Below are 144,179 nucleotides of genomic sequence, written 5' to 3' on the forward strand. Positions count from 1 at the left end.
ATGTTAGATGGGATGGGATCTGAGTTACTACAGAGAATTCTTTCCTGCATGCTGGCTGGTGAGTCTTGCCCACATGCTCAGGGTTTAACTCAGGGATGGGCAAACTATGGCCCGCGGGCCGGATCCGGCCCTTCAGGGCTTTGGATCCGGCCTGCGGGATTACCCCTGGTGGTGCTGCGGGCCCAGCGCTGCTCTCAGAAGCAGCCCCCGGGCCGGGAGGCAAAGGGCTCCATGTGCGCACGCAGAGCCCTCTGCCCACCCCCCCCAGGGGCCGCAGCACTTCCTGGAGTGGCGTGGGGACAGGGCAGGCATGCAGGGAGCCTGCCCTGGCCCTGGTGTGCGCCACTGCCACCCCGGAGCCACTTTAGTTAAGCGGCACCGGGCTGGAGCTCAAACCCCTCCTGCCCCCCGTCCCACAACTTCCTGCCCTAAGCCATCTGCCTGTACCTCGCACCCCTCCTGCACCCAACTCCCTGCCTTGAGCCCCTTTCTGCACTCCTGTGCATTCCAACCACCTGCCCTGAGCTCCCTGCTGCACCCTGCACCCCGTGCACCCCAACTCCCTGCCCTGAGCCCCATCCTGCACTCCATACCCCTCCTGTACCCCAACCCCTTTCCCTGAGCCCCCTCTTATACTCTGCACCCCTTCTCTGCCCCAATCCCTTGTCCTGAGCCCCTTCCTCCACATCCCGCACTCCACCCCCCCTTCCCCGGCCCTGCATACAATTTCCTCACCCAGATGTGGCCCTCGCTCCAAAAAGTTTGCCCACCCCTGGTTTAACTGATCGCCATATTTGGGGTCGGGAAGGAATTTTCCACCAGGCAGATTGGCAGAGGCCCTGGAGATTTTTCGCCTTCCTCTGCAGCATGGGGCACGGGTCACTTGCTGGGAGATTCTCTGCAGCTTGAGGTCTTCAAACCACAATTTGAGGACTTCAGTAACTCAGACATAGGTTAGGGGTTTGTTATAGAAGTGGATGGGTGAGATTGTATGGCCTGCATTGTGCAGGAGGTCAGACTAGATCATCATAATGGTCCCTTCTAACTTTAAAGTCGATGAGTCTATGAGCCCCAGAGTCAGCACCTATGATTTTTCATAAACATTCCTTGATAAAGTTCCTCCACTCCGTTGCTGATAATAATGGATACTTGTTCTCTTTATAACTGCATTTATATTCAGGGTAAACCCAACTGGAACTACAGTTCTGCTCTTGGTATCTTCCAGCTTGGGCTTCAATAGAAACACTTCTAAATAGTTTTCCAGCAGCTAATGTAGGTGCTTTATTAAGAATTGTTTATCTCTGATTATGGAAAGACCTAAAGAGATGGTACATGGTCTGAAAAGGGGGTTCAAAGAGGAAAATTTTGGTTTAGGATTATTTCATCATATAGTAAAAAATATTTGCAATTTGTTCCCTAATCAACCTATAATTAAACAATAAATTGTGTGTGTGTATTCAGGAGGACCAGATTCCTGAATAGCACATCCTCAGGTAGAATGAGGTAGGACTGTGGAACATGTAAAATGTTTTCAAGTATTAGCTCTCTGCAGGAGAAGATTGTCACTGAGGAGAGGACAATAAAGATATATTGTCGCTGTAAAAACATCCTCGTTGTGGATCTAGCTATACCACAGATGCCCTCAACAGGACACAAGTGGGACCAGAGACTGCTGTTCTTGTTCTCCGGTGATCATAGGCCAGCAGATTGGTTCCAAGGACACCGTTCCAGCCAGCGTAAGGCAGAGCAGTCATATGGGCAGGTCTACCTTATGCCTGAAGCTAAAGGATACAGGGAGACAGAAAAGTGTCTTAGACCCTTATTTGCTTCCTCTCCTCATCCTGGAGGGGCAAGCCTCTGTCATCCACTCTCTACCAAAGCCAGCCATCAAATGGCTTGTTTATTATTTTTTTTCTCCTACAGGACTTGTGTTCACTAGAATATTTTACTTCCAGTTTTTTAATCTCAAGGCTGATCTCTAGGGCAAACAACAAGCTGTTATAGCCTAGACTGAATGGTTGGGGAGTGAGTATCCAGATTAGCCTTTACAAAGGTGTTAATGGGCAATCAGTTAACTCAAGGTGTAGGTATAACTAGTTTATGAAGGGATTAAAAAGAATCGAGATTACTATTGACTACTGTAAGGTATAGTGATGCCAATTAAAAAGGAAATGCTCATTATAAGTGGGTCGTGGTTTCTTTCAGCTATGTGAGATTATGTGCAATGTGTGGTGCATAGAACAGAATAGAACGGTCTTATTTGTTTCTCTAGAGTTTCCAAGAAAACTGAAGAGTTAACTCAAATGAACACACATCCTTACTACAACCATGTGGAATACACTGCATCTGTTCATTATGGGCTCAGGACTGAAAAAAAACCGGGGAGACTGGTTTACTTTTCAGTATATGAGCAGTTACTGGTTCTTCCGTATCATAATTGCTACTGCACTCTTAGGTCACATTCCATTACAGTTAGTTACTATTTGATAAACAGTGGCTTGATTCATAACTTTCAAGAGAACCACTGTCCCACCACAGAATTAAGTGAAAAGAAGCAAATAGTGTAAAGGAACATTTATAATGAAAAACTAAATATCAAGTTATAGATAATCTTGAGTTTGAGATGGAAGTCGGATACAGTTGTTTTTCTTATACAGTTCTGGACCCTTTTGGTACAAATCTGACACAGGTCATAGCCCAGGGGCTCCTGGGCATGAGGCTGATAATCATGTAACATATGACGGTGGGACTGAGAGATTGGAATATCTTTCTGAATGTGGGTAATAGACAGAAATGCTTTTCTACAGTGACCAAATATTATTTTTCATCAGACCTCTAAAAAGTTTCAACATACCCTAATTTTTCCAATGAATCTAATAGAACTGGATTAAACTGCAGGGGAGATGAGAACATAAATTTGATTCCTTTCATTCCATGTAATATTAGGATTGGTATTCTTTCTAGCTGTAATAACCTCTAGACTTCAGCAAAATTGAAAACCTTTAAATAGCCTTTCACAACCTTTCAGCGTAGTAATGAAGTTTTAAGTGCTCACTGGGGATTTGCAGTTCAGAAAAATCTAAGGAGCAGTAGATATTAAAATCTAATGTTTACTTCAACTCTTTTACAGCCTAATGGGTTTTTCTGACAGTGTAATTTTTAAAAGGTTGGGTTTCATTTATTAATATAGTATATTCACCCTGGAAATCTTTCTTCTTTAAAGACTCTAATGGGAGCCTTACAGTTAAACCTTGGCATAGCACCTCAAGGGCCAACAGGAACAGGGAAAACTGAAATTTGCAAAGACCTCGCTGGAGCTGCAGCAAAGCAGGTAAAAAAAAATAAAACCTCATGATTTAAACGCCACATGGGGCAAAAAACAAATTAAGGATGTGGATTCCCTGTGTGCACATAATTACAAGTATGTGAGTCATTGGAGTCAGCACAGTTGCTCATCTACCCAAAGCCCGACCTAGGAGAACTGGCTGCACTCAAAGCTGGGAGTAGCTAAGCAGATTATTTTAAAAAGCAGTTGCTAAAGTGGGTAATGGTCAGGAGAGAAAATTGCAGGGTGAATTTGCACTGATTAGAGAAACACAGTTTGTACGTACATGCATAACTCTGAAGCACAGTATGGCATTGGAAAGAGTCCCACTTTGTGTATTGGGTAAAATAAGCCTGTATTTGAAAAGAAAAGATGTGAATTTCATCTAAATTGTAATAAGATCAATCCTAAGTATTTTTTCTCTGTGTGTGTGTCTGTGTGTTATATGTAAAAGACTTACTTGTAGGATAGGTAGACTTGTGTGACCAGTGGTTTGGTAGGATAAGCGCACTGGTATGACAGGTGCAGATTTGCTTCCATTATCTATAATGTAGTAAAACTGCACATAGGGATATTCTGTTGATTTTTTGAATATAGTTCTCTTAAATCATAAAAGGCAGTAGCCACATGGGGGAGAAATTATTATATCTGGAAGATAAAGTGGCCCTAAAGGGAAGAATATTTCAGTGTTTTTTCATAGTAATTTAAATCAAGAAATGTGGCAGGGGGACTTTCCTCCTCTAGATGCATGTATGAAACTCCTAACCAGATTGGTGTATGCAAATAAAGGGGAATAGACACCAAAATGTGTACTCTCCCAGTGAGAGATTCTTGTCATCATCACGCAATAACAGCAAAGCCCAATGTTGAAGTAATGTATGAGTAGCTATTAATTTCTAGCTAAGAAGGGCTTCAGTTCAGCAAAGCACAGAAGCACAACGCTAAACTTTAAGCAAAGCACTTAAAGTGCATGCTTCACCGGTTTCCTGAATCAGGGCCAATGGCAGAGATAGGAGAACCCAAAGCTAATTATTTATGTCTTTGACACCGAGTACATTTCCCAGACCTGAAGAAGAGCTCTGTGTAAGCTTGAAAGCTTGTCTCACCCATAGAGGTTGGTCCAATAAAAGATGTTACCCCACCCACCTGGTGTCTCTGGGACCAACATGGTTACAACAAAACAGCGTATATCTGTAATATAGACATTTGTCCACACTTCTGGGCAATGCTGGTTATTTGAGGAAAGAGGGCACTTTCTGGCATGTTCTATGATGCTCCAGCTCAGAGCTTCTCAAAGTGTGTTCCACAGCAGAGTGCAGTGTTCCTCTGTGAAATCCACAGCCCTGTGGCCAGAAGGTGATAGCTGGAAGCACTAGTATGAAGAGCAATAATCTCTATGCTCAGCAGCTCCCTCCCCTGACAACCTTCAATTGTTCAGCATTCCTTGCTCAGTAACTGTACTGATACATCAAAAGGCCTGAATTGCCTAGAAGCGTGGAGTGGAGCATCTCCTCTGTCCCTCAGAGCTGGCAGGTTCTGGAAGGATCTAACTAGGGAGAGAAAAGCTGAGAGGTTAAGAGATGCTCACAATATGGGGGAGTACAGTCAAAGCATGAGAGAGAGAGAAGAGGTAGGGAACTGAAAGGTGTTTGAAGGAGACTTAGCTGGTTCAGAAATGTTGCCAATCAACAGCTGCAGCAAGCCTGGGTTCATGGGAGGCCCATAGGGATTAATGTGCTGGTTACTGTTCATGCTCCAGGAAAAAATGTGATGTCTGAACTACTTTGTACTGTTTCAGAGATCTCTAGAGGTCATTTGAATGCCGGGGGGGATCAGGAATCTCCCCATTTGTCATGGTTAAGGCTGGCTACAACTGCTGTTTAACAGGAAACCTCTATTCATTATTCCCCTGTTTCCACAATACATGCACCATTTCTGGCTATGTCACTTATCTTTTCCTCACTTTAGACTCATCTGGGCCTCAGCCTCCTATAGCTTGTTTGGGACAGGTGGAATGAGAAAGTCTGACTCTTAGTCCTTGCAGACATGAGTTCCCATCAGATGACTTTAGAGAGGGTCGTGGATTTGTTTGACCCAGCCTTGGAGACAGAGAGCAAGGGGGAAAGTGAAAGCTGACAGGGAGGGAAAGAGGGGTAGGGGAAAAAATGTTAATTGAAAAGAAGACGAAAGTATGGAAAAAATTAAATACCCTTTGCCTCATTCTTGCAAGACCATAGAAGGGACAGGAATAAGTGGGCATGTGAAGATTGAAAGAGTGATGATAGCAGCATATAAAATCAGAGCTATTGTGGCATGTTAAGCCTAGTGATTCAAATCCCTCCCTAGTGTAGCTCCCCTGAATTCACAGATATTTAAAAGTGGGCCTGTCAGACTAGAGACTTCTATTAGACATATGCATGGGGGCAAAACCAGTTACATTTGTGATAGATTTGTGATGACCCATTGGCCCTCCCTAGGGCTAAAATGTGACATTAAGCCACAGCACTCCGTTGAGAATGAGGTATCTTTGCACCTCACCAGCAGTAGGTCGGAGAGGGTATATTGCCTCAAGCCACCGTCAGTAAAGTGCTTCTTTGTTGTGACCTGCTGGGAGCTAAGCACAAACTTCAGCAGGACCAAAGCTAAGTGAATGGGTAGCATGATGGCAAATAAAATCATTGTTGACAAATGCATGGTAATGGACATTCAAAGGCATAATTTGAATTACTTGAGCACATTGCTGAGTTCTATAGTAACTGTAACCACTCAGGAAAAAAAGACATCAGTATCACTGCAGACAGCTCAGTGAAAGCCTCTGCTCAATATGCAAATGTGCAGTGGCAGACAAAAAAAGGAAACAAAATGTTAGGCTGTATAAAGAATGGGGTGGAAAATACAAGTGAAAATGATACAGTGCCACTCTTTAATGGATGGTAAACCTTCATTGGGAATACTGTGTTCAGTTCTTTTCACCCTATCTATGAAGTGATCTAACAGAAATAGAGGTTGTGCAGAGGCAGACAACAAAAATGAACAGTGACAGAGAAAAGTTACTATATGAGGAGTGATTGAAAAAAATCCTGGATCTGTTCAATTTATAGCAAAGACAGTATGGAAGAGGTAAACTGGGTACTTCTTTATATCCTTTCTCTTAATGCCAGAGCAAAAGGACAGTCAGTGACATTGAAAGGCAACAAATTTAAAACTGATACAAGGAAATAGTTGTTTACCTAATACACAACTAAGCAGTGGAACTCACTGCCAGAAGCTATCAGTAAGGCCAAGGACTTACTAAGATTGAAAATATGACTAGACATTTATATGGATAATGAGACCATCCAGTCACATTAGACAGGATAACTTTTATTGTAGTGGTACAGGTAATGATATAAAGCCTAATGTTGCAGGGCAGACTTCAATCACTAACTGGGAAGGTTAGATAGAAAGTTCTCTTGGGCACATATTTTCCCGGTATAGTCTCTCTTGTATCTTTCTTTAGTACTGATCACTGTTGGACTAGGTGCACCACTGGTCTGATCCTGTATAGCAATTCCTATGTTCCTGAATATTTAGACACAAGTGAGTGGAAGGACTCACAGAAAGAGTTTAGGCTTTGTGTGGGAGAGGCTTCCTATCGATCGTAGGGGAGGCCCATTTCTGTGTTCTTTGCCAACATACAGATAGCAGACTGCTGATTCCACAGCAACCTCAAGAGTGGAGCACAGCTGATAAGTAATCCATCTATTGCAATGAACAGTGTTTTCATACTATATTTAGATACATTAATATGTGTTAACAAGCACAATGTGCTTAAATGTGTTAACAATCACAAAACAAACATGTACTGTGCATAAAAGAGAAAGGGATTGGGCCAGGGATGAAGCCACTGTAAGACTTAGGGGGTAAAGATCTTATCTCCACTTACATTAGATATACACCAACTTTTATGCCAATGGAAAGAGGTGGCTTACTAGTAGGAGGGCTTAAGAGCAGACTTCTGCATCCCATACTAGGATCCGGAGCTCAGTCAATGGCATACAACCTAAAATCAGTCGTCACCTATTGGAGTAGGTGTTTGGTCCCTTTGAGTCACTACCAATATCTAACGTGAGGGTGTAACCTGTGTATAATATGCTGAAAAGAGTAATGAGGAAAGTGTTGCTTTACTCTAGACTGAGATCAATTCATACCTTACGGAAGACATTGAGAGAATAATGACATGGACTCCTTGCTCACTCCCATTAGATGTGCATCCTTTAATCTGGCGAAAGCCATGGAACAAAGATTGACCAAATGCAACATAAAATCCACATCTTGCTTAGCTGGTAGAGTTTCATTTATTGGGATTTTTGTTTTGACCGTCATTTATATTTTAACAAGACTACATTTGTGGGGACAGTGCTCTGTCCTGCTTGGCCTTCAAAACTTTCTATTGATTCTATCAGCACACAGTTACTAGGGAAGCAGGAATGGAATCAGTCACCCTTTATAAACAGATAACCAGGGAGTGAATGTCCTTTGGCCATTTTTCATAGGCCCCTTCACCTGAACTCACTTTCCTGGACATCGTACGTGGCCTGTCCAGATTACCTACAGAGATAATGGCAAAACTTCAAGGCCTTGGTACAGTTTACATAGTGTGCGGGGGGGAGGGGAAACACACTATTGCCTCAGCTACAGGCACCATTGATGCATCTAAATGCATTTTCTTCTAACTAGACCTTTTGTTATTGACTGTCTTCAGTCACCACTGGGGGCTGAAAGTCACTGCACTTCATTCAGATCGCAAGTAAAAGATGGATGACCTTGTGAAGTGAGACTCATTCCTGAGAAATGTAATGCTGTTTTCTGTGTGGTAGTTTTAACTGACACTTACGGTTGATATCCAGGTGCATATTAGTTTGAGATGTATTTTCAGATTCAGCACAGTATACAGGATTGGTACCAAGCCACTGACTTGAGAAAGTGCAGGGATAACTCTGAATATTACTTTACTGGGGTTTACCCCATTTTTGTGGCATTGGCTAGGAGATGAGAAAGATGGAAGGACCAGCAGGTCCTCTTCTGGTATGATAATCACTCTGTATCACCGCCAACCAATCTGAAAAATCCCCAGTGTGGGGAGAATGTCTTCTGAGGTCATTTAGTATACACTATTTATTTAACTGCTGGATATGTCCCTGGAATTAACCACAGTTCATTTCCAAGATGATAAGTTTTGAGCCTTGGTGCCAAAAGTCAACCAGGAGCCTTGGCAATGTTCCTTTTCACAGAGAGCCACATCGCCTACATGGGTGGAGAGATTAATTGCGTCAGGAACCTTGAGGAGCTACCGGGCTCCTCAAGATTTTAGGGCTTGATATCTTTCAGCGTACCAAGTAGGTTACTTCAGTTCATAGTCTGTCTCAAAAACCTTAGGTTCTCAAAATGTTCCGAAATATTAATTAATTTAACCTCAAAACAATAACTCCATGAGGAAGGGATTTGCAAATGAACAAACGGAGGCACAGAAAGTCTGAATGTCTTGCCATGCGACACTGAGGAAATTTGTAGTAGAGCCTTGAGTAGAGTCTCAAGTATGCTTCCTTCCTCCCTACCCTGCTCCATTGCTTTGGAGCACTATGTTGGGTTTTTTTATTATCACTATTATTATTTCATATGTTTCTCATAAGTTACTGTGATTTTTTTAATGGTGAGTGATAATGAATAGTGTGTTCATACTCTACCTGTAGGTACCATCTAGATAGGATGTGTATGGCATGTAAGTGCTGCTGCTCATTTTTTATTTAGCTATTCTTGAAAAACAAAATTTAAAAATATGTAAATATATTTAACATTCTATGAAAATTCTAATTGATTAAATGTTGATCAGCTTCTATGCTATAGGACTGAATACATAAGAAAATTGCTGTGTTTTTTGTAGCTGGATTGTGGCAGCAAGTGCGGCGAAATTCTGTACATTTTTAAAGAATAAAAAAGATCTCTTTAAGCTCTTTTCTTTGGCCAGTGCATTGTGTTGAACAGTTCTGATGGACTAGACTACAAAGCTATGGGAAAATTCTTCAAAGGTCTGGCACAATCTGGAGCCTGAGTGTGCTTTGATGAATTTAATCGTATAGAGCTGGAGGTAATTGTAGTACCAGTTTCTTAGTAAAGTTGGTATTCAATGAAAGTGACAAGCCTGACATCTTCATTAACAGCACTGACATTAAACAACATTCACTGAAGCTTACAGAGAAAGGAAAAAAAATACAATTTTAGTACATTTTAATCAAACTCAACTGGTAGTCTATGTCAAATCTGTCCCTGTGATTTTTTTATAGTGTTTCAGCGTTCTCTACTGTAAATGTTGCAGGAGGAATATTGCTGTTGCAACCCTCTGAGCACAGTTGACAGAGTGAGGTTTGTGAGAAGACATTGTATTTGTTCATGATAGATTAACTGTGAGATCTCTCTCTCTGGTATGCAACCTGCCACTCACAGAGTTTGAAAGACAGGAGTTAACTTTCATCTACAGAAAGCTCACAGCCGGGGAGAGAGACTGCCTTAATGCCACGTTTATTACCTACCAAAAATTGTAGACAGATTCTCCAGCAAATGCGAACTCTCTGTTTTTTTTCTGCTAAGGTAATTTATTACACTTCCTGATTACATAGAGCATAATTAAATGTCCATATAGGGAAATATAGCATGACCTATCTTGTTATGTAGACAGAGGTGGTCTGGTTGATCCTTTATAGTCTCATGCATTTTCTGCAGTTTATTTTTATCACAAAACACAGGCAGACCTTGGTAGAAAGTTTTGATGGTGAATTAGATAATTGCTCATTTAAACTTCAGCTCCTGAAGCAGCACAGAAACAGGCTTTAAAAATACAAAGTATTTGCAGTATTTTTCATTATCTTATATAGAGTATCTCTATATATATCCACTATATAGAGTAACACAGCCATTTTCTGAGAAATGTTATTGCTTTCATGTTTTCAATTATTTAGCAGTTTATCATTTGATTCATATGGAATTTTCCAATGCATTGAGCGATTTATTAGCTTAAGTGTGTGATAACTTTGTGTTTTATTGCATTTAAAAGTGCATTAAAACATCATTTTAAAGTTTAAAAACTAATTTATCAGCATAGCCAAAGCAGATCAGTGTAGAGAGATTGGCTTCTGCACTTCCCTCAGGTGCTTTCTAATAGTTCAGCAAATTTAGACACCTGTATTCAATGTGTAATATCTGAGCAGGTGCAAGATCTTTGTACCTCAAGATTCTGAGATCTGTCTGGATGCATGCAGTGTGTTTATTGCCATAAAACATGACTATGTGGGCAGGAATGAGCTGCCAGACAATCTGAAGGTAACAAATACTATAGCACCTTTCCTAAAGTAGACAAAATTATGAAATTATTTCTGCTTTATCACAGTTTTCTCCTCCATTTGGAAATAGAAATGCTTTCCCACTCATTTGCAATGGTGTAAAGAACAACAAGGCCTGCTTTGGCTCCTTTAAACAACAAGGGAATGTGTTTTATGGTTTTTCATGTTACAATACAGCATATGTTAAGGAAATGCCTGAGTGAAATCTCTTTTGCCTTTGTTCATTTTTTCCCCCTTGCCCTCTGAAGGGAGTTCCCACAAGACCAGTACTAAGCTTCTCTTCATTAGAACCCAGTTTTCAATTTAAATTTTAATTAGAATAGATGACTAGAATACTTACAAGTCTCTGTAATTTGTACATGCAGCTAATCAATGTCTGGAAGGGATACCCCATGTTTTGATAAAAAGATTAGGTTCCTATTCAGTAAGAGATTTATGGCTGGCTGTTAAAATTATTTTAGGTCTTCACATACCTTTCAATTTGCAAATGAGACTCATTTTGAAAAAGATGATTTTTTCCCCAATTCTTTTAATGTAAGAATACCTAGAAAGGAGGATTCTTACGTTAATATATATACTGCACTAACTGTTCTTTCTAGCACTTATCAATACTGGTATGTTATACAACACTCAGGACATGAGAGACCTTGAGATTTATATAGTCATTCCATCATTTTATTTTATTTTATTTTATTTTATTTTATGGCGGCCATCTAGAGCTGTAGGCACCTCCCAAAATTCAAGAACAAACCATTAGAAAATCTAAAAGGTCTCTATTCTGTATTTCAGTTCCTTAAACTTCCAAAGGACTAATAACCAATTAAAAGTCTCGCCCACAAACACAAAAGAACTGCATCTAACCATAAGACCCCAACTAAATAATCTCTTAACCTCCAGCAACCCCAATCATTTTTAATGCCCAGGAGAAAAGATGGGTTTTGCACTGTACCTACAATGGGCTGTGGTGAACAAAAGAGAAAGCTAATTCAAGAGTCAAGAATCCCCCATGGAGGACATTCTGCGGCATCTCCTTCTTGTTTGTATCAAGGGAGCTCCAGCTTGAATACCTCTGCTGAGCTCAACTATGAAAAGCCAGCCTGAGGAGAGACACGATCCCTGAGGTAACTGTATCCCAAACCATGTAGAGCTTAATGCAGTAGATTAAAACCATCACCTCGAAGTCCCTCAGAAACATAGCCGAAGCCAATGGGCATTCAAGTTTCTGAGTAGTCCTGATGTTCAGTCCCATGTAGTGTTCATTGCATCAACATAGTCATGAGGTGACAAAGGCATGGATGATGGTAGGTAGGTCTGCATTAGAGGGAAAAGATCACAATGTTTTGGCCAGACACCAATAAAAAATAACACATTTGGTTACAGCAGCCTAGGATCAAATTAAACTCCAAGACTGCAGACCTGAATCACAAATGATGGATATGCTTCTACCAGAAGTGCAGATATCACCCTTGCAAACTCTTCCGGTTTCTTCCCACAACCCACCGTCATCACTTCAGATTTCTCTAGATTATGCCTCAGCCAATTGGCTCTCATCCACTCTTGAACTTCAGAAAGACACTTATTTCACTGCAACAGCCATATCTAATGGAAAAATAGAGCTTGTAAATATCCTTGGGTGAAATCCTGGTCCCGCTGGGAATTTTGCCATTGATTTCAATGAGGACCAAGATTTCACTTATTTTTTAAATTATTAGTTAAAACCCATAACAATGGATTCATAACATCACTTTTATATTTAAAGCATCATTTGTTATTTATACAATTTTTTTTAAAATTTTAGTGATTTTTCTTCATATTTTGTACATTTTTAAAGTCAGACATCAGGCAACTTGAGGGTTTTTAATAACTCTAATAGTAGAAAATAGTTAATAAAAGATTTTTTTTTTAAATAGACTCCTTTAGAAAGCCCAATCCTGCAGTCCTTATTCAGGCAAAAATCAAATTTAAGTCATGCACTGAGGTTTTACTGGAGCAGAAGAAGGACCACTGAATAAAGATTTACAAGATTTTTGAGCTGGAGAGGAATCTATCCACTAAAACCTAACCAATGCACCTGGTCAGTGGTTGTATTATAGAAAGCCATACAACCAAAGTAACTTCAAAATTGCTGTCATATAATAGAAAGACGTGCTTTTTCGGCATGCTCAAAGAAAGTGCACTCTGATACAGCTTGCAATCATAAGAAGAAAAGTGACCCTCAAAACAAGAAAATGATATAGGACATCATCATGCTGGTGGATAACAAAAGAACTAAACTCAGCTTTTCTACAAGTGCATGCACAGTCAGTAATAAAAACAGCTATATGATTTCTATCATAAATATTCTAATAGAGAAAACAAGCTGTTTCCTTTCTGACCGTTGGAATACTTTAATGAGTCTTTTTGATGTGCCTGGGCTGCTAATTTCATTAAATTTGTTCCTCTTTCTCTAGTCATAACATCTTCCAGGTATTGTAGAGGTCCATGAATAGGTAATACCAATGCAATACTCTGTGGTGACAGTAGCTGTAAGGGTGCTATGTAAAATCAGTAAGGTAGTAACATAAATATAATGTTATTTCTATAGTATTTTTGCAATCAAAAGGCTGTTACGTTTTAGCATTAGTATATTAAGGCATTTATCATAGATTCATAGCTTTTTAAGGCCAGAAGGAACCACTAGATCCTGTAAAACAGAAGCCATTAAATTTCACCTGGTATTGAGCCCAATAACTTGTATTTGGCTACTGCATATCTTCTGGAAAAGGAACTAGTCTTGATTTGAAGACATCAAGAGATGGAAAATCTACCTTTTCCCTTGGTATCTGTTCTAAAGCTTAATCACTTTCACTGTTAAAAATCTATGCCTGATTTCTAAATTGAATTTCTCAGGTTCAGCTTCCAGCCATTGGTTCTTGTTATGCCTTTCTCTGCTAGATTAAGGAGCCCTTTAGTACCTGGTATTTTCTGCCAGTTAAGCTATTATACGCAGTAACAAAATCACCTGTCAATCTTCTTTTTTGATAAGCTAAACAGTTTGAGCTCCTTGAGGCTCTCACTATAAGGCATTTTTTCCCAATCTTTCCGTCTGTGAGCTTTCCTTGTGTTGGATGCAATACCTTTTGTGTCAGAAAATTATCTGTAATTTTTAGAAACTCTAACAATGTTTTACCACTGGCTGCATGAGACTGCCAGCATATGACTCCCAAACTGAAGCCTGCCATAATAACACAATTTTTCTTACCACATGTTAGACATGTATTTAAGGAGTAACTCATCCTGTTCTCTGGTTTGATTTGGTGGTCTGTAACACCAATACTCCTTCCTGGGCCTTGTTGGGTTAGCACATTGATCTATGTGTAGTCAGGACCCTTTGGTTCTGAGTTATCAATACTTTCAAATCAGGTAACAGTGTCTTTAAAGTAGAGTGCCACCACCCTCCTCTTGACTGACTCTGTCCTTCCTTAATGGGTTGTAACCTTCTCTATATGGCACTACCCAAGTGCGGGAGAGGGCCACAGTAAGGAGACAGAGACATTGTGACACAGCAAATTATCCAAGTTATGATATGCTTACAGCTCCAGATCATCTTAAACTGTTCCTGCAAATGCGTCCGCAAATCCTTTTCACAGCGTCTTCATTCCCACCATATAAACATTCCATATGATTGTATTGCAGCCAACACTGGGGAATTCTTTATTTGGCCTTGTCTTAACAGATCAGGAGGAAATGATCACAGAACTAAAAATTTGTGGTAGTTTAGGTACAGGTGATCATAACTTGATCAAACTCTTACTGTGCAAACAGAATAGAGTCCAGAGCAATAATATATATATATATATATATATATGATGGCTTGAAGCTGAAAATAATTATGAATCAAATCAGCTGGAAGGAAGAATATAATTAGCAAAATATGAATGTAATTGGGAATTGTTTAAGAACACTTGATTAGATGCTCAAAAATCTACAATTGAGAAAGAAGGCCATATTGGTTAAAAATTGACCTGGTTTAGAAAGTGAAGACTGCTATAAATTTTTATATATATAACAAATGGAAGAAAGGGGACGTTGATAGTAATGAATATAAATCAGAAGTTAGGACCTGTAGAAAATTGATAAGGGAAGTAAAGGGACAAAAGGGAAATCTATGACCAGCAGAGCTAAGGACAATAAGAAGTTTTCAAAGTATATTAGCAACAAAACAAATCCTGACAGTGGTTTTGGTCCATTACTAGGTAGAAATGTTAGAATTATTCCATAATAATCAGAAAGGGCAGAAGTGTTCAATAAATATTTGTTCTGTATTTGGGGAAAAACAGATGATCTAGTCATATCATATGATGGTAGTAACACTCATTCCATTCTACTAGTATCTAAGGAGGTCGTTAAGCAGCAACTCTAAAGTTAGACATTTTTAAATCAGCAAGTTCAGATAATTTTCGACATCCAAGAGTTTTTAAAAGATCTGGCTGAGGCACTCATGGGATCACTAATGTTGATTTTCAATAAGTCTTGGAACACTGGAGAAGTTCCAGAAGGTTGGAAGAAAGCTAATATTGTACCAACATGTAAAAAGGGGATCAGGATAACCCATGTAATTATAGGCCTGTCAGTCCGACATCCATGCTGGGCAAGAAAATGGAACAGCTCATATGGAATGAGATTAATAAAGAATTAAAGGAGGGTAATATAATTAATGACAATCAGCAAGGGTTTATGAAAAAATAGATCCTGTTAAACAACCTTGATATCTTTTTTTTTAATGAGATTAGAGGTTTGGTTGATAAAGGTAATGGTGTTGATGTAATATACTTAGACTTTTGTAAGGCTCTTGATTTGATACTGCATAACATTTTGATTAAAAAACTACAATGATATAAAATTAACATGGCATTCATTAAATGGAGTAAAAGCTGGCTAACTAATAGGTCACAGAATATAATTGCAAACGGGGAAGCGTCATCGATCAAGTGTGTTGCTAGTGGGTTCTGCAGGATCAGTTCTTGGCCCTGCACTATTTAGCATTTTTATTAATGACCTAGAAGAAAATATAAAATCGTCTCTCATAAAGTTTGCAGATAACACAAAGATTGGGGGAAGTGATAAATAATGAAGACAGGTACCTGATGCAGAGTAATCTGGATCACTTGGTAAGCTTGGCACAAGCAAATAATGTGTGTTTGAATACATCCAAATGTAAATGTATATACCTAGGAACAAACATGTACAGGATGGGGGACTCTATCTTGGGAAGCAGTGCCTCTGAAAAACATCTGGGAGTTGTGGTGGATAAATTAACTGAATATGAGCTCCCAGTGTGACAAAAAAGCTAATGTGATCCTTGGATGCATAAACAGGGGAATCTCTAGAAGGAGTAGAAAGGTTATTTTACCTGTGTATGTGGAACTAGCATGACTGCTTCTGAAGTTAAGCAGACTGGTATGTAATTTCCTGGGTTGTCCTTCTTCCCCTTTTTATAGACTGGCACTATATTTGCCCTTTTCCAGTCCTCTGAAAATCTCACCTGTCTTCCATGACTTTTTGAAGATACTTGCTAATGGCTCAGATATCACCTCAGTCAACTTTTTGACTATTCTAGGATGTATGTCAGCAGGCCCTGGTGACTTGAAAACATCTAACTTGTCTAAATATTTTTAACTTTTTCTTTCCATATTTTAATCTCTGATCCTATCTCATTTTCACTGGCATTCATTGTTAGATGTCCAATTACTACTTAACTTTTTAAGTTAAGTTAAAACTGAAACAAAAAGATAATTTAGCACTTCCTGTTATTTAGCATTTAGCATTTTCTGTTATTGTTTTCCCACCCTCACTGAATAATGAAGGTTATACAGAAGATTAGGCAAGATATTCACAATGGTTCCTTCTGGTCTTGGAATCTGGGAATCTGTATATTAGCAATGACTATCTTCTGTGTCGATTCTTTTCTTGGTATTGTTGGGTATCTTGCATAGCTATTTGTTCCACTACTGATGCTGTCACTTAACATTTTCACATTTTTTCACCAGTGCATGGTGCTTCTTTAATATTATACTTTCAATTTTTTACTATTTTCTGTGTGCAGATTTTAACATGGCATTCTTCAGAAATAGCACTCAATTATCGTTCCCTCCTTGTAACAGCGACTTTTCCATTCCATTTTTCAAATGTCCCTTCATAAATGCCTTTGGATTTTAATCAACAAGATTTTACTAGTAATACTGTGCTGTTCAATAGTGGGAATAAACTGACAGGTTCTAGGCCATTTTTCCTTTTCCTTCCCTAAAACTATTTAGGTTCTTTTTCAGAAAGTTGCAATGATGGTTCCAGAATATACTTTAATTGCTGAAATATCATTTTACTCTCTGGGCTTTGTTGATACTCACAGCTTTGCTGCTAAAAATAAACCCACACATAGACGCTGCTCAGATCAGGTAGAGTAAGTGGTTACACTGAAACGTGATTCTCTAAATATAGCATACATATTTATTATTTCTTTGAACTTTTTTTCAAATATGTTCAGTTTACAAGTCAAAAGATAATTTTTCTAACTTCCAGGCCTGAAATCTCCACCTGAGGTCTTAAAGTGAAGCTGAATTCTTTCTGCCTCTTACAATTTCACTAGGTATAAAGATTCTACAGTTAAACCTTAGCGTAGAAGTTTGGTGACGGTGCATCAGGCAGAATTGAATCACTCTTCCAAAACTGCATTTTATTTCTGGGGTGCTAATTATAATGAAATGTGTTTAGAAAGTGTGTGGTAAAGCAAGTGAAATCCTGGCCCCATTAAAGTCATTAGGGGTTTTGTGATTGACCTTAATGGGGCCAGGACTTCACACTCTATATCTAATCCAGAAAAGAATTAAAGTGCCTATGGGACTAGTCACATGCCTAAGTGATTTGGTGGCTCAGGACCTAGATCTGTGAAAATGTCAAAGCTTCTGTTGCACTGAATTCTGTACTTTGAAGTTACATTTTTAACTAATGGGAATTTCACATTAAAAAACCAAAACCTCAACCAACCAAACAAACAAAAAATCCCTCCTCTTCCAGTGAGAATCCATCTTTGTTAGAAAAATGGGTCCATTTTTAACTGAAAAATTCATATGCCCCGATAAATTTTTTCTTGCCAATGAGCCCATTTTCAAATGTATAATGTAATAAAGTACTTAAAAACCTTACTTTTCACAGTTTAAGTACTGCATGCATTTCTGTTGACATACAAAGAGCTGATAGATTGAGTGGTAAAATGACATTTTTGAATAAACACTTTTCTGCCCATAACTACATTTTAACTTTTTATTTTAGCATTATTAACATACATGGACTTGCCATACAAGTATTAACAAACCTTATGCATAACTTATATTGGTTAGCTTTAAAAGACTCATTTGTGTTTGGACAGCCTCTTATCTGTATATTTAGTTTGTTCAATTCTGAAGATGGTAACCGTACTTTAATAAATCAACTGGATAGTGATATGAGGCTGTCTGTCATTGGTTTCTATTGAAAGGGTTTCCCATATTTTACTTTTCCATGCCACTAATGTTCAGGGATCCCTCCTTTTACAAAAACAAGCAACTTTTGCTTAAATTATCTTAAAAAGCAGGCAGATTATAATAATCTATTAGAAGTGTAATCTTGTAAAATGAATGAAAAACATAGTTTCAATTTTACTAAAATTCTTGAAGGGATTTCTTCAGGAAAAGTTAATTATTTCGGTTGGAATTTGTATTGCCTCATCTACACTAGGGCCGAATTCTGCCTTGGAATGTACATGTGCAGGTCTCATTGACTTTACTCAGAGCCTCTGAACATGCATCCAAGGGCAGCATTTGACCCAGGCTGACATTTTTGAAGGGGGGAGGAATGGAGAAAACTTGTCTGACTAGTTTGCTTTTAAGAGGAAAAGCCATATTTTTTCCTTCTTTGAAATGGAATTGATGGAAGAAATATGAGGAATGGTTTGGCAAAACACTGCTCTAAATTGCAGTCGAAACAATGCATTTTTAAATAAAGTTAACATTGCTTTCTGCTAAAAGTAGTGTTTAAAAGGCCCGGAATTCTACTCTTTTGCTATGTTTTTCTACACCTCACATCATCACAGCATCACAAGCACCACACCCAATATACTTCCCCTCCGTATGGAAAAACAAGCTAAGAGGTGAAGATCAGTTATCACCGTGATGTCCTCTATGGACAACTCTGTGAAGGACTAAGGTATTTGGGGGATGGTGGATTTAAAAATATAGAATCATTTGTTTTAGTTAGTGATGAGATGCTTCAATTTCTTGTCAGTGAAAGATAAGCCAGACAGTAATCATACCTTCAGAATGTTGCTCTAGTTTCCCCAGAGTGTAAATCATAACAGAATTTGAACCTAAGTTAGTAATCAGACAAAAAACCTACCAATTGTAACAGAGGCCCAATCTTTAGTGACCTGAGTGGTCCAGCTGAAATCAGTAGGATTGGTCAGGAGAATAAAGGCTGCAGGGCTGCCCCAGAGTGTCATAAAAGTGAAATAATGAGAAGTGAATTCCTTACATTTAGCTACTTTAGCGTTACTTATCACAATAAGCTATCTCTCCACAAACTGCATCATTAAGCTGGCTTTTTAACTTAGTGCTCAGAAGTGCTGCTTAATGCTTGTAAAGTTTGTTTGACTTGTTTGTTCATAAATTAGTTTATTTCATTTTACTCAGTAGAGTTCATCAAACAAAATAAACACATACGCTAGCAGAAAACAAAAATGATTAGAGCAGTTCCATATATAGAGGATACATATAATGATAGATGCTTTTCTTCAGTTGGCCAAGCTCCAGAGGAGGATGTTACCCATTTAGTCTGTGTGTTGCATACTCCCCCTTCCAGAGAATGCATGTATCAAGTGCGTGAGGGCTACAGGAGTTCATCTTCCTCTAGAGGCCACCACACGTCAACAGGAACAGAATCTGGGATTGTTAGCACCCCAAAGAATTGGCCTCTATCACTTGAGCTAAAGAAGTGTTACACTTGAATGACTTTTAAAACGAATGTTATCTATATCATATCTGTCACTGATTGTGGGGGGACAAGGAGGGAACTACTATTATGGAAGAGAACAATCAATTCAAACTCAAGAGTCCTCCACCAAATGTCAGAAATCTGTAAGATATCCCTGAGTGCTAGATTTTACAGGTGACACTCTTTAAGCCACTTTTGCAACCTCCCAATTCTGGGCTGCTTAGGGAGCAGGAATGGCTCCCGTGTAACTTAGAGTATGTCTACACTGCAGTGCAAGCCCGGGTTCAGACTCAGGCTTGAGTATAACCCTGCTTTCCATCTTCACACCCAAGCAATTGGGACCTCACAGCAGCTGGGTAGGGAAATTCAACCCTGGGTAGTCCTCCACTCTTGTGCAGGTCCCTTCCCCGCTGCATGTGCCCATTCCCATGCAGACTCCGACATCTATGAATGCCTCCACCCACCTGTAGCAGTGCCAAGAGCATGCTAAATGTGGAAGGAAAGGAAAGAAAAACAGGACAGGGGATTAATTTTTTGGAAATGATTTCACTGTTTTCACTGTTCATGCACTTTGTTTTTGTTAAAGATTTTGGGGTATGTTTGTTACTGGTGTTTTGGTGTGCTAATGGCGCCTGATCTGCCTGGCAATGGGCTAATAAGGTACTTTTCTAATACATGGGCAAAAATAAGGGGTTTTTGTTTTATTAAGGAATTGTATTGCCATCACTAATGTGTATTTCAAATAAAGGTAAACACATGATCAGGGACAACTGCGGAGTTGTATATAAACACTGTTTCTCAATACATTTCTCTACATCAAGCCATACTGTAAATCCACAGTTCTTGCTGCTTCCTCTCCACCCCACCCTCATTTAATAAGTGGTCATGTTATTCATAATTACAATGCATGGTAATCAATCTCCCCACCCCAATTCCAGTGTGGGATATGACAGTACCTCATTTACCATAAACAGTGTATAAGCATATCCATAGATGTAATATTCTCTCTCTCCATTGGCCAATGCAAGTCCATAACGTGGGAGCACAGAGCATCCCTGACTTCTGTTGCCTAGGTCCATCCCGTCCCAGCTGTACTAGGTGCACTGTCTGGCTGAGTGTACTGGTTCATCAATCCATTACTGTCATACCTCCACTTTGGGGCAAATAGCTCACCTTTGGCTATACGAAGATTGTGAGGAGCACAGCAAGCCACAACAATGCATTGATGACACAGGAATCCAAACAGGTCTGCAGCCCGCACCAGTGGGCTTTCTATCAGCCAAACGCACGGTCAACCACCATTCTGCACTGCTGAGAGTGTAATTAAACCTTCTTTTGTCAGGCTCTCTGAGATCAGTTTATGGTTTCGTAAGCCAAGATACAAGGTGGTATTCTGAGTCCCCTAGAATAACTGTGGGGACAGTTACTCCATTTATGACAATGTCATTTGGTGGGAATAGTGTCCCAGCCTGTCCATGAATGTAGATTCCCAATTGGCAGAAAATCCTGGCATCATTAATCTTTCCATTGTAGCCCATGTTGGCATCCATAAATTGGCCTTGGTGATCCACAAGAGCCTGCACAATAACCGAATAGTTTCCTTTGTTGTTTATGTACTCATGTGCTCCTTGAAGAGGGAAAACTGTGGGCACATAAGTCCCATCAATGACCCCTGCACAGTTCTCTCAAAACCAGCTGTTATTTAGGGGTATTGTTTATATCCACTGCCTTGGGATAAACCACATGCCTGATTGCTTCTGAATCCTCTACAACCACTTTACCAACAGTTGACTTTCCAGTGCCAAACTGGTTAGCAATGGACCTGTAGCAGTCTAGGGTAGACAGCTTCCAAATGGTTACAGCAACCCACTTTTGGACCAGGATGGCTGCCCTCATTTGTGTCTCCTGATGCTGGAGGGTTGGGACAAGCTGCTCACAAAGATCCAGAAATGTATTTTTCTTCATGCAAAAGTTCTGGACCCACTGCTGGTCATCCCAGGTCTGCGTGACACTGTCGTCCCACCAGTCTGTGCTTGTAGTCCTGCTCCAGATGCACCAGCCTACATAGGAAAAGAAGCATCAGTCTGTTTGATTCTTCCATGTCTGTATCCTCCTCCTTTGCCAGGTGCCTTTGGTCAATCAGAAAATGCCACTGGAATGGGCTACCAGTAAGATCAGAGGAATGGAGGGCCTATCTTCTGAGAGGAGATTGGAAGAGCTTTGATTGTTTAGCCTAGCAAAATGAAAGCTCAGTGGGGATATGATTGCTCTCTATAAATATATCAGGGCAGTAAACATCAGGGAGGGAGGTTTCTAACCATCAGAGGATTGAGGCTCTGAGGGTACGTTTACACTTACCGGGACGGTCGACGCGGCGAGTTCGACTGCTCGGAGTTCGAACTATCGCGTCTGATCTAGACGCGATAGTTCGAACCCCGGAAGCGCTAGTTCGAACTCCGGTACTCCACCGCGGCAGGAGGAGTTGCCGGAGTCGACCCTGGAGCCGCGGAGTTCGCTTCCGCGGCGTCTGGACGGTAAGTAAGTCGAACTAGGGTAGTTCGAATTCAGCTACGTTATTCACGTAGCTGAATTCGCGTACCCTAGTTCGACCCCCGAGCTTAGTGTAGACCAGGGCTGAGACAGACTTCCAAAAGAAGTAGTGGGAGAGGGGGGAGGGAAACATCCTAACTAGTTTCAAGATGGAGCTTGATACATTTATTAAAATTCCCCTGGTTAGCAGGGGAATGGATTTGAAGACCCAGGAAGTTTCTTCCACTCCTTTGTTCCTATTTAACACCCAATTTCAAGTAAACCAATTATTTTTACAACAAGTAGTTTCAAGGAAGCTTTAAATTTAGTATGTGAGTATTAAAAAAAGCTATTGGTCTATTTTCTTTGCACTACATCATGGGGAAAGTGATTAAAAGTCACACTAATATGGGTATTTATTATTTTTCCCATTTATTTATTACTTTGGTTATTTGATTCTACCTGCTCTAGGTGTAAAATATTTTGTGTTAATTAATTCTATTCTATTTATTCTGTTGTCTTATCAAAACACAATGTCTAGTATTTGCAGCTTGACCCTGTTTCAGTTCTTAGAATAGGAGGAAAAAATACAAATAAATTTGAATTACTACAGAGAAGACTTGGAGACAAACACCTGTAGGGATGATATTTTTCAGCTCCTTATGAAATTTCCTCCCCATCAACAAACCTACAAAAATAATCATTCAGTTTCTTTATTGTTTTTACTGAGTGCAGCAAGAACTTAGCAAAATGTTCTCTAAGACTTTTTTGCCTGCAACCTAAAAGATAGTCCTGTGCATCTCATATCTGATTTACAGTACATAACCTTGTGACTTTGATGAAATGTGTTTGAGAAACAGATTCACAACAGAGAATTCACTAACCTGACTTTTTGAAAATAGGAATATATTTTGAAAAAAAAAATAGCCAGAATGTAAGATGGTTTTGGTTTTAGGGAATGTTTTAAAACTCTCATATTACTCCAAAGCCTGTAGTTTCAGTAAATGCCCTGGTTTTGAAATCATTTCCCCCTAGCTGGGAACTGTTTCCCTAACCACTTTATCTGACTCATGTTTGACTTATACTGGCTCATTTCAGCGCTGTGACCAGCAGCCAGGAACAGAAAGCATGTTCTGTCACTGCAGCTACTTACATGCCAGAAGCACTCTCTAGGTTGAGAAAAGGCTAGCAGGAAGCAGTCTAATGGTGAAAGTCAAAGGACTGGGAGCCTGTAGAGTTCTAGGTTCTATCATGAGCTAAGCTACTGATTCAGTGTGTGACCTGGGGCAAGTCACCAGCTGTCCTGATGCTTCAGTCAACCCAACTGTTAAATTGGCTAAAAGCAGAACTTCAATGAAAAACAAAATACTTCATCTAAGTTGAATTTTCTCCAGGTAAATAATTTTTTTTAAAGTAACTTGCCTGAGGTTCACTATTAGATTTGGTACAGATTTCTCAAGCCTTTTCTGTTTCCGGGTATCATCTTATGAACTCCAAGCAAAATAACACTGCTCCTAGTGAAACTTCGTTTCTCCATCCAAATAAAGATGCCCCACAGACACAGCTTCATGTCAAAGTTGTTTAGGGAGACTGTAAACATTATTAACTTCTGCTAACTAGTTTCTAGGCAGTTTAACACAAAGTGAGCAACAAAGAATGCATAGTTCTTGATTTTTAAAAAAAGTCAGTTTAATTCACATTTGTGTTGTTAAGATCAGTTTCCTCTTTATATCACTAATCCAAAAGCATGAGTAACACTGTGTACGTATCTCGTAGGTATGAATTAAAGACATTTAAGCTCTTTGGTGTTTATAAGGAGATAAAGTTTGGCCTACTTTAAAGAGAATCTTGAGCTTTCTGATTGAGGGCTGTATATTGGATATATTTGAAAGGCTAGCCTCTACATCTGATATGTTGTTGAAATGAATTCTGTAATTTCGGATGTCCTCACAAGAGAACTATGATTAAAGCATGAGAGCATCCTCACTGCAGTTGGAAATCTGAATCTACATGTCCAGATGTAAAGGAGGGAGCGCTCGCGTGTTAATTAACCAGTAACATCAGTCTGCCAAAGGTAATTTCCTCATTATGGCGGCAGAGAATACCCTGTGGTGAAGTAGAGATGACTTTGTGCTATGCAGTCACCGAAAAGTCTTTTCACATCATCAGTGTTAATACAGCATACTCTATATGCTGTAATTTCAATAATGTTATATATGTTCAGTCGTTACATATTAAATATATCTTGACATGGCAAAGCTTTCTTGACCATGGATACATTTCCACAGCATGAGCCAGCGTGATTTTTACATACAAACTCATTGTACAACATATTTTATAAAGTTTTCCCGGGCAGCAGATACAGCTTTCTCAGAGGCCTGTCGGAAACTCTGGTATGAATTCCCACAGGAACTAAGAAACATCACAAACCTCTCTACCTGCCACTGCAAGTGCAAGATCTACTTCTTTGACCTCGCATTCTCTAACATAAACACTCCACTTCACATACAATTCTCCCCCTTGGGAAAGGGTGAGGGAGAGAACCAACTACATCTGATAGCTATTAAGTGCATTGCTTAATACACAACTGAAGGCATTCACATATGCCTATAAGAGCCTATACACAATAGAACAGAATATATTTGAATTGACCTTTACAGTGTACAGCGATACTATTATTAGACATCAAATATCATGTATAGTAAAATGAAAAGGGCATATTAAATCAGGATGACTTAAGGCCAGACAAAGTAATAGAAAATCTTCCATAGATAAGAATTATGCACTGGTCAAAGAATCAACTAAGTGGTTTAACATGTGTTTTCTAGTTGTAAGGGATTGTATACTGACTTCCATTTTGCAGAAGTTGGTTATTATACAGTACTTGCAATACTTTGTTTCTGAAAATACACTAATTTATGCAGTGTTTATTGTGCATTCATCTTTCTGTTGCTTTACTGGTGTTTTTTATTGGTCTTTTTAAAACAAAAAAAATAACCTTTTAAACTATTTGTATACAAATATATTGGAGCTTGTCAGTTTCTATGCTCTGGAAATCTGAATTACACAGAGAAGTTCCATGAAGAGAATGATATTGCCTAGCTCAGTAGAAGAGTAGTAGCTATTGTATAGGCCAAATTCTGACCTGGGATGAAGATATGCAGTTTTCGTAGATTTAAGTAGTGACTACTGCTATATGCAGCACAGACCATAGTTTGGTCTCAGATGTTTATCAGATCCAATCAATATGACATATTTTAGTTATAGCTGACACTGACCTTTTTTAGTTAAGATTATATTAAAAGATTATGTGATATATGGAATTAAAAGGTAATACATTTTAAACAGACTTTTAAAATATTTTTGTGTAGCAAGTCATTAACTTGCAAAAAAAATTGCTGCAGGATATTTTTCCAGGAAATATAGCAAGTTTAAAAATAATACTAAAATGCAGCATTTTTTTTAAAGTTTGTTTACATTTAAATAGCAGGTAAAGTACTATACCACTTTTCTTCTTATAATACCTGATAATATGCAGTTCAATAAATTTTTCAGATGTGAAATCCACAAAAAAATGGATATCCAAAATATACAGAACTGAATTTCACTTATAATTAACAATTTAACCGATCAAAAGAGAACTATTGGATCAAATTTATCCTTGGTGTAAATCCCTTTACTTCATTATGATTACATCTGGGTTGAATCTGGCCCATTGCATCTTATCCTCCCTTAACTCTGTAACAAGGAAAACCTGAAGAAAGCATTAATTTTGTCCTATTCATATTTTCTCTGATAGGTAATGACATACCTGGAGAGTCATAAGGACTATAAATGAATGGTTGTCAGTAAAAATGTTTATTTTTTTTTTAAAAGAGGCAGTTGTACTATAGGAGTCAATTTTCAACTTCAGTTGGGATATAAAAGTTGTATAAAATATTCAAGGCCCTAGTCTCAAATCATCTGAGCATCTTTCCAACATGAAAGATGAGTTTAGAGCCCTTTTTTGTGCTATGAATGTTGACCCAGGAACAATTTCACTCTCATATTACAATTTTTAAAAATCTGCAGGCTCTGTGCAATAAGATTTTAGCACATGGATTTTCACCTTTTGAAGGTGAAGCTTTAAATGGGAAAGGATTAGGTCTTATAGTTGTGACTGTGTGTATATGTGTGTACCATGGTTATTAAAGTTAAAATGAAAGTGGTGATGACTGAAAAAAAGTGGATAAGGGGAGATCAATATTCTTTACAATGCTTGCTGCCTCTTGATAAAACCACAGGACCCTTTTTTATCATTCAGAAATTTAGCCTTCAGGGAGCAGGAAGAGTCATGGGGTTCATAAAAAGGGGTTCTAGGCCCTTCACCTCTCAGTCTTCATTTCCAGTACATGTCAGTAGGGGTCAATAGTTATTACCATTGGATGGCTGTTCAGTGGCCTCTGAGCAATAAGTTGATGGTCTCTGTGACTGTGGATTCCATTTTCTTTTGGGATCTCCATTTTGTATTATGTGCTGAACACATGTCTAGGCTTGCCCAAGGCAGCTCATTTATTGTATTGCAAAGTGTGTCAGGAGCAGGACATGGGTGGGCTGACTTAGTAGCTAGAGCCAGAACTTGGCCTACTGGCTAAAGCTGGGGACAAGAGACAGGAGCCACCACAGGCCAAAGCTGGAGTCAGAAACCAGAAATTAAGCCCAGACTCAGAGCTGGAGTAAAGAGTTAAGAACCAGAGCCAAGGGTCAGAGCTGGAGCCAAAAGCCAGTAACCAGAGCCGGTGTCAGAAGGCACGCAAGGGAGCAAGGCTGGGGTGAAATGGTACAGGACCAGAATAAGGCAGGAGCAAAGTTGGGTACAAGATAGTCAGTTTAGAAGCATGTGGATCCAGCAACTGGGTCCACTTCCAACCAACTGGTGACCGTATAGAGGGGCACTGGGCCAGGTTGTAACAATCTCCATTCATTTTTTAGTGGGCAGGTGTCCATGTAAGAAAAATCACCTTCATAAGTGGAAACCTTGTTGGAAAATTCAGTGGAAAGGCTGAAGGCTGAGGGCCCTGAGATCCTCAGCCCTGCCTAATTATACTTTGTGTCACTTCAGTGGTGTGCAAGTAACTTAGTTTCCTCAGTCAACTCAGGATTCTCCAGGCACAGGGAATCCTTAGCTGGCATAAACCCAGGGTAGACAGCTTTATGTCACGTGATCCTCCCCCCAACCTTTGGTTATAGTGGTTGAGGCCAGAGCTTACAGTGCTCCAGCCAATCCCTACCCAGTGGAGCAGTGCCTATGGAACCACTCCAGTCAGTGTAAATCAGAACAACCCTTAGGTTTAGAGACACTTTTCTCTTCTCCCAATCAGGGGGGCCCCAAGGCTGCTCTAATTTATAATCAAGGCTGACCCTAGCAATTCCAAGATTTGGGCCACAGCAGCTGGTGCTCACGCTGAAGCATGTGAGTGTGGTTCATTGGTGTCTAATAAGAAAAAGCTGCTCTTCCAATTACTATAGCAAAAGCCATAGCAACAAATTCTAAAAAAAGAAGCACTGTAATTCTTTGAAAAGATGTTTTTCAAAACCTTTTGGGATCGGTGCATCATAAACTATGTCCTCAAAAAACATACCTAGAAGGATATGTTGATTCTTAGGGGCTGTCCATAAATTATATAACATATTAAGGGGCGGTTCCTGAATTTTGCATGTTTCACTTGTTTCAGCATTACAAAGTGTTACAAAGGGATGGGTGAGTCTTGAATATCATCGGAAATGTATTACTTAATTTATAACCAGCCCCTTATACTTCTCTAAGCCCTTATGGGAAAGTTGCATAGAATTTAAGGTCACACTTTATATTAAGGTTCCACTGATAAATAGTTTATAAAGAGTTAACAAAAGATGAATAGAAGTTTTAATAAATATTTAACCGTTGTTATAGAGTCTAACAAGTTACTTATAACCATTGATAACACTTTCTACTGATGTGTTTGTAACAGTCTATAATGCATACTACTCATGTCTGTAGTATGCTTGTAATATCCATTACTCATTTATCAGTCCTTTATAAACTATTTATAAATGGAACTGTACTATCAAGTCACTACATTTAATAGAGATTAAACCAACAGGATTCTATAGAAATTATTGTAAAAATCTATAGAATTTAAAAGGGAACAAAATCCTTTCTGTGTTTCTTGAATAATTCTACAGCATTCTACAGCAGAAATATAATTTTCTATGAAATTTAATGTGACAAATTAGTATTTTTTATTACATTCTGTAGTGCTTCTCCATATGAGGCTATCAGGGTGTATTTCCTCCTCTCATATACAAACATCAAAACTCAATGTCCAGGCTCTATAATCAGCCTCTGTATTTTCGGAGGGGATACAGAGGGTATACTTAACTAGATGGCAATGATGATTGTTGCTTTCTTCCTGAGCTGGTGGCGAGGCAAAACAGCCCAATGTTTAGGTGGTAGCCTTGGATTTGGGAGTGCAATTTCAATGCTCTGCACTTTCTGTGTGACCTTGGGCAAGTCATTTAGCTTCTCTGTGCCTCAACTCCCCAATCTGTAAAATAAGATAATAGCACTTTCCTACCTCACAGGGGTGTTGTAAGGATAAATTCATTAAGGAGAGTGAGGTGTTCGGATACTACGGTAACAGGGCCATATAAGTGCTTAAGTTGCATGGCTGGATAGATATATAGATAGATCTCCTTAAATTATTCTCATGTGGGAAGGATCTTCCAGTAATGCTGATTTCTTTTAATGCTTCCTTGTGCAAAGTTAGAAGCAGGGCTTTAATTGAGTGGGAATTTGGGAGAACACAGTTCCCTTTGTTAAAAGAAAGTAATTAATGTTACTTTAATTAATATTAATTTAAGTAATTAATGTTACTTAAATGTTAAGTGAGAGGAAAGAAATTTACCACCTAAGCCCTCATTATGAATTAACCAGCTTCACGGTGGCAAAAAAAAAAAATGACAGTCAAATGTCTCTGATTTCTTTAAGAATGTGAGTTTGAACTTGGTTTGGGCTGTGCAGTCACTGTTTTGAACTTGTAGAGATTAAAAATTGACTGGTATCACAAAATTTTGATTAATTTACCTGAGATTCTCTATATAATACACATACAATGATCTACCAATTTAGAAAGTCCCCCAACCAAAAATAATTCCACATAGACAGCTGCAGCAGCACAGCAGCCAGCAAACAGAGCTGTAAACAGGGGAGTTTCAGTGGGACTTCTGTTGGAGGAGCAGGTTTTTGTATTTTGTGTATTGTATTTTGCAGTTTGTATGTGTGGAGGCTGGTAGGGGCAGTGTGCTGGGAGAGAAGCTGAGCCCTGTTTAGGGGGCGGGGCTTCCCTGCTTAGGGGTCCTATAAAGGCAGCCAGCCAGTCAGGCAGCGGCATAGACAGCGGCACAGCAGCCAGCAAACAGAGCTGTAAACAGGGGAGTTTCAGTGGGAGTTTACAGGAGGAGGTTGCGGAGGAGACGTAGAGACCTAGGCAGAGGAACTGACAGGTCAGTGAAGGGAATGGGTGGTGGTCTGCCAGTGTTCTGGTGCCTGTTGGGGGGGTTTGTTTTGGTTTGTGTTTCTTGGACTAACAGGTTTTAGGTGGGAAGGCTATGACCGATAGAGAGGCAGCAGTGAAAGACACAATGAGGATGACTGGATGTGGAAGCTGCGGCATGTACATGATCCTGGAGGGGGTACCTGAAAAGAGTTTTGTCTGCATGAAGTGCCGCCTGATACAGCTGATGGAAGAAAAGATCCAAGGACTAGAGATGCAGGTGGAAACTCTGGTTGAGTTTAGAAGGGGGTTCAAGCAGATGATGGAGCAAAGACATGAGGAGGCTGAAGGGACAAGCTCAGACTTGCAGATGGAAGCAGGACCAAAGAATTCTGAGGGGAGACTGCTGGGTGAGGAAAGTGGACGGTGGAAGCATGTGACTAAGAGAACCAGGCAGAGGAAAAGACGGGCCAGTGAAGGAGAAATAGAGCTCAGGAACAGGTTTGCGGAGTTGGAAAATGAAGAAGGGGCACAGCAGGTGGTCGCTGAAGGTGAGAGGGCAAGGAAAAAGAGAAGAGCAGCTAGTCCTACAGGAAGAGGGGAAGAGTCAATGGAGACAACACCAAATATGAGCCCCAGGAGGATACGGGATGGGTTGTGGAGGATTGCAAGGGCGAATAGGAATCAAGAGGATTTGCAGCCAGTGGGAGCAGGGGATAGACCAGAGAATCACACTGTCACCAGGAAAAGGCAGGTCTACGTGATTGGGGACTCCTTACTGAGAAGAATAGACAGGCCTGTAACTAGAGCTGATCCGGAGAACAGAAGGGTGTGCTTTCTGCCGGGTGCTAAGATACAGGATGTGGACCTGAGGTTGAAAAGGATCCTAATGGGAGCGGGAAAGAATCCATTGATTGTCCTTCATGTGGGAACGAATGATACGGCTAGATTCTCGCTGGAACGTATCAAGGGAGACTATGCCAGACGGGGGAAGATGCTTAAGGAAATTGAGGCTCAGGTGATCTTTTGCCTGTTCCTAAAGAAGGACAACAAAGGTGTGACAAGATTATGGCGATCAACAGATGGCTCAGGCAGTGGTGCTACAAGGAGGGCTTTAGTATGTACGGCCACTGGGAAGCATTCATGGACAGAGGACTGTTCTCTCGGGATGGACTTCACCTGAGTAAGGAGGGAAATAGGCTTCGAGGATGGAGGCTGGCACAACTGATTAAGAGAGCTTTAAACTAGGAATTTGGAGAAGATGGTTGGGAGATGTCCAGGTAATCTCCACACCGGAATTCAACATTGAGAGGGAAGAAAACAAAGTAAGAGAGGATACAGCCATGGGCAGAAGAATGGACATAAGGAGGAAGGGTAGTGTAGATACCAGTCTAATGGGTGATACTGGAGGTAGAATATCTGTGCCTAACCGGGTAAAGAATGTCAGTGAAGCCAAACGGCAAAAATTAAGATGTCTGTACACTAATGTGAGGAACCTAGGTAACAAAATGGAGGCACTAGAGCTACTGGTGCAGGAAATGAAACCGGATATTATAGGGATAACAGAAACATGGTGGAATAGTAGTCATGACTGGAGTACAGATATTGAAGGTTATGTGCTGTTTAGGAAAGACAGAAATAAAGGCAAAGGTGGTGGAGTAGCATTGTATATCAATGATGAGGTTAACTGTAAAGAAATAAAAAGTGATGAAATGGATAAGACAGAGTCTGTCTGGGCAAAAATCACATTGGGGAAGAAAGCTACTAGAGCCTCCCCTGAGATAGTGCTTGGGGTGTGCTACAGACCGCCGGGATCTGATTTGGATATGGATAGAGACCTCTTTAATGTTTTTAATGAAGTAAACACTACTGGGAATTGTGTGATCATGGGAGACTTTAACTTCCCAAATATAGACTGGAGGACAAGTGCTAGTAACAATAATAGGGCTCAGATTTTTCTGGATGTGATAGTTGATGGATTTCTTCACTAAGTAGTTGAAGAACCAACAAGAGGGGATGCCATTTTAGATTTGGTTTTGGTGAGTAGTGAGGACCTCATAGAAGAAATGGTTGTAGGGGACAACCTTGGTTCGAGTGATCATGAGCTAATTCAGTTCAAACTAGATGGAAGGATAAACAAAAATAGATCTGGGACTAGGGTTTTTTATTTCAAAAGGGCTAGTAATAAGTCAAGATATATCAATCTCCTAGAACTGGAAGGGACCTTGAAAGGTCATCAAGTCCAACCCCCTGCCTTCACTAGCAGGACCAATTTTTGCCCCACATCCCTAAGTAGCCCCCTCAAGGATTGAACTCACAACCCTAGGTTTAGCAGGCTAATGCTCAAACTACTGAGCTATCCCTCCCCCGCAACTAGCTAACTTTAAAGAATTAAGGAAATTAGTTAGGGAAGTGGATTGGACTGAAGAACTCGTGGATCTAAAGGCAGAGGAAGCCTGGAATTACTTCAAGTCAAAGCTGCAGAAACTTTCAGAAGCCTGCATCCCAAGAAAGGGGGAAAAATCATAGGCAGGAGTTGTAGACCAAGCTGGATGAGCAAGCATCTCAGAGAGGTGATTAAGAAAAAGCAGAAAGCCTACAAGGAGTGGAAGATGGGCGGGATTAGCACGGAAAGCTACCTTATTGAGGTCAGAACATGTAGAGATGAAGTGAGAAAGGCTAAAAGTCATGTAGAGTTATACCTTGCAAAGGGAATTAAAACCAATAGTAAAAGGTTCTATAGCCATATAAATAAGAAGAAAACAAAGAAAGAAGAAGTTGGACCGCTAAACACTGAGGATGGAATGGAGATTAAGGATAATCTAGGCATGTCCCAATATCTAAATAAATACTTTGCTTCAGTCTTTAATAAGGCTAATGAGGAGCTTAGGGATAATGGTAGGATGACAAATGGGAATGAGGATATGGAGGTAAATATTACCACATCCGAGGTAGAAGCCAAACTCAAACAGCTTAATGGGACAAAATCGGAGGGCCTGGATAATCTTCATCCAAGAATATTAAAGGAACTGGCACATGAAATTGCAAGCCCATTAGCAAGAATTTTTAATGAATCAGTAAACTCAGGGGTTGTACCATACGACTGGAGAATTGCTAACATAGTTCCTATTTTTAAGAAAGGGAAAAAAAGTAATCCGAGTAACTATAGGCCTGTTAGTTTGACATCTTTAGTATGTAATGTCTTGGAAAAAATTTTGAAGGAGAAAGTAGTTAAGGACATTGAGGTCAATGGTAATTGGGACAAAATACAACATGGTTTTACAAAAGGTAGATCGTGGCAAACCAACCTAATCTCCTTCTTTGAGAAGGTAACAGATTTTCTAGACAAAGGAAATGCAGTGTATCTAATTTACCTCTATTTCAGTAAGGCATTTAACACGGTTCCACATGGGGAATTATTAGTTAAATTGGAAAAGATGGGGATCAATATGAAAATTGAAAGGTGAATAAGGAACTGGTTAAAGGGGAGACTACAATGGGTCGTACTGAAAGGTGAACTGTCAGGCTGGAAGGAGGTTACTAGTGGAGTTCCTCAGGGATCAGTTTTGCGGCCAATCTTATTTAACCTTTTTATTACTGACCTTGGCACAAAAAGCGGGAATGTGCTAATAAAGTTTGCGGATGACACAAAGCTGGGAGGTATTGCTAACACAGAGAAGGACCGGGATATCATACAGGAAGATCTGGATGACCTTGTAAACTGGAGTAATAGTAATAGGATGAAATTTAATAGTGAAAAGTGCAAGGTCATGCATTTAGGGATTAATAACAAGAATTTTAGTTATAAATTGGGGATGCATCAGTTGGAAGTAACAGAGGAGGAGAAGGACCTCGGAGTATTGGTTGATCACAGGATGACTATGAGCTGCCAATGTGATATGGCCGTTAAAAAAGCTAATGCAGTTTTAGGATGCATCAGGTGAGGTATTTCCAGCAAACATAAGGAGGTGTTAGTACCATTATACAAGGCACTGGTGAGACCTCATCTGGAATACTGTGTGCAGTTCTGGTCTCCCATGTTTAAGAAGGACAAATTCAAACTGGAACAGGTTCAGAGACGGGCTACTAGGATGATCCGAGGAATGGAAAACCTGTCTTATGAAAGGAGACTCAAAGAGCTTGGCTTGTTTAGCCTAACCAAAAGAAGGTTGAGGGGGATATGATGGCTCTTTATAAATATATCAGAGGGATTAATATCAGGGAGGGAGAGGAATTATTTAAGCTTAGTACCAATGTGGACACAAGAACAAATGGATATAAACTGGACACTAGGAAGTTTAGACTTGAAATTAGACGAAGGTTTCTAACCATTAGAGGAGTGAAGTTCTGGAACAGCCTTCCAAGGGGAGTAGTGGGGGCAAAAGACATATCTGGTTTTAAGACCAAGCTTGATAAGTTTATGGAGGGGATGGTATGATGGGATAGCCTAATTTTGGCAATTAATCAAAGATCAATTGCCAAATTATCAGGTTTTTCGCCTTCCTCCGAAGCATGGGGCAGGGGTCGCTTGCTAAAGGAGTGGGGGGATCAGCTTATGTGGCCTGCATCTTGCAGGAGGTCAGACTAGATGATCATAATGGTCCCTTCTGATCTTGAGTTCTATGATTCTATGATTCTATCAGCAGATAAGTATGCCCAGTGGTCTGGGATGTTAGATGGGATGGGATCTGAGTTACTACAGAGAATTCTTTCCTGTGTGCTGGCTGGTGAGTCTTGCCCACATGCTCAGGGTTTAACTGATCGCCATATTTGGGGTCAGGAAGGAATTTTCCTCCAGGGCAGATTGGCTGAGGCCCTGGAGGTTTTTCGCCTCTTCCTCTGCAGCCTGGGGCACGGGTCACTTGCTGGAAGATTCTCTGCAGCTTGAGGTCTTCAAACCACGATTTGAGGACTTCAATAACTCAGACATAGGTTAGGGGTTTGTTATAGAAGTGGATGGGTGAGATTGTATGGCCTGCGTTGCGCAGGAGGTCAGACTAGATGATCATAATGGTCCCTTCTGACCTTAAAGTCTATGAGTCTTGGTATGAAGAACCTCAAAGAAGTATTTGAATCCATAGGAAGGTACATATCTGCAGTAACTCCTCGCTTAAAGTTGTAGTTATGTTCTCGAAAAATGCGACTTTAAGCGAAACGATGTTAAGTGAATCCAATTTCCCCATAAGAATTAATGCAAATGTGGGGGTTAGGTTCCAGGGAAATTTTTTTTTGCCAGACAAAAGACATTATATACATATACAGTACAAGTTTTAAACAATTTTAAACAAACAATTGAATAGTGTACTCAGCAATGATGATTGTGAAGCTTGGTTGAGGTGGTAGAGTCACAGGGTGAAAGAGGGTGGATCATCCGGCTGCTCCTCTTCCTGTACTTTCCAAAGTGCCGGGGGGGCTCGACCCTCACTTCTGCCCCAGGCCCACCGCCACTCCATCCCTCCCCCCAAGGCCCCACCTCGCCCCACCTCTTCCCACCCCCACCCCGCCTCTTTTCTCCCCTGCTCCACCCCCTCCCCCCGAGCGTGCTGCATCCTCACTCCTCCCCTTTCACCCCCCCCCCGACTCCTGAACACTTCAAAACAGCAGATTGCTGCAGTTGGGAGGTGGGGGGAGGGAGTGGGGAGTTGCTGATCCACAAGGCTGCCGGTGGGTGGGAGGCGCTGGAGTGGTTGTGGAGGGGAGCTGATAGGGGGGCTGCCAACCCACCCTGGTTCCAAGTCCCCACGGCCACAAAATATTATAAGCAAACATTGCGCAACTTTAAATGTGTATGTTCTTTAATAGATCAGTGACGTAACAATGAAACGTTAACCAGGATGACATTGATTAAGGAGTTACTGCATTCAGTTTTAGTCCTTGGTAATTCTGGAAATAAAATTGACACAAAGATGAAAAGTAAAATGACTTATATTTAATTAGCATGTTTCTAAAGTTTTAAAGTTTAATCAGAAATGTGATTTGGAACAGATTGTATTTGCCCAAGTCCATCAACCAAAATAATCAACAAAACCATATTTACTTCTAGGCTTGCTCTGCCTGTAGCAAATTGAATGTCTGTTTCTCTACAGCAATATACAATCCCTTATTCTAGAAGATTTGTAAAAGGAGCTGCTTTCCCTGGTGACAACTGTTAACAAATAAAATCACCTTCTACTGTTTGCCCAGTTGTCTGAGCCTACGCTGAGGAACTGACTGAAGCAGTGATCTCACACTGATGTAAATAGCAATGGCCTAGAGCTTCCATACTAGCTGTCCTGTTTTTGGTGCAGTTCTGCCCTATTGTCCATATTTATCACTCCAGTACACTGTTGCAGTTGCACTCTCCCCTGGGTACCTATACGCATTTCAAAAGGCCTTCTGGGAGGCTAAAGGGTTTGTGGGAGATGGGGGTGAAACTCCCACGACTCTCTGGGAAGGGCAGTCATTTCCATAGCTATTTCTCAAACTAGAGGCCAGGATGAACAGTCAAAGATCTCTCACTCATTCTATAGAGAGATACTTTTCTGCTTAAGATCCTGTAAATTAATTGTGGATGTCTCAGGCATCCCAGGAGAACTAGTGGAAGGTGCACTGACTGTACCTGCAGACAGCCAGGATCAGCAGTTGATGAAATTCACAGTGCGTTTCCTCTCTGACAGAGTAATTGGCTTTTGGTGTTACTTCAAGATGAAGTTCACTGGAGGAGCACTGCTTTCAAAACAGGATTTCAACCACACACTTGGGATAAGAGTTCTTGAGATCTAGGATGTGCCTGCAGGGCTTCTGAATGAAGGAGTAGACTTTTCTTTGTCTCTGTGGGGATCTGGCCCAATCATTGCAGTGCTACAATGAGATCACAACTCACCCTGGAAACGAAACTTGTGACTGTCCTGACATGGCTGGCTAACCCACAGAGTTAATGGTCATTTGGGAACTAATTTGCAATAGAGTTGAGAAGTTCACGGTGGGTGCCACTGTGGCAATACACTGACAGTTGCAGGTCATGTGAACAGGATAAGCAAATACCATTGAATGATCTGAACTGATTTGGCTTTCTGAACTGTGCCGGAGCTACAAGTGGAACCCACATGCCTATTCTGCATCCGCCCCAATAAGCCATGGAGTATATTAATTAACAGAAGCAGCTATTACGCTCCCGTGAGACAAGCCTAGTGGCTAGGCAAAGTGCAGGATTAATTTAAATGTTATGGGGTCCTTTTCAGCAATGGGCTGAGGGCTACATTCTTCCCATCCCACAAATCAAAAATGATGAGTTCTCTATCCACAAAGAAACTTTTGGTGACTCTGCATATCCACTGCTCTCCTGGGTCATAAAGCTATTCCCTGTGTGGTACAGAGACCACAATGTTGATGCAAAAATTATATTAATAAAAGTATTATAACGTATTTTTATTATGTTAGCTCATTACAAATGTGTTTGCATTCTTTCTGAATATAAAAATATACCGGTACCTACAAGTAGGTTATAGCCAGGATGCTTGAAAATGTAAGAACACCTGTGTATGTTTTTGGTTAGTTATGTTATAAAATGTTCAAGCTAATCAAAGAAATTGCGGAAGGCTTCTGGTTTCTGGCATCCAGAAACTAGCTAAGTGTCAAGAAGATGACACCTGCCTGGTCATAAAAACTGTTTCCCACCCCCCCAAAAGTGGTTATACAAACTTTAAATGGCAGCTTTCCTAAGGCTATATTTACATTTATGGTGGCATGTAGAATACATACATGGCACACACACACACCGCAGCCTGTGTATAAACAGCAGTGTTGATTGTGAGGCACTGCTTAGGTGAGTAAAGACATGCCAGAACCTTAGGATATATACTCAACACAGCTTTTTACACACCCCAGCACTGCCTCCCACATTTATGCTGCTATTTTTAGCAGGGCAGTGTCACGCTGTCAGAGCTTTTCCCCACTGCAGGGAAAGACTCCAGCAGCTGGATCTTTCCCTGTCACACGGAATTGCTGGAGCTTTTCTCTGATGCAGTGAAAGGCTGGCAGTTGGGAAAGGCTCCAGAAGCTCCCTGCTGCCTCCTCACCGCCAGAGCCTTTCACTTCTCTGTGTAGCTACATGCTTTTCACTGGGGTGTGTAGCTACACGTACCCTACATGCCACTGCCAGTAGAGACGTTGGCTAACTTTAACTTTACTTTGCTTTAGCTTTTGTACTATATTCTTTTGTGCTACATTTAAAAGATATATTATTAAAATTATACTTTGTGCAAAATATTTAACCAAAGTTTAATTGCTATAAAAAGAGAATGTAATTCTAAGGAGCTTGGGTCAAGAGACAAACAGAGCTGAAGAGTGTCTTATCTTGACGCGAATACGTCCCTCTTGTATAAGATCCCAGTTGGATATAGATATAGTCCTTTATATTGGGAAAATAAACTTTGTAAAGCAAAATGTTTGGAAAGACCTGGTCCTCTAAATGAATGTGAATATGGACTTAAAGCAGGATACCTCAAGAGGAATGTAGGGGTGTGTTATCAGGACAATAATTCGAAGTAAAAAAATGGGCCTCTACCAGTCCCCCACTTTGGAAGAAAAACCTCAGCTTGTGTCCTTAAATCTTTAAAGAAACAGGTGTAGTTGGAAATTTTTAAAGCTTTTTTATTTCTTAAAAGTTGATATGACAAATTCCTTTGTGAAATTCAGACATGCAAATATGTTTGCTAAATGCAAAGCTTCCTATGTCAGTTCCTAATAGCTTTGCTATGCATATGGCAAAATGCTTTATGTAACGACCTGTATCTAAAGACCTTGTTAAACTGATTATTAATATAAGAAGCCACTTAGGTATAAAATATTTATATTAATGGGGAAATAATTATTTAATTGCTGTGATCAAGCAACTCTCTTACCCAATTCAGGAAGACAAGAAGAACCATCTCTCCAAAAATTATGATGACAAATCAACAATTTCTTTAATAGCTATTTAAGCTAAAGACTCCCTAAAAATTCTCTAATTGTAAGACTGTTTTGAGAAATAAAAACACAGTTTTGTTTCCTGTTAAACCCTAAGGAAACTGAAGGAATATTTCAGAAAATGGACCGAACAAAAAGAAAACAGTTAAACTCTAACTTCAAAAAGTTATTTGGGATTTTCCTGCCACAGAAGAGCAAAGTGCTGCATAGTGATTAAGCAGATTGCATATTCAGCAGCTGCAGATGTCACTAACACCAACCCCCGAAGGCAGGAACCAATTAAGGGATGACAGCAACCAACTTTGATTCTAAACAAGTCTGAAAGAGGTTTTTTTATAACTTCATGAAAATAGGAAGAAGAGTATAAAAATTTTCAAGAGAGCACCAAGCCACACACCCTTGGCTATCCTGCTCAATCACACAGCACTCAACACAACTCATCCTGTCCATCTCTGCAAGCAAGCTGCCACAGACAGCTAAGAAGAACAGAGATGATTCAAGAAGAAACCAAAGTAAGGACAACCTCCCCAAGCAGGGGTGCTGGAGCAATTTCTATAGTGGCAGTGCTGGGAGCCATTGAACCAAACTGTAAACCCTGTATGTGATGGAAACCACTTCAAGCCCGGGGATTCAGCAGCACCTTCAGTACTCCTAGTCTCAGCACCTATGTCCTCAAGACCTCAGCATGCATTGATGAGAGGAAGTTAACTAAAACACTGACAAGGAATTAGATTTTAAAACTCATAATGATTTTATTGGGATATTGAAATGCTGATGTAATTTAAGATATTAAGTTTCTTTTGTTAATCACCAAACGGCTAAGCCATGCATTCCACTAATAAGCATGGGCGGCTCTAGGCATATAGCCGCCCCAAGCACAGCAGGCAGGCTGCCTTCGGCGGCTTGCCTGCAGGAGGTCCCCGGTCCCGTGAATTCAGCGGCAGCCTGCGGGAGGTCCGCCGAAGCCGTGGGACCAGCGGACCCTCCGCAGGCATGCCGCCGAAAGCAACCTGCCTGCCACCCTCGCAGCAACTGGCAGAGTGCCCCCCGCGGCTTGCCGCCCCAATCACGTGCTTGGCGTGCTGGTGCCTGGAGGGGCCCCTGCTAATAAGCAGATAATTTAATTAGACTTAAGTTTCTTAATATTAATTAACTGGCCAGTTTTAAGACAACTCCTTAAACGGCATCTTCTAATTAACTGATTTAAATATTTTCTCTGATTTCATAGGTTTTAGTTCTGATTGCTTACCTTGCCCATCTATAAATTGTCTGGTTATTAATAATAACCAGACAGAGCTCATCTGCCTTTAAACAAATTTTTTTGCCTGTTTATAAACAGTCTTCATTTTCTTTTGATGCACCAAGACTGCACTCACAATCATTGGGGGAAATAAGACCTTGGTCTCAATTTAACATGAAAAAAGTACTCCCACCAAAGCCCAGGTAATCTCTTCTAAAGGCTCTACACCAGAGGTGGGCAAACTATGGCCCATGGGCTCCTCCTGCCCAGACCCTGAGCTCCTGGACCGTGAAGCTGTTCCCCCTCCCCTCGCTGTTCCCCCTCCCCTACAGCCTCAGCTCACTGCCTCACCGGCGCAATGCTCTGGGTGGCGGGGCTGCGAGCTCGTGGGGCAGTGCAGCTGCAGAGCCCGGCCTGACCCGGTGCTCTGTGTGGGCGGTGGTGTGGCTGGCTCCCGCCGGGCAGCGCAGCTGCCTATCCTGCTGCTCTAGGCCGTGCGGCTGTAGTGCCGCCAACCACTGGTGCTCCAGGTTGAATGGGGGCAGGGATCCTGGAGGGGCAGTCGGGAAGGATGGGGTGGTGGGGGGAAGTCAGGGGCGATCAGGGGACAGGGAGAAGGGGTGGTTAGATGGGTCAGGGATCCCAGGTGTGCTGTCAGGGAACAGGGGGTGTTGCATGGGGCAGGAGTCTTGGAGCGGTTGTCAGGGGGCGAGAAGCAGGGGGAGTCAGATAGGGGGTGGGGGCTGGGCGGGGCCACGCCACTCCTGACTCAGCCTCTCCTAACCGGCCCTCCATACAATTTTGGAAACCTGATGCAGCCTCAGGCCAAAAAGTTTGCCCGCCCCTGTTCTACACTGAGAGGCAGACAGAAGAGCTTGCAATGGAATTAACCAGTTAATCATTTATGTTCTGTCATTTGTTCTGTTTTGTGCAATGTTTTTCATTTCTCTAATAAATAAAATAGCCATGAGTGTTAGTTGTGATGTGATGTCTTCTAAGGTATGTAAAAGGACCCCAGTGATGAAATAGTGGGAGTAAGTAAGAGAGACAAGTAGTATGAGCTGAACTACCATTTCTTGTTTCTCTAGATTAAATATTTTTAGTAATTTGGGGGATACAATTACTTGTTGTCCAACAATTTAAAATTACCCCTTTCTACACCATACCTGAGTACATAAGCAACACTGCGTACATAAATAGAGACAATCCCCAGTTCTACTAAAGCCTCCAACAGTTGCATGTTGGTGGTGTAGTGTGTATTTGGAAGGCTTAAACCAAAGTGGAGGTGCCTGTTCATGTACAAACATAGTTCAGCCAGAAATGCGGGTATCATCATGTTTGTCTGTTATATTCATCACCATAATTGGTTAAACTCCCTCACTTGCTCTTTAACAGACAGTGGAGTAAGGAAGCTGAAAGCTTTCACAGACACTCAGTGCCACCTGTATCTTATGTGAATGATACCTGCTTTAGGTAAGTGAACCAAATCAGAGATCCATTGTGCACATATTTTGCTATGGCAGGGTTGTCTGTAGGTATGGGTGCTGGTGTGGTCTAAGGCAGGCAGAATTAAATGTTAGCCTTTGGTGCTATTAAATATAATTGTTTCCTGTAGTTTAGGTGGTGAGTCACCTTATGGATCAAATATACAATTCTTCTTATAATCATTTTTTAACTTAAGTGACTTTGGATGATTGAGGTTATGAAGCAGTGAAGTGGTGCTGTACTGATGGTAAATTTAAATGTGCTTGATGAGTTGAACAGAGAGAAATGCTGCAAATCAATTTTCTTAAACACACAAACATGCATGACAAATGCAATAATGCTGCCAGCCCAAATGGGTGCCTATAAAATCTTATATCACATCACATTTGTCATTGGGTCTTTTTGTATATATGTATATGAAAGAGTGGCTCGTCTCTTGCTCTGATAAAATAAGAAGCCTTCCAAATGTTCATCCAACACTGGAAATGAATCAAACTCCTTTGAGGGTTTGAAAAAGTTTAGTTACGTGTATTTGTCATTATTTGTATGTCATGTAGTTGTAGCCATGTCGGTCTTAGGATATTAGAGAGACAAAAATTGGGTGAGGTAATATCTTTTATTGGACCAACTTCTGTTAGTGAGTGAGAGAGAGAAGCTTTCAAGCCACACAGAGCTCTTCTTTAGGTCCAGGAAAGTAGCTTCCCCAGAAGAAGAACTCTCTGTGGCTTGAAACCTTGCCTCTCTCACCAACATAAGTTGGTCTAATAAAAGATATTATCTCACCCACTCTGTCATTATTTGTCATTTTCAAACACTTCTGTGCTGCTTTGGGAACTGGAAATAGAAATACCTGGAGTTGCACAAATGGGCATGTTTTCACAAGATTTCAAGCCCAAATCTGTAGGCTCAAGAGACATTATCCAAAGCAAGAACCAAAGTGACCTTCTAACCATTAGAGTTTCGTCCATCACTTCTCTATAGTAAAAGTAATGGCTGCGATTATATCCTTGACTACAGTTAAAAACAGCAGCATTTGAACTCAGTGATGTGTTTTATACAGTGCCAAGCACTGTGTTCTTTTAATCCCCAGCTGAGCCTTTTATCCCCCTTTTCAGCTGTCTTTCAGGACCCCTTGATGGTTCCATGGGTTTTTTCCCAGCTTCTGCTTCTAACTCACAGTTTGTTTGTCAGGCTCACCTGGGGAAACTCTACACCTCCCAGGACCCAATCAATTTTTCACATCAATTACTGAAACTAACAGCTAATTTAACACACTTCCCATTATAGTCTACAAATGCGTTATTACACGCAAACCCCCAAATTCTGTACAAGTTTTTCCTTTATGAAATAGTCATTCAAAAGGCAGATCTTTTAAAAAAAAAAAAAGAAGAAGAAGCAGAAAAGGAAATTTCCAAGGGAGAAGAATACCCCATCACAATAGGAGAATAAAGAGTAAACAGTGTGATGATGACTTATTGAGAGGAGCTCTGAACTTCTCACTTACACCAGGTTTACACTGACATGGCTCCATTAACTTTAATGGAATTACTTCTGATCTACGCTTCTATCAGTGAAAGGAGAATCAGGTTCGATGCTATACTCAGACGGCTAGACTTGACCTCTTTAGGTCCCTTCCAGAGCTACATTTCTATGATTCTGTACTCATAACCGTCAAAGGGTCATTCACCCATAGTTGCTACAATGTCTGAAGTTATTGCATAGTCTAAGCATAGGAGGAAAGGTCTCTGTGTGTGATTCGAACTAATCCAATTTGTGAGACCAGAGAGACTATACACATTCTTTCCTGGCCAAACACAATGCATCTGGCTAAGATGCCAGGAGAATCTGTAAGTAAAAATAATGTATCACTATTTTTGTCTAGCCAGACAGTGGAGTGTTGTTTGTTTTGTGCCAATAACATTTTTCTGGTTAGCTATTCGCTGAAATGTAGTGTTATGAATCTCTTTTGAGTCCAGTTTCAGAGGCTCTGGGGGTGAGATGTTCCCCTCTGTGCCTTTGTTCTGCAGTGAACAGAAGAACAAATGTGCACTAAGTGCATGCAAAAGGGGCCATTTGGATTAATTGAAATGTGGAACACAGCTATTATTAATAATAATTATTTGTGTTACAGTAGCACCTTGAGGGCCCAACCAAGATTAGGGCCCCATTGTACTTGGCACTGTATTCAATACTTAGCATAGGACAATTCCTGTCCCAAAGAATTTGCAGTCTAAAGAGACAAGAAGAACACAGGGTGGGAGAGGAAGCAGAGGCACAGAAACATTAAGTGACTTACCCAAGGTCATATAGCAAGTCAGTGGGGAATAGAATACAGATCTCCTGGCTCCCAGTCCAGTTCCCTGTCCACTAGACCATACTGCCTCTCTCTAGGGGGGTATTCTCCTGCTAGTTTGTAGCTGGCATCATTCCCTCTGTGACAATATACATTTTAAGATATTCATTCTTGTGGCAGGCAAGTGCCTTGTGTGATATGCTCCAAATGAAAGGGCCTTAATTTATATGCTAGATTACTATGCATGTTAATGATGATTATTTCAATGTTATCTCCCTCTCTTGGTGGGGAAAGAAGTGCTTAATTGTAGTAGGGGAGTAAATGGCAGCATGACAACTAGCTATCTATGCTGCCAGGGGGCTGGGTGAAAAGAATTCAGAAGATCTGTCACTAAAACCAGATGGCACATTGAGGTCACATTTCCCATGGATCTTCCAACTTTACAGGGAGTAAAGCGTGAAGTGCTTTTTCCATACATAGAGGGCTACTGAGTTCTAAACACTCGTTTTCATCTTTTGTGCATTTTTGCACGGAACGCAATTACTTGCTCCTTGAAAATGTGTCCCTGAATGTTGAGCTTCTGTTTTTTATTTATTTATTTTTATTTCTGTAGCATTTTGCATGAACTATATTTGCCATGTACGGTGCCTCATTATTCCTGGATGTAATTCATTTGAAGCAACTAATGGGTTTTCAATGTGTGGTTCTTTTTTTAAAGATGGGACAGTACAGTAACCTTTTGGTAAAGATCCATCTCATTTGTTGGCATTTCTGTCTATCCTGATCTCATTTGGGTTTTCAAGTGAACTGGACGTACGTGTCTCTTTTTCCACTTTCAACAACAACAAAAGAAATTTTCAAAAAATAGGAAGGAACTGAATATTTCACTTTTTAAAATGGCATATTTAGGTGTTCTCTTGTGTCTGAATTGCAATTTAGAGCCACATTACGTTTTGTAATAAAAACACATAGTTTCTTATATAGTTCATTTATGATTTCATCTGAGAGACAACCTCGGTGTGTGTGTTTAACCTCCCTTTCCTGTGGCTTTTAAATGGTTTTGTTTAGCTTTTAGTTCTTGTCTTGCGTTAATGAAGATGGGATCGGTAGTTAGGGAGACTAAGTAACATTTCACTTTCATGTGTTAGCTCAACACATTGAAAATAGATCTTAGACTTTAGTGCTTCATATCCATCTCCATTTGGCTTTTGAACATGAATAAAAAAGTGGCATCGTAATTTAAGTTGTTCTGGCAGTAAGCTCTGTAGAGCTCTCATCTCTTTGAAATGTATTTGAAAGTGTGTTGTTTATTGTTTGAAAGTCTGAAATGTCATTTTAGCCATGTGGGGTTTTTAGTACATGTTTTGAATTGTTGTTTTTCCTCTGACACACATTTGTGTATTTTCTGCCTGTTTTCTTTTTGAAACTGCTAGTTCTCATTGTTGATCTGAATTGCATTTATTGTGTAATAAATTTCATTTTTGTATGGTATGTGCATTTATATGGCCCTGCAGCAACCTAAGTGTTTCAAATGCACCTTCCTTGCCACCATGGCTGTCACCTTCCTATACACCAACATCCCTCACCATGACAACATCACTGTCTGCCTCAAATACCTATGAGATAAAGTATAACATTTTGAAAACCATTGCCAAGATCATCCATTTCATCATCACACACAACAAATTCACATTTAACAACACTTTGTCCAAACCATGGGAACAACCATGAACATTAGGATGCCTCCCCAATTAGCCACCCTCTGAATAGAATCGGAGAAATGTAGAACTAGAAGGGACTTCAGTAGGTCATCTCGTCCACTCGCCTGCACTGAGGCAGGACTAACTAGACCATCCCTGACAATTGTTTGTCTAACCTGTTTTTAAAAATCTCTAGTGATGGAAATTCCACAACCTCCCTACGTAAGTTGTTCCAGTGCTTATTTACCCTTACAGTTAGGAAGTTTACCCAAATCTCCCTTGCTGTAATTTAAGCCCATTATTTCTTGTCATGTTCTCTGTGAATAAGGAGAACAATGTATCACTATCCTCTTTATAACAACCTTTTATGTACTTGAAGACTATCATTGTGTCCATCCCCCACCACCACCACTCAGTATTCTCTTTTTCAGACCAAACAAACCCATTTTTTTCAATCTTTCCTCATCAGTCATGTTTTCTAGACCTTTAATCATTTTTGTTGCTCTCCTTTGGACTTTCTCCAATTTGTGCACATCTTTCCTGAAGTGTGGTGCCCAGAACTGGAGTCAGTACTCCAGCTGAGGCCTTACCAGAGTTGAGGAGAGTGGGAGAATTACTTCTCATGCCTTGCTTACAATGCTCCTACTAACACATCTGGGATAGGGTATCCACCCCACACATGGCCTGGGCTGGGAGGGGGTGGGGGATAAAAGAGCCAATTAACCCTATAGGCTGCACCTGGAGGCGAGCCAGGGATGGGTAAAGCCTAACTGAAGATGAAGCCCAGGAGCAGGCTGAGCTTGTGTAGAGCCAGGAAGTTGAGACAAGAGGGAGCTGCACGGAGTAGCTCTGCAGTCACTTCCTAGAGAGAGAGGGAGTTTGCTAGGGTCAAGGAGGAGTTCTAGGGGAAGACTAAGCCCTGAGATCCTGCTCTGGACTACAGAGTCTCACTAGAAGCTGAGAGGGGGAGTAGCCATTGCCAGTGGAGAAGCTAAGGCTGGTAAAACCAGAGATGGGCCAGGAGATAGAGAAGTGAGGTAGAAAGGAGCCCAGGGAAACAGCAGCAGGGACTGAGATCGAGTAGACAGTGGTTGCTAGGCATAGGATCCCTTGGCTGGAACGTGGAATATTGCGTGTGCCCGAGGTCCTCTACCACCCATGGGAAAGTGGCTCCTGACCTGGATTTGGACCAGAAGACCTGCCTGGCATGGCATAGCACAGCTTGTCCAGTGGGATTTTAACACCTCACAAGGGGAAGACTAATAGTGACCTGGCCAGAGAGCCAAATCACGAAGCGGGAACACCCCGAGTCCCAAAGAAAGAAAGGCCAAGTGTGAGCAACTGGTAGAATGGGGTGCCAGACCAGGTGAGAGCTAATCCCCAGACCCTGCCACAGAGACCCCCCAGCAGTGAGTGTATCCTGTTACAACATCCCAGAATGGTGTTTTCTCTTTTTGCAATGGTATTACGTTGTTGTTTTATATTTAATTTGTGATCTACAATAACCCCCAGATCCTTTTCTTCCAGACTCCTTCCTAAGCAGTCATTTCCCATTTTGTATTTATGCAACTGATTATTCCTCCCTAAATGCAGTACTTTGCATTTGTCCTTATTGAATTTCATTCTATTTATTTCAGACCTTTTCTCCAGTTTCCTGGGCCATTTTGAGGAAGAATTTCTGGAAAAATTCACCATGAAACCAATGATATAACTGAGGTATTCTGATGATATTTTCATGCTCTCAACAGACGACCTAATCTCCCTCATTATTTTCACCACAATAACCACTGCCCATCCATCAAACACTCTCTAGAACATTCAGATACTAGTGTGAGACCCTGGCACCCCCGCATTCATCACTGTCATATAATTAGGATATGTTTTGCACAAAGTATGCCCTGTGAGGTATCAGTCTAAAAGTCTTAATCTGCTAGACTTTAATATCTTGTTGGATTGCATGTGCTATCATCATATGTGAAGTTATGAAGTTTGGATATGTATGTGTTACTGAAACATGTTGTGAGATTGAAAACACCCACAAGCAGGCTTTCACATACAACAGTAAAAAGGCCAAACAATGTTAGTGGCTCATTGAGGAAATGCACACAAGCACAGAGATTACTCCAGGACCTGTTTCAGAGTCTGGGAATGGTTGGGTCATTACACCAATTGAATCTATTTCCCTATGTTAAGTTCTCCTCACACCTTCTATGGGCCATCTTAATTATCACTTCAAAAAGTTTTTTTCCCTCCTGCTGATGATAGCTCATCTCAATTGATTAGACTCTGCCTGTTGGTATGCATACTTCCACCTTTTGATGTTCTCTGTATGTATAAATATCCCCTGTCTGTGTGTTCCATTCTATGCATCCGAAGAAGTGAGCTGCAGCTCACGAAAGCTCATGCTAAAATAAATTTGTTAGTCTTTAAGGTGCCACAAGTACTCCGGTTCGTTTTCCAGGACCTGTGTACAACAGAAACCTCTCAGAGATAGCACTACACAATGGGAACTGTTTGACCCAGGTCACAGCAAAAGGTGTCTGGGGAAAATCTCAGCTTGTATTTAATGCAGACTCTCTCATTTCCTTCCCCAGACCTGAAGAAGAGCTCTGTGAAATTCAAAAGCTTGTACCTTCCACCAACAGAAGTTGGTCTAGTAGAAGAGACTACCTCACTTATCTATCCTGGGACCAGCACAACTACAGCGACACTGCAAATGCCTCAGTAAGCAGTTTCATTTCAAAGTTTCTATTTGACTTCATCATAGACCAGTTTTTAAATGTTTCTTTTGGCATGATTTCAACCTAATCTATGAAAAGAATAAAGCCGCTCTGAGGAGAGAGCTGTTTGTGCCATTGGGGACTTAGATTTTAGAGATTTTTACAAGTTGAAATAATGTCTGTGATCTTACAAATGTGTGAATAATGTTATTTTTACAACTTCTCTGAAATAATAGGGCTCTTTCAAGGAACATTATTGTTAAACATAAATCTGGTTCTGCTATTTCAAAATAACCATTCTGATACGCATCAATTATATTCTATGGCCAAGATTTTCAAAAGTGACTAGTCATTTTGGGTACCTCAATTTTGGGGGATCCAATTTAAAACACCTTAAAGGAGCCTGGTTTTTCAGACTATGAATGCTCAACACTTTCTGAAAATCAGGCTTGCTTAAGATGTATCAGACAGGATACCTAGAAACTGAGGCAGACAGAAACATTAGCCACCTTTTAATATCTTGGCCATATATGAATATATGAATCTATTGTGTATGTGTATTGTACATCTCTATCTTTTCTTACATACAGATGTACACTTTTAAGTTGTACTTCTTTTACAATATATACTTTCTATCTTGAAGGTATATGCAAGAAACATGGTTATACCATTTTAACTCGGAGCCTAAATGACAGCCGACTGCTATTTTTCTATCATACCCCAATATTATAAAGCATAGTGTTCTTATACTAGCCAAAAAGCGTCAGACATGCCGCCCCTACTGCTACTCCAAGCTATGTCTCTCCATGTCCATGTGAGTGGCTATCATGAGGAAGGTGTCTCAGTAGCACTACACTTTCTCTATCCCGATTCCAAGTGTGGGATGTGGAATGCTGAGCCCTGGAAGTGTGGAGGACATACAAATTTGGGAAATGCTGAGTAGAGATGCACAGGAAACATTTTGCTTATCCTGGGGAAAATTTTCCCCTCCCAAGTTGGAACACAGAGTTGGAATTGTGAAATTTTTCACAAACTGACCATTTGAAAAAATATTCACTTCAGGTCAATCAAAACATTTTGTTTCAATTTTGACTTTTTTCCCTATAATTCACTTAAATTTTGAAATAAAACATCATTTGTAACTGAAAACATGGAAATTTTGGCTTAGAAAATGTTAAATGGCACATTTCCACATTTTTCTAAACCCTTTTACCTCAAAAAAATGTTCAAAAAGAGAAATTAATCAAAACTGACCCTTTCCCACAAACAGGTTTGGTTTCAACAAATTGGCATTTTCCAATACATTTTTTTTGCTTAAAAATTCCCCAAACACCTCTACTGTTGAGTCTCCCTCTGTTCAGCCACCAAGCAGGGATTCTCAATCCTAATAGCTAGAGGGGAGAGACTCAAGGAACAAAGTAAGGTCAGTTAGCACGCTTCCTCTTCAGCATCCACAAAGGGAGAAAATGAAATTGATTAATGTTACCTCATACTGAAAAATGGTGTCATCTTAAGTATGTCTTTTTGATGGTGGGTTATTGCTAGTTGTTGTTGGTATGTTTATTAATGCATTAATGGGGTTATGTAAGACAGTGACTAGTTAAGGGTAAGATGTTGTGTTGTAATGGATGTGTATATACCTCTAGATAAATAATAATAATAATATGTGATGATGCCCTCCAGCCGACAGCAATGAAAATGATTAGGGGGCTGGGGCAGAGATGAGGCTGAGGGAACTGGGCTTATTTAGTCTGCAGAAGAGAAGAGTGAGGGGGGATTTGATAGCAGCCTTCAACTACCTGAAGTGGGGTTCCAAAGAGGATAGAGCTAGGCTGTTCTAAGGGATGGCAGATGACAGAACAAGAAGCAATGGTCTCAACTTGCAGTGGGGAAGGTATAGGTTGGTCTCAAGTTGCAGTGGGGGAGGTCTAGGTTGTATATTAGGAAAAACTATTTCACTAGCACTGGAACGGGTTACCTAGAGAGGTGGTGGAATCTCCATCCTTAGAGGTTTTTAAGGCCCAGCTTGACAAAGCCTTGTCTGGGATAATTTAGTTGGGGTTGGTCCTGCTTTGAGCAAGGGGTTGGACTAGATGAGCTCCTGAGGTCTCTTCCAACCCTAATCTTCTATGATTCTATGATATGCAGTCATGATGACACATCTAACACTGATGCCACATCATGATATGAACATCTCAAGGTAATGCCACAGCTTATGTTGTGGTTCTCTGCAACTCTCCTTGGTGAAAGGGGCTCCTTTGCTGTTAAAAGCTGAGTATATCTGCCCAGAACCCAGTTCGAAGCCCAAGTGCACTGTGCACTGACCCACTGGGCAGATGTGTAGGGCAGTGTGAGAAAAGAATCTGCTGTCAGAGGCCACAGAATAACTCTTGAGCTGCTCCTTGGGGGCTACAGCAGTTCAGAGTCCCCTCATTTAGCAGCTTGCAGGGGAAGAATCCACACAGGAATGGATCTTCTGGCCCTGTCCTAATCCACCCTCACCCCGCCCTCATTGGGCCACTGGCACAAGGAGCTGATGCAAAATGGGCTCTGTGCCATGCAGGGAGTGAGTATCCCCTGCATGCCTCCTACTCACTCCATTAGCTTCCTCCTTCTGCCACAGCAGACCCTCACCATGGCCTCTTTAGCCATGGAAACTGGGGCTGGATTTATCTCCTGGTCAGAGGCAGATTATGGTTTTGTGGAGCCTTGGGACAGAGCAAGTGAGGGGCCCCTCACCACTCCTTCTGCCTGCAGTCCTCCTGCCCATCCCACCCTCCTGGCACTCCTGCCAGAGAAATGGGGTCAGGATGTGAGGGCTTCCCCTGCTCATCCGGCACTCTTGCCAGGGAGTGGAGTTGGGGCGCAGGGGCATCCATTTTTCCAGGGCCCCCCAATTGGCTGGGACCCCTTGGCATGGGCCCTGTTGGCCCAGTGGCTAATCCACTACTGCTACTTGTATATAGTAAGAAGATGGCATTGTCTGCCAAATGACTGCAGAATCTGCTGTCAGAGGCCACAGAATGGCCTCTGACAGGTGGGATAACCTAACCCAACTAACCTTTGGCTTTGCTCTGGCACTAGTGAGTTACATGATCAAATTAATTTTGCTCTTTACCCTGGTGATAGATTGGAAGGGAAAAAAATGAAACCATGGTTCTCTGTTCAGAGAACAGCACTCCCATACTCTGTCCTAGTAGTATAAGAAAGGTTGATTTTTTTTAAATTGAATGACCAATTGGTACAAGCATTTACCTTGACTGCATGCACAAAGCTGGCATTTCTGTATATATTTAGCAGGATTTCATAAATAAATCTGGTATTTATGTGTTAAACTTTCCATTTGCATGTACAAATACCTAATTTGTGTATAAAAACCACACACAGATGTCCATTTTTGAAAAATAAATTGATGCTATTAGGACTGAGAGTCAACACCCCATTGGGATGTATCAGGGCAGGGGGGGTTTAGAGCTATTGTTCCTGACTGTCCTATGCACTCAGAGAGCTCTACACTGGTGGATGTGAGGAAGGTTTATCCTTCCTTTAAAGGCTGCAAATTTTTACATTACATTTTGCTAAAACTGAAGGAACTCTCTCGGCAGTGTTGGTTCTTCGCACCACTGAGAACCAGCTCACCTTGCCTTTTGTCTTTACTGCTGTATGTTAGGATTTAGACAATATGCTGTGAGGAGTTGGTATTTTTTAAGTTGTCGCCCTCAGAAATCTTTAACAGCGACTTTGATCCCCGAAGTTATATATATATATATATGTGTGTGTGTGTGTGTGTTTTAGATGATGAAAGGCCAGAATTTTACTTTTATGTTTCAGTAATAAATGAGGATCCCTCTGAACTGTTTAAAATGCAATTCTTATTAATTGTAGGTGAAGGATTAAAGGGGGTTTAAATAAGGGGAGCTAAACTGATTACTTTAGTGATGGCTCTGACTGCATATTCCTTTTCTTCATTTTCTTTTTTCCAATTTTCATTTCTTGTCTCATGACAGTCCTCTCTTTGATAGCATCATTTCTGACCTCTTCCCAAGGGTTGTCTTACCAACTCCTGACCATGGCATCCTGGATGTATCCATCAGGGAAATCATGCAGAAAATGAATCTGCAGGCTGTTCTCTGGTACATCAAGAAGATAATACAAGTCAGGCCATTTCTCTTCTAATTCTTTATAGCCTGAGTATGTAAACTGAGTTATTTGGTTTAAAAGTAATATAAAAGAACTTGAAGCCATCCTAATATATTAATATTTGAAATGCATATGTAGCTTTTCTTATAGTGATAGAATTGCTATTCTGTGCCGTTTAAACAACTTGATAAACACTTCTGGTGTAAAATCTTTACAAATGAAAATGGTTTCCCTTTGGAGGAAAAGAAAACTCCCTGTTTAGGTTTTCTTTGTTTAGGGAAACTGTGATCTTGCTCTTTAGAAGAACTGCTTCCATTTTGTATAATTTATCGCATTTCATAACTTTTAGATTCATACCATAACTCCTTAGACTAAATTTCTACAAAGCCCTCCCTTTTGGGAGAAAATTTAAATCTTGTCCTTTTAGAGAAGAAAAAAAATTAGAATATGCACAGCTACTACTTTTATGGGGAAATGAGCGATCCCTCTGGGTTAAATATTTCATCATTATATATAAATGCAATTTTTTTTACAAGAGCTACAAAATCATGCTAGTTCAGCATGGCTTTATGTTGGTAGGAAGCCCTCTAGGGGGTAAAACCTCTGCTTTGAAGGTACTTGCTGGGGTTCTTGAACAGCTGGAAGCAAAAGGTCTAATGGATGAACATAGAGTGGAGTATGTTTTCATCAGGCCAAAAGCTATCACTATGACACAGCTGTATGGCAGATTTGATCCAGTTTCACATGAATGGAGTGATGGTAGGTGTTTCAGAAAGCAGAACAGAGCTCCTGTAGTGAAAACTACTAACCATTTTAATTATATTTTCGTGTTTAGCCTGTTTTGTAGTGCAATTTTCCAGAAGGGCTTGCCATTTGATTTCTAAGACTCAGGAGATTTGATTGGGTGTTGTTTTGTTTAATTAATTAACAGCTGGTGTTTTTTTTCATTGTAAAATTAACTTAATTTGTTTAAACCCACTTTTGAATTTGATAGATAAATGGTAAGAGGACAAATTTCACAGAGACTATTTTAATGTGGCTAAGTGGACTAAAAATAGAGTAACTGCTTCTGACAAACTTCTAGCTACTGCTTGCTTTGGGTTAGGAGAGTAGTCATGAAAGTATCTTTGCAGTGCAGGAATAAAAATAATAGAAGTGATGAGATAGCCAATTATGGAAAATCCTGCTCTGATTTACAGCCTCTCCAGCCTCATGGAAGTAAGGGCGTTGCCTGCTGTCAAGGCTGATTCCCCACTCTGGCACTTCGAGTGCAGAAGGTGAGGGCCTGCAAGGATTCTAAAAATTAATACTGGCTACTCCAGGCTTGTATTAAACTCCCAAGGTTACAGCTTCTCTCTGACCTTGGATAGGTAGATGCTGCCATCACCCAATTGCAACCCCCCCCTTTTCGGAACCCAAGAAAGCGCACTTGGGAATTTCTTCCTGTGGGGTACCCCCAAGCCCTTTCATCCCCCCTTCGGGGAGGAGCTGAGAAAGAGAACAAAGGGAATGAGCTGTTGTCCCCAGCTAATTAAACAGCATATGCACAAACCTCTTAGGACACCAAAACTCCAATTCTGTTCTTAAAAAAAGGTAAATGTTATTAAAAACAAAAAGAAAATAAATATATCTGGAACTCAGGCTTTTGCTAGATTTAAAAGACCCACTTACAAAAATTAAACATCAAGAATAACCCTTCTTGAGGTCCAGCTTAAAGGCTACAAGCAAAACAAAAACATTTGGGCTTAGCACAGTGGAGTCCAGAAGCCAATAAGAAATAAACAGAAATAAACCCAATCACATCTTTTTAGACATTTTCTGATTTATGAGTAGGTTTTAGGTATGATTTGATGATTTCCATACCTGAGAAAAAGATTTTTACAGCAAAGTCCCAGCCCTGTCTCTGCTCCGTCCCTTCTGTCCGGAGAACAACAACAGAACAGACAGAGGGAAGTTTTTTCCCAATTTAAAAAAGTTCTAGCCCTCCCATTGGCTCTTTTTTGGCAGGTGCCAACTCCCTTCCTTTTATCTGTGGGCTTAGAGAACAGCTATTAAGAGGGATTTTATAGCCAACTGGCTGGCAGGGTGTCCATAAAAGGGAGCTCCCCTCCCCCTTCATTTATCAAACCTGCATTGAAAATCAGGGCAGAATTTGGCCACCGGATTGAGATTGAAATTTAAATCCAGCGTTTTACAGTTTTTAGATATTGAGAGGTGGAAACTTATTAACTCAATCATTTAAAGAATATACATGCTTCTTTCCTGTAATACATCCTCTTTCAAGCACTGCAATGAATTGGATATCGTAAGAAGATTGTTTTGTACTATCGTTTAATCTATTTCTAAACCGAACAGTCACAAGGGAGCATGAGGAGGAAGCAGTCCAGAGAGGATGGGAAATGAATATCAGGAAGCAGTGCACAGTCATGTGCTCATTTTCATAATGCCCTAGAAGCAAATATGCCATATGAGAGAGAAGTGTAGTATATGACACAATGGCAAAGGCAAGACGAAAAGCTCCCTTCATACAAACTGGATGCAGACGTGTAAGACAACGTTCAATAATTAAGTTACAACATTAAAATATACAGTGGTGGCACAGAAAGAGAGAGGCAAATTAATAAGCCAGGGCCAGGGAGAGTGACTGTATTGTTAGCCGTGTTTTGCAATGATATGACGAAACTGTCAGACAGACAGATTCAGGAAGACTGTTGCAGGTGGTAAGAGTTTGGGAGAGGAAAGTCTTTTAATGAGAATAACAGGATTTTCCAAAGGAACAGAGAGAGGGAGACAGCACTAGGTTAGTGGAGAGAGGAAAGCAGAGAGACAGCAAAGTAATTGCACAATTAATGTTGTGTGGTAATTTTGTGCCACATCCATCTGTTCATCAGTGAAGGTCTCAGTCATACTTTTGTAGAGATAGCTGTTGAGGCTCTCAGTATTTTCCCTAGCAATGCATTGCCCTCACATAAGGAAGTGTAGATAATAACTGAAAACTGTCCCAGTCATGCAGGCAAAAAGACAAGATGTGAGCGGAGGTGGTTTAAATAGGTTTCAACTTTATTAACTTAACTCATCTGGGAACTATCCGGCAAGAACCCATTCAGTGCAGGTCATCTCTCCTTCCCTAATCTGCTCATTTGGCAGACAGCGGCTGTCAGCCTGCATCCCTGGGGTCTAGCCTATTCCTGGGACCCCATTGCCCTCCCCTCGTATGAGGGTTAAGGGGCTAGGGAAAGAGGGTTGTCTGCTCACTGTGCCAGACATAAGGAGCCCAACCATGATCCCCAGTTTCTTTAGGAGATGCTTTCTCCTAAATCCATTCCCAATTCCAGTTTATCAGGGAATCAGAGACCTGTGGAACAAGTATCTGCACTGGACACCTACCAAATTGTGACAACTTGAACTGCACCTCCCTCCTGACCTACCCACTGCATCCTTGGGCTGCTATGAGGAAGGCAAGAAAACCCACCCACTCTGGCAGTGAGGGAAAAATTCCTTCCCAGGCCCTAAAAAGGTAACTAGTGCAATACCCATAGCAGAACAAAAATCCCAGGGGTGGGAACAGTTGATCTGGGTATGCAGTGGTGTCTCACTGCAGGCAAAAGGCTTGTATGACCTCCCCTTGTGTGTGTAGGAGCCAATGGACTTCCACTGAGCCCTCCTCCAAGCAGCCAATCTGCTCAGCCAATGCCAGCCCCACTCCCAGCTGCTCCTCCGTCAACCCACAAGGGAGCTGGCTTTTAGAAGAAGGGAAGGAGGAAGAAAGATGAAAGAAGAGAACCCCTTAAATGGTCCACAACCCCTTTCCTCCTGCTAGACCAGACAAAGACTCCTCACCTTTGAGGCTGTATAGGTGCATTTGTACCCCTTTGGACAGTTGGTTCCACTCATGGCCCTACCACGCACCCTACATCTGTGTTCACAATAATCATCTGATATATGCCGGTCAATTTGATCATTAGTGTAACAGGTGTGGCTATCAATAGAGATGTGTTGCCTGAGCTGAAGACTTCTTATTGAGCATAATGCAAACTACACTGAAATGGACTGGGCAACAGAGTGCCATGGGTGGGGGGCAGGGGAGAGAAGAGAATAACAAATCAGAAAAACAGATAAAATAAAGATAAAAAAGGAGACGATGTGATCAATTTTTGATTGTTTAGCTTTAATGGGACTACTTGGAGTGCATCAAGTTAAGTAAGCGCTTAAGTCTTATTGGGACATTTTTGTTTATGCAGGTGCTCATCTTGCCACACATACCTTTTAATTTATTTAACGAAATTGACAGTACTGGATTTCGTAGCACAGGAAGGTAAAACCTAGGGACTGGTGCCAGTTGAGTCGGGTTGTAGCTTCCTGAGTATTTTAGGATAGAACAAATGTAGAGAATATCTTACTTAAAATATTTTACATATTAAAAAACAAGCTGAGAGGGGGGAGAACATAAAAGGATGCAAAAATCTATAAAAACATTCACCAACAGATGAACTGTTGTTTTGCTAACTTGACTTTTTCCTATGTGTGAAATGTTTTAGATCAGATATAAGGTTTTGCTTTGGGAAAGTGGTAAAATTAAATTACGCATGCTATGTTGATGGTAAAAGTTAATAGAAATTTTAATGAAAGTGCAAACTACATAGGGTTTGAACTCAATATCCTTGAAATATAAGGACTTTATCCCCCTGGCGACACAGCTTTTGGTAACATCCAAAAACATGAAATGTGTTTTTCAAGGGATCAGGAAGAGCAGAGTTAATACTCTACGTGAAATGCTCCTTCTTATTAAAAAAAATTGCATTAATTAAATGCAATTAAATTAAATTAAGAGTTGAAAATGTAGTGATCCAGTTATTATTATTTTTCATAGTGTGGACTACATTTTGGTAGAGCAATCACCTCCTCTCCAAACCTCTCAGTTACGATTGCACAACATCCCTGGAGCAACTGCAATAAATGTGTACATAGAAAAGTAATATTAGGAAAGTATTTATATATTTTAATACACTAAGATTTTTATGTCTTCTGTCACTGTCACACTTTGGGGCTCTATAAAATAATAAATTGTGCAACTTTAATGAAGGATCAAATGGTGTCTGCAATATGTTCCGTATTCGGCATATTTGCAGCCACAAAATACTGAAGAGGCTGCTTCCATGAGCTGCTTAGAGCAAAAAGCAGGGGAACAGGGCAAGGTGTGTGGGCACAAATCTTGTCCCCTCCCCAACAAAATCATTATGGGGGAAATCTGTGGAGCAGAACCTCAGCCGGTGCAATTGTCTAACTTCAATTGTGTAGCTGGCGGATCTTTGCCTGAGACCAAATCTATGGCCTGGTCTACACTAGGACTTTAATTCGAATTTATCAGCGTTAATTCGAACTAACCGCTCAACCGTCCACACCAGGAAGCCATTTAATTCGAACTAGAGGGCTCTTTAGTTCGAATTTGGTACTCCACCCCGGCAGGTGGAGTAACGCTAAATTCGACACGGCTAGCTCGAATTAGGCTTGGTGTGGATGCTAATCGAACTTAGTAGCTCCGGGAGCTATCCCACACTGCACCACTCTGTTGACGCTCTGGACAGCAGCCCGAGCTTGGATTCTCTGCCCAGCCACACAGGAAATGACCCGCGAAAATTTGAATTCATTTTCCTGTCTGGGCGGTTTGAATCTGACGTTCTGGTTGCACATCGGGGCGAGCTCCGCAGCACCGGCAGCAATGCAGAGCTCTCCAGCAGAGGAGTTCATGTAATCTCTGAATAGAAAGAGGGACCCGGCATAGACTGACCGGGAACTCTTCGATCTGATCGGTGTGGGGGGCGAGTAGTCTGTGCTTTCGGAGCTGCGCTCCAACAAACGGAATGCAAAGACCTACGAGAAGGACTCCAAAGCCATGATACAGACAGAGGATACAGCCGTCATGCAACGCAGTGCCGCGTGAAAATCAAGGACCCCAGACAAGCCTACCAAAAAATCAAAGCGGCCAATGGACGCTACGGAGCCTGCCACCACTGCCCCACCAGTGACCATGGACTCTGATGATGGGACAGTGTTGACGGACAGTTCCTCGACGATGTTCACGGACGGGGAAGATGAGGAAGGGTTTGTGGAGGACGAGGCAGGCGATAGCGCTTACAACGCTGGTTTCCCCGACAGCCAGGATCTCTTCATCACCGTCACGGAGATCCCCTACCAACCCTCCCCGGCCAGGAACCCGGATCCTGAATCAGGGGTAGGATCAGTCGGTAAGTGCTTTAACCATGTTAACTTTTATTCTTAATATAACAGGAATCTGAAGTGTGTGAAAAGGAGGTCTCTGTATATATGGTGATAGAACAGAAATCCTCCTGGGAGAACTCCACGAAGCTCTCCTGCCGTTAATCGATAAGCATCAGCAGGAGGTTCCTGGGGAGAGCTGCCTTATTGGGTGCTCCGTGATAGCACACTTTTCCGCGCGAGGCTTTCATGCGGTATTCAGGGAGCACTGCCTCCCAGAGCACGGCTGCATAGGTCCGTGGTTCGTGCTAGATTTCACGCAGCATGCGCTCTCTATCTCCTTCAGTGCCCGTCCTCACGGTGATCTCACTCGGAGACTCCTGCATCTAAGTAGGGGAAGAAATGTTACGTTACGCCTGGTCCAAAGTATTTTTAATAAATAAACGGACAGACGGCATAGCACAGACTCAGCACGCAGCTGCGTGACGAGCGTAACGGAAAGCCAAAGAATCAAATGGACGCTCATGGAGGGAGGGGGGAACGAGGACGCAAGGTATCCCACAGTTCCTGCTGTCTCCGAAAAGCATTTGCATTCTTGGCTGATCTCCAAATGCTTCTAGGGTCAAACACAGTGTCCGCGGTGGGTCGGGGCATAGCTCGGCAATTTACGCACCCCCCCGACCCCCAGAAGTGAAAGGGAAAACAATCCTCTGTTGACTCTTTTACATGTCACCGTATCTGTACTGAATGCTGCAGATAGACGCGATGGTGCAGCACTCAACACCAACATCCTTGCTCCCCCCACGCTATGGATGGCTGATGGTACAATAAGATGGAAATCCATCCTCATCATCAGCCTATTGGCACATGGGGCAGTGCAAAAGGACTGGTAACCATAACGACCATGCCAACTTGCTTGGGACAGGTCGGTCAAGGCCGCCTGTTGCTAATTTTTCATGGTAGATGGTGCAGTATGGCTGGTAACCGTCCTCATCATTGCAACAGGGGGCTGAGCTCCATCAGCCCCCACCCTTCATTGTAAAGAAAAGATTCAATTGCCCCTGGACTAGCAGAGGGATGAGTGGCTCCCTCCTCCACACCCCTTAATGTCATCTCTGGACTATCATTGCAGCTGGAGGCTTCCTTCCACTCATTTCTCACAAACAACTACCTGTGTCTTATTCATGCATTCTATATTACTTCATCACACAAGTGGGGGGACAATGGTATTGGAACCCAGGAAGGCTGGGGGAAGAACGGAATGAACAGCTGGGGTTGTTTCAGGAGCACACCCTGTGAATAGCGTTCAGCTCAAAATTTATGCAGGATTGGACAGAGAGCAGCTGTGGTCTCTGGTTGTATGATACAGTGGTTCTCTAGTACACTTGCCCATAATCTAGGCAGGACTGATTCTATTTTTAGATACCCAAAAAGGAGGGATTGACTCGGGGAGTCATTCCCAAATTTTGCTTTTGCGCCCCTGGCTGATCGACCAGGGGCACTTATGACAGCACCAAATGGCGCAGTGCAAAAGGACAGGTAACCATGACCATCTTATTACCGTCTTCTTATCAGTTCATGGTATGGTAGACGGTGCAGTATGCCTGGTAACCATCGCTGCTGTCATGCAAAAGCATAAGGATGCTGCTGTGTAGCGCTGCTGGTCCGCCTCTGTCAGCGGCATCCAGTACACATACGGTGACATACACAAAAGGCAAAATAGGGTCCATTGTTGCCACGCTATGGCGTGTGCCAGGGCATTTCATGGAAAACGTGCTCGAAATGATTGTCTGCCGTTGCTTTCCCGGAGGAAGGAATGACTGGCGACATTTACCCAGAATCCACCGCGCAAATGATTTGTGCAACAGCAGGCACAGGGGTCTCAACAAAAAATTCACAGAGACAGCCTAGACTCAGTTAATTGTTCGCAAAAAAGTATCATTGCAAGGAATTAACTAACTGTTTCCCATCTCACAGCTTCCACTGTCTCCAGACCTTCCACAGCATCCACCTCGCAGAGGCTGGCGAAGATTAGGCGGCGAAAGAAAAAGACAAGGGACACGATTTTCGATGAATGTGTGGGCTGCTACCTAGCCGAGGCGGACCAGCAGAGGCAGTGGAGGGAGAAAGTCTCTCTGTACCAGCGCTCACACAGCGAATGGGAGGAGAGGTGGCGTGAGGAACACAAGCAGGCGACTCAAGCAATGCTTGTACTACTGAGGGAGCAAACGGACACGCTCCGGCGACTTGTGTATGTTCTGCAGGACCGCTGCAGGACAGAGCCCCCGGCAGTATCTCTGCAACCGCCCTCCCCCGCCACAAAGTCACATACCCCCCTCACCCTAAATAACCAGGAGGATGCCCGCCCTGGGCCGTGAATACTGTCACTGCACCCCAGCAGAGTGCTCAAGTAACCAAAAGCTCTCATACCCTACGTTTGCATAAGTCCTTCCCTTCCGGACTCAAACAAGTCCCAATCCCAGTCCCATCCCATAACTGTGTACTTAAGTAATAAAAATACTTTGCTGTTAAGTACTGTTTCCGTCATGTTTCTTCACTGAAGACTGTGTTTGAATGGGGTGCGTGGGGAAGTGCGTTGCTAATTGCATAGGACAGGCACCTTTCGCAGGGTACAGACACGGGGCCCGGATCAGCAGCGGGTAACACACACAGTGCAGTCAGCAGGCACCATGGTCGGTATGGGAGGTGGTTTCCAGGTTCTGTGTGGGCGGTGGGGATGTGACTTTTTAGCGGGGGAGGGCGGGTACAGATCTTATACAGCGGTCCTTGTCGTGGACCGCTGAGTCACGCAGCAGAGGAATCTGTATCCGTCCTCCTCCGCCACAAGGCCACATAGCCCCCCGCACACAGAATCCCAAAAAGGAGGGATGGCAGGCTCCGTTGAAACAAGCAGTCCGGCAATGCGGACCGCTGTAGGAGCAGGAGCCTGTCATTCCTTGAGTTTAGAGGCGGTCTTTACATCAGCGCACACCCTACCCACCGCAGTCTGCGTTCCAGTTTCGACTCTTTAACGAAAAGTCATGAATAAAGAAACCTCTCCTCAGTAACAGTGTGACATGTATTTTATTTTTACACGTGTCTTGGAAGTGGAGGAAACGGGGAGAACGGGGTATTTAACCGAAGAGGAGAGTCAACAGTAACTGGGTAAAGAAACAGGGGCAGGTTCAGCTTCTCTGTAAAGAAACTGAACAGTCACAGGTCACGCTGCTCGCTGCTCGCTGGTATTTAAAGAGTTCCTTGTCGCTGTCCCAGGCGCCTGTATAGGGCTTCATGAGCAAGTGCATTAGCGGGCAGGCTGGGTCACCGAGGATCATTATAGGCAAATGCACATCCACAACAGTTATTTCGTGGTACAGGAAGAAACTACCTTCCAGCAGGCGTCTGAGCAGCCCACAGTTCCTGAGAACACACGCATCAGGAACCTTGCCCGGCCATACGACGTTCATGTTGGTAAAAAGGCCCCTATGGTCCCCCAGTGCTTGCAGAACCATTGAAAAGTAGCCCAATTTCTCAGCAGCTGAATGTGGAAGAGGTGGACGATAAAGTGCGAGGAGGAGAAAACGGCGAGGATCGCAGCGGGCTCCATGCTTGCAGTGCTGTGGCATCCACGCTGTCACTGACCAGAAATGTGCACGAACAGATTGCCCGCAGGCGCTTTCAGGGAGGGAGGGAGTGAGGGCGTGATTGACGGTTCAATGACGACAGTTACCCAAAACCACCCTCGACACATTTTTTCCCCCAGCAGGCATTGGGGGCTCTACCCAGCATTCCAATGGGCAGCGGGGACTGCGGGAACTGTGGGATAGCTTCCCACAGTGCACCGCTTCGAAAGTCGACGCCGGCCCCGTTAATGTGGACTCAGAAGTTCGAATTAGTGTATTTAGTATGGATACACAAATTCGACTTAATAAGGTCGAATCCACAAATTCGAATTAAGTAGATTCGAAATAGTCCTGTAGTGTAGACAAGGCCTATGTTTCCCACCTGCTATGCAGAAATAATCCCCGCTGGAGACAATTTGGACCTATAGGTCCGTATAACCTGAAATACAGTTTGGACATATGGCTCAGTTGCCTGCAGCTAAAATATCAAAATAGAATTGTATTATGTCTCATTTAGATGACAGAGATACTGTTAACATGTTGCAAGAATAATAGCTTAGTACCATGTACTGAAGCAGACAGGAGATGCTTCTTCTTATGTTCTATTCATAGCTTTTTTATTTAAATTTAAAAATACACTTTTCAAACTCAATTCTGCCAATCTATGCAGGATGGCTACACTTCAAGGACTATTTATTTATTTAGATCTATTAAAGCCCTGATCTGTAAAAGAATTTAAGCACATGTGTAAGTCCTATAGGCTCCAATGGTACATAAGCATACACTTAAAATTAAGCACGTGTTTAAATGCTTTGATGAATAGGGATGCACTTAAATATGTCCTTAATGTTAAGCATGTGCTTAAATGTTTCTGGGCCCAAAATGCGCTATCCAATACTCTTAGTCAGCGGTTCTCAAACTGTGGGTTAGGACCCTTTTAATGGGGTCGCCAGGGCTGGTGCTAGACTTGCTGAAGCCTGGGGCTCAGGCTTTGGCTTCAGCCATGGGCAGCAGGACTCAGGTTACAGGCCCCCCCTCCCAGGGCTTCAACTTTGGCCCCCCTCTGGCTCAGGCTTCATTCCCCCCTCCAGGGGTTGTGTAGTACTTTTTGTTGTCAGAAGGTGGACACAGTGCAATGAAGTTTGAGAACCCCCGCTCTAGGTGCAAATATGCTTTTTTAAAGCTCATGGAAAACATTCAATTGGATCAATATCCACAGAAAAGTTCCTCTTCAGCCCACCAAGAATTGTACATAGACATTGCATGAAGAAGATGCAGAAGATGACTAAAAATTGGAAATTAAATGTCATCCATTCCCAACTTGGCTTTTGAAAAACCTGCCTTAGAAGTTCTGTTCTTTCACACAAATTTCTCAGTGAGTATTGCAGCAAATTCCCCTGTGTGATTTTAAAAGCATTGGCTATTTCATGTGGAGGAGGGAAGTAACTGTTTCAGTGCCGCAATGTAATTCATCAGGGGAATTCACATGGGTGCAGAGGGCCAACACATGAGTGTCCACAAGGTTTAAAATCTGCAGTAGGGGGATAGACTGTGGAGCAGCAATGGAGGGGAGGTCTCTGCACCCCTGTACATTGCGGAAATAGTCTCCATGCTGTCCATGTATAGGTCAGTGTGGACAGAGGCACTGGGGATGGGGTCAAGGTTGGCCATGAGATCCAAAATCACATGAATCAAGTGGTCCCCCTATCCTGTGAAAGTGAAGCAGAGGGGCTGAAACCAGTATTCCAGCCTATAGACTGGTCCCAGGGTTATCTCTACAGTGCCACCTCCTTACATGCACACTTCAGATGTCTAAAGACCGATTGTGCAAGCTTCGTACAAGTAAAATGAATGTCCTGCTAGCTGCACAATTACCAATTTCTTTCACATGAAACAGAGATGAGCTAAACTAATTCAGAGAAGTCCCAGTTCCTCTGAATGTGGGTATAGGGTAGGATACTCCCACAAACCACAGGGTAGATCCTGAGAGGTGTTGAGTACCAACTCCCAGCAAGGTCAATGGGAATTGTGGATGCTCATTACCTTTAAGGATTCAGGCTTCCCATCTGCAAGAGAATGCTATAATGTGTTGCTGTTTGCACTGCCTGTTCACATTATCTCTAAGTGAGGTTTTGCAAAGACTTTCCCATATGCCCAAACCCCCTTGTTCTGTCCTGTTATCACTGTGACTTTCCAGAATGGCCAGCAGCGATTTCAGTTTATCGCACACTATAAAACAACATTGTTTGTCTGGCATCAGTTGAAATAAACAACGTGAAAATGTTTTCATTTACAGTGCTACTTAACAGTGCTTCTCATTTTTTAAATGAGTTAAGAGATATCTGGAATAGGAATAGATGAGTCTCTCTCTCTCATCATCTGTAAAAACAACAACAAGAAACATTGATAAGGAAGTCAAAATTAGAGCTGTGCAAATAACAGATTTTTTGGTTCACTGGCAATTCTGAAAAATAGGGAAGAAAGTTTGTTTTGCATCAACGTTTTTATTTTTGGGGGGCAAATCCCAGCTGAAAAAAAATGCTTCTGATTGAATGAAACTTTCCATTTTGATTTTTAACGTTTTAAAACACTATTTAATTTTTCAAATAAAATGAAAGGAAATAGCAAAACATAAAGTTGTTTTGGACAGAAAAACTGAGATGTTTCATTCTGAAAATGTAAAAACAAAACGTTGAGACTCTTTTGGATTTTTTGTTTCATTTTATTTTTGACCAAAACAATTCACTGAAAACAGCACAAATTCACAAGCATTTCAGTTGAACCAAATATACTTTCTCTGAGAGACTCGGGAGGCCTGTGGCTGGACACTGAATGGCAAGAAGGCCTTCTAGGCCTGATGCAGCCACACTGTCTCAATTTGCTCTGGGTACTGTTGCCCCAGAATGGAGGGGTGTGTTACCCCAGAATTTGATCAAGCTAATTGCAACCATATTCTGTGCATTCCGCCACCAGGAATTAATAAAGTAGAATACCACATAGTTAAGGGTTAATTTGAACAAGCATGGCTCTGGCAGCAAGGTCAAATGCTAACTGCGGACTGGCAGTTTCTGCTAATCAGAATGGAAGGAAGGGAGCAAAGAGTCAACAAATTGAAACTGAAAGAAAATAAGTGGATGGAGACCTTGAGTTTAGGCACCTTTGATCTTGAAGCTTATTATGACTAGGGCCCTACCAAATTCACGGCCTTGAAAAATGTCTCACGGACTGTGAAATCTGGTCTCCCCCTGTGAAATCTGGTCATTTGTGTGCTTTTGCCCGATACTATACAGATTTCACAGGGGAGACCAGCGTTTCTCAGATTGGGGGTCCTGACGCAAAAGGCAGTTGCAGAGGAGTCACAAGGTTGTTTTTGGGGGGTCAGTATTGCCACCCTTACTTCTGTGCTGCTGCCTTCAGAGCTGGGCAGCCAGAGAGTGGTGGCTGTTGGCCGGGCATCCAGCAGAAGCACAGAAGTAAGGGTGGCAATACCGTACCATACCATGCCATGCCACCCTTACTTCTGTGCTGCTGCCTTCAGAGCTGGGCAGCCAGAGAGTGGCAGCTGCTGACTGAGGACCCAGCGCTGAGGGCAGCAGCACAGAAGTAAGGGTGACAATACCATACCACGCCATCCTTACTTCTGTGCTGCTCCTGGCGGCAGTTCTGCCTTGATAGCTGGGCTCCCAGCCAGCAGCTGCTGCTCTCCAGCTGCCCAGATCTGAAGGCAGTGCCACCACCAGCAGCTGTACAGGGAGCAGTACTGCAACTCCCCCTACAATAACTTTGTGACACCTCTCCCCTCACACAACTCCTTTTTGGGTCCGGATCCCTACAATTACAACTCTGTGAAATTTCAGATTTAAATAGCTGAAATCATGAAAATTGCTATATTTAAAATCCTGTGGCCATGAAATTGACCAAATTGGACCGTGAATTTGGTAGGACCCTAATTATGACTACGATTATTAGGAATGTTTTGTTGATAAGTAGTTTATTGAAGTTAGGAGAGGTGATGACCCAGTAGGGGGTCACTATGAGCTGGGTGTTTTGTAAAAAGTTGTTATAAAAAATCTAGATAATAGAATGTACTTTGGAGCAGTTCTCTGAAGCCATCTTGAGAGATTTTTTCCTGACACCAAACTCCCCGGTGGAGAAGCAACCAGCCATTGTTGAACTGCTGCTAATTGCGCAATACCATCTCATATTCAGAGTAATTATCTGGGATGTGCTAAAGCTATTGCTTATGTCTGTTTGTGCTTAAATCTAATAAATAGTAGTTTTAGATAAGAGCACGCTTACTTGTATTAATCTTTCATCAGTCAGAAGTGCTGTGTGCCCATTGACTTATTCCTGATGCCGCATGCAGTGAAACGGTTAAATTACCACTGCTTTTGGTTCTGAAAACCATGGGTAACATATTTGGTGAGACAGTTGCCAGGAGTGGTGGAGAGGGGGGCACAATTGACACAATTACTTTGTTTGTTTGTTTGTTTGCAGTAGTGGAAGGGGACAATGGACCAGGGTGGCAACCTAAAATTTTCCACATTATAGCCCATGAATTGATTAATGGTCACATTCCGTTACTGATTCAGGGCTCAGGGCTGACAGCCTGGTTGGGTAGGAAGATATATCAGAAGGAAAGGGAACATCTGGAAAGAAAGAAAAGTTGGAAATGATTTTGGGTAACAGCCTGGCAGATTTTATACAGGAGCATGATAATGGTCTCTGGAAGCCTGAATGCTTTACTGGTCCTGGAGCATTCCTGCAGCTCTGTAAGCAGATGGTAGTGATGCTAGTAGATAAACGAGATAAAGCAGTTAAAGGCAGAAATAGAGGAGTTAAAGAACGAGAACCCTGAGAAAGACAAAGAAATATACAGCCTGAGGACAGCTCAGATAGTGGCACTGCAGAAGCAGGGGTGTGACAGTGAGCGAGAGAATAACAGGTTGCAGCAGAAGTGTGTGGCTTGAAACAGCAGACGATGGAGAGTGAAGGAATTGTTTGGGCCTTACTAAAGAATTCCCAGGATAAGACCCTAACCCTAGGCAGATCACAGGGAATGTAAGAGACAAAGTTGTGCTCTCAGAGCCACGTTGGGAGAGCAAAAGGGAATAGTGCTCACAATTTGAGAGAGTCGTAGCCTAGGAAGGGGCAGGCAGGTCAGCAGAGGATGTCTACTTGTGTCCTTCTCATTATCAGTATGAGAGGAGCTTCCTTTTCCCTTGGGCTCTTCTGGGCAGTCCCCATATGGTCCCTTACTTGAAACACTGGAAGAGCTGCAGGCGCCCATGCCCATAGCCCCCATGGTAAGGAATGGGGGTAATCAAGCAGGGGAAGAATGAGTAGAGGCCAGGTCCTTTACCCCTGTCCAGGCTAGTGCCGCAGGACAATTGGTTGGCCCGTTAACCCAGAGCACAGCCTTGGGATGGCTAGCAAGGATAGCTGGCACCCCCTGTCTCACTCCAGCAGCAACTCCCACTCTCCTCTTGGATCGGGGATTGAAGTATGGGTTTGCAGATACTTTGGCCCACGGAGCCCCACTTCTAGATTTGTTGTTGCTGTCTGTACTTTTCTTGGCTTAGGTTTTCCTTTCTCCCTAAGCCATTCTACACAGACACACACACACACACACACACAGAGACACACACACACACTCTACTCTCTTCTTTCACTCCCTCTCTCTACACTTCTTGTCTCTTCCCCTTCTCTCCACTTCCTTTCTCTCCTCTCCCGCTCCTTCTGCTTATTCTCCTCCCCCACTTTTTTTTTCTTTTTGTGTGTGCTTTTTGTTTTCAAAGTTAAGGGTTAAATCCACAGTTGGCTTTACTGAAAGTATTTTTTTGAAATTGGCATATCCCACTCATATAATCTCGAGCCATATTCTTTACCATGTTGATAATCCATACCTGCATTTGCATGCATGCCAGGGCCAAAGAAATATTACTCTGAAGGGCACCAACAGCCTGTAGGAGGCGGAGGTGGTCCTCTTCTTGGGATTGCTCCTGTTCCTCTAAACCTGTTCCACCGCATCCTGTATGGAGCTTAGCTGATCTCAGGATACCTTCAGGAGTTGCTAAATCCTTTAGATGTTGACCCATTGCATTCATTTCATTCGCAACCACCTCCTCATTTATGCTATGTGTTAGGACATATTGCTGTTGTCTATGTATACATAGAGATGGGTACTCAGATGGGGAGATTGGGATTGGGTTGAGAAGCCAGGGGCTTGGCAGGGACAGGACTGAGAGAGAGAGAAAATGCTGAAGGGAAAAATAAGCAGCTAAAACCAGAAAATAATCAAAAGAAGGGGGGAAATCGCTTGATAAGAGGAAAGGAGGGTGGACTTAGAGAAAAAATATGTAAAATTGTAAAAAAAAAGCTTCTCTGGGAAAACACATCTGATGAAGTGGGTTTTAGCCACAAAAGCTTATGCCCAAATAAATTCGTTAGTGTCTAAGGTGCCACAAGGGCTCCTCATTGTTTTTACAAACACCAAAAGCATCTGAGAAAAGGAGAAAGCCGGACACAAGAGAAAAGAACAAGTGAAATGAACGAGAGGGTTGGGGAAAAACAAAGTACTCTTAATTTATTCACTAGAAGGTTTGCTGCCAAAATGTTGTGATGAAATGTACACATAATTGAGCAATAAGGCATGACGGAGTGCGATTAAGGATTAATAATTACACAACTTGGTGTTTGTTAGGTACGGGGACAAAGGCTGAGGCTTGCTGACTGCCAAGGTTTCTTTATTTGGTTTACAGATTTCTGCATTTACTCTGCTCTTTTTTCAGCATTACCCTCCTCTCCCATTTCTACACCCTCTGTGCTCTTTTTGTGTACACCTGCTTCCCTATTAAATGGTACATGGGCAGTGGCTTTAGCTTCAGCCCACTGCACTGCAGCCATTACACTCTTGTTTGCACATTCCAATAGAGATTGTGTATGACACCCCCATGGATCTTTATTTGTCTCTCTCACTATATATAGATCACACGCATAAAAACTATGTTAAGAGAAAATTATTAAGGTTGCGAAGTTAAGCACTCAAAAGTTAGGAAATGTCCGATGCTTCAGAAGAGATTACTTTCTGTTTGGGAATCACTAACAGGGCATGGTGAAAATAATGGGGGGAAAAAAATCAAGCTGGTGGACTGTGTGAAGAAGGTTAAGAATAAAACTGCAAATAAGGCTGAATTTATAATTTGCTCTGTGACTATTTAGCTGAGTCTGTTTGCAAAAGTTCAGCTGTCGTCCAGTGGAAAGGCAGAAAAGTTTGAGATTAAATTGATAATTAGCAATGTGCAAAATGGGAATGCTGGAGCATTCTAAACAAGGAACATCTATTTATTTACTCTAAATGAGAACTATCAACTTGAAGAGCAAATTGAACCTTTATTGTCTGAGCCTTATGGCTTCCCTGAAAAAGTCTTCAACTTGTGAGCATAAATACATTAGATTTTGCGGCACTATACTGGTACTATAATGACGGGGACCCTACAAGTATCAAGGATACATTGAGCAATAGATTTTATTCCTCCAAAATCCACACTCACACTTTAGAATCTATGAACTTGGAATATATGATTCTGGAGTGCATACTGATGGTTTTCTGACCCTGAATTTTCTATATATCAACGTTTAGCCTTATTATAAATTGGATCCTCTGAAAAGAAAAAATAGACCAGAGCTGGAAAGTTTGGATCTGGAGCAGAATCAGAATTTAAACTTACTCAGAGGTCCTAGGTGTTCATATTGGTTGATGCAGCTCAAATTATTTCAGAAATAAGCCTGAGTCACAGAGTTCAGATCTAGATCTGGATTTGGACTTCCCCAATGGTTTTGATTGGTGGTTTATGGATTTGATAATCTGGTTTGGGTTTAAAAGCCATAACATTATTTATACAAGTGAATGGGAGAGACCCAGGCTTTTGTATAATTATCTTGTAGCTCCCACAGCTTTCAGTTGAAAGCAGGGGACAATCCTATTTCTTTCTCAACACTAAGGATGCAATGACATTTGTGCAATCTAAGTAACTGGTGGGAGTGATGTTTTCTAAAAAGCTATCAGATCAAGGAGAGGACTCAGACTGAATTCTAACCAATGAAAATTGTTTTCCTTCTTTCCAGTTCATGGGAAATTTTCATTTAATTTGCAATAGGTAGCTGTGGCTGAATGGATAAAATACAATTTCAGGGGGACATTTGTTATCTGTACAATCTCTCTCTCTCTCTCGTGTAGGTTCCTAAAATGGTGATATCTTTCCCCAGAAGGAGGTAGGAGGATTTTTTTTTCCTTAGTAACAAATATGTACATAATGTTTAAATGTTTCCTAAGTTATCATGGCAAGTCAAAATTAGTTAAATGTGTGGGGCCAGAGGTCAGGGCCAGATTTTCAAGTGCTCAGGACCCAACATTAGAGCCAGATTCTCAAAAGAACTCAACACCCAGCAGTCCCCACTGTATTGAGCTCTTTTGAAAATCTCCCCCAGACTGTGGGTGAAGGACCAAAATCCATGTGCTGTGTATGTAAAACCCTGACACAGGCTCTGTCAGCAACTTTTTACAGGCCCAAAGTCCAAAGCTTGGTCAAGAGGCCTAGGGGCCTAGCAAACAGTGAATAATAGTAGCTAAGAGAAGCTGAACAAACAAGAGACAACCGTGTTTTTTACTAAAATAAGCCTGGTCAGCAAAACTCCAGATGGGGAGCAGTAATTGGCATACTTGTCAGAAGCTACAGGCAGACCAAAGTATTGAAAGGGGCCCACTATGTCCATGTCTATGTCCATTCCTTCTGCAGGAAGAGAGAGCCATACCCTCCCCACATACCAACCTTGAGTTCATGGAGAGGCTAGATACGACATCCTCCCTCCTAATTGGTGCACCCCCTCCCTCCCAATTGCCAGTGTCTGCCTCTGGAAACACAATGGGGCAACCTGAAAAACAATTTCTATTGCCATGTACTTTTCAATGTCTTTTTGTTTTAACCCCCAGGAATGTACCCATTGGACAATCAGAGGAGCTACCTCCTTCCTACGGACCCCAAATCACAGTTCAACATATATATTTTATAATTATACACTTTATACATTGTTTAAAAGAAAACAACCTGTGTACTAACAGTATGTTACATGTTAACCTGAAACATGGGCGGAGACATTATGTAATCTTTAGACTTACTGCGCTTGTCTTGCTGCTAGATCTATCCAGGGGCTCGGGACCTCCCACCCTGTCGCTACCTTCCACCCATGAAGATTCCATATAATCCCTTGTAATCAATGGCTTGGCAGTGTCTCTGAGCCGAATAAGCGAAGTGACACTCCGCCAGCGCTGTGCGTAATGAACCCACGTGCTTGATTCGACACAGTGTTCATTTTGTTCCTTCAGTGGGTGTTGAGCTAGTTTTGAAAATTCTGGCCTTAATATGTTGCTAGTATGTGAGGAGACTGTGGCCATTGGCAGTCGGTTATCCTGAAGGGAACCTTACTATCCGCAGTCAGTTTTACTCCCGCTTTGTGGTGTTAGGGTTTGTTTAGTAGTGTTAGGCCAAATTCATTAGGGGTTTAGGCTGGGATTTTTAAATGAGCCTAAGCGAGTTAGGCACCCAACAACCATTGAAATTCAGTGGCATTTGGATGCCCAAGTGCCTTAACTGCTTTTGAAAAGCCAGGCTTAGATGGTGGCATAAGTTACATGTGGTGCATAAATGGGTCCAAATACAGTACATGTGGTAGTAGTGTAATTTGCAACAATTTTGTGTTCAGTGGGTGTAAAATAGGCCACGCCTCTGATGGTGTAAACAGATGCAGCTCCATTGACTTCAGCGCTGTTTCACCAGTTTACAGTAGAGATTTCAGTAGAGATTTTGACCCAATGAGTACAATTTACAAGCAAATGGAGAGAAGGAAGTATAACAGAAAAACCAGCTAAGCGGAAGGTATAAATTAAAGGGTGAGTTGCTTTACCAGCAGCACTCCCATAGTGAGTTAGTTACCCTAGTGGCACTGTATACATTACATGCTGCATAGTGTACTTGCCAGTCTTGGGATATTTTAAGGGCACGTCTGCACAGAGACTTAGGGTATGTCTACACTGCAATCAGACACCTGTGGCTGGCCTGTGTCAGGTGACTTGGGCGCATGGAGCTCAGGCTCATGGAGCTGTTTAATTGCAGCATAGACTTCGGGTTCATGCTGGAGCCCTGAGCTCTGAGACCCTTTCTCCTGCCACTATCCTAGCTTCCCCTAACCTGCATATTCACCCCACACTCACACCTGACAGCAGTAGTACTTGTCTCCAGAACCCACGCTTCATCCTGTGTGGCAGCATGGACATTTCTTGCCTGCTTTCTTATAAGGTGACTGCTCCCTTCCTATTATTCCACTTATTAATGAAGCAGGACTGAAGGGTATTTAATCCTTCCCCATCCCCTCCCAATTGCGATGAGCTCTCCTAGTGAGGTGCCTCTTGCCCCTCAGAGGGTGCCACGGGACTGCCTGACCCTGCTGGTCCTAGGAGGGCTCCTTTTCAAATGAGAACTGGGTGTGGTCTCTGCAGTCCCCCAAAACATTTATTTTTGTGTGCATAATTCTCATAGCGGGCAGTTCTGATTGCAGGTCCCTTAGTACTAAGTGAGCACCAAGGAGGATGCAGTAGTTTACATGAAATGAGAAAAGAACCCGTTTCTGTACCTCACCTTTCCCTGGTTTATGCTCAAAGTTATACAAAGGTGCTCTGAAAAATCCAGCAAGTTCAACCTCCATTATTTTCCTGTGGTGCCTCTCTCCCTGCCCAGTTATTGGTGCCACAAGGCAGAGTGCCAAGAAATCCATCAGTCTGGCAGCTGTGGGATTTTTTAGGCTGATCCAGTAAATATTTGCTGGGCCATTTGCACCATCTGCCACACAAGTGTCAGTCAAGGGGAGAATAGCAGACACTCTGGGATATCCATGTTGAAACACCATTTAAAATGGAAATACCAGTTCCAGTGGCTGTGAGAACAAAGATGCTGAGGCAAGAAGTGAGGAGGAGGTGAAGTCACAAATGATGCAAGTCCTGACTCCAAGAGGATCTTCTGCATTCATTTTGCCATCATCCCCTCCCTCCTTCCTGCTTTATAGCTCCTCTGAAAATGAATATGGTGGTGTAAAATAGCTCCAAACCCTTCCACAGACATCAGTGAATTCAGGAAATCAAGGACAGAGGATCATGGCTCTGCCCTGGGGATGGGCAAACTAGTTTGAATAATGAAAGGGAGAAAACAGAATCTTTGTCCAAAACTAACAAGAAAAACGGCTCTTCTGGGATTTGAGAAACCTTTGGTTATCACTTTTGTTATCTTCTTATTTTCTCTTTCAAATATGTTCGGATGTTGCTGCATTTCCAGCCACAATCAGGAGGAACTGATATACTGCACAGTGAGCTATTATTCTGATGTAGCTAGTATGGCCAAAGCAAAGAAACATTAAAAGTCATGTGAGAGAGACCGATTCTCAGATACATTGAAACATGCTGAAGGTAAATATCTGAGGTCTGATGCTCTTCTCATTTATACTGATTTTAACCTCTGTCCGTCTCCTTGGATTTGAAGGGAGTCACTCCTGAGTCACACTTCTATAAAAGACGGAAGGATCAGGACTCAGAACTTTAGAATGTTTATCCTCTTAATTCAGAGTAGTAGCCGTGTTAGTCTGTATCAGCAAAAAGAACAGGAGTACTTGTGGCACCTTAGAGACTAACAAATTTATTTGAGCATAAGCTTTTGTGGGCTAAAACCTACTTCATTGGATGCATGCAGTGGAAAATACAGTAGGAAGATATATATATATATATATATACACAGAGAACACGAAAAAATGGGTTTTGCCATACCAACTGTAATGAGAGTAATTAATTGAGGTGAGCTATTAGGTGAGCTATTATCAGCAGGAAAAAAAAACTTTTGTAGTGATAATCAGGATGGCCCATTTCCAACAGTTGACAAGAAGGTGTGAGTAATGGGAGGGGGATTAGCATGGGGAAACAGTTTTACTTTGTATAATAACCCAGTCTTTATTCAAACCTAATTTAATGGTGTCTAATTTGCAAATTAATTCTAATTCTGCAGTTTCTCACTGGAGTCTGTTTTTGAAGTTTTTTTGTTGGAGTATTGTGACTTTGAGATCTGTAATTGAGTGACCAGGGAGGTTGAAGTGTTTTCTGACTGGTTTTTGAACGTTATAATTCTTGACATCTGACTTGTGTCCATTTATTCTTTTGCATAGAGACTGTCCGGTTTGGCCAGTGTACATGGCAGAGGGGCATTGCTGGCACATGATGGCATATTTCACATTGGTAGTTGTGCAGGTGAATGAGCCCCTGATGGCATGGCTGACGTGATTAGGTCCTATGATGGTGTCCCCTGAATAGATATGTGGGCAAAGTTGGCAATGGGCTTTGTTGCAAGGATAGGTTCCTGGGTTAGTGTTTTTGTTGTGTGGTGTGTGGTTGCTGATGAGTATCTGCTTCAGGTTGGGAGGCTGTCTGTAAGCGAGGACTGGCCTGTCTCCCAAGATCTGTGAGAGTGAGGGATCGTCCTTCAGGATAGGTTGTAGATCCTTGATGATGCGTTGGAGAGGTTTAGTTGGGGGGCTGAAGGTGACGGCTAGTGGCGTTCTGTTAATTTCTTTGTTGGGCCTGTCCTGTAGTAGGTGACTTCCTTGCTTACAGATATATATATATCTTCCTACTGTATTTTCCACTGCATGCAGGGCCGGCTCTAGGCATCAGCGCTCCAAGCATATGCTTAGGGCAGCACTTTCCAAGGGGCGGCACTCCGGCCAAGAGCCAGCCCTGAGTGGAGGTGATCTGTGGTGGTTGGTGGCGTGGGGAGGGCCACAGGAAGTAACCCTGGGGGGGGGACAGAGGAACCACTCCTCTGTCAGCTCACCTCCGCTCCACTGCTGCCTGCTCCCTCGAGCATGCTGCCGCCCCGCTTCTCCCCCCTCCCTCCCAGGCTTACCGCGTGAATCAGCTGTTTTGCAGCAAGTCTGGGAGGGAAGGGGGAGAAGCAGAGCAGCGGCGGCGCACTCCGGGGAGCAAGTGGAGCGGAGGTGAGCTGTGGCAGTGGGGCGCATGGGGAGGGCCGCAGGAAGTAACCTTGGACGGGGCGGGGCAGAAGAACCGCTCCCCCCCAACTCACCACCGCTCCACTGCTGCCTGCTCCCCTGAGTGTGCCACCTGGGAGGGAGGGAGGGGTAAGAGGGGAAATGCGGCGCACCCGGGGGAGGAGGTGGGGCCGGGGATTTGGGGAAGGGTTGGAATGGGGTGGGGAAGGGGTGGAGTTGGGGCGGGGCCGGGGGTGCAGGAAAAATTTTTTGCTTGGGGCGGAAAAAAACTTGGAGCCAGCCCTGACTGCATGCATCCAATGAAGTGGGTTTTAGCCCACAAAAGCTTATGCTCAAATAAATTTGTTAGTCTCTAAGGTGCCACAAGTACTCCTCATTCTTATCCTCTTAATGGAACCAACCTCTTTTGGAGTTTGTTAGATACATACAAGATTAATTAATATTCACTAAAGTTTTACAGATTATATATGTCCCAGGGAACAGTGAAATCCCATGGGAGTTGGAGGAATACACTGTGGCAGGGAGGAAGGAAACAAGAAGCTATTATATCTTTAAAAGGGCTTGTATTTCACACTGATGGATGCAATATAGAAACCTAGGTAGACTAATTTTGTGATGGATTATGTTTTCTCTTTCTGTGAAACACAAGGCAAACTAATGAAATGCAGTATGTTAGGCACCCACCACTCTGTTGCTGCTGCTTCCATGCCATGCCATGCTATGCATGCACATGCCTGCTGCTTGACTTAGAATTGTTGAAGTGATTGAGAAATTGCTGAATTTCACTTTGCCCCACTGAAGCATTCTCACGACATTTGCCATAGTAGCAAATCATGTTACCAAAAAATGAGGTATTTATGTCAAGACAGTGGAACAATGACTTACAGACACTGACAGCAACTGGAAACCAAATACTCAGTACTGAGAGCAGTGTTTGCTAATGGAAGAATGGCTGTTTCCATAGAAAACCCCAGACAAAACTTGGCTCTCCCTTGGCAAAGTGATAAAGTAAGCTACCACCAATGACTATCTTGGAGAACAAGGATTATTAAATCAAGATGTATCACTTTTCATATTAAGACTATCCAGTTTATACATTTCAAATTAACATTTGGTGAAGGAATTTAATTATTGTAGATCATAGATCAAACCTTTGTACAATAAAAGTTGAAAACAATAAAAGCCTTTAAGATCAGCTCAATTGACTGGTGATACTTTGTCAACTGTATCTTTTTTTGCTAATTAAAAAAGCACTCTACTATTGCAATAAAATTATAAATAAGTCAGGCATTGGTAAGAAAGAACTGAATATTATTCAGGAAACCTACTTTTCTTGTTCATATTTTTAGTGCGGGGGAACAAAACTATTTTTACAACATGATTTTTTTCTGTGTTTTCTGTTACGGGTAGATATTTTTCCTGTTGTTAGGGGGGAGAAGTAAGAGAAGTGTTATTTTTTTCCTTTCCTGTTTGTAGGGGAACAATGAATCCATTCACTTCCCTAAGACATCGAAAAGAGAAAGAGTAAGCTAACTAAAACTAAACTAATGTTGCTAGGCAAATCAGTGGCATATTTTCTTCCTTCTATGCTTCCTTTGCTACTGTGTAGGCTATCTGTGTGAAAAGGAATTGTTATACCAGAGGTGAAGTCACGCTAGTGGATTAGGAAGAAGATACAGAGGTGAGTGAGTCTGAGCCTGTTATCTCTCTATTGTTTGACAAGACAAAAGGTAATTTTTAACTCAACCCTGTCTGTCATTCATATGTATTCCTCATCCCCTGCAGCCCAGTCCATCTGTCACCCACACTCAACCTGAGAATTCTGATGCCCATCTCTAGGAAATGGAAGGCACATAGTAAAAATAATGAGCATTGCTTTTTGCAGTATGCTTTTTGCAAAAGCTCCCACTGATGTGGGTGGCTTATTTATTTGTTCTGATTGCTTATATCCTCTATTATGTAACATTGGTAAAAAAACTTGCCAGCTATCAGCTGTTAATTGATTTATCATGAGGGGAGAAGGTCAGTCTCTGGTTCTTTCAAATTTTGTTTTCAAACAATTTCTTTATCATTTTTATGCATGGGTTCACTCTGCATTTATTCCTTTACTCCTTGCTATTACAAGGAGGCACTTTTCTCTCCTTCAGGATGATCAACACCCAGATCCAGGGAGAAGTTAAAAGTCACAGTTCCCCTATATGCTTATCTGCCCTCATTGCTCACAGTGGCCACAGACTAACTAAAGGGATCATATCCTTAGAGATAACTAACACTGAGACATGAGAGAGTGTGTGATGTGCTCCCATACCATTACCACAGTGGACCAGCCACATGAAAAATTGAGAGAAAATGCTATGTATTTTCCTAAAAGGAATTTACAGTCTCTGAAAGACAACCAAGTTTGCTAATTTCTGTCTACCTAATGACCAACTCTAGGAGATGGTTCACCATATATGTAGCGGGGTGGCTACCCGCTCCTGCCCTTTGGGGCTTTAAAACAGCCCTGGGAAGGGGCTTTTGGCTGGGCTGATTGGGGAAGTGGCTGCAGCTGGGGCCACGCCCCAAACAGAGCCACAGCTGGCCCCTATAAAAGGCCAGGGAAGCCAGAAGCAAAACACTCTCTCTCTGCCTGTAGAGAGAGATGGGCCTGGCTGCAGGGAGCTAGACCAAGTACCTGAGGGAAGCAGGGCTGGGGACAGGCTAAGGAGCTGGGGAGCTCTGGCCTGGAAAGCCCCAGGCTGCGGCCTAGCAGAGGGCTAAAAGGTACTGGGGGGTTGCCAGGGGCAACCCATAAGAACATAAGAACATAAGAAAGGCCGTACCGGGTCAGACCAAAGGTCCATCTAGCCCAGTATCTGTCTACCGACAGTGGCCAATGCCAGGTGCCCCTGAGGGAGTGAACCTAACAGGCAATGATCAAGTGATCTCTCTCCTGCCATCCATCTCCATCCTCTGACGAACAGAGGCTAGGGACACCATTCTTACCCATCCTGGCTAATAGCCATTTATGGACTTAGCCACCATGAATTTATCCAGTCCCCTTTTAAACATTGTTATAGACCTAGCCTTCACAACCTCCTCAGGTAAGGAGTTCCACAAGTTGACTGTGCACTGCGTGAAGAAGAACTTCCTTTTATTTGTTTTAAACCTGCTGCCTATTAATTTCATTTGGTGACCCCTAGTTCTTGTATTATGGGAATAAGTAAATAACTTTTCCTTATCCACTTTCTCAACATCACTCATGATTTTATATACCTCTATCATGTCCCCCCTTAGTCTTCTCTTTTCCAAACTGAAGAGTCCTAGCCTCTTTAATCTTTCCTCATACGGGACCCTCTCTAAACCCCTAATCATTTTACTTGCTCTTTTCTGAACCTTTTCTAGTGCTAGAATATCTTTTTTGAGGTGAGGAGACCACATCTGTACACAGTATTCGAGATGTGGGCGTACCATGGATTTATATAAGGGCAATAATATATTCTCAGTCTTATTCTCTATCCCCTTTTTAATGATTCCTAACATCCTGTTTGCTTTTTTGACCGCCTCTGCACACTGCGTGGACATCTTCAGAGAACTATCCACGATAACTCCAAGATCTTTTTCCTGACTCGTTGTAGCTAAATTAGCCCCCATCATGTTGTATGTATAGTTGGGGTTATTTTTTCCAACGTGCATTACTTTACATTTATCCACATTAAATTTCATTTGCCATTTTGTTGCCCAATCACTTAGTTTTGTGAGATCTTTTTGAAGTTCTTCACAATCTGCTTTGGTCTTAACTATCTTGAGTAGTTTAGTATCATCTGCAAACTTTGCCACCTCACTGTTTACCCCTTTCTCCAGATCATTTATGAATAAATTGAATAGGATTGGTCCTAGGACTGACCCTTGGGGAACACCACTAGTTACCCCTCTCCATTCTGAGAATTTACCATTAATTCCTACCCTTTGTTCCCTGTCCATTAACCAGTTCTCAATCCATGAAAGGACCTTTCCTTTTATCCCATGACAGCTTAATTTACGTAAGAGCCTTTGGTGAGGGACCTTGTCAAAGGCTTTCTGGAAATCTAAGTACACTATGTCCACCGGATCCCCCTTGTCCACATGTTTGTTGACCCCTTCAAAGAACTCTAATAGATTAGTAAGACACGATTTCCCTTTACAGAAACCATGTTGACTATTGCTCAAGAGTTTATGTTTTTCTATGTGTCTGACAATTTTATTCTTTACTATTGTTTCAACTAATTTGCCCGGTACCGACGTTAGACTTACCGGTCTGTAATTGCTGGGATCACCCCTAGAGCCCTTTTTAAATATTGGCGTTACATTAGCTAACTTCCAGTCATTGGGTACCGAAGCCGATTTAAAGGACAGGTTACAAACCTTAGTTAATAGTTCCGCAACTTCACATTTGAGTTCTTTCAGAACTCTTGGGTGAATGCCATCTGGTCCCGGTGACTTGTTAATGTTGAGTTTATCAATTAATTCCAAAACCTCCTCTAGTGACACTTCAATCTGTGACAGTTCCTCAGATTTGTCACCTACAAAAGCCAGCTCAGGTTTGGGAATCTCCCTAACATCCTCAGCCGTGAAGACCAGGGGTAGGCCAAGGCAGCAGCTCCAAACCCCTTTGCCTGTGATGAGTAGGCTGATACTGCAGTCTGCCCCAGAGTGTGGGGCTAGATAATGACTGGCAGTAGCCACTGCTGAGGCAAAGTGGGGATAGTGGGGTGGGGGTTCCCCTGGGAGGGGGGGACCCAGTCAAAGGGGCACCGGGGTCCTGGGAGGGACACGGGGGCCAGTAGAAAACAGGATCACTGGCCTGCAGAGGGCGCTCCTGGGCTGGAGAGAGCTAATTCCCCAGAGTCACCAGTAGGAGGCGCCGTGGGTGTGAGTCAACCCGTTTACAATATAGTATGTGATCTTTTCTTAGGATCCTCACTGTTAATGCTGTGCAGGCAGAGCAAACACATACAGTGCCTCAATAATTTTGCTTTTGAAGGGCTATCATACACTTTGGTGTTGAGCAGTCCATTTATATTGTACTTTTGGGGGGTGATTGACTATTGGTTGGGTGCTAGGGCATAACTACTGTGTTAATTTTAATTTACATCTTTGTGGTTCATTTTGTCTATAGTGTTATTATGTGAGGACACCCTAAAGACAGTGATTTCTTTAAAACTGTAGACAATTAGATTCCACGCGTAGTGTCCATGAAGTTCCAAGACATTCACTGAATTACAAACTTGGCAGTCTGAAATGCCTATAAATGCCACATTTTCCTTATCTGCCTTGTTCTGGTGGCCTAGTCTTGGCACAGTATTAACAACAGGTGTGATCAAGTGTAAAGGCCTTTGGTGCCAGCGCTTTAGTTCTTGTTCAGCGTGAGGATCTATGGCAGAAAAGATGGCACTTGCAGGGTTAGGCAGAGTGCCATGTAAAGCTTGGCACAAATCTTCTATGCCAAGGTTCCGGGCAACTTTTGAATGGGCACTGTGCCTTCCAAACAGATGGACATGAACATAGGCAGGCAAGAGACCATTTATTTATATCAGCTTTGTTTGCTGAGGAAATTATTCCAAATTGAAGACATCAAACTTCATTCTATCCAAAGCTTCTGCAGCTATGATTGAGAGGATGTATCATTGCGAGTCCAGCTAGATTAATTTTGAAAAATAAGAACAATATATCTGCAGCACTTAGGGATATCTTGTTGGCTCTGTATAATTACTTGGAGTTTTGCACAGGAGTGGTGATAGTTAATGAACTTCCACCTTCAGTCCCCTCTTTGGCTCTTCATGGGAATGAGCCAAATGAGCTTTCACAGCCAGTTAAAATTTAGCCAGAATAGGCCAGCCAGGCGTAGAAACCTACTCTGTGATCTTTTCCATAAAGAACTTTTCAATGAAAATAGAGCTCTAAATGACATGGCTTATTTTCCCGTAAGAAAATTAACTTCTGAAAGCAAACCCCCTTTAGTACTTACTTAATTCCTACCTAAACAACTGGCAGATCCAGCAAATGATCCCCAAGTTGTTTCTTGCTCTCTATGGTTAAAATCTCTTGGCCTGAAAAACTTCTCTCATTCCCACACAATCCAGGAGCAGTTACAGACTCAGATGGAGGGCTAGCTTCCCCTTTTTCCAAGAGGACATGGAAACTAGAAATCACCATCAGGAGGCTCCAGCAGAAATTCTTAATCTTCTGCATGTGAGTGATCAGGTTCTCAGTCTCTTGACAACATCGGAATTATTCAGTCTTATTCTTGGAGCCTGCAAAAATTAGTACTGTCACCTCTTTGGTCAACAAGAGAGTACCTCTCAAGATGAAAACTCCTTGACTTGGGTCAGAAAGACACACCCTGAGAGTGTGGTGCTAGGCACTGTACCAACAAATAGAAAATCGTAAGAAAGAAGCACATAGGAAACATGGTAACTGAGTCAAGCTAAACTATTTTTACATCAAATATTTCCCAATCAATTAATTTTCTTGCTACTACTCATTTATAATTATGCTGTAGGTCAGTGATATACTTGTGTAACTACGTAGGTAAAAAATCATTTTCCATGTGACTAAGTCAACATTAAATCTGCTTGATTTTTTTCTGTCCAAATTCTTTTTTGATGAAAAAAAGCCTTTTTAATTTAATGAACATTTTGGCAAGAAAATACATTTTCTTCAAAAAAATTTTGGGGAGGTGGTCAAAAAAGCAAAAACTTGACAAAAAATTGACAATTTTTGGTCAACTTTTTGGACAGTAAATTATTTATTTATTGACCAACTCTTGTTAGAATATTCAAACTAAGGATTATTCAAATATTTACTGTGTAAAAATGTAGTGCCTGATTCCTCTAAGACCTATGCACATGAGTACAATTACTTTTAGGTAAGTGGTCCTTTGAAAGTCAATGAGAGGGAATCCTCATGTGAGTACAGTTATTCACATGCAAAAGTCTTTGCAGAATTTAGCCTTCAGTCAGTCAAATGTTACAAGCTATAGGGTGGATCAGTTCATTAATAACTGAATTAGTTCAAGTAGAACAACTCATTCTATGAGATAAATATTGGTGGCTATATGACAGCAAATATCTTGGTTTCGTGCTAAGCATGATCAAACCAAATAGGAACTGATTATAAACCTGAAACAATATTTTACTGGCAAAAATAAAATATTCTGTGAGAAAAGAGTATCCACGTTTATGAAGGAATTTATTGTAATGTATTATTAATACACAGAGGATAGCTAAAAACTGGAACTTGGCTAGCTGTCAAATAAAAAATGCAGAGTGATTCAAAAATTTATAAACCACTATTGAGTTATTACAATTCCGTTATAGATATCAGTAATCATTTTTGCTGAAATACACTCCCTAGATTATTTTACTGCTGAGACATTAGGCTCCTCTCTCCCTGCTACTCATTCTTTTGGAATAACATACAATTAAAATTTTTAATTTTTACACAGTAGATTATTTAGCCCCAGTTCAGACTTGGATTGAATAAAAACAATAGAGTTAAAAATAATGGCAGTATTTTTCCTTTATGAACTGTATTTTGCTGACTTACATGAAAAATTACTGCTATTATATTCAGACAGAATGAATTGCTTTACAGAATCTGTAAACTTAATTTGTTCACCCACTCAAGCACTAGCAGAACGCGTGAGACTGTTCAGGAAAAAATAACCTGGTAAAATGCTTTCCCATCTATGGATTTTCTTTGGTGTGAGTGTTTTAAACTTTTATTACCTATGTCATTCTTATATATGAGTTCTGTTCTTTGTGAATGCCTGGATCTTTGGTGGATACATTCTAAAAGGGGCATATGTGACTGTCAGTATCTCTCTGTTTGTAATTCTGAGGTGCAGTTGTCACAGTTTGGCACAACTGCACCTGTATTCCCACTCTGTGGTCCAGCAAGGGCATCCACTCTCAGGCTTCTGGCTCTCCACATATTACCTCTTTTGGGCAGAGACATGTATCTCTCTTCCTGTTGACCAGGGTATGTCCAGGCTGCATATTTCCCTCCCCACCTTAAGCACACCTGCTTTATCTACCTTCCTCGGACGCTATAAATAATGTAATTGCTACTGTTAAGCTATCACACAGCTCTTTCTAAGCAAGCACATTTATTCTTAAGGTGAAGCACTACTGAGAAAACACAATAAAAGAACCTACATGCATATAAATAAGCTTATCACATAAGCTTATCGCCCCACGCCCAAAAGGGCTCTAGCCAGTGAAAAGCCCTTCAAATCCCATCAAGAGATTTTCCTGCGGTTACAGGTTCATAACCACTTGACTCACCCCCATGAATCTGTGAGTCACGTCTTTGATCTGTCTTCACGTAACAGGTGATCAGCACATAAAAGGTCCCTACCTCAGAAGGTAGCTTCAAAAGGCTGAGTCTGGAGGTGGGAAATTTGCATTCCCTTGCCCCCTAGGAAATCCACTTAACTTTAAAGGTACACGTTGTTTCACATAGTGCTTTGAGGCTCATAACGCTTCCCAGGGTTTATATTAGTCAGAGCTCCCCCTTGGAGCTGTTACTTACAATTTCACAGTAATACATAAACATTTGCATTTTTAATACAATGAACTCCTAAACTACTTAAACTTAATTCAATAACGTTTAACTTAATTCAGTAAGGTTTGTCCAGGAAATTGCCATATCTGTCATAATAGTTTCTAAACTCCATAATTATCATAGGACAATTGAAAACAAAGATAGCTCGAAATAACAGTTCTTCTGCTAGATTTTGGATTTGTCTGTCTCATTCAGAATAAGCAATTTTGTATTACCAAAAAAGTAAAAATTTGGCTTAAGTAGTTTAAAGCAATGGAATTCAGAACTGGGCTAAAACTTCACCTTCTAGTCTCCCACTGTACAGCAGAAGTCTCAGAACAGAACATGTACTTGCCAAATAACCGGGCTCCTAGATACATTAAAAAAAATGTTCTTAACTTGGTTTAGCTAAACCCAAGATAGCAAACTCACATTAAAATAGCAGTGCAGAAACAGCAAATTTGCTTTCAATTTAGGTTAGCGGTTTGAGTTCAACCCCTGAATCCCCGGTAGGCTGTAACTCAAGCTGCTAGCCTGAGTTAAAAGCTGCATTGCTGTGTCTTCGTTGCTATTTTAATCCAGATTAGCTAACTCAGGTACCTAACCCAAGTTAAGAGCATACCTTTTTTTCTGCAGTGAAGACAGACCCCCTAAGATTGGAGGCCTTAATTTTTTTATTTCCTTGCTTTGCTTTTTTCAGATTGTCAGCCTCTGCCTTTATTTTCATGTTGATTTATTAATTATTTTAATAAAATAATAGTAATTTGCCTTTTAATTATTTTTCATCATATGAGACAAATTGGAAAAAAAATGCTGCCCAGAAAAGGAATCTTTAGGACCATCTATTCCTGCCATGATTAATTCAAATTTTTGGGAATGAGGGAGAAGAAGGGATTTCTGGGGAATCTTTTTAAGTGTTTTGATAGATGAAAACCTTAAAACAGTGTACAAGCTTTCTGAGAATTAATCTTTTTATATATCTACTAATTCACCTAACCTATGAATGCCAGAAAACCAGGAGCATTCATCCATTCACAAGCATAAAATAGCACAATGAACCCACACTTGATATCATGTCCCATGAATTGTTGTCTTTATCTTGACATTTCCTTCACGTCACAGAAAATGTTTTCAGGAAATAAAATTACTAGGTTCTTTTGAACAAACAGTCTGCTGTCAAGTTTATAATTTTACCATGGTATCAGCAGTTGCCTTAAGTGACTTTTAATAGATAACAATACACATCAAGTCGTGATCTTGTCAGATCTCAAAACTCAGCAAGGTCCAAATTATTTAATACCTGACTGGGAAACTGAAGAAAATCAGGGGAGCTGCAAGAACAATAGGTTATATATACATAACAACATAGTTCATTAAAATTAACCGACTATACTAAGCTTTCTCACAAATTCCTTTGATTGCAACTGCTTAAGCAAAAAATAGACTCAAGATTACTCTTTAATTTAAAAGAAAACCAAGTTGATAATGCAGTCAAAATTACTGTTGATGTGTGAGGAACTTTGTATTCATCCTTCTGGCATTTGGTAAGTGAAGATGCTAAGACATAATTCCAAGATTGTAGTGGCTATTAAAGGTCAGATTCTGATACCCTTTCATTGTGTAGGAAATAACTCCCCAAGTATGATGGTTAGTGGTAGCAGAAAATAAGTATATTATGGTAGTTCCCAAACTCCCCAATTGCAGTCAGGGTCCCATTCTGCAGGACTCTGTACAAACACAGAAAGAGTCAGTTCCTGCCCATTGGGGTTTACAAACAACAAGGGGTAGGGGATGGAGACACAACACAGAAGCAAATGAATATGGTGGTGAATTAGTTGAAAATAAGAGAGATACAAGTAATAGATGCTTATCTTTGCTAGATCTTTCACTGTTACTAGCAGGATGAAATGGATAATTTCTGTTTGAGTGCAACTGTTCATTATTCTTTATCTCACGTTCTTTGTATGTGTTTTGGAGTATACAATCTGTGTATTTTTAACCATAAATATGGTAGTAACTAGCTTTATTGTTACCTAGTTTTTGTAACACTCCCACTTTACTTTGGTTGGACCTGAAATTTTCCACAGCACATGGCCTTTTCCAACTTACAAATTAAATGGTACAAATTAACATTTCCCCAACATATAACTTAAATATTTAATCTGATCTCTAATATATAAATGCATATAAGCACTAATATTTCTATCACTGCTACTATTGTAACAAATAAATCATGTTGAACTCATTCATTAATTTAATATAGCAAATATTACTATTTGACCTTGTGGTTATGTTTCTCTAGAAAGAGGATTTATTTATTAAACTGACACTTGTCATTTCAGGGGCTCTTTCTTCAAAGCTTTTTAAACAGTTTTAATTCTCTCTAGAGTTAACTTAATCAATTTCCTTTATGTTAATGATATTAATTATTGTAAATGGGGTAGTTATTCTTCTCTGTTGGTAGCAGCTTAAGCACTGATTCAGATTTATGTAACAATTTGGTTGTCTGCATTTCCACTGATAAAGCATTTCTATGAAGAGTAGCACCTTGGTCCTTGAAATTCCCTTTCTTTTGTACTTTTCAGTTTCCTAATAAAGCTCACTTATTTAAACTCTCTTTTTAATCTACTGAACAATCATTTAAAATGATTAACTTTCAATTATTTCATCCCTCTTTTCAAAAACTCACTTACACTACGTGATTAGCTAGTTTTAGCTTGAACAAGCTTAAAGTCCTATATGTCATTCTTGGGCAACAACTAAAGCTGCATTTCTGAATTTAGGTTAAATTCCTATAATTCAATAGCTAATTAAATAAACTTTTTAACACCCTATCGGTGCATTTAATATTTCTTAACAGACGTATTGGAGCATGAGCTTTCGTGGGTGAATACCCCATCCAACGAAGTGGGTATTCACCCACGAAAGTTCATGCTCCAATACATCTGTTAGTCTATAAGGTGCCACAGGACTCTGCTGCTTTTACAGATCCAGACTAACACAGCTACCCCTCTGATACTTAATATTTCTTAAGTACTATGATATTTAATATTTTAGGTCGTTAAGATAATATGATTTATATTTATGGTATTTAATTCTTTTATAACAGCACCTTTGAAATACATTATTTAATTCCAGATTTATATATTTGGTATCCACTACTTATGTCTTTATCCTCTGAGTCACTATTGAGCTACTGCCATAGCACAGTATTAGGGGCACTGTTATTATTGTTATTTGTTATATATGTTACAGTAGTGCCCAGAGGCTCTAAGCCTGATTCTGCAGGTGAAGTGTGTCAGTCCCTGCCTCAAAGATCTTACAGTCTAACTTGCCAAGACAGACAAAGGATGGGAGAAATTAAGCATTATCATCACCATTTTACAGAAGGGAAATAGAAACACACAAAGATTAGTTAGCTTCCCCAACTCACATAGGAGGTCTGTGCCAGCAATTGAGCTTAGATCTCCCAAGTCCCTAACAGTGCCTTAGCCACAAGATCATACTTCTCCAGTGTGCTGTTGAGCTCTCTTTCAAAGGACATGTAAATCTGACATCTTGGCCTTTTGTGGTCATTAAAGATCCCAAAATTGTTTTTCATAAGTATATATAGGATGATGTAACTAAGTGTCCTGGCTAAATTCCAGTTTGGATGATTACATTCTGCCTCACTAAAATTCTATAGTTTCTATTGAATAAGTTATTTTTCACTTGCTGTCCTAAACTGTTGCCCAGTGTTGCTGGCAATATTAAACAGTTACTGAGTTTCACCTCACAGGCAATTACATTAAAGCAACTGGGTGAAATGATTTACATATGCAAGGCCTATAAGCGATTCCTATATACCTATATGCAAAGGATTTCAATGTGCAGGATAGCTTCTGTTATTTATTATTTATTAGTATGATTTATTTGTTTGTTTGTTTGTTTATTGGCCCATTAGTGAAGTAAAGCACTTTGAAAACATTTTGGATAAAAAGTGATCTATTTTTCTTTACTATTCTGTTTTATTTAGGTTCCTTATACCATGTGTAATTCATGATCACTGAATATTTCAAAACTCTCAATACACCCTTTAACTTTCCAGAGGTTTGCTAAAGTCTGCTATGTCTCTATCAGCCTATAACTTTGTTATACACACTAGTAATTTTGTTCAAAAAATTCACTGCTAACATACATTTTGACTAAATGGAACGGTCAAACCCAATCAGAGTACTGACATATTTGCAAATTCTGTTAAAGAAAATAGTCAAAAAACAACAAAATGACCCACCCCCACACCTGCCCCGTGTCTGTTCATAAGTTACCAGCAAATGCCCCAGGCTGGCACATCTCTGTTTTTTCAATCTAGGAAAGAGATAACCCTTATCACGGATCAGGGCATTCAAGAGTATCTTGCAGCCCTGATAAACTTCAAGGCTGCAGGCCAGGTTAATGGAACATAAGAGATGGTGGGGGAAGGTCTTCTGAAGCCTGTAGCATCTTATTTCTGTTATATTCAAAAATCTGATTGTTTGATTGTGTGTTTTAATCTCAAAGTATTTTCCTCCGGTGTGCTGTTGAGCATAGCGCGGTAGTGTACATCCTTTAGGTAGTAGTCAATTGTAACAACAGAGTCTGTGTTTGCTGTTTTTCATCTCTGTGGAATGTGCTTTGTTTAAAATGCTAGGGATGATTTTGGACCCTCTGTGCTGAATAATAGTAGCAGTTCAATTTCAGCAGAACACTTCATCTATACAGATACTGTTTGTAGCATGTCCTTCCAGACTTACCAAAGAATAATTATTTACCTTCCTCAATCCGTCTGAAGTAATTTGTGTTGACATCAGAAACACCTATTGGCAGAAATCAACCCGAACCACTGCAGCATTCCATGTTATTCACTAGCTACAAATTTGTTCCTAAGATACTGGAATGCCTCCTGGTGCAGTTTCTTTTCCTCTCTGGAAGAACAATGCTAACATAGTTCAAATTTGACTCCAGAAACTTAATAACAGGAGCTGACCTGACCAGAGATGTCAGGATTGCAAAGTCTCAAGAGTTTAGTTACTAACATAATGAATCATTACTCTGGTGAACCAACCTTCTTGCTTGCTGTTTGCAGCCACATTAAATATAAATAACTGAACTAAATACAAACCATTGAATAATAGTCTAATTAAATTCTGCAATGAGATAGTCTCTTGGCTTTTAATGGTTTTAATTCCCTGTGAAACAAAATATTGTGCAAGCTCTTTCCATCTTGCTCATGACTGGTGGCCTGATAATTGTTCACATATAGAAAGGCTAAAAGCAGCTGGTGTTGTGCAGTAGTTAGCTAAATACCTGATCCTGTGAACGCACACATCTGAGTAAACTAATTCACAAGTAAAGTTACTCAAGTGCCTAAATCAGGGGTGAGCAAACTACAGCCCATGGGCCAGATCTGGCCCGCCAGCCGTTTTAATCTGGCCCTCAAGCAACCACTGGGGAGTGGGGTCTGGGGCTTGCCCCACTCCAGTGCTCCAGCTGGGAAGCAGGGTCGGGAGCCACTCTGTGCAGCTCCCGGAAGCAGCGGGATGTCCCCTTTCTGGTTCCTAGGCATAGGGGCACCCAGGGGGCTCCGCTCTGCACGCTGCCCCCTGCCCCAAACATCACCCCTGCAGCTCCCATTGTCTGGGAACCGTGGCCAATGGGAGGTGCGGGGGCTGTGCCTGTGGACAGGGCAGCACGCAGCAGAGTCCCCTGGCTGCACCTCCACATAGGAGCCGGAAAGGGGACATGCTGCTGCTTCTGGGAGCCGCTTGACGTAAGGGCCACCCGGAGCCTGCACCTCTGAGCCTCCCCCTGCACCCCAACCCCCTGCCCTAGCCCTGATCCCCCTCCTTCCCTCCAAAGCCCCTCACCCCCACCCCAGAGCCTGCACCCCCAGCCGGAGCCTTACCCCCCCACCCCTTGATGCCCCTCCCACCCTCCAAGCCCCTCAGTCCCAGCCCAGAGCCCCCTCTTGCACCCTGAATTCCTCATTTCTGGCTCCACCCCAGAGCCCGCAACCCCAGCCAGAGTCCTCACCCCTTCCCACACCCCAACCCCAATTTCGTGAGTATTCATAGCCTGCTATACAATTTCTATACCCAGATGTCGCCCTTGGGCCAAAAAGATTTCCCACCCCTGGCCTAAGTGTTTGCAAGATCAGGCTCCAAAAGAACAAAATATTTGTTTAAACACAACTATGCACTCCTTAATCTCATTTGCACAACCCCGTGCACTGGAACGGGAAAAGTACCTTGCAATCCAGCCCAAGAAAAAGGCAGAACATCGCTGCACTACCCAAGAGCAAGAGAGGTACTGAATTGTGACTGAGTCCCTGCTTCCCCCTGGCTCTGTGAGGGAAGATGCCCTTTCCAGCTACTTTGGGAGAGAGGGATGGAGCTAAAGCTCTGCCCACTCCCTGCCCCTGTCTCCTCACATCCCATCCACCTACAGGGACGTGGGATTAGCAACCTGACACCATCTTCTCCACTCGCCTCTTGTGCAGGATCTCATGATGTGAGCAGCCCATGCAGGGGGATAACTGAGTTTTTTACACCCCCTTGCTCCCTTGTGCGGGAGCACAGCTGGACTCACAATTGCACTCTATGTTGTTAGTGCCTTGATAACCAAATGTTTGGTATTAATGTGAAGATTTGAGATCTCTACCATTTTTTGACATCTTTACAGTTCTTCCTTCCTGAAACAGGTTTACTCGGCAAAACAAAGATAGCGGTAGGTTTTGGTGGGCCTTGTGTGAGGTAATATGTGCAAACTTTTAGATTGCCTGGGTAAACTGTGTTGCTAGAGCTGCATGACACCTTCAGGTCAAACATCAAAAGTCCTCCTAAGTATCCTTTTCCAAGGCCAACCTTCTTCTGTAAATGTGTTTCACACTATTTGTTTGTTTATTTTGCCATTCCATGGGTGTTGGCAAACATACAGGGAAAAATTTTGCATTGCATTTATAATTTTGAGATGGTTGGTCACTAGGTGAAAGTCACATGATATTTCATCTGTTTCTCTGATTGCCTAATGTGCTGTGATGAGTCAAAGTAGCTATTTTCACTAAGTTTCGCATGAGGTGGTTTGGCATTAAAAGTGCTTTCTGCTTCTCAATGTGAATCTTGTTTACTAGTAAGGAAAAAGGTTCTCCCATCTTTCAATTCACTGTGGCTTTTGGATTCCAGCAGGCAGTTGTTTTGCATATTGTATATTATAAATCCTTCAGTTACTGGGAAATGTAATATTTGCTATTTCTCCTCACATTATATCTGATTATAGCTTTACAAGGGAAATCAGAGGTCAATATTGTGTGTCTGAATTTCTGATAGAGGACAACATTTCTCTTTTACCTCCTGGAATTTTCTGTTACTATTGCCTGTTAAATGGTTTACCTCTTAAAGACTATGTAATTTCTAAGAGTTTTGGCACCGCTGAAGCATGGTGTTTTCACCTACGCAAGAAGTGCATCAATAGCCTACCAAAGCATACTGTGTTGTGCATTATTGATAGTGGAGTATGGCCAATCAATTTCAAATATCTTTGTTTAAAAAAAATAGTTCATAATAGCAGAGATGAGAGAAATCAGAAGGTAAAATTTAGACACTTTTCCTCTACTCTTTTCAGCATATTCATTGCTTATTGATTTATTTGTCTAACTTTTCTATTTATTTAAGGTTTTATTTGAACCCTTCTCCTCTCCCCCAGAAACCCATCTGTCATAACAGCCACTTTCAGCTCATTTTCTATCAGCTAAGGCTCTGATCCTGCAAGGTGTAGAGGCCTGTAAACATCAGTGGGGCTCCATGATGTCTAAAGGGTGTCCCCACATGAATCAGATTACAGGAATGGGTGTAAGGCCCATGTGACACGCTCTGTCAGGCGTTGTCTGCCCCCTGCTGGAAGCATCAGCACCCTGACCCCCTTGCTCAGGAAAAATCCACTCAGACTGGGTTATCAATAAGACAGTCCTCCAGAGGTCTAGAGTGGCCTGGGGGAAATACTGGCCAGTCAAGACCTAGCAGGCCAGTTAAAAACACTTGCCTGCTTCTTCTCAGTGGCACAGCGGAGGGAGTCTGGGATAGTGCTAGACGAGAGCCCCAGAACCAGGTTTACAACACAGGCTGCCTTGCTCCAAGCAGGCAGCCAAAACGTATGGACTAAGGCAGGAAACACCTGCAGTACCAGCCTGGTCCCATAGGGGGATGTTACAGAGCAGCCCCACCTGCCACATTCCAATCTTGCAAATGATTTATGCACATGCTTAACTTTAAGGACTTTTCATTGCAATCTGTGGAACTACTCTCATGCTTAAAGTTAAGCAGGTCTGTAAGTCTTTGAAGAGTCAAGGCCTAAGTTTTACAAGTGAGTTAGAAGTGGCTGGATGTCTACATGCTGCTTGTTTTCTTTCCTCAGCAGTCCTTTTTATTTAAAGCGTTCATAATATAACTTTCTTCACCTGCATTTAATTCTCCCTAAAGAAGCAGCATCTATTAAACTTCTTATGGTTTGTAGCCAAGTAAATTTCCTCAGAATTACAGTTTTTTCACAAGCAATCCCCATACTCCATTTGTTTAGCTCAGTAGCAGTACTGTGTAGAAAATACCTTCTAGCCACTTCTACTTCTGATTACAATAGTGTATTGGGGAAATGTCCACTACCACAGGTGTCCCCAAAGTTCTCCCCACATCCACCTTCCCAAAAAATAGGATATGTTAAAATCACTACTTCTAGATGCCTTTTGTGGTGGTGGGGGGAGAGGGATTTGTGTTTCTGACATTTCCCTCTGGTTGCAAGTTGATAAATATCAAAGAATGAAAACCCTTTTGATTTGTAGAGAGAGAAAAAAGGCAACACTCCAATCTCCAGAGCCATACTGGATAGTTTATTTTATTTAGCAAAGAGAGTGATGAAAATTGCACTAAAGGTATCAACACTTTGGTACCCTGAAAGCATTTTGGCATTCTCAAATTGTATAAATTGAATTGAGAGAAACAGTTCTATTCCCAAGCTATCATCTTGCTTTAACAGGTGTGTTAGTAAATATGTGTCAAAAGCATGCCACCAGTTTGACAAAAGGCAGAAAATGGTGCATTTTTGATGTGCCAGTGGCTGCCATTTGGATACAGATTATGAACACATGTCCTAATGATAATAATATGTAAAAACACAAGCAAAATATGACCTTACTTACATCTCTGAGTAGAGTGTTTTTCATGCAGTTTGTAGCTTCTCTAGGATTAATAAACAATATAGTTTAAATCGAATCAGCAAATGTTTTCAGAAAATAACACATTATGCGGGCTTTAAAACTCAGCAATCATGAAAACTCCTTTTGGCTGATTCCCAAAATGTACAGGCTGTTACAATATCCTAATTATAGGGTTTCTAAATATATATGTTTGTGCTACCAGAGTAGAATATTCTTGTAGTCTTTTTAAACATTTGCAAATGACAAAATTGTTCTTATTGTAATTAATGGTGCTGACATGTATGGGGATATTGGGGAAACATGCCTAAAGGCTCTGACAATAATTCTATTACTAATATATTCCCTTGGTTTGCCTTTTGAACTCTGTCATTCCTTGCCTTGCAGCTGTGTTTAATGAGTGGTGAGATTATTCAAATGAGCCCGCAGGAAAACATTATTTTTTTGAGGTCCTAGATCTTGAGCAAGCACTTCCTGCCACAGTCAGTAGGTAAGACCTTAGGATCAGATTCAGTTTTATACTTAAGGGTTTGTAAGTACTTTTGTACCCTATAAATATAATTGTGCTCAGCCATGATATAGCTGATCTCAGCTTAGAGCAGCTGCCAAGGAGCAGCAATAAAACAAAGGGAAAAACAGATCAGCCTGTCACTGATGAGTGAAAAGCCAAGCATTAGTGAGCTTATGTTACAGCATTCAAGCTTTTACATGTAGGTGGTGGTGTAGCTTATAGGATATCCAAATACAAGCACAGTTATATATGGGCGCTTGTAGCCATAAGTTAACTCCTGTTCTTAACTGGTGAGTTTAGTCCCACGGAGAGAAAAGGAAGACAAAAATAAATTTAATTCTGTACAAAAATATACCATCTGAGATACATTTCCAGCAAGGAAAAAATTAATAAGATATAATTTAAAACTGATAAACAGTCAATGCAATATGGTAGGCTTAAGGATTTTTTCTAAGGACTTTACAAAGAGATAAGCATCTCATGAATAAATAAATTCAGAGAGAACAGACTAAGGTGTTTATTGATTCGCAAGCCATTTGTTTGAGAGTTTGCCCCGAAGGAGGGAAGTACCCTATTATTATTGATGATATAGGAGTTATAGTTATAGTCGCAGACAACAAACTACATTTAAATGATGTCTCAAGGTTGGAACACAAACCAAGCAAAGCCAGGAAATTCAAAGTTAAGTCTGACACTATGTCACGCTGCCCAGTGTCAGTACAAATGACAGCTGTGTCTTTGCATATCCTGGCTTCTGGTGGTTTATATGTCAATTTTAATGGCATATAAGTGGTATTATTTCTTTTTGAATTCATTTTTGTTTTACTTTATCATTTAAAAAATACCATGGGTGCATGTGTTGAATAATGCAACAGGCCACAATCAATCTTTTATGGGTGATCCTGTCTGCAGTATAAACACCGTTTTACCACTTGCCTGAATGTGAATTTGCTGAATTAATGGTTATTATACATTAATTATGGATTTGCATAGCAAAGCAACAGCTAAGGTGTTTTTGCAGGTGGGTCAGAAGATGAGATCCCTGATCCAAAGAGCTTACAACCTAGGCAGACAACATGACAACAAAGGAAGGCAGGAGGTGAAGCAACAAAAGCAGCGTGGTTGAGCAGTGAAGGATAGTGCACCTCTTAGTCGTTCCATGTTTTTGTTGGGATTTTTTCTAAGGTGTAAAGATTTTCAGTCATTTAGTTTATTAACACTTGTCAGGGGAGAGTGCTATGGAAAAAAGACCTTTTCTAAGAAATGGGTTTTAAAGAGGGGACTGAGAGAGGAGAATCATTTTTAAACCATTTTATGCTCTTCAGTGAACAATGGCAAGGGTGGAACTTGTGTAGAATGCCAATCTAAATATGAAGCCAATACAAATATGCTGATTTACACTGACCCTGTGTATGTATATTCAGGGGCAAATGCTCCTCACAGATCCACACTGTGGATATCAGAAGTACAAAAATATTTTGCAGTAAAACATTGATCAGAAACTATGGCTTGGATCCACATCCCAATCTGTATCGTGTTAGTGGATCTCCTAGAGGAAGCATGGTTAATGCTAAAAATGAGCATTTTGAGCAAATAAATATGTTTTTCCACATTCTGTTCTTTGGGAGACATGAATACAGAGGCAAATCAGTGAACTTAAATCATAATTGGCAGGAATATTTTTTGCTCCAGTAGCTAATAAGGAGCTTTCAGACTACATGAGCTTTTTACACTTTTATTTTTCAACTTCAGTAAGTCAGATCCAAATGCAAAACCTAGGACTCGGTGACACATGTAGATGTGTTGCACTAAGATTCATAACTGTATTAAGAGGAATTACTGAGGGGCTTCTGTGTTAGAATCCAGCAGTCATGCAATGAAGTAAAGGATGGAAAGCCTATCTCCTTAGAAAAGAAGGTTCAGAAAAATAGGGCACATTAGAGGGCTAACAATGAGTTTCAAGTTTCACAGAAGAAGACTTTAATAAAACAGCCAGATCTCCCAGTTGGAGTATTAAATCAGCAATGCAGATTCCTGTTTTGCAGATCTGAGTGTTGATTTTAGTGTGAATATGCAGGATTTACTGAGGAGGCCATATTTGAACATTAGGCCCAGTATTTAATTTTTGCTTGCCTGTATCCCAGCAGGCACTTGCCTGCAAAATGAATCCAATGTTCGCATCCTATGCTTTTTGTGCCATAGCAAATGTGGAAATAAATTTGCAGTTAGCAATTTTTCTTAGTTTTTTCATATTTTTATGGTGCAATGATGACCATTTTTATTGTTTCTTGCAGGTGTGGAATGATCGCTATAGAAGCTGTGGTTTTAGTATGGTCATGGTTAGTTCAGATTCAGCTGGGTACAAAACAGCCAGATCTGCAAATCTCACATAAGGACAGAAACAGACAGTGCAGGTCAGATCTTTGTGACCCACGTATCATCTGGGAGGAAGGAAAATAATTGTTTTTAAGGCAATTTTACAAATAATTTCTATTGAGTTAGACATGGTCAGCATTTCAGAATGTGGTAAATAGCAAGGTTCATAGACAGGACTTTTTTTCTTTTATTATTTTGATACCCATACAGTAGTTATACTTCTTGTCAGGTGTTATAAAGATAAAAGCTCGCCAGAGCTATACTGTCAATGTATTTAAATATAAACCAAAGAACAGCACACCCATTAGATGGGTGGACTATACTGTTTGTCTTGTCATAGCTACTGAATGAGTACTATCCTGAACCAACAGTATCTTCAGTTCAGGAAATATTTAAATCTGTACTTTTTGCTGTTTTCAGCTCTGCTGTGGCCTTTTTGCATCTTCAGGATGAATGACCCTGTTGGGCAACTCTGAATGTTGTCAAAGTTTCTTTATGGTTTGAATTATCCATCAGCTCTTAAGATCCTTTGGTGAGATAGAAATTAGAAAGCAAGGTTCTTCTCTCAACATCAATGTTAGCATGAGAGAGAAAATGTTTTTTAATCCAACAGACTTCATATAGATGACCATTGGCATGTTCAATACTGAACCCGATCGGTTCCATATGTGCTGTTTGACTGTTTGCAGGGTCAAATAGTAGGACAAGATTCCAAATATCGAAATCCTTAATCGTTGTCAGATGTCTGGCATTCAAAGCATGCTCACAAAAACTCAGCTGTATTGGTCTGGGCGTCTTGTTCATACAGCCAACTTGAGAATACCCAAGGCCATATTTTATGGTCAGCTGAAGCAAGGGACCTAGTCTCATGGTGACCATTAAAAATGATATAAAGACACACCGAAGTCAAACAAGGTGGCAGCAGACTTTTCATGTCACTGTTAACCACTTTGAAGCAAGGCACATTAACTAATATCTTAGATGAAAAATGTGAACAGTGCAAAGCAAGGATACAAGAGTCTGTAATGGTCCTGGACAGTCTTGTCTGTCCCACATGTAACTATGTTTGCAGTTCTCACATTGATTTGACCTGACATATACGTGTTCTCCTATAGCGTTTGTTGAATTGACTCCATCAATACTGAACCTGTATAATGTGATTTAAAGAGATAATGGTTCATGACTGTGAACTTTCTGTTTTATTGTGTTTTTCTTCTGAAGAAGCAGATGGGATTTAGCTTAATTGTTAAAATAATTTGTCATGTGGAAGAAAACACAGCAGATTATTATATTAACACTAATTTTAATGTTTCATCATATTATTACAGTTGCAGTTGCCATGATACTCTGTTCCGTATATTCATTCAAGAAGCTGAATGCTATATCTTACAAACTGAGATCCGAGTACTAACATATGGTGTATAAATAGATCTTACCACCTGGAGCCCGTTAAAAATCCGTAAGGAAGAGATTGCCACAGTGTTAACTCCTCACTGCTGGAAATCAATTTGCCAGTACCAGACATTTTAAAGAAACTCTTAGCAGTGGAAACTCCTGATTTGCTGCTGTGCCAAAGGGTTAATGATGGTAATTGCATTGGAATACCTGCCTCAACTTAGTCTTTCCCTTTTCTTGATTGTCTTGGGAGTCAAATTGTTTTTAAATTGGTTTGTCACTTGAAAGCTGTTGTAAGTTTGTGGTTCGGGTAATGGAAAGCAAGACAATGTCTAAGTTATATAGCAGTTCTTTCCCCAATCAATCTCTGCCTTGTTTTAGACCTACCTAGGAAGTGTTCTGTATCACATCGGAATAAGCAGATTTAGGGTAGAACATACAGCAGAGAAAACTCTCTGCTTGTAGTGTATGCTTTATTTCCTTCTAGAGACTGATAGCTGTATGGAACGCACCTATGAAGTTTGTGTTTCCAAGGGACAGTCCCACAACTATAGTGAGTCACCATGCACCAGCTTAGTACCACACTCAAAATGTGCATAAAAAATAACATTTCTCTTAAATCCTGAAGAAATTTTGCTTAATATTGTTACCTGCTTTCCTTTTCTGCCTTATAATGGGCATAATTAAATTGACTCAATGCCCACTGAAGTCAATGGCAAACGGGCAGAGGGTCTGGCCTAGTGGATCTACCAATATTTAGATGCGTAATAGGAGGCACTAATATTGTTTCATGCTCTCCAGTCCGATACAGTGGAAGATAACTATGATAGCAAGTCTCCCAGCTTTTCATTGGTCTGTGTGGACTTCTTATTTGTTTCTTTGTTTGGGTCACACTAAGAATATTAATTTATCACCGTGGGAGAGACCGAGAAAGCAGTAGGTATACCAGTAAGACTATCTCATTCCTTGAATGAGTTTTAAGGAAGTGAGTCTAATGGTAAGTGGTGATTTAGGGGGAGGTAACAGTGCCTGCATTCTGTAATGACTGGAGCACTATAAATGCTCAAGATAGATGGTTAGATTTGACAGGAACTCAGTTACTCCAACAGGGGCCAAGTAAAGGGCAAGTAATTTCCCAGAGAAGAAAGTGATAAAAGGCAAGGGGGGTTAGGTGGAATTTATTGTGGGACTGGGCAAAGCTTGCTGTGGATAGAGTGGGAATATAATGAGGGTTGAGTGGTAGTAACAGTCAAATAGAAATAGTGGAAAGGGATAAAGGAGAGAAGAGACTGAAGATGTGATAGGAAAGAAAGAGAGAGGAAGGTATAGAAATAGGGGTTGGATGAACAAGGAGTGGGCATGGGAGATTAGAGGTTGGGGGGAAAGTATAGTAAGGTACATAGGGAGAGTAGGAAGATGGAGAGAAAATCATTCAAATACAGACATGGAAGAGGTAGGGTAGGAAGTAGCACAGAAAGGAGCAATGAAAGTTAGCCCTGCAAACAGGATGAGAATGGAGAAGAGGTTGTGAGAGGGAATGAGAATTGGAGCTGAAGCCATAACACCATCTATATAATAAGGTTTCAAGGTTGTCACTCTGTGTGGCCTAGAACATCTGTTGAGTATATGTGCAGTGATGGAAACTCCCAAAAGCATGGCTGAGCTCTTTTTGTTCAGAATATCATCAGGCTGAATCATCACTGGTGGTGGGGTGCAGCTACCATAAAACAAGTATCTGCCCAAGATACTTTAGATCATTATGTCTTAATGGGGGATCTGTGCTCAGTTTGATGAAATGTGTATATAATATTTGTTTTTCTTTTAGCTGCTGCACACCTGGTCACGTTCACTTGGATTCTGTTGAAAATTGGTGTATGTTTGTGGTGCAGTCTTCAATATGCATTGGACCATATCATATTAAACCTTTATACCTTTATGAATACTTATGGAATCATAGCAGAAAACATATAAGAAAACAATATATAAAATTACAATACATTATACATGACATAAGATATGAATTGTTTGGGAACTGGTAAGATAATGGAAAAGTCTTTCCTAATTTACATTATCTGTGAGATATATGATAAATATTTTCTGTCCCTATTTTGTTAGAGATATCAAATTGTAATATTGTACTCAACCTGTCTTTTTGTTATTTCTAAATGGATTTTAATCACGTCATGTCCAATAATTACTAATGCTCCATTAAGGATTTGAAATGCTATTTATTAGGAACTCCCCAAAGTCATCTTTAAGCTGTGAAATCTGTGTTTTGTTAAAACTTTACATAAAATCAATATTATCAAAATTATAACAGCACAAATACATAAACAGTTCTGAGTTAGCGTTATATTTCAATCTGTTTTGCTATCAATAGTTTTGAAAATGTATATACAGAGGAGAGGTAATCGAGGTCTCAGGGATGAAGAGGCACCAGTTTTGTTGCTCTGACTAATCAAATGCAACAAGAGATCACCAATCTATTGTTGGCCTAGAGCATCCTTGTATTTTGGGTGGGAATCCTTTGAATTTTTGGAGGAATCCTAGATGTATTTTCGAAACTAGGGCAAGTGAAATTTTTAATTGTATGAAATGTTACTAGGAAAATGCTTAGACCTTAACATCTTTCTGAGAAAATAAATTTTGGTTGTTGTGTCATTAACTAAGGTCCAAGTCATCTCCTCTCCTCCAGAGATTGAGGACAAGTGGACAGAAGCAGGTGCTGCATTAGCGGAATCAAAACACACAAATGAAAAATAAACTACAGTATATTCTGTACTTGGGAAAATTACCCTCACCTTGTGTTCCACCCACACAACCAATTTATTTACTGAGATAACTGCTATATATAAATATTATAAATGTAAACAGAAACCTCGCATGGTAAGTTCAGCTGTTTTATTATGAATAGGGCCCTACCAAATTCATGGCCATGAAAAACGCATCACGGACCATGAAATCTGGTCTCCCACTGTGAAATCTGGTCTTTTGTGCGCTTTTGCCCTATACTATACAGATTTTACAGAGGAGACCAGCGTTTCTGAAATTGGGGGTCCTGACCCAAAAGGCGGTTGTGGGGGGGGACAGGGACACAAGGTTATTTGTGGGGGTCACAGTATTGCCACCCTTATTTCTATGCTGCCTTCAGAGCTGGGTGGCCAGAGAGCAGTGGCTGTTGGCTAGGTGCCCAGCTCTGAAGGCAGCAGCACAGAATTAAGGGTGGCAATGCCATGCCACTTTTACTTCTGCACTGTGGCCTTCAGTGCTCAGAGGCTGGAGAGTGGCGGCTGCTGACTGAGGGCCCAGCTCTGCCGTCAGCAATGCACAAGTAAGGGTTGCAATACCATACTGTTCTACCCTTCCTTCTGCGCTGCTGCTGGCAGTGGCTCTGCCTTCAGAGCTTTGCTTCTGGCCATCAACCACCGCTCTCCAGCTGCCCAGCTCTGAAGGCAGCGCCGCTGATAACAGCAGCGCAGAAGTAAGGCTAGCAGCACTGTAACCCCCTACAATAACTTTGTGTGACACCTCCCCCCGACCTCCCCATCTCCCCCCCCTCCCCAATGCAACTTCTTTTTGGGTCAGGAGCCCTACAATTACAACACTGAAATTTCAGATGTAAATAGCTGAAATCATGAAATTTATGATTTTTAAAATCCTATGACCGTGAAATTGACCAAAATAGACTGTGAGTTTGGTAGGCCCCTAATTAGGAATCAAATGTTTGTTCTACTTATTGAAATAAAGTAATGGATTAGTCAGAGCTGGTGTTAAAAAGTTGTTTTCGTGTACAGCTTGGCTGTTTCCTGTATATCAAAAGAGAGATTCCCAAATGTCACATTTGTACCATTAACAAATAGTTCAGACCCGAAGCTGGAAACATACATATTAATTCTCTTTCTTTCCTTGACAAGTAATATTTTAAAAAAATCATCTTAAAAATCATTTCAGGACACATTTGCACTTAACAGACACCTGGACAAAATGGACAAAAGGCAGATTTTTTTATCATGTTGATTTCCATTGTATTATTTAGGTATAGCGGCATTTTCTGTGTTTAGCTTGTTAAGGCACACACAGGAACATATTTACAAAGGATTTAAATAGCCCCGTATCTCACCTGTTTCATTTGTAGATTTGGTGAGTTTTTTAAAACCCTGCTGTCAGGTTTTTGAGATCCCAAGACCAAAAGAATTTCAATTCCTAAGAGCTTTGCATACCCCTGAAAAGAGAAACAATCTTTGATTTTCTCTGCCGCAAAAAGAAGTTTTCCTCATGGTGTTTGTAGAATAATCTCTTCTCACCCATCATAATGGAAAAGAATAGGAAGACATGCAATGTTATGCCAAAATAAAGATATACAGTATGGGTCACAGCATTGTTATCTTGGTAAAACAAATTGAAACACAATAATGCAACCAACCTCTTTTGCTTAGCACCAATCAACATACATACGAAGAAACTATGTTTTTGGATTTATGAAAACATTGACAATCCTTTGCCACCCAAATATCCTATTTTCTTTGGAGGCATAAAATCTAATTTCTTGATGAGGAAATACGTAGATCTTATCAAACTGCAGTTAATGATAAAAGCAAATCTTATAAACAGACTTTAAATAACACATTAAGCTTATCACTGATGATATCTTTAATTATACGAAAGAAAAATGTAAGACAGTCTAATGGGAAATACAAATTACTTGTTAAAATTATTAACAGAGTTAATGTGTTTACATTTGTTTATGTGTACGGGAATCATCTCAAATATTTGACTGCAATGACAATATGTGTAAAGATCAATTAAAAGTCATGGAGATGAGATATTGGATTTTCAGACCTTAATAGGATTTCATCTGCACTTGTTATATTATGTTATTCACTTATAATTGAGCTTCCATCATATCATAGAATCTGTCATCTCACCAATTTATTTTTCCAACCTCTAATGAAACTTTTATTCACTATGGAGACTGTTTTAAAAAGCATTATCGTAGAGGAGCTGTGTGGCGCGGGGATTAATCCACACCAGATTTTCACTTCTAGAGACTTGGGTTCAAATTTATGATAAGCAAAATGAGTTTGGTAGTTTCAGTCCAGTTCCCAGTAACCATTTGTTTATACCACAGAACCACCAACCAGCTGAGTATAATATGGTCTGAAAGGTAGCCTGCACCCTGAAGAGATTTTAGACTGGAATAACACCAGAATCCATATGACACCTGATATGAAATGGGGCGGCAAAGCTTTCAGAGAGCATGTCTACACTGTGCCTAGCTCTGTGATTAATTTACTATCTTTAGTGAATTAAAGAACAACAACTAAAAACAGACCTAAAAATGCTTTTGCTGACTAGGGGGCCTGATTCAGGCCTGCTCATGGAAGGATTACAAACTGCAGTGCCTGCACCAGTGGGGCATTCATCCTTGTGGGAGGGAGGTAATTATTCTATAGCCTCACTCCCTGGGGTTCCATTCACAGATGGTCGCTTTGATTTGTGGCTTGAGCACCATGGGAGCCCTGCTGAGGAAGGATGCTGATCCATTAGATGTCCTGGCCATGCCACCTCTCCATCCAGCTCTGGTTATTCTTTAGGCTGATCTGACGGGGTGCAGTCTTCCTGGGGGGGTGAGTGCCCTGGGCAGGTAGACTCACTACTGCTTGAGACTCTCTGTTATGACCAACTCCAACAGAAACCAGCACAGACCCTAGAATTAGTTAAGCCCACTATCTTTAATGTCATCAAGTTGAGGCTATAATAATAAGCCCAATTACTCCAAACAAATATCCTTGACATTTAACTTATTTTTAATTCTGATTTCCAGTAACCTTTCTAAAATAACATGTAACACTGACAGACCCCAGCTGTCGGCAGGCGGGATTGAACCTGGGACTTCCGGAGCTCAGTGCATGTCCCTCTACTGAATGAGCTAAAAGCCAGCAGGCTGTTAGCTAAGGCTGTAGAGCAGACTCATAATCTCTCTCTAAGGGTATGTCTACACTACGAGATTATTCCGATATTACAGAAACTGTTTTTTAAAACAGATTGTATAAAGTCGAGTGCACACGGCCACACTAAGCACATTAATTCGGCGGTGTGCATCCATGTACTGAGGCTAGTGTCGATTTCTGGAGCGTTGCACTGTGGGTAGCTATCCCATAGCTATCCCATAGTTCCCGCAGTCTCCCCCGCCCATTGGAATTCTGGGTTGAGATCCCAATGCCTGATGGGGCAAAAAACATTGTTGCGGGTGGTTCTGGGTACAGCCTCACCTCTCCCTCCGTGCAAGTAGCAGACAACCGTTTCACGCCTTTTTTACTGGGTGAACTGTGCAGATGCCATAGCACAGCAAGCATGGACCCTGCTCAGCTTAAGCTAGCAATCATGAACATTGTAAACACCTCGTGCATTCTCATGCAGTCTATGCTGAACCAGGACCTGCAAAACCAGGTGAGGAGGAGGTGGCTACAGCAGCACGGCGACGAGAGTGATGAGGACATGGACACAGAATTATCTCAAACTGTGGGCCCTTGCGCTTTGGAGATCATGCTGGTAATGGGGCAGGTTCTAGCCATTGAATGCCGATTTTGGGCCCGGGAAACAAGCACAGACTGGTGGGACCGCATAGTGTTGCAGGTGTGGGACGATTCCCAGTGAACTTTCACATGCGTAAGGGCACTTTCATGGAACTTTGTGACTTGCTTTCCCCTGCCCTGAAATGCCAGAATACCAAGATGAGAGCAGCCCTCACAGTTGAGAAGCAAGTGGCGATAGCCCTCTGAAAGCTTGCAACACCAGACAGCTACCGGTCAGTCGGGAATCAATTTGGAGTGGGCAAATCTACTGTGGGGGATGCAAGTAGCCAAAGCAATCATTAAGCTGCTGCTACGAAAGGTTGTGACTCTGGGAAATGTGCAGGTCATAGTGGATGGCTTTGCTGCAATGGGATTCCCTAACTGTGGTGGGGCGATAGATGGAACACATATCCCTATCTTGGCACCAGAGCACCAGGGCACCCAGTACATAAACCGCAAGGGATACTTTTCCATGGTGCTGCAAGCACTGGTGGATCACAAAGGACATTTCACCAACATACACGTGGGATGGCCGGGAAGGGTTCATGATGCTCACGTCTTCAGGAACACTACTCTGTTTAAACGGCTGCAGCAAGGGAATTACTTCCCAGACCAGAAATTAACAGTTGGGGATGTTGAAATGCCTGTAGTTATCCTGGGGGACCCAGCCTACCCCTTGATGCCATGGCTCATGAAGCCATACACAGGCAGCCTGGACAGTAGTCAGGAGTTGTTCAACTACAGTCTGAGCAAGTGCAGAATGGTGGTAGAATGTGCATTTGGCCATTTAAAGGCGCGCTGGTGCACATTACTGACTCGCTCAGACCTCAGCCAAACCAATGTCCCCTTTGTTATTGCTGCTTGCTGTGTGCTCCACAATCTCTGTGAGAGTAAGGGGGAAATGTTTATGGCGGGGTGGGAGGCTGAGGCAAATCACCTGGCCACTGATTACGCGCAGCCAGACACCAGAGCAATTAGAAGAGCACACCAGAAAGCGGTGCGCATCAGAGAGGCTTTGAAAACCAGTTTCATCACTGGCTAGGGTACGGTGTGACTGTTGTGTTTGTTTCTCCTTGATGAAAACCTTCCCCCTTGACTGACTCATTCCCTGTAAGCCACCCACCCTTCCCCTTCGATTACCGCTTGCTTCCTAAGGAAATAAAGTCACTCTCGTTTAAAAATCATGTATTCTTTATTAATTAATTATAAAAAGAGGGAGAGAACTGACAAGGTAGCCCGGGTGGGGTTTGGGAGGAGGATAGTAGGGAAGGAAAAGGCCACTAAAAAAAATACAAAATAATGACAGCCTTTTGGTTGGGCTGTCCACTGGGGTGGAATGGGCGGGTGCACGGCGCCTCCCCCAACGCATTCTTAGTCGTCTGGTGGGTGAGGAGGCTAAGGAACATGGTGAGGGGGAACGGCGGTTATACAGGGGCTGCAGCGGCACTCTGTGATCCTGCTGCCGTTCCTGAAGCTCCACCAGACGCCGGAGCAAGTCCGTTTGATCACGCAGCAGCCCCAGAGTTGCATTCCTGCCCCCACCTCTCATCTCGAGCATCTCTCCTATCCTCACATTGGTCCCTCCTGGCCGCACGGTCACTGGCATCTTTCCTGTACTTTGATACCACGTCCTTCCACTCATTCAGATGAGCTCTTTCATTGCGAGTCACTTCCATGATTTCCGAGAACATTTCGTCTCACGTCTTTTTTTTCCACCGCCTTATCTGAGATAGCCTTCGGGATGGAGGAGGGAGACTTGAAAAATTTGCAGCTGCAGGAGGGAGGGAAAAAATGGAGAGAAGTATTTAAAAAGATACATTTTACAGAACAATGCTTATACTCTTTCACGGTGAACAACACTATTCACCTTACATTGCACATGTGATCTCACTACAAAGTCGCATTTTGCATCTTAATATTGAGTGCCTGCGGCTTTGGTGTTAGAGATCACAGACGCAGGTCCGGGCATCAGAATTTGGCTTGCATGCGGCCATGGTAAGACATTGTCTTTCAGCTTCTGCAGCCTTCATATATCCAGCGCTCTCCTTTCCCAAATAGCAAGCAAAGCCTGTTGAGTGCTGCTTCTTTCCTGTTAACGTGCAGCACCAGAACCACCCCCATCCAATTCTCTGGGATGATCGCTTTACCCCTCCCCCCAACGCGTGGCTGGTATCATGGAAGATCGCTGCTAGCCACCCTCCCCCTCCCCACCACGTGGCTGGTAGCAGGGAAGATCCCAGCTAGCCAAACGCGAAAAAGCTCAGCGCCAATCACGCCCCCACCCTTCCCCCTGTTTGGCTAAATGCAGGGAAGGATTTCTTTTAAGCCACAGGCAAACAGCCCAACTATCTCTGTCCCCTTAATTAAATTCCCATATTTCAACCAGGTTACCATGAACGATATTACTCTCCTGAGGATAACACAGCGAGATAAAGAATGGATGTTGCTTCAATGCCAGCAAACACCGGGACCATACGCAGCTAGGCTTTGTCATGCAATGATACCAGATTACTTGCTACATGCATGGCGTGGTCAAGTGTCCTACCATGGAGGACGGAATAAGGCTGCCCTGCCCAGAAACCTTCTGCAAAGGCTTTTGGAGTACCTCCAGGAGAGCTTCATGGAGATGTCCCTGGAGGATTTCTGCTTCATCCCCAGACATGTTAACAGACTTTTCCAGTAACTGTACTGGCCGTGAATGGATCCCAAGTCCTCAGGGCAAATTAATCATTAAAAAATACTTGCTTTTAAACCATGTTTTATATTTACAAAGGTACACTCACCAGAGGTCCCTTCCATGGCTTCATTGTCTGGGATAGTGGCTTGGGAGGGCTGGGAGGGTACTTCTGTCAGGCTGAGAAAAAGCTCCTGGCTGTTGGGGTGAACGGAGTGCTATGTGCTCTCTGCAAGATCGTCCTTTTCTTCCTCCTCCTCATTTTCCCCGTCCACAGAATCCTCAGGCAAGGCTAAGGTTACCCCCACCTCGGAATCAATGGACGGGGTGGGGTACGGATGGCGGATCCCCCTAGAATTGCATGCAGCTCAGCGTAGAAGCGGCATGTTTGCGGCCCTGCCCCGGACCTTCCGTTTGCTTCTTTGGTTTTCTGGTAGGCGTGTCTGAGTTCCTTAACTTTCACACGGCACTGTACTGAGTCCCTGCTGTGGCCTCTCTCCATCATGGCCTTGGAAATTTTTTCAAATGTTTTTTCATTTCGTCTTTTGGAACGGAGTTCTGTTAGCACGGAATCCTATCCCCATATAGCAATCAGATCCAGTACCTCCCGTGCGGTCCATGCTGGAGCTCTTTTTCGATTCTCAGACTGCATAGTTACCTGTGCTGATGAGCTCTGCGTGGTCACCTGTGCTGATCAGCTCTCCACGCTGGGAAAACAGGAAATGAAATTCAAAAATTCGCGGGGCTTTTCCTGTCTACCTGGCCAGTGCATCTGACTCCAGATTGCTGTCCAAAGCGGTCACAATGGTGCACTGTGGGATAGCTCCCGGAGGCCAATACCGTTGAATTGTGGCCACACTAACCCTATTCTGAAACGGCAATACCGATTTGAGCACTACTCCCCTCGTCGGGGAGGAGTACAGATATCGATATTAAGCGCCCTTTATATCGATATAAAGGGCTTCATTGTGTGGACGGGTGCAGGGTTAATTCGGTTTAACGCTGCTAAATTCGGTATAAACCCGTAGTGTAGACCAAGCCTAAGTGATCTTGGTGCCACTAGATGGAACAGAACACCACACCCAGGAGGTGTGTGGGTTACAAATAAATTGTGCATAAAGTGTATTTTAACCAGTGAATGTATACACTAACTTTTTAACAGAACTTCATAACATCCATGTTAACCCTGAAACTAACAGATATTGTTTTAAACTGGTATAAATTAAGCTATTTTGTTAATTCTTAAAAACACTATTTTAGCTCAGAGGATAATGAAAGAGAAAAACACTAGACATGGAGGATGTATTAATGCTGTATACGATGACCACATTCAGTCATCTGGCCAGACAATACAATCTTTATTATTAGAGGGTAAAATAATTTAAGTTTTTGTTGCCACCAAACTGATGTTATTTAAGTGTTTTAAATTCTCCAGTGCTAAAGGTCATTTCAATTCATCTCTCTTTGAATACTAAGTAGTGTGCTTCAAAGGCAGTCACATTAGACTCTATCTCCTTTTTTATTTTAGTACAGGTGTTTAAAATAATGAGTTTTTACAAGTTGGGAGAAAGGGAAGAAGAGATTTTTTAAAAATGGGCCAGAACCTCAGCTGCAGATCTGGCCCAATACTTATTTACAGAGACAAACACTATTACTGGACTATTTATTAGGGATATGAAAAGAGAAAAAGGCAAATTGAAGCAGGCTTGCAAAATAAACAAATAAAACCTATAAGAATGAAAACAAATTTCAGACTATGGGCTGTTCACAAACTGAGCGCTGAGTATTCATTCATGGTATACGAATAGCCACCTAAGTCACATGGCATTGTTTCTGTTCCCTGATTGGATCACAAGCATGTTTTAAACAGCTGTATAATGAATAGCAAATACTTTTGTCTAGGCATAAATACCCTTGTTTGTGTGGAAATGAAATGTGAAAATATTCCATTCATATAAGTATTTGTGAATAACAAAGAATATGGCTGTTGGAGCAGCACGGGGAAGGGCACTTTACCCTGGATCCCAGTTTGAGAGGGGCCTCAGATCAAGTGACTTTATATCCAGGTGCACAGGATCACAGCTCATCCCCAAGACCAAGGGCGGCTCCAGGCCCCAGCACGCCAAGCGTGTGCTTGGGGCGGCATGCTGCGGGGGGGTGCTCTGCCGGTCACCGGGAGGGCGGCAGGCAGGGCTCCGGTGGACCAGTGGGACCAGTGGACCCTCCACAGGCACACCTGCGGGAGGTCCACCGGAGCTGCAGGACCAGAGGACCCTCCGCAGCAGGAGGTCCACCGGAGCCGTGGGACCGGTGACCAGCAGAGCGCCCCCTGTGGCATGACGCCGTGCTTGGGGCGGAGAAATGTCTAGAGCCACCCCTGCCCAAGACACAGGAATCACTGCTGTGGGATAAGTGTGGAGCGGGCTAGTTCTCCAATCCCCCCTTTCAGTGGTAATTTTTTTTTAAAAAAAGTAGGGGGTTCTAGGTTTCAGAGTTTCCTGCATCCCCCAAAACCAATGTGGCCCTGACAAAGAATAAGGCGTATGAGGACGGCTGAACTAAACAGGGATTAGCATGTCAATGAATGTTTGCAAACACTGTTTTGAAAGTATTCAAACAGATCAAGATTATTTATTATTATTTTGAATAAGATAAAGTAAATGTGTGGGTCCACATTCTCTCTTGGCTCATAGAAGTGAGAAATCTATATTCGGCAGGCACAAAAATGGGCCAGTGTTTTGGACTGGTAGTGTGGGATTCTCAAAATCTACAGGGTGTTGGAAGTGAGGAATGTATCCCTACAATCTACCCTGGCAGGCTCTGTAGGCCAGGAAACTCTGAGCATCCTCCACTAACTCTCTTCTTTGCACCCCACTAGCCTCAATGGTACAGGTAAAAGTATTCTCTATGTACTCAGTGTATGGTAGCATATCTGGGGCAGGAGGGGGAAGTGGAGAGGGAAAGATAAAACAGACATACTATGCTGTAAAGGAACTCATTCCAGCTGGTAAATGGCATGTTAAATGTGGAGCTATCCTATCTACACAGTATTTAAATATATACACACATTGCCTAAGCTCATCTTTCTCTCTTTTTCCTTTCTTTCTTTAGTTTAGCATTGTTAGAAGTAATGGAATGTGACTAATTGTTGTTTTTGCCAAGGTGAATTGGAATACATCCCCTGTAGTCAGTAGGGGAGGAGGGTAGTATGATCCTTTCTGAAGCTGCTTGCTTAACCTTTTTGACATTCACATGGATGATGTGAAGTCAGATTTTGTTCCCTGGTGTTTACCATGCTTTCTTATGCTTTGTGTAAACTAAAATGTTTTCTATTAAGCTATAAACCAACATGTTTATGGTGAGCACGCACACACACACCACATTTATGTATATATGTTACTTGAATAATCTCAGACATATTTTAAGAGTCAGTCTCCCATATCCTGTTAATTTTCCATATGATGTGGGTACCTAACTGCCTTACATTTCTTTGGAAATCCCAGCCTCTGGAGCTACAGGTATTACCATAAAACTGGTTATTTTTAACTTTTAACTTTACCATTTCTTGATTTTTTAGTCCTTTGCTTTGAAACCTTAGTATTCTTTTAATAAATATTTTTGCAGTGAATGTATTAGGTTATTGAAAAAAGAAGAAGAATAGAAAAATGTTCCACAATGTGGAAGTAGGTGTTAGACAACATTGGAATGCTCTGTCCCACACAAGATGAGTCTCAGTGAGGCATTGGTTGCTGTCAAGTCCTCCTTTATTCAACATGAACAATAAATGACGACATACAGTAAGTCAGCCATATGCAGTTATGATACTGTTCGCATGTATGACCAGATAGGAAAGTTGCCTGACAATTGCCTCAAGAGCGTGCTTAACTTTCAATGCCAATGAGCTAAAACTTATGCTTTCCTTAAAAACAAGAGGCAGCTTTCATTATTTTATTTGCTGCAGTGTTACTAAGGCAACATTTATATAAATAATTCATTTCTTCTTTGACTTTATCTTAACAAAGTCAAAGACCGCATTCTAAATTTCAAAGCAGACCAAAGGGTTTTTATACTCTTCAGCTGGCTTTTGTTATCCTTTACTGAGTGACTGTGCCTTAAGAGAAGAATCATTCCTAACTATCTATCATTGGTCATGTATTGAAATTAAAAAATATGCACTCCATTCCATGATATTTGCACAGTGACAATTATTTTCGTGCCACTCTTTTTATTAGTGTTCCTGACATCAATTGAGCTCCCTAAGATAAACTATTTTTAAAAGAATACCATGAGACATTAAAACCCCCTTGTCATTTTCCTTCGTGACTGTTACTCTGGAGCCTGAGGAGAAAGGATTCCCAACTGTGGTGAGTAAAATATAATAATTTCATTTTGATGATGAAGCTTATTATGCTACCCATAATAGTGAGTTGTGGTTATCACTGTTTCTAGGTTTTACCATGTGAGCCAAGAAAGATACACTACAAACTTACTGCCATCCAAGAACAGAGCTGCATTGTTCTTATCTAACCACTGGAACTGAAAATAGGCCAATGCAGAAGGCCACAATAAGAGTAGGTCAGAGGTGGTGCCGGGGTAAGGGCTGGGGCATAAATCCATATTTATATGTCTAGTGTCTCCAGTACCCCATACAACTAACCATGGATGAACTACAGCTGCTATTCCAACTGAAAGGCTGAAATAGCGTCTGTGAGGGAGTAAGATGGGATAGCTGCAGAGCAGCCTCACACATTGGCTCTTGGTTGTGGGGGCTGGATATCAGTTTAATCTGCCCTGCACCAGGTCTTGTTCCCATTCTGTTCCAGCATTGCTCCTGCCTCAGAACCAGCTCTGCTTCTGCCTTTGCAGACTCTTTTAATCTGGTTCCAACCTTTGGCTCTGACTCCTGACTCCAACTCTGCCTCAACCCTTGGCTCTGGCATTTGAACTCTGATCACTAAGCCTGACTCCCACTCGGACCACTAGGCTTGCTTAAAGCCAAGATACTCCCAATAATTCTGTTTGCCTTCACTTACTAACAGTGCTTTCACCAGAAATCTAGTAGTATTACTAGAAATGAAGTAATCTCTATCGAATACTCCAAGGTGCATGTCAGCTGCCAAAATATTAATAAGCCACTCTCGTGTCTGTAGTCCATGGGGCTTCATTTGGCCAGAAAAACTAATCCTCCAGCATTTGCTTGTGCAAAATATTTTCATTGTTGCACACATATGGAGCAATTTCATAGATTCACGATGGCTTCCAATGCCTCTGGCCAGAGTCTTGTTTTTAATTTAATAGATCTTTCGAAATGTGCAGTTTCATATGAAGACACTGCAGAAGTTCCACTTTTGATCCATTTTCCTCAAAAGGCACCCTGATTTGTATTGACTTAAATTCATATGAAAAATATGATTTATAGAACTTTACTTCAGTTACATAAAATCCCATGCAAATGAAGGACTGTCAATACTTTTCATAATGTAAAGAATCCACTTTGGGATAGCTGACATTTTATAACATCAAAATAATAGCTCAATTCAATTTTTAATACATCGGACAACTTCTGAAATGAAAAATGGAAAAAATTCTGTTGACTTGATTTTTGACGTGATACTGATATTTTTATGAAGTTCTCTGTTAATTTCATATATAATATGTGTGGCCAGAGACCGGGCTTACATTTTTTGCCATACTAACTATGCAAAACATATAACACAAATGAGGCACAGTGTGCAGAATATCAGTTATTGATTGGTTTTCAACTCTACCCTCTTATGCAGTGACCCTCTCAGACCTCACTAAGCTAAGGAAGGGTAAATCATCATTACTTAGATGGGAAACCTCTAAGGAACATGCAGTGGTGGGGTTTCAGTAGACTGAACTTTTCCCTCTAAGTCAGAGGGAAAAGTGCCCCAATGGTGTCAGAGGATGCTGTACTGCTGTTGATGCCATCTTGCAGATGAGACATATAGCAGCAGGGGTCCTGGCCACCTCTGTTTATTAAAGATACTTGGCACTGTCTCTAAGAGTCGGGTTGTTAATGTTGATGTCTTGAACAAATTCCAGTCTGGGTGAATCTGTTCTGCTACCTTAAGTTCTCCCTGTAGTTTCAGTTGGAAAAGCTATTCTTCATTTTCTGTCCTAACTTGATGTGTAATTTTATTCTGCATTGTTAAATGGTTGCTGAATTTCACCCCCACAATGGCTAAGTTTCAGTGGTGGGAAAAAGTGCTCCTGTCTATTGTTTGGTGGTGTGTATGTGTGTCAGGAGTAAGGCCCTCAGCTATGCCTGCTCAGAACTTCTGATGCCCTAATGAGCCAGCTAGAGTGCTTCTCAAGCTATCTGATGTGGGGGACCAGCAATTTTTTTTCCAATGTGCCAGGGACCGGTGCCATATTATTATCCTATTCAACACTCTTATGAGGAAACTCGCCACGGACCAGCAGCCGATGGCTCGCAGACCGGCACCGGTCCATGGACCACCACTTTGAGAAGCACTGAGCTAGACTGCCTGATGGACCACCCTGCCTGATTGGCTGAGAAAGCCAGCAGTCTGGTTCTTAAACATAGCAGCAGCAGTAGCTTGCTGGCTGCTCAACGCAGATGCCCACGGACTCTCTGCCTCCTTGTGCTTGTCTCTCCAAGCCTGCTTTTCGCCTCACAGCTCCAGCCCAGATTCTGCCCTGCACCAGGTCTTGTTCCCATTCTGTTCCAGCATTGCTCCTGCCTCAGAACCAGCTCTGCTTCTGCCTTTGCAGACTCTTTTAATCTGGTTCCAACCCTTGGCTCTGACTCCTGACTCCACTCTGCCTCAACCCTTGGCTCTGGCATTTGAACTCTGATCACTAAGCCTGACTCCCACTCGGACCACTAGGCTTGACCGCCTATGATCCAGTCTGCTGATCGTGTGTGTGTGTGTGTGTGTATGTGTAAGGCACTTTGGGGTCATCCATGATGAATATCACTATGTAAAGTCAATATCATTGTCATTTTTAGTAAAGCCCTAAGACTCAAGATTTAAAAAAATGTTTACATTCACCCCCACAATGGCTAAGTTTCAGTGGTGGGAAAAAGTGCTCCTGTCTATTGTTTGGTGGTGTGTATGTGTGTCAGGAGTAAGGCCCTCAGCTATGCCTGCTCAGAACTTCTGATGCCCTAATGAGCCAGCTAGAGTGCTTCTCAAGCTATCTGATGTGGGGGACCAGCAATTTTTTTTCCAATGTGCCAGGGACCGGTGCCATATTATTATCCTATTCAACACTCTTATGAGGAAACTCGCCACGGACCAGCCTCAACCCTTGGCTCTGGCATTTGAACTCTGATCACTAAGCCTGACTCCCACTCGGACCACTAGGCTTGACCGCCTATGATCCAGTCTGCTGATCGTGTGTGTGTGTGTGTGTGTATGTGTAAGGCACTTTGGGGTCATCCATGATGAATATCACTATGTAAAGTCAATATCATTGTCATTTTTAGTAAAGCCCTAAGACTCAAGATTTAAAAAAATGTTTACATTCACCCCCACAATGGCTAAGTTTCAGTGGTGGGAAAAAGTGCTCCTGTCTATTGTTTGGTGGTGTGTATGTGTGTCAGGAGTAAGGCCCTCAGCTATGCCTGCTCAGAACTTCTGATGCCCTAATGAGCCAGCTAGAGTGCTTCTCAAGCTATCTGATGTGGGGGACCAGCAATTTTTTTTCCAATGTGCCAGGGACCGGTGCCATATTATTATCCTATTCAACACTCTTATGAGGAAACTCGCCACGGACCAGCAGCCGATGGCTCGCAGACCGGCACCGGTCCATGGACCACCACTTTGAGAAGCACTGAGCTAGACTGCCTGATGGACCACCCTGCCTGATTGGCTGAGAAAGCCAGCAGTCTGGTTCTTAAACATAGCAGCAGCAGTAGCTTGCTGGCTGCTCAACGCAGATGCCCACGGACTCTCTGCCTCCTTGTGCTTGTCTCTCCAAGCCTGCTTTTCGCCTCACAGCTCCAGCCCAGATTCTGCCCTGCACCAGGTCTTGTTCCCATTCTGTTCCAGCATTGCTCCTGCCTCAGAACCAGCTCTGCTTCTGCCTTTGCAGACTCTTTTAATCTGGTTCCAACCCTTGGCTCTGACTCCTGACTCCACTCTGCCTCAACCCTTGGCTCTGGCATTTGAACTCTGATCACTAAGCCTGACTCCCACTCGGACCACTAGGCTTGACCGCCTATGATCCAGTCTGCTGATCGTGTGTGTGTGTGTGTGTGTATGTGTAAGGCACTTTGGGGTCATCCATGATGAATATCACTATGTAAAGTCAATATCATTGTCATTTTTAGTAAAGCCCTAAGACTCAAGATTTAAAAAAATGTTTACTGAGAGTTTAACTCTATTAATCAAAGTAGTGTGGTCCCTTTTGACAGAATACCACAGATAACTTATTTATGGATTTGAGTTCAAAGCACAATCCAGTAGTTATTTGAGTTATAACACTATGAAGATAAACACTGTACCTTGCTAATACAATTATGACTGCGGCAAAGATAAAGTTTTAATAGATTCTACCAAATTGTTGTAATTAATATCACCTACAGCTGAACTCTTCTTACGGTTATATTTATTCTAAAGTACTGTACAATACTTTCCTGCAAGGGACTCCATTATATATATTACCTCATTGTGGCTACATCCTGTGAGTCACTGGGGTAGGGTGGTTGAAGTAGAGAAGCTGTTTGCATGGGGAATGGAGCCTGATTTTTTTTACCTAACAGTGTCACCGAGTTAGGACCATATAAGTTAAATAGTTTGTTTCTTCTTTAATACTTTGTGAAAAATAAATAGCCTTTTCCATTTATTTTTATCAGAAGAAAACATAAAAATACACTGCATCGTACCAGAAAAGACCAATATGCTTATCTCCCTTTATTTTACATGTGCCACATTTTAAATATGTTGGCAGCCCCTCTATTCAGAGACCCAGAAAGGAGACGATTAAGTCACATGCTGGGTGTCAAAGCTCTTGATTTATTCCTATGCTCTACCTGGGCTCCATAGTGAGCAGCATCTTATTTTTAAGAGACATGTGTGATAATTTAAGCCCTGATTCAGGGAAGTTGTCTAATTCAGAAAAGGCATTTAAACACGTACTTTTTAAGCCTGTGCTTGAATCCCATTGGAGTCAATGGGACTTAATAATGTGATTATAGTAAAGCACATTCTTTAAGTGCGGTTTTGAGTAGGGATGAATTTAAGCATATGACTTAGGCTAGGTCTATACCAGGGGTAGGCAACCTATGGCACGTGTGCCAAAGGCGGCACGTGAGCTGATTTTCAGTGGCATTCACACTGCCCGGGTCCTGGCCACCGGTCTGGGAGGCTCTGCATTTTAATTTAATTTTAAATGAAGCTTCTTAAACATTTTAAAAACCTTATTTGCTTTACATATAACAATAGTTTGGTTATATATTATAGACGTATAGAAAGAGACCTTCTAAAAATGTTTAAATGTATTACTGGCACGCGAAACCTTAAATTAGAGTGAATAAATCAGGGGTAGGCAACCTATGGCACGTGAGCTGATTTTCAGTGGCACTCACACTGCCTAGGTCCTGGCCACCGGTCTGGGGGGCTCTGCATTTTAATTTAATTTTAAATGAAACTTCTTAAACATTTTAAAAACCTTATTTACTTTACATACAACAATAGTATAGACTTTCTGTAAGTCTATATATTATAGACTTACAGAAAGAGACCTTCTAAAAACGTTAAAATGTATTACTGGCACGTGAAACCTTAAATTAGAGTGAATAAATGAAGATTCTGCACACCACTTCTGAAAGGTTGCTGACTCCTGGAATAAATGAAGACTCGGCACACCGCTTCTGAAAGGTTGCCAACCCCTGGTCTATACTATGACAAGGGGTGTGATATCTAGCTCACGTGCACATATTCAATGAGAGCTAAGACATGTTTAAATAGTATCATAGCCATGGTAGCATGGGCAACTTCAGCATGACTTAGCCCTACTGAGTACAGATCTGCCTGTATGAATGTCTCAAAAGGTCTATATAACTCTAGTACAATCTTTTGGGGCACCTAGAAGGCAGGCTTGAGGGGGGAAATGAATATCTGCATGCTCTTTTAGTGTGTTCATACACAGGAACGAAAAAGGAGACTCTATCCAGATAGTTTTCACATCATTTCCTATCCCGCAGTGACCATGCTGATTTTATAACTTATTCTTCAGTTTCATGAACAAGTTGTAATATATTAGTGAAAGCAGTTGCAAAGGATTCATATAGCTGACAGGAGTCTTGAGAAATGGTTTATACAGCATTGATATCCCAGGAGGCCCAAAATAACAGCCTAAAATGTATGGGACAGTGATCACTGGGTTTATTACTTCAGTTTCAGCCTGGTATTTTGCAATTTATAGTTTCCTGATAAATTGGAATCCATTCAGCTGATACATATTATGTAGGACTATGGAACTGTCTGTGGTACACTGGAGGATTAGAGTGAGTTGCAAATGACTTGGAGGTGTTAATTTAGCAAATTAACATAGATGGAAAGCATCTTTGCCCCTCATACACCATTATTGAGAATAAGACACAGTAAAACAGCAACATGTATAAGATCATTTAGGTAAGAGTGCATTTCCAGCGAAGTCCCTATTTTCAGGGATTTCACATTTGACTTTTTGAAAATATTGCTTCAAGCTAAAACTTGGATTTGTAATACAAGGTTTCAGTTCAGTGACATATTATTTTCCAGGAATATTTTTAACATGTGTGTGGGGGGAGTCCAGCTGCCACCTTTTTTAGTTAATATTAGAAGAGTGGAGAAAAAAGTAAAATTTGATAGTATCAAATATATTTTTACTCTACTAATTAGCTCCTTGGCATTAGTAATCCGGTTTTCCATCTCCAGTGTCCACTGATAGGAGCAGACATGCTGTTAAACACTGGTGAGAATTATTTTTTTAAAGGCTTTGCTTTTTAAGCTAACGTCTTTGAGATTATCAATCTTGAACATGCATTGGTGCTTTAGAGCATGTTGGTGGCAAAAATATTAACACTGATTACATTGTTTTGTTTGCACATGAACGTTAACTTTTTTCAACAAAAATCTGCTATGGATTTTAAGCATTCAGATTTTGGAGCTTTTACAGAGTCTATCTTGTGATTTACTAATTTGAATGGTTTATAGAACAGACTACAACACTGGAGAATCCATTAAGGTCTCTTATTGTATCTTGAATTAATAATGCCGTAACATGAATTTGCACTATAGAACAAGAAGGCAGCCTCAAAAAAAAAATAGTAGTACCAAATCACTGACTCAGTACAGCCCAATCCAGTTTAAGCCTTGAACATGAATCTGCATAAGTGCCAAATTAGTGCAACAATCTATTAAGTTACCTAGTCCTCTAGTTTGGGGAAATGGAGGGGCAAAGTGGTGGTACCTTTCCAAGCTTTTCCCACAAACCAAGCCCCACCCATTTAAGACACCAAAATGAGACACCACTCACAGCAGTCTGTGCAACCATTCAAAAATATGATCATGAATGGTCTGATGGGCTCAGCTAAACTCCTCAGGTTTGGTTACTGCTCGGTAGAGTTTGGATACACCCATCAAGAGAGCTGGGTTAAGGCATAATGACAACAGGCCCCTCCTATGACCCCAGTTCTAGAGTTAGGTGATGATGTCAGAATCTAAGGTTTCCTTTAAAAAATAAGTTATAGTTCTGTCCCTCATGGAAGCTAAGAAACACTCGATAATGTAACATGGCTGTAACTGCTACAGTGATGTCTGTGTGAGCCTTCAGAGAGCTGGCAGCAGCCCCTAGGAAGAAAATTACTGTGCCCCATACCCCTACTACTAGAGCAGATTAGGTCACTATGGTATGCAAGGCTCCATGCTGCTGCTACTCAGTGGGGCTTTGCCACCACTGCTGTGAGGGGAGACAACCTAGTGCCAGTCACCATTCCAGGTGCCTCCTCATTTCCCTAAGTGGCAGGGAAGAGAAGAGGAGACCTCCAACAACCACTACTGCCTCCTCCAGGTGGCCTTTTGAGGAGCATTTGTTGCCAGTCATTCCTCCTTGGAGCAGTAGGACAGAGAGGAGTGGTGTCCCCCAAGCACCATCATGGCACTAAACTAAGGTCTCACAGACTATTGTGCAGATCTCCTAATATAATTGTCCCTGTCCTTTCTTACATGCTTTGATCTGCAGTGAAATACTTAAAGCCAACATTTAAATCATCACCAACATGCATCTGAGTTAAATCCCCACTGAGATGAATGGGCAGTTCATACCTCTAAGACCTTTTGTTTCCAGCTCTCTCTACAAACTCAGGAGGACATTTCTGTATTGGTTATACCGTTCATATTTTCATGGTTTTCCTTGCAACAGACTTAGGCCTTGTCTTTAGATGAAAATTGCCTTAGTATAATTGTCCTCATATCAGTGGGAACTACCATGTGTCCACACACAAATTCTTCCCATCAATGGCTCTTTGGACTTTGGCAGAAGCTACTGCATATCACATCTGAAGTAACTCCATATTGGTGAGAAGTAAAGGCTTTGTGGCAGTATGATCACATCTCACTGCTGATTTAACTAAAATGGAGCAAATAGTCCTTCCCCATTATCCTAAACTGCTCTAATCACTGCAGACGTAACCTGCTAGGTTAGTATTCTGTCCTCCACTGCTTTGGGGTCATTTGGACTAGAGGTCACCCACCTGTTCAAGTAGTGCTGCTGGCAAATGCAAGAGTCCCATTTGCTAGTGAGTTGCTTTCGGACTGAGTGAAGAGCACTTTCCCTTTGTTCAGAATGTGTCATTGCCTCTGGCTGGAGCCTGTCAGTGCATTGTTCTGTGGGATGAGTAGCATGCCCAGTCCATGCCAGAAGAGACATGCCAGGATTACTGGAGGTTTTCAAAGGGAGGCTGGATAGCCATCTGTCTTGGATGGTTTAGACACAACAAATCCAGCATCTTGGCAGGGGGTTAGATTAGATGGCCCTTGAGGTACCTTCTAACCCTATGATCCAGTGCAAAGATTTACAAGCAGCTGTCTGGACAGATGACCAAACTGAGGTAGCCCCAAGATGAAATGCAGTGATGAAACCTCTGACAGACCTACAGAGATGCATAGGACCAAAACAGCTCCTATAGGAACTCACACAAGATCCCTCTTATGAGGAAATTGACAGGATATTCTGCAAGGAACCTGCCACTCAGCCTAGCCTGGTTGTGAGTAGTGTTGATCTTGCTGGGGAGATCCTCATGTAGGCATGTAGTGGTCACTAATTTTTTTCTGAAAGCTGAAATTCTGAACCATTCGATGACATCTTCAGAACAAGTACCAAGTTGCTAAAGTGGTGCAAGCCAGTCCAATTCAGGCCTTCAATCCAGATCTGGATAACTGCAAGTTCACTTGGTGTGCAGAATATTTGTTTTACTAGCAACTCTATGCTGCCCATAAAGTTTTCAGTCAAGTGAAATGAATGCCGTTCTTTTGTTGCTAGGAAATATCATTCCCAGATTTCCTAATGATTGTGTTTTCTTGCAGTTTCTTATGCAGTGATGTAGAGTGCAACAAGCTAAACAGAGTCATGTGATCATGCACCAATCAGAAATATACAGAATTCCAAGCAAACAAAAGACACCATCTGGGTGCACAACTGCCAAGACTCATGCCTGAAGTGAGAATCTCATGCATAGCTCTTTCCCCCCACTCTTCCACCTGTTTGATCCTCTCTCCAGGGTTGAAACAGGTTGCCTGTTCTGCTTTCTGCTTCCCATCCTCACCGGGCCACTTTCTTGGCTGTTGCTTTGTGACAAAGGCCTGGTCTACACTAGGCGTTTAAACCGGTTTTAGGAGCGTAAAACCGATTTAACGCCACACCCGTCCACACTGAGATGCCCTTTATATCGGTATAAAGGGCACTTTAAACCGGTTTCTGTACTCCTCCCTAACGAGAGGAGTCGCGCTAATATCGGTATTACCATATCGGATTACGGTTAGTGTGGCCGCAGATCGACGGTATTGGCCTCCGGGTGGTATCCCACAGTGCACCGCTGACCGCTCTGGACAGCAATCTGAACTCGGATGCAGTGGCCAGGTAGACAGGAAAAGCCCCGCGAACTTTTGAATATTTCCTGTTTGCCCAGCGTGGAGCTCCGATCAGCACGTGTGGTGATGCAGTTAAAAATCAAAATAAAGAAAGAGCTCCCGCATGGACCATGTGGATGTGATCGCTGTAAGGGCAGGCAAATCTGTTCTATCAGCGCTCCGTTACAGAAGACGAAATTCAAAATCATTTTTTAAAAATCTCCAGACAGATGCCATAGCAGGGACTCAGCACACTGATGCGTGACAAGCGTAACGGAAAGCCAAAGAATCAAATGGACGCTCATGGACTGGATGACTCAAGCTATCCCACAGTTCCTGCAGTCTCTGAAAAGCATTTGCATTCTTGGCTGAGCTCCAAATGCTTCTAGGGTCAAAAACAGTGTCCGCGGTGGGTCAGGGCATAGCTAGGCAATTTACGCACCCCCCCCACCCACCCCCAGAAGTGAAAGGGAAAACAATCCTCTCTTGACTCTTTTACATGTCACCCTATCTTTACTGAATGCTGCAGATAGACGCGATGCTGCAGCACTCAACACCAACATCCTTGCTCCCCCCACGCCATGGATGGCTGATGGTACAATATGACTGGTATCCGTCCTCATCATCAGCCTATTGGCACATGGGGCAGTGCAAAAGGACTGGTAACCATGCCGACTAGCATCGGTAAGGTCAATCAAGGGCTCCTGGTCCTAATTTTTCATGGTAGATGGTACAATATGGCTGTTAACCATCGTCATCATAGCAACAGGGGGCTGAGCTCCATCAGCCCCCACCCTTCATGTGTAACGAAAAGATTCAATTGCCCCTGGACTAGCAGAGGGATGCTGGGCTCCTCTCCTCCACACTCCTTACTGTCCTGTCTGGACTATCATAGCAGCGGAGGCTGCCTTCCACTCATATCTCACTAACAAGTCACTGTGTCTTATTCCTGCATTCTTTATTACTTCATCACACAAGTGGGCTACGGTAGCCCAGGAAGGCTGGGGGAAGAACGGAATCAGCAGGTGGGGTTGTTGCAGGAGCACCCCCTGTGAATAGCATACAGCTCATAATTTCTGCAGGATCTGACACAGAGCAGCTGTGCTCTCTGGTTCTATAATACAGTGGTTCTCTAGTACACTTGCCCATATTCTAGGCAGGACTGATTCTATTTTTAGATACCAAAAAGGAGGGATTGACTCAGGGAGTCATTCCCAATTTTGGCTTTTGCACCCCTGGCTGATCTCAGCCAGGGGCACTTATGACAGCAGCAAATGGTGCAGTGCAAAAGGACTGGTAGCCACGATCATCTTATTACCAATTTATGGTATGGTAGATGGTGCAATATGGCTGGTAACCATCTCTGCTATCATGCAAAAGCAAAAGCATGCTGCTGTGTAGCGCTGCTGAATCGCCTCTGTGAGCGGCATCTAGTACACACACGGTGACAGTCACAAAAGGCTAAACAGGCTCCATGATTGCCATGCTATGGCATCTGCCAGGGCAATCCAGGGAAAAAAGGCATGAAATGCTTGTCTGCCGTTGCTTTCCCAGCGGAAGGAGTGACTGACGACATTTACCCAGAACCACCCGCGACAATGATTTTTGCCCCATCGGGCACTGGGATCTCAACCCGGAAATTCCAAGGGGCGGGGGAGGCTGTGGGAACTATGGGATAGCTACGGAATAGCTACCCACAGTGCAATGCTCCAGAAATCGACGCTAGCCTCGGACCTTGGACGCACACCACCGATTTAATGTGTTTAGTGTGGCCGCGCACACTCGATTTTATACAATCTGTTTTGCTAAACCTGTTTATGTAAATTCGGAATAATCCCGTAGTGTAGACGTACCCAAACAGATGAATCTGTCTTCGTTTCCCTATGAGCCCCTGAATGGACAGCAATTTCTGTTCCCTCCCTTGCCTCTAGTGTCTGAGTGCTTAGCTCACCCATACCAGTTCCAAAGTCTGAATCTTTTGAGGTTTCCTGTCATGGTTTATCACCTGTATTTTGCAATGGGGCTGCTCATTTAAAGTGTGCTCTTACATGTGTTTTTGTAGTGCTGATGCTGATTGTAAGTGGTTTTTAGATGTTTCTTGCAATGTTGCATTGTTGAATTGAAACAACCTCAAGTACACGTGGTTTTTAACCCTATGTCTAATATAAAACCTTTAAAAAAAAGTAAGACACAGAGTAGAACGGGGGGAAATTTTCAAATAGTTTATTCACCAAAAAATGCAGTTTCAGGTTCACTGAAACTATTTGTGAATTCAGATCAAATTCAGTGACCAGTTTTGGCTGGTGGGAAATATTGAAAATGTCAAACTGTTTCATTTCAGCATTTTCAAAACATTTTGACTTTTCATTTCAAAACTACATTTCATTTTTAAATTTAGCTACATTTATTAAAAACACAAAAAAGATGCCACCTAAAACCAAAAACCAAACAGAAAATGGAGGGGGGGGTGATCTACATAGAATTAAAGATTTAGTTCAACCCAAAATGATATTGTTTTTTTGTTGTTCTAGTTTCAGCAAGGAAAAAACAAACAAAAAAATTCTGTTTCAGGTTGAGCCAAAAATATATTTTTTTTCTGATTTTTTTCAGTTCTGTCACCAAACAGAATATCAAGTATTGGCTCAGTTCTAGTAAACAACTGGGTGCAGATGATTAAGATATACTCCAAATTCTCCTTTGGTTTTGTATTCGCTCTCTCTCTCTCTCTCTCTCTCTCCAGTCCCTATCATAAATTTGGTATCTCTGTGTACATAGTGTACTATACAAAAAACCCACACAGCTAAGTATGCAATCCTACAATAATAGTGAGAAATTAATTTGTGAGCTTTCTAAAGTATTTCTACATCTTAAGCTAATATTGAACTAAATTTGAGAGTTTAAGCAAAAGCTGTTTCCATGGTTATACTGGAGGCATTCTAAATATAGTGCATGATGTAATCAGCTAATGTGACTAGGTACAAAATTGATGTTTATTTCAGTCTGAAGTTTATTCCATGTAGAAACCTTTGAGATGTGTCTGTATCACTTGAAAAACTATTTTTGAAATTATTCCTATTGTCCCATGGTTTCCTGTTTCTCTGAGCCATTCCATTTATCAGTTTATAGGCTATAGCTTCTTTATTATAAATTATATACATTAGACCTCTTTAGTGCCTTCACAGAATTCTTAACATTACATATAATAGTCCACATAAGAGCTCGTTCCACTGCTGGCAACAGAAAGGTTATCATTTTTGTAATCTTTTTGCACCCCACACATTTTAAGCCCTCTTATCAGTATCATCCCTCCAACCCTCCCCAATACTGTTGTGTCTGAGGTGTACTCTGACTTTACCTCTTGATGCATCACACATCCATGTGATGAAAGGTAGATAATGCCTCCTATTTGATTAGCTTCCCCTGACCCTTCCTCTCATATGCATCGGAGGGGCTGATAGAAGCTAAAAAAAGGGATGCTCTATACTTTAAAATTAGATCAACCTAGCTACATTGCTCACTCCCCGCGTACTGTATTTAGGTCAACTCAACCTCCAGTGTAGGTCAATGGAAAAATTCTTCTGTCAACCTAACTACTGCCTCTGGGAAAGTTGGATTAACTATATTGACAGGAAAAAACCCTTCCGTTGATGTAGGAAGTGTCAACACTACAGTGATGTAGCTGCAAGACTGCGGAAGTGCTGCTGTAGTGCTTGTAGTGTAAGCATAGCCTTAGCTTCCTTTCCAGTGCAGCTTATTTTATCCAGGGAGAAAAGGATGGTCTAGTGATATGAGCATATCTCCTTCTGCAAAATAGGGCTAATAATACTTCCCGACCTCGTTCCAAAGTGAACATCATTTCACAAACAACCCATTGAGTGAAATTTATTTGGATGAAATATTCAGCAAATGTTTAAGGATAATGATAATACATAGAAATCAAGATTAGTTGGTGAACAGGAAAAAAGAAGAGTTACGTTTATTAGGAAATGTACTAGCAACATAATTTTTCCAGCTCTAAATATCTCCTTTCCTGGCCCTTTGTCCTGTCAACATCCTAGTTCATTTGCCATTCAACAGATACAAATGCTCTGGTACATACTGAGTGGTAAATGATAATAAACTACTCACCATGGACAGATCACTATGTTTCATTCGCTGAGTAGCTTCCTCAGAGTAGTTTTGCTCATTCCTCTTTTTAATAAAGAGTCTTTCTTTCTTTCTTTCTTTCTTTCTTTCTTTCTTTCTTTCTTTCTTTCTTTCTGTTTCATTTAGTGTACTGCATTTCTAGCTTAATACAATTTAAGTGACATATTGGGTTTCAGATGTGTTAAAAATTTCCTGAAGCTTTCCAGTAAAGTATCCAAAAAATGCCCTTTCAGGAAATGACACTACACTCTTTGAGACTGGAAGTTTCTTTGTTCAATAATAGCATTTTGACAACAATTAATTTGTCTTTTCAAACAGTGCACAGCAGATCATGCAGTGTCTGTAACATTGGCACAAACCGTGTTCCTGGCTTCCACAGAAAAAGGGTACCTAAGGAGGATAAAATGATACATAATAGCTAGAAGTCGGAATCACGCCTCCTATTGTGTTTTTCTCTACATCCAATAAACCTGTTATTTAACTTAGCACCTAAACAAATATTTGTAGTGCAAATAGCCTGAAGACTATGATGTGACAGTGACTAAAGATTGCAATAAAAGGCAGCTGAAACTTTTTGGGGTGAAGTTTTCCATTCTTTTAAGACTGCTGGCAGCAGTGGATGGACAGAAATGAATTTGGTTTTCAAAGTGCAGAAAGGAAGTTCATAGAATTATAGAAATTAGAGAAGAAAAAGATATATTGGGTCATCTCCTCCATGGCAGAGCCAGTTGCAGATTTGTCCCCACATTATAAGGTACTTTGTTGAGTCTAGCTTTAAATGTCCCACGAGACAAGGCTTTATGCCTAGCCTTGGAAAACTGTTCCACTACACAATAGGTTTTACTGTCAACATTTTGTTATATAGTCAGCCCCAAGTGTATATTTTTTAAAGTTCATCCCATCACTCCTAGTTATATCTCCTGATACTACTTTCAATAAGTCTGTTCTATCCTTGATGTTTATCTGCTTCAGATATTTCTAGATGGTTCTTTTATCTACCAACCCCATAGCCCAAATTGTTGCTCAGGCTTTTAATCTTTCCTCATAAATCAATCCCTCCAGTTCCCTAATGACATTTATTGGTAAACAGCCTCTTTTCCTCGTGATTTTTAATGATGTTGAATAAGACTGGACCTCTATTAACACCATGGTTACACAGTAGTTTCCTCAGTGGTAGCTACCAGCCCCTGTTATAATGCTGCTTTCATTTCCCTGCCATGGAAATTAACAAGAGTAGTGTTCAAAGCCAATAAGATGTAATAAAGTCTCTGAAATTTGTAATTTCAGGTTACTTGAAACAGAGACGTTGAGTGAAATTCTGGTCCCATTGAAGTCAATGGCAAAACTTCCATTGACTAGCATTTCACCCATTGTTTTTAATCAAAGCAGAGCTCTTTGGTTTTCATCACATCTGGAACTAACATACTTTCTTGTTCACTTACAGAACATATGCTTGATTCAAGACCAGTGGGATTCCCTTAGTGGTTCATGACCTGCCTGTGATTTTCTAGTGCCCCATGTGCAGCTGTCACCCAGGGAGTTTTGGCAGTGACTTTAATCAGGTCAGGATTTCATCCACTGTCTATAAATCTGATCAGTGCTGCTCTCATATTGAAGTGTCTACAGAATGAGCAGAGTGTGAATCACTGGCATCCTTCTCATACTTCCTGAATTATGTAAGGTAGTGCAAGAGCTCTGTACAAATAGACTAGCAGTGTGAGAGATGAGATGGAGAGGAAATGAGTGTCTAGTTCCTTCTTAGGAACCACTGGCTGGTTCCTTAGGACCTATTTAGGAATGATCGAGTGGGCAAAAGGGGAGGGGGAGTGGCACTCAGTGTCAAACATGTTGTTTCTGAGTCACTGATAACTCAGAAGAAAAATGATCTTGAATGATTATGGATCAATGCCCTAACAGATAAAGCGCAAGATGAGGAATTAGTTGTCTGCTACAGACAACAAAATCACACTGGGGAACAGGATGGCCACTGCCTTAAGTACCTATCTATAGTGTGTAGGGGAAAAAGCTGCATCATTATGGGGGACTTCAATTTGAGTGACATATGCTGGCGTTCTCATGCTGCCAGGACTAAAACATCCTTGGAAATTCTGAACATTATAGATTACAATTTCCTAACTCAAGAAGTGTTGCAACCAATGTAGAGGAATTCTTTATTAGACATTGTCTTAACAGATAAAGAGAAACTGATCACAGAACTAAAAATTAATGGTAGCTTAGGTACAAGTGGTCATGACATTTATAATTTGCAAGCAGGATAAAGTCCAGACCAGTAATATAGATACTTGGTGCTTTAATTGGGCCAATTTCACAAAAAGTGAAAACAATTATGAGCCAAATCAGCTGGGAGTAAGAATTTAATCAGAAAAATTTAAATAATAACTGGAAAGTATTTAAGAATCTCTTACTAGATGACCCCAAAACCACAATCCCACAATCAAGGAAGAAGGTTGTACTAGTTAAAAAAACCAGCAACCTGGGTTAGAGGGGAGGTGAATGCAGCTACAAAAAATAAAATATAGCAAGTGGAAGAAAGGGGAAGTGGATAGTAATGAATATAAAACAGAAATTAAGAATGATAAAATATTGATAAGGGAAAACCTATGGCCAGCAGAGTCAAGGACAATAAGGTGAACTTTTAAAAATGTATTAGGGACAAAAAAGCATCATGACAATGGTATGGAAATGGTAGAATTATCAATAATAATACAGAGAGGTAGAAGTTTTCAATAAATATTTCTGTTCTCTATTTGAGGAAAAACAGATGATAGTCTCATCATATGTGATAATCGCACTTTCTATCCCATTAGTATCTCTGGAGGATGTTAAGCAACAGCTATTAGTGTTAGACATTTTAAAATCAGCAGGTTGAAATAACTTGCATCCAAGAGTTTTAAAAGACCCGGCTGAAGTGCTCGCTGGACCATTAATTTTGATTTTTTTCAATAAGTCTTGGAACACTGGGGAAGTTCCAGAAGACTGGAAGAAAGCTAATGTGCCAATTTTTAAAAAGGGTAAACGGGATGACCAAGTAACTATCGACCTGTCAGCCTGACGTCAATTCCAACGATAATGGAATGGCTGATATGGACTTGATTAATAATGAGTTAAAGGAGGGTAATGCAAATCAACATGAGTTTATGGAAAATAGAGCCTGTCAAGCTAACTTGATATCTTTTTGATGAGATTATAAAGATCATAGTTTGACATAATAGACTTCTGTAAGGCATTTGACTTGGTATCACATGACATTTTGATTAAGAAACTGGAAGAATATAAAATTAACATAGCACAAATTACATTGATTAAAAACTGGCTAACTGTTAGGTCTCAAAATGTAACTATAAACACGGAATCATCATTGAACAGGTAAGTTTCCAGTCAGGTCCCACAGGGATCAATTCTTGGCTCAACACTAGTTAACATTTTTATCAATTACCTGGAAGAAAACTTAAAATCATAATTGATAAAGTTTGCAGATGAGATACAAATTTGTGGAGTAGTCAATAAGGAAGAGGACAGGTCACTGATTCAGAATAATCTAGATCGCTTGGTAAAATGGGCACAAGCAAACAATATGAATTTTTATATGGCTACATGTAAATGTGTACATCTAGGAACAAAGAATGTAAGCCATACTTACAGGGTGGAGGCCTCTGTCCTAGGAAGCAGTGACTCGGAAAAAGATTTGGGAATCATGGTAGATAATCAGCTGAATTTGAGTTCCCAGTGTGATGTTGTGGCCAGAAGAGCTAATGCAATCCTGGGGAATCTTTGGTAGGAGTAGACAGGTTGGTGTGACCACTGCTGGAATATTATGTCCAGTTCTGGTGACCAAAATGCAACAAGGATGCTGATAAATTGGAAAGGGTTCAGGGAGGAGCTATGAGAATGATCAACGGATTAGAAAACATGGCCTATAGTGATTGACACATGGAGCACAATCTATTTAGCTAAACAAAGAGAAGATTAAGGATTGAGTTGATTACACTTACAAATATGCACTATATAAATATAAATATTCTCAAATATTTAATAATGGGCTCTTCAGTCTAGCAGAGAAAGGTAGAACATGATCCAATGGCTGGAAGTTGAAGCTAGACAAATTCAGACTGGAAATAAAATGTAAACTTTGAACAGCGAGGGTAATTAACTATTAGAATAATTACCCAAGGGTCATGGTGGATTCTCCATCACTGACAATTTTTAAATAAAGATTAGATGTTTTTCTAAAAGATAGACTCTGGAAATTATTTGGGAGAAGTTCTCTGTCCTGTGTTATATAGGAGGTCAGACTAGAGAATCACAATTTGGAATCTGTGACTCTATAAACTTTTACACATCCAGCATCCCCAGAGGACAAAGGGAAATCCCTTATCTGTATGAAAGCTCAGAATGGGAAGGAGAGAAAAGACACATCTCAAGCTTCTAAAGAGATACAAGAAGGAGACTCATCTTTCTCTTTCCTCCTTGATACAACCTTCCATTCTTCCTCATTGTACTGAATGTGCAAGAATATTTGCACTTTACTACTTTTACACTTCAGCTCTCTCTTTTATTTCATCTTTTTTCCTTGCTAGATGAAAATTGCTGTTCCTAACTCCTTAAAGCCTTTTCTGTCTCTTTGTTCTATTGTGCAAAGCAGCACAGATGCATGGAAAGTTCATTACCCTCATGAAACAGCTACCGTAACATTTAGATTCAGGCATTTTATTTGTCATTAGCCTAACAACGCATATAGAGTTGTAGTAACTGGAAAGATACAGTCCATTATTATTATTATTATTGTTTATATTTTTAAAAACTTGTGAAGTGCTAGAATACCATGGTGATGGGGGTCATCTAAGCATCTAGATAGATAGCTAGACAGACAAACAGTCATTTAATCTGAAATGGAGAGCAAAATGTAATTGGTAGGCATAGGTTCATTAGTATGCTGCAGCCGGAGTCTATGATTCTTATTAAAAAAAATTTAAGGGACGCTGTTCAGGGAATTGAAGATGGCACAAACAGTTTAGTGGAGTTTTTTCTCAATACCATACAGAGGGGTTGTAGCTTTTTGACTTTTAAGAGTAGAATACTATATTTAAGGAGATTTGTCCTCCAGCATTTGTACTTGTGCCACAACACACTATCCTTTGAAATACAAATCATTTGATAAGGGAATAATTTCTCTGTTCAGCTTCAATTTGTATCCTTGTGCTGGAACAGTTATTCAAGCTTTTGGTTCTGCATGGCTTTATGCACCAAAGTAATACACAAACAAAAAAAATCAAAAGGAAAATACCATCCATGTACTTGTAATTATGTAAAAATTCTTTAGAAAAATCAGGATGGATACATCTCTTTCAAATATTTTTGAGTCACATAATAAAAAAGGATAATAATGTTTCACTAAATCCGTGAAGGATGGAAAACTGGCATTTTTCAGTGAATACTTATATTAAGGCCTCTTCCTTGCATGAACATGCTAAGAATATACAGTAGAATTTTGCTTTTTATTTTGAGTAGTCAATACGCCTCCTTTAAATTGTGCCACAATTAATTTTATCTCCAGAATTGATGATGAATTTCTCAGAACAAGGCCAGTTTATTAGAACTGGAAAGATGATCATTAAAGGCCCTAATTTAAGCCTGCAGTTTCAATGAGGCTACTTACATGCTTAAAGTTACACACATACTTAGGCCTGATGTACACTACAGAGTAAGGTTGACTCAAGCATCTTACTTCAACCTAACTCTGTAAGCGTCTACACTAAAATTTCACCTCACTGCTGTAACTCACCCGCTATGCTGACTTAATCATTCCAACCCTGCAGGAAGCGTAGCACTTAGGTCAACATAATTAGGGTGACACAGTGTCAGTGAAGACACCGCATTACTTACATTGACTTCAGTGGCCTACAGGAGGTGTCCCACAATGCCCCACTGTGACTGCACTGTTTTGAACTCCACTGCCCTGTGGCCAGGTACACAGGTACATGCCCTGTGAATTTTTGAAATTCCATTTCCTGTTTGTTCAGGGTGGAGAACTCATCTAGTGATTGCCCAGCTAACCATGCCAGCCCCATGCTGCAGACACACTCCTGCCTGTAGCACACAGAAGGTGGTGGAGCTCCTGGGTGTGTGGGAAGAAGAGGCTGTGCAGGCACAGCTCCGATACAGCCATAGAAACGTCAATATCTACGAGCAAATGTCTTGGAGTGTGGGGGAGAAGGGCTACAAGGGAGACCCGTAGCAGTGCCACATGAAAGTCAAGGAGCTGTGGCAGGCGTACCAGAAGGCAAGAGAGGCCAACATTTACTCTAGTGCTGAGCTGCAGATCTGCTGCTTTTACAAAGAGCTGCATGCCATCCTCAGCGGAGACCCCACACCACCCCCAAGAACCTCAGGGATACTTCAGAGGAGCTGCAGTCACAGGCCCTGAGAGTGCACAGGGAAGAGATGTGTTGAATGAGGAAGAGGAGGAGTATGGAGGACAGGTGACCGGGGTATCCAGTGGCATGGGGATCCAGTGGCGCAGCGAGCCAGGACCTATTTTTGACTCCAGAGCAGTTGAGCCAGTCCCTACAGTCCAGCACAGACAAGCCTGATGCAGGAGAAGGAACCTCTAATGCGTATGCAGTTTGCTTTGATATTGCAGGTACACTCTGTTTATTTACTCTTTTTTAATCAGGCTAGACAAGGTAGTGAAATAACTAATAGAGGCAGAGTTTCTATCTGCTTCTCATTCCTCTGTACAGCTGGGCAGAGGGAGCCTTCAGAATGGTTGGTTCATGTGCACCGGGATGTCCCATGAATCCTCCATAGCGATCTCAAGGAAACTTTCCTCAAGATAGTCTGCAATCCTCTGCCGAAGGTTCCTGGGGAGGGCTGCCTAATTTCTTCTGCCACAGTAGGATGCTTTCCCATGCCACTCAGCAATTACTTCAGCAGGCACCATTGCAGCACACAGGCTAGCAGCATATGGACCTGGTCTGCAGCCAGACACATGTAGGAGCTGTTTCCTTTCAGCCTCCGTTACCCTTAGGAGTGAGCTATCAGCTAAAATCACCACCACCTGTGAAAAACAGTGCCAGTATTCAGTTCAATTGCCCTGTCTGCATATACTCATGCCCATGAGCTCCCCCCCCACACACACACACTTATTGTCCAAATTTGCCCCCTCCCCCAGGCCATACTCCCCATGGCTGGAACTCCCACTGTCTCTATGTAGGAACTTTACACTTCTTAAGCACTAAGGGGGTAGGAAGACCGCCCCCGAATTTAGAGCGGCTGAAGTGGTTCCCACCCCCCCACACTCGGTCAGGAGACACACTGATTAAGCGCCGACCAGATGTTTACCTTTGGAACACGCTATGCACAAAGCACCAATTACCAGAAAGGACAAGTAGTTGGACTGAGGTTGCACATGCACATAATAGGATGATTTATGTAACCGATTATAATAAAAGGACTTGGAAAACCCCCGCTTGGGGCGCTCCACTGGAACAGACTGACGGACTTGGCTTCATTTATTGCTACATCTCTATGAATCCCCAAGGAGAAGTGAGAATGTAGTGGATCAAAGGGAGTGTTTCCATTTATCTTGTGAATACACTCACAATAGCACCTCTGTGCATTGTATCTTTTGCAGCTGGAAATGTGGCCTTGAAGGTCTCTACAGCCACACCAGCGCAGCGGCTCAGTCAGGTAAGGAGGAGAAGGAAGAAGACATGGGATGACATGTTCCAAGAGCTCCTGCAAGCCTCTGATGCTTTGGATACTGAGCACAGCGCTTGGGGGATCACCCTTGTGGACAGAATGGACAGGGATAGAGAGAGAGGAGAAAGGGACAGGAAAAGGAGAGAGACATGCAGCAGGAGATGCTAGCGCTTCTCAAGAGGTAAACATATGTGCTGGAGACTCCTGTTGACCTTCAGGTTCAGCAGACCTATGCTTGCCTCCCTCTCACCCCATAGAGAACTGCATTCCAGGACCTCCCTACATGCACACCCCACATTCTACATGGACCACTGCAGTACCCCTAACTCTCCTCCCCAGGGGAGAGTACAGGCGATCACAGCTGCACATCACTGACCTGTGAGAGACACGATTGGTGTAGGTGTTTGTGAAATGTAAATTACCTTTCTTTCCCTTTCAAAGGTTCTTTTCCCTGTATTTATAAAGTTTCATTCAGTATAAATATGTCTGTTTGCATGGGTTTGGAATAAAAGTCTATTTATGGAAACTTAATTCCTCTTTATTAGTTCACAACATATGCTGGCTGGGGCTGACACCATTTGCAGATAATAGCAATAAGTGCATTTGAAATGTTATATTACCCACCCCCCACAGCATTCATTACATTACAAGGTTCATACCGGGCTGCAAAAAAGCAATGCCAGGCAGCGCACACTACAGCAACACACATTACTGTGGCTCACTATTACAATGGTCTTTCAAAGCCTTCCTGAGCCATAGAGCTCTCATTTGAGCTCTTCTTATAGCCCTGGTATCTGGCTGCTCAAAATCAGCAGACAGCTGCTCTCCACCCAGGTGGGAACATTTCCCCTTTGCTTCACAGATATTATGCAGGACACAGCAGGCAGCTATAACCATTGGGATATTTTTTTCACTGAGGTCTAATCTCAGGAGTAGACAGTACCAGCGGCCTTTCTAACAGCCAAAGGCACATTCAACTGTCACTCTGCACCTGCTGAGCCTGTATTTGAAATGCTCCTTACTGCTATCAAGGTTGCCAGTGTATGGCTTTATAAGCCACTGGAGTAAGGGGTATGCTGGATCTCCCAGGATCACTATTGGCATTTCAACATCCTCAATGGTAATCCTCTGGTCTGGAAAGAGAGTCTGCTTGCAGCTTTCTGAACAGGCCAGTGAGTGCATGCATTATGCACCTTCCCTCACCAGCCTACATTGATGTTGGTAAAAAGTCCCCAGGGATCCACCCGTGCTTGTAATGCCATATAAAAGTAGACCTTTCTGTTAATTTACTCTGTGGCAAGGTAGTCTGGTGCCAAAACAGGGATATGGCACAGAGCCATTTATCACCCCACTGCAGTTCGGAAACCCCATTGCTGCAAAACCATCCACTATGTCCTGCACATTGCCTAGAGTCACAGTCTGTCATAGCAGGATGCGATTAATGGACCTGCACACTTACATCACAGCAACTCCCACTGTGGATTTCCCAACTCCAAATTTATTCCGGACTGACCTGTAGCAATCTGGCATTGCCAGCTTCCACACAGTAATTGCCTCTCACTTCTCCATGGTCAGTGCAGCTCTCATTTTGGTGTTGCTGCATTAGAGGGCTGGGGCAAGCTCCTCACACACTTCCAGGAATGTGTCTTTGTGCATCCAAAAGTTCTGCAGCCACTGCTTATCATCGCAAACCTGCATAACGATGTGATCCCACCAGTCAGTGCTTGTTTCTCAGGCCCAGAACTGGCACTCCACCATCTGCAGCTGCTCTGTGAATGCCAACAACAGCCTTGAACTATTTCTTTCTATGTCCCACAGCAAGCTAGCCTCCAAGGAATCATCATGTTTTCTGCGGCTCCTTTGGCAGCTCCGCAAATACTGCAGGATCAGGTGTGTTCTGCTCACAATGCTCATTATAACACTCAATAGTGAAGAACTGTGCAGATAAGACACACTGTACCTCAGGGTGGCATCCTGTAACCCCCATATTCATCATTCATGTATGGTTGTGATAGTTCATACAGGGCATGCCATGTGAGATATATGAAACCCATTATTCTGTCCAAATATGTATGTCATTAGTGTGTATGACGGTATGGGATTTTGATGTATAGTTGTTACTGAAATATGCTGTAAGTTTGCTAGTGACATACAAAGGACCCCCGCCCAGGAGGCTGTTCAACAACCATTAATCAGCAGGGGAGTTGTAATCAAAGGATGTAAAATTCAATGACAGCTGCCCAAGCACCACACAATGGAGGCTGCTCAACTCTATGACTCAGTTGCACAAGACCACACCAGGGAGATTGTCCAGCCCAGTGTCTCAGCAAAGCTCACCAGGACATATCTGGGCAAGTATCTTCTAGGCACATGGACTAAGAATATAAAATAGGGAACAGGTGTAGCATGCCTTGGCCTTTCTCCTTCCTCACCTAAGCTGGAAGCAACAAGAACACTGAGAAGATAAAAACCAACTGAGGAGACTGGTCCAGGCTTAAGAGAGACATGTGTGTTAAGAACTGTAACATCCAGTGGGGTGACAAAATTGCTTGATCTAAATATTGCCTAGTGCAGCATTTCTCAAACTGGGGTAAGTGGACCCTTGGGGGTCCCTGAGAGTACTTCACAGGGGTCCAAGGGCCCCGCTGATCAAGTCCTCCCCCTCCCTCAACTCCTTCCCCTCCCTCTATCAGACTACTGAAGCCAAACCAGGAAATTTTAGGCACTAAAAGTCCAGCAACACAGCAAAGCTAAAGCCAGCTCACTGCCTGGCTCCAAGGGGGGGGGGTCAGTGGGTCTCTGCGAACTGCCCCCACCCTGAGCACCAACTCTGCAGCTCCCATTGGCCAGGAACTGTGGCCAATGGGAACTGCGGGGGTGGTGCCTGCAAATATTTTTTCCTAATATTTAACCTAAATCTCCCATGCTGCAATTTAAGGCCATTACGTCCTGTCCTGTCCTCAGTGGTTAAGGAGAAGAATTTATCACCCTCCTCTTTATAACAAACTTTTACATACTTAAAGACTGTTGTCATGTTCCCCCTCAAGTCTTCTTTTCGCTAGACCAAACAAAACCAATTTTTTCAATATTTTCTTGTAGGTCACCTATCGTGAGCGCCTTTTGTTGGTTGGGTGCGTACCTGCACACTCTGTATCTGCTCCCAGCCCCTTCATCGGCTGTCCTTACTCTGTCTCCCAGCTCATTAATTTCCTTTCCCAGCTAGTCCCAGGCCCCCCTGGTCCTGGGCCACTGTCCTAATGCCTCCTACAAAAGGGCTGAGAAACCCACCCAATCTCTCCCCAGAACTATGGGCCAAGGCAGGCCCTTGATCACCATGACACAGCTCTGCATATCCAGCTCAACTTCTGCAGTGGGGTAAATGCGGGTCTCACCAGGTATACAGGAGACATACTGGGAGGTGTCAGTTCAAGCCATTTATCCTCACTTGGTCTTCCCTAACAAAGGTGCACGCACAACCTGAGTCTACAAGACCCTTAACTATGGTTCCTCCCACCCTAACTGCTACTACCCCTGGTGGCGCCACCCTCACTTTAGGACACCCCCTGGTGAACTCCCCTCAGTTTACCATACTGTCCCGGACACTTATCTCTTTCAGCCTCAAAGAAGGCTTCAGCTCACTCCACCACTTGCCCCACTGAAGCCACCTGGAAGTGCCTTACCCAGCTCTGCTCCCCTCCTGGGAGAACGTTCCAGAACTTTCTCCAATGAACTGGTCTCTGGACAGAGCCACCATGTCGCAAGGTCCCATAATTTCTGGGCTACTACCTGTGATCATGCCCCTCACTGGAACGGTACTACCCAGAACCTGTGCCTATAAGCCTCTGGAGTCAGCCCTAGCCAGACCAGAATGTCTGCCTTCATAACTGGGTCGGAGTTTGTTGTTTCATCACTTACTGCCCCATAAGCCACATGCACCTCACTTGTCCGAAACAGTGCTATGTGGACCACCCAAGCCAATGCCGCCCAGTCTGCTGCCTTTGCCATCCGCTCAAAGGTCTGGAGGAAGGCCTCGGGGCAGGGCTGGCCTTAAGGAAAATGGTGCTCTGGGGAAACATGTATTTTGTCACCTGGGACCCTCCAGGCTACCCAGGTTCCCCCCCTCCATCGCCCCTGGCCCCCGAGGGCTCCCTGGACCTTGCTGCTTCCCCTCAGCACTCAGTTTGTAATGAAAGAGGTGCTGGGGCTCAGCTCTGGCAAGCCCCAGCACAAACTAAGCATTGCACAAGGCATCTGCAGTAAAAAGTCCAGTGAGAAGGTTTGTGTCAGGCAGGGATCTACAGCCAGCCAGCACATCCCTGGTGCAGCCTTTGTCATTGGGACTCCTGTGGAGCCTCTGGCAAAATAAAAAGCTGTTGTGCTAACAGGATCCGTGGGAGCAAGTGGTAGTGAATCCCCTCTGGAGTGCTGCAGTCCTCCCTGGCAAAAGAGGTGTGATTTCACCTCCCTAGACCAGCAGGAGTTGAGTCTAGCACATTGTTTAATTAAGATTAAAGCAATGACCTCATCCATGTGAACTTTGCATCTGAAAAATAGAGACAATTAACCCAATACCCAGGATTTTCCATCAAGGAAGTCTACATCCATGGGTGGGCCTCTGAGCTGTCACTTAACCCCATTAAATCTGTTAATGGTGGTTTTGAGGGTGCAAGGAATGCAGGATGCCCCACATGTGCCACTCCAAAAATGGCCCCTTTAGACAATCCATTTACCATATCCCAGAAGTAAGAAGAGCTTCTGTAAATCCTTATTTAGAGTTTGAAGCACCTACCAGGTAAAAAGTCACTTCTGTGTTCAGCTTTTAGCTGAATTCCACATTAAGAATCGGATGTGAGGTGTTAGCTCTAACTATCCAAAATATTTGCCATTCTTTTAATTTTTAATTAAATGTTTATTGAAGACTTAGATAACAGGCTGTCTGGAGTGGCTCACAACTGTGAGTGCCTACCTCAGGGCAAACTGTCAGAAAACAGGGCAAACAGCCCAAACTGGCGGTGTGTGCTCTAATTAGATTTCACCAAACCAGTGACAAATGTGAATTCCTCCTGGATCACTATACCAGTCTTACCGTGGAGACACAGACAGTTGTCTTAGACTCTCCAGTCTAGCTTGCCACCCAAGCAAACTGGACTTTGTGATAAAATGTCACTTAAACCAAAAATCACAACACATCAGGTTGCTCCCAGTCCCAAGCAACACATCACTTACCCCAGATCAATTGATACTCTAGATCTTACTCCAAATACAACATTAATAGCGAATTCTATAATAAACTAACTAAAGGTTTATTAGCTAAGAAAAGGAAATGAGAGTTATTGAAAGGTTAAAGCCGGTAAAATGTATTCACAGGTGAGTCACGGTTTGTAATTCCAAATGGTGGCAGTGATGTAATAAATTTACATAAACTTAGCTTATAATTGTGTAATTTAGCAACCACTTAGCAATGTCTATGGTAGCTGGAAAATAAAAAGCAAAAATATAACTATATAAACAAGTGCAAAAACCCATGGCATCAAGAGTCTAAATTTTGGACTTGGACATACATAGTCTGCTATTAAACAGTCTTTACAAAACTAATCATTTGGTTGATTAGGCTAATCAGTATTGCAGCAGTTGATTCCAGTGCTTATTCTGGAGAAATTATCTTTATTAGGAATTAATTTGTAGGGAAATTCCTCCTGTGCAAACTCATGCAGTCTAGCTTTAACAACATTACACACCTGCAATGTCTGTCTCAGAGTCAGCTAGAAAACATGCTTTATCTCTCACAACACGTGCCCTATACAGCCAACAGAGGTCTGTCATATGCTTTAAAGACATTAATTAAGGGCTAGATTGTCTCAGGCTGGCATATATCTGAATAGGGTGTGTGCCCCAGGGGAAGTGCAGTCCCTTCCTGAGCTCTGCAGCATCTTTTAGAATTGTCTAGCCTGCTCCCATGGTCCCACATCTCCATGGTCCCCTTTGGGACAATGCATATCCCTGGGGCACGTGAAGGAAGCAGATCACTTCTATGGTCCCAAGTGCAGGGCCTGCTATTGTCTCTGTCCCTTGCAAAGGGAACTGTCATGTATTAGTCCTTGCAGAACACCTCCTTTAAGAGCTACATGGGGAATGGATGATTTTAGATTAAGCATTTACCCTTAGACATTAGTCCAACATGATGCACAGAAAGAAGATTGCTATTTTTGAATGGCATCCGATTGTGAAAAAAAAGAACAGCTTGTGATCCACTATATACCCCTCAGATCCTTTTCTGCAGTACTCCTTCCTAGGCATTGATTTCCCATTTTGTATGAGTGCAACTGATTGTTCCTTCTTAAGTGTAGTTCTTGGCATTTCTACTTACTGAATTTCAGTCTATTTACTTCAGACCGTTTCTCCAGTTTGTCCAGATGTTTTTGAATTCTAATCCTGTCCTCCAAAGAGCTTGTAACCCCTCCCAGCTTGGTATCATCCACAAATTTTATAAGTGTAATCTGTAGGCCATTATCCAAATCATTTATAAAGATATTGAATAGATCTGGACCCAGGACAGATCTCTGCAGGACCCCTCTCAATGTGCCCTTCCAACTCGATTGACTACTCTCTGAGTAAGTTTTTCCAACCAGTTGTGGAGGTTCACCTAGACTATGTTTCTCTAATTTGTTTATGAGAAGGTCATGTGAGGCACTGTCAAAAGCCTTACTAAAGTCAAGATATATCACATCTACTGCTTCCCCCCATCCACAGGGCATGATCATGTCAAAGAAAGATATTAGGAGGGTTTGACATGATTTGTTCTTGACAAATTCATGTTGACTATCACTTATTACCTTCTTCTAGGTGCTTACAAATTGATTGTTAGATTATTTGCTCCATTATCTTTCCAGTTACCAAAGTTAAGATGAATGGTCTATAATTCTCTGGGTTGTCCTTATTTCCTTTTTCTAGATAGGTATTATATCTGCTCTTTTCCAGTTCTCAGGTATCTCTCCTGTCCTCCACAAGTTCTCAAAGGTAGCCGCGAATGGCTCAGAGCTCTCTACAGCCAGTTCCTTAAGTGTTCTTGGATGTATTTCATCAGGCCCTGCTGACTTGAAGACATCTAACTTATCTAAGGCCTTGTCTACACTGTCCCTTTACAGCGCTGCAACTTTCTCGCTGTGCTCCCAGAGCTGGGAGTTACCCCCTTCGTGGAGGTGGGTTTTTTATAGCGCTGGGAGAGCTCTCTCCCAGTGCTGGTGCCGCGACTACACAGCCATGTTAAAGCACTGCCATGTGTGAAGACATGCCCTAAGTAATTCTTAACTCATTCTTTTCCTATTTTCCTATCAGATCCTACCACATTTACACTGATGTTCACTATGCTTGTCTTCCAATCACTGCTAACTTTTTTGGTGTAAACTGAAACAAAAAAAGCATTTAACAGTTCAGCCATTACTGCATTTTCTGTTGTTGTCTTTCCTTCCTCCTTAAGTAATGGGCCTACCTTGTCCTTGGTCTTCCTTTTGTTTCTCATCTATTTGTAAAATGTTTTCTAGTTACCCTTTATAATGCAGTGTCCAAATTAATTATCAACCTGTTATGTGTTTTATTGATAGCTTTGAGTCCAAAATAAAGCCCACTCCAAAACAACTTTACAAAGATATCACACATCCGTGTGCTAAAATGCAATTTTTTATAAGACCTGGTACAAGTTAAGTATTCACTGCCTAGAGAGCCACTATTATGCCTTTCCAATAAAGAAATGCCAGTGGAGACATTTTAATGTATTACTTTTAATCATAATATCATAATTCATTCATTTAGCATTCATTAATTACAATCAGAATTCATGCTGCATGAAAGCATATTAAAACATAGTGACAGTGGGCAAGCAGTTTTGTGTTCACAGCAACATCATCTGAGCAACTGTATACACTTGTCGTAATGTAGTTAACCTGAAATAGTAATCTTTGTTAATAGTATTACACATACTTCATCTGGAAGATGGCCCAACCTGATAGCATTGAAATAATGGCTTTATCTTTGCTAGCACCATATTTTCTCCTCTTTAATTTGCAGAGGCATCTCTTGGCCACCCAAAAACTCTCAAACATTGTTAGATAGGATTTCTATCACACTCATTTGGCTATGTATTCTATGGCACCAATCCTGCAGTTGGCCCTGCATCAATCTGATTGCAGGTTCATGACTCAAGTATAGTAATTTTTAATCTCTCTTTTTAATGTTATATTGTTCCCCATTTGAACTTTATGTGTCCCATCATAATTTCAATACAGAATGGGCTTTTTTTTCTCTATTTCTCTGTTATAATAATAACTATGACTAATAGTATTTATTTGTTTATTTATTTGTGGTATTTATATAGCACATACCAGTGTGCTAGACATTTTATATATATATATATATATATATATATATATATATATATATATATATATATATATATAATCAGACAGAGCCCTGCCCACAAAGCTTACAATCTAAGTAGCCAGTCTCCCACCCAGTTACAACTGCCCACTGGTTTGGTGGTGGTAGGCACCAGATACTAGGGGATGGAGAGTGTATGTAAAGCGTATCGCATCCGCTCCCTGTATATTGCATTTGCATGATTTCTGCTTCTGGGTGAAATTCAAGGTGTTGACATTGATCTATGTCTGAAGTCTCACATGATGTGGCTCCTACCGATCTGAGAGACCATTTGCCCTCACATGAATTGCTCTGAGCCACTCTCTTTAGAATCTCTTGATTTGAACAGCTGAGAGCTGGAGGCAGCTGTCTGCAATGGGGGTACCTTCAGCTCTGGCACTTATTTCTCCCACTGGTCTGACAGAATCTAAGTCTGTTGACCTTCAGGGCATAGAGGACAGCTTGCCTCTTCCCCAGAGAAAGCCTGAGAGGTGTGAGATGGGAGTAAGGTTGGCATTTAGTTTATTTTGACAGGGAATCTTTTTACTGACACTGGTCAGCAAGACCTATGTTTTTAAATGTTGTATACTCACCCAGAGAGGCTCTGGACTAGGTGGATTTTATAAAATGAACTAAATCTCATTCCCTGACAGCTGTAGAAATGCATTCGTTTAATAGAATAGCAGCTCCACAATACTTTGCTTAACAAATAATTCCTTTGAGATTATTTGTTGATATGCCAGGAAATCATCATCCAACATCTAGTAGAAAATGTTATGGAGAATGTGTGATATTGGTGCGAAAAGGGTAGAATCTGACATTTTAAGATAATAGTAATGGTGGAGCCTTAAATGTGAATCATCATGATAAGCTTGACAGCAAGACAAATATGAGATGCCAAGAAGCATGAATGGGTTTTAGAGTCAATCCACTACAAAACACTGTCCACAAATTTAAACAATAAAATGGAAAACTTCCAAAAATCTTTCAGAACACGTGTAGTTCCAGGTTGGCAACACAGACGCAGGGGTTCAGATGTATACATTATTCCAGAAAACATCTAACTAATCCAAAAATCCAAGTGGGAAAATCTTCAGAAAGGAAAAAACTTCAATGTTAAGTATTTCCACCTGCTTGGAGTCTGTGCCTACAATGTAGAAACTAGGAGGACTTCGTGGTCCATGCATTTTTAGAAGGATATATATTATGTACTCTCTTGCGCGCGCACACCATATATATATTTAGAGAGAGAGAGAGAGAGATATTAGGGCTGTCAAGCGATTAAAAAAATTAATCATGATTAATTGCACTGTTAAACAATAATTAGAATACCATTTATTTAAATATTTTTTGATGTTTTCTACATTTTCAAATATATTGATTTCAATTAAAACACAGAAGGCAAATTGTACAGTGCTCACTTTATATTTATTTTTGATTATAAGTATTTGCACTGTAAAAAACAAAAGAAACAGTATTTTTCAATTCACCTAATACAAGTAGTGTAGTGCAATCTCTTTATCATGAAAGTTGAACTTACAAATGTAGAATTATGTACAAAAAAATCTGCATTTAAAAAATAAAACAATGTAAAATTTTAGAGCCTACAAGTCCACTCAGTGCTACTTCTTGTTCAGCCAATCGCTCAGACAAATAAGTTTGTTTACATCTGCAGGAGATAATGCTGCCTGCTTCTTGTTTACAGTGTCACCTAGAAGTGTTCTCATAGCACTGTTGTAGCTGGTGTTGCAAGATATTTATGTGCCAGATGTGCTAAAGAGTCATATGTCCCTTCATGCTTTAACCACCATTCCTGGCAACATGTGTCGATGCTGATGATGGGTTCTGCTTGATAACAATTCAAAGCAGTGCAGACCGATGCATGTTCATTTTCATTATCTGAGTCAGATGCCACCAGCAGAAGGTTGATTTTCTTTTTTGGTGGTTCGGGTTCTGTAGTTTCCGCATCAAAATGTTGCTCTTTTAAGATTTCTGAAAGCATGCTCCACACCTCATCGCTCTCAGATTTTGGAAGGCACTTCAGATTCTTAAATCTTGGGTCGAATGCTGTAGCTATCTTTAGAAATCTCACATTGGTACCTTCTTTGCATTTTGTCAAATCTGCAGTGAAAGTGTTCTTAAAATGAACAACATGTGCTGGATCATCATCCAAGACTGCTATAATATGAAATATATGGCAGAATGTGGGTAAAATAGAGCAGGGGACATACAATTCTCCCTCAAGGAGTTCAGTCACAAATTGAATTAATGCATTATTTTTTTAAACAAGCTTAATCAACATGGAACCGTGTTCTCTGGAATGGTGGCCAAAGCATAAATGGGCATACGAATGTTTAGCATATCTGGCACATAAATACCTTGCAATGCCAATTACAAACATGCCATGCAAACGCCTGTTCTCACTTTCAGGTGACATTGTAAATAAGAAGCGGGCGGCATTATGTCCTGTAAATGTAAACAAACTTGTTTGTCTTAGCAATTGGCTGAACAAGAAGTAGGACTGAGTGGACATGTAGGCTCTGAAGTTTTACATTGTTTTGTTTTTGAGTGCAGTTATGTAACAAAAAAATCTACGTTTGTAAATTGCACTTTCACTACAAAGAGATTGCACTACAAAACTGTATGAGGTGAATTGAAAAATACTGTTTCTTTTATCATTTTTACAATGCAAATATTTGTAGTCAAAAATAATATATACTTTGATGTCAATTGCAACACAGAACACAATATATATGCAAATGTAGAAAAACATCCAAAACATCTAATAAATTTCAATTGGTATTCTATTGTTAAACAGTGCGATTAAAACTATGATTAATCGTGATACTTTTTGTAATCGCGATTAATTTTTTTGAGTTAATCGTGTGAGTTAACTGCGATTAATTGACAGCCGTAATATATATACATACACACATGCATACAGAAAGAGAGAGAGAGAGAGTAACACTGAGTATGTGTGGCACTTCACAGACATATAAGACAAAGCCCATGACTCAAAGGACTTACTGTCTCAATGTGTGTCTAATTTGACCAAATTAAATGGTGCTGTGATTTGCTTATATTTTGAAACATACATTTTCAAATTTAAATTTCCAGTCAAAGGAGTTTTGATATGTGGCATTTTTTCTGCATTGGATCCTGTGAAAAGGGGGACAATAGTGAGTAGTAACACAAGAGGAGAAGGCCAAAAGCTCTTGGAGAATATTTTTGTGTACAGTGGAAAAGAGAGGCTATTCCAGCCAT

The 144,179-nt window shown here is 41.6% G+C and overlaps 1 pseudogene; it reads left to right on the plus strand.

Annotated features, from left to right (window-relative positions):
* Positions 1-48,019: 48,019 nt before the first annotated feature.
* LOC123343660 lies at positions 48,020-97,311 on the plus strand (annotated as a pseudogene).
* Positions 97,312-144,179: the final 46,868 nt, after the last annotated feature.

The sequence above is a fragment of the Mauremys mutica genome, chromosome 1 (assembly GCF_020497125.1).
Source record: "Mauremys mutica isolate MM-2020 ecotype Southern chromosome 1, ASM2049712v1, whole genome shotgun sequence".
Taxonomy (NCBI): domain Eukaryota; kingdom Metazoa; phylum Chordata; order Testudines; family Geoemydidae; genus Mauremys; species Mauremys mutica.